Source organism: Crotalus tigris, unplaced genomic scaffold, assembly GCF_016545835.1.
Source record: "Crotalus tigris isolate CLP2741 ecotype Arizona unplaced genomic scaffold, ASM1654583v1 scf7180000021368.232200, whole genome shotgun sequence".
Classification (NCBI taxonomy): Eukaryota; Metazoa; Chordata; class Lepidosauria; order Squamata; family Viperidae; genus Crotalus; species Crotalus tigris.
In genome coordinates, this window is record NW_024098476.1 from 108,703 (window position 1) to 232,200 (window position 123,498).

A 123,498-nucleotide genomic window follows, 5' to 3' on the forward strand; every position below is an offset into this window, starting at 1 on the left:
ATGAAGTGTTTCTTAACCTTGGCAATGTTTAGATTCTACAGAGGATAAACAGGATAAACTTTGTATAAAAAGAATTAATATGTGGACTTGCTGGCTGGGGAATTCTGGGAGTTGAAGTTCACATATTTAAAGTTACCAAGGGTGAAAAACACTGGTCTAGTGAGAGCTGCTGGACATAACCTTCCCAGTTTAAAGATTATACTGCGAGTCCCCTAGCTCTGGATAGACATGAACATTTAACTTATACAAAGAATTTACTATATGTACTATTGTAAGAACTACCTCTCCCCAAAAAACCCCTCTTACAGCATGATTTGTTTCGCAGAACAAAAATGTATATGACATAGGCACCTCCTAGGAATCATTCACAGAAATAAATGATCATTGCTTGAGTTAATGATTTTTATTAATGGAATAATATTCTTAAGATTTTGTTAAATTGTGTATTAATATAGACATAAGGTTTTAATTCCAAAAATCTATAAGAAAATTTTTAATTTTGGGATAAACATAGTGGAATCTCTTTAGAAAATCTGTAAAATATGCTTTGTTGCAAGCCGGGTTATTTAGCTAATATCTTAAAATGTCCTTGTTGTAATAAGTAGTTGTCCTGTGAATTGTCCGTTTGTGTCTTTTTTTTAAAAAAAAAAATGATTTAATTTATTAGACTTGTTTAATACATTTTGGACACAATGCTATGAGAGATTGTGTTCCAGGTTGCAAAACAGTTTTTAGATTTTATAATCTTATTTACTTTGCAAGTTTCTAAAATGTTTTTTGAACATCTAAAAATATGTCTTTGGTATTTCAGCATAAAAATGTGTAAACTAAATTCTGCAAGCTGATTCTATATTTAAGTGTTTGAGTAAGTTTTAAACAAAATGCCTCTTCAATGCAAATGATTTTTTTACGTCTGCAGTTACTCTGCAGTGACAGTTCTTTTGTAGTTTCACTTTTTCTAATGCTAGTATCCTACAAATATTTTAATAGTTAAGATTTTTCTAAAATTGTTCAATTTTTGCTTCTGTAAAAAGTTCATTTTTTTCATCACCAAATTTTTGAATGCATGTAGAAATGTTTGAAAAGAACTGTACATAGCCTGCTGTTTAGACATTAAAACGGTTGTTTGATGGCCATGTTAATTTTAGATTAGAATTATTTCCTACACTATCCAACTAAATATGAAAAACCTGTGTGGAGGAAGTTGATGTTTTCATGAAAATACTGTTTAAATAGCATTATTTATGCATGACTAAATAGCTGAAATTTTTTAGTGAAATGACAAATCAAACTTTTCATTAACACCTTTTCTTAGATCTGAGGGGGGTTTTTTTAATAAAAAAAATTAAACAATTTTCTTTTGGTTAAAAATTTTGTAGAATGTTTTCAAACTCTATTCCATAGTTGTATGCAGTAGGGGAAGGAAAATTCTGGACAGTTCAACTTGCTTTGGTTCCCGATATATTTTTGCATTCAGTTTATTAGCTTTGGGTTTAAGTTACAAAGAACTGCACCATCACCATTCATTTCACAATGGCTGTTAAATCTACTTATAAATTAGCACTGAGATCTGTGCAGTACGTTAGTCTTAAAACTGTTTACCTATAATAAAACTGCATGATAGGGTGATGGAACCTTACAGGTTATTCTGTAGGTTAAAAAAAAAACACCAATGGGCACTCAAGGAGGATAGTCACATGCTCTTTTTCAAATAACATAAATGTAATTAAACCTCACAATGAGTTGAAGCTGATAAATAATCACCTCTTCTTACAGAAGCTGCATGGATTTCATTTTGAAATCAAACCTGGTATTATCTGTTGCAACATGGTTACAACTCTTAGCTGCAATTCTGCTGTAGTAGTTAAACCTGTAAAGAATGGCAGTTAGAATCCAAATAGTTGGATAAAGTCTGAATGTGCCACTGATTTTGTAAGAATCTATGTAACTTTCTATGCTTATTTATATCAATAAATCCCACCACTGTTTTATCAAACTATTTGTTGACTCTATTACTGCATATTCTTTTTGAACATCATTTGGTAAACAACGCAGCATTAATCAGCATTTCATTTATTTATTTTTTTCCCCACATTTATTACTATTTAATAAACAGCTCAACATGGTGAACGTATCTAATGCTCTTTCCTCCTCCTATTTTCCCTACAACAATAATCCTGTGAGGTGGGTTGGGCTGACAAAGAGGGACTGACCCAAGATCACCCAGCTGGCTTTCACAGCTAAGATGGGACTAGACCTTATCTCTTAATCACTATCAGGGGTAGGCAACCTTGGCTCTTTTATGACTCGTGGACTTCAACTCCCAGCATGGCTGGCTCAGGAATTCTGGGAGTTGAAGTCCACGAGTCATAAAAGAGCCAAGGTTGCCTACCCCTGCACTAGACCAAGCTGGCTAATTACTACAGGGTGCTGCATTAGTGAGGAAAGCTGACTTGAACTTGATTCTTTGGGGACTCTATCAGCCTATTGGGGTTTTGAATCGTATCTTTGCTTTACCCATGCTTGCTGTAAGAATTTTTTATCCCTTAGCTGGCAGTTTCCAGATGGGTCTCCTAGCTGCCTCATGACATCACATTGGCTAGGTCCCAGTGACTTGGCCGGCAGGCATTGTTCTTCTGTCATGACATCATTGGTCTTGGGAGTTCAGCTGGAAAGAATCTAATACACAATCTTGTTCATAGAATGCAAAGCAAAAGAAAGCCACTTGGCACAAATCCCCAAACCAGAACAGGAACAAGTTCACGTACATTATGGCACCGGCAGTTGCGTTTAGGAGAGCTTTCATCTCCACAGTCACGGCTTTTCAATATCAAGTTACAAATAGTTGAAACTGAAGAATTATTTTCGTTACCTGAATGTCATCGCGACTTAAGTATCGGTAAACTGAAGGGTCGACTCGAGCTTTTTGTTGGGATCCCAGTGAATTTCCAGCGAATTCAGTACCTGGATGAAGGTGAACCCTCTTTTCCACTTAACACAATGTCATAGTCCTCCATGTAATGTCTTACTGACTGAGCTAGCTAGGAATTTTTTTTCTGAATATGGATGGTTTCAAGGGTTATTAGTCAAAAAGGTATCCAGCATAAATGATAAAAATATAATATGTAGCTATATTACAGCACAGGCTTGGGTATGCTTAAAAAAAAAACTTGTACATAGGTAGTCCAAGTTCTGTGCTAATGAAATGTAGCTTCAGTGTCAAGTCAGTCAGGTCATTTTATTTAGACAGAAATGTGTATCTTCGAGTTAATCATTCAAGGCAGCTCATTACCTAGTTGGGTAATGAAATGTTTGCAGGCAAACAACCAAGCTCAGAGAGCACCAAGGACTCTGCAGCTCATACTACAGTAATTGTATTTTTAAAACAATATTGGCATGTACTATTTTAGACCTACCCAGGGGGTCTAAAGACTAAAAACTAGCAGTACAAGGCTTGATAACGTATTTCATTGAGTAAACTAAGGCCAGTTACTCTCTTTGAGTCCAGTCCATCTTATAGGATTGCCATTTCAATATGCACTAGCATGAGAAATGTGGATAAAATAATGCAAAACAAGTAGTGCCATATTTTTTTTAAAGTGTCCTTTGCATTAAAATACCTAAACATCCCAAAACCAATCGGATCAGTCTTGTTTTCAATCAGGTCCTACTCCAAAATGTAACCAACTTCTCTAAGATTGTCTATTTCATCAAATAGTATTTTTGAATGCAAAATAAAAACATGTTCAAGGGTGAGAAGCTTCAAGGGAGAATGTATTCATTCTCTTATCAGCGGTGCTCATAACTTTTTTAGTGTCCAGGGGCTCCCAACTATCTTTTGGGTGGACTACAAGTAGTGGACGGAAAAAAACCCTGCACAGATGAAACAATACTTATTTTAAAATGTGCTACAACTTGTTTAAAAGGCAAAGGCAAATTTCCTTTACCCTTCTCATGTAGTTTCTTATACTGTTTTGTGTCTAATTGCACTCCCTGGGTTTAGTCTATTTCAGTGGTTCTCAACCTTTTTAATGCCGCGACCCCCAACCGGTCGTAAGTCGAGGACTACTCAACTGGTCGTAAGTCGAGGACTACTAAACTGGTGCAGCATCGTTTGCAGAATGGAACTTTTGGCGGGCTCAGCGGGGCAGAGACAGCCTGGACAATTCCTATTGGCTTTTGAAAGCTAATAGAATTAGACTCTATTCAAGAGAGTCTATTCTATTGGCTTTCAAAAGCCAATAGAATAAAAGGGAGTAGCACAGCTAAGGAAAAGAGGAAAAAATGGCGGACTGCATTGTTTGGCGACCCCCATGAAATGGTCCTTCGACCCCAAATGGGGTCCCAACCCACAGGTTGAGAACCACTGGTCTATTTCAAAGCAATGTTTTATTGTCAGCCTTAAGTCCTTACTTCTTAAATCCTTGGGCATTTTTCAGTAAGAATAAGTACCGTAAATGCCGGCGTATAAGACGACTTCCGCGAGCGCTGAAATCGGCGCCAAAGACGGGGGTCGTCTTATACGCCGAGTCATCTTATACGCCGGAAATACTGGTAGTTTCCGGCGTATAAGACAACGTTCTAGGAATGCGGCCCGGCTATAAAGACGGGGGTCGTCTTATACGCCGGGTCACCTAATACGCCGGCATATACGGTACACTTTTTCTTATTTGGATAAGACTTCAATTTTCTGATGGAAGCTTTTTTTTTTCTTTTGTAATGCTTTGACTGAAATTGCTCATCCACTATATTAGTCTTGATTTACCTTTGTTTTGAATTCTGATGAAGTTTCTGTTACTGTCATTTTAATTTCCTTTTCAACATTCTTTTTATTCTGTTGTTTATTCTTGATCAAAAGTGACGTGTTAAAATGTCCTTAGAAAAATAAGCATACACTTTATACACAATTGTATAAGCATACAATTTTTATAATATAAATTGTATACCTTGGTGGATTCAACAATGTTGTGACCTATTGTTTTACCTATTGTGTTTCAGAACGTATTTATTCACATAATCTAAGGCAGGGGTCTTCAAATTTGCCCCTTTTATGACTGGCTGAGGAATTCTGGGAGTCCACAAGTCATCAAAGGGCCAAGTTTGAAGACTCCTGATCTAAGGTCTCCTATGGGCAAAGTATGACTGCAGAATTTGCTAAAGCTACTAAAGCTGCAGTCAACATGAATTATTCAGCCACTCTTGGAAGACAATAGGTGGGCATTCTTGTCTAAGGATAACTTCCTGACCACATCCTCTTATGATTCTACAATAAATGCTCCCATCTTTTCTTGATGTTAAACAGCAGAATGTTTCTGTTTCAAGTGGCGTCTAAACCCTTTTATACAGGTTTGTCCTGATCCCTCCACGTAATGTTTAATGAATGCTCCCTAAATCACTTTCCTATTTATGCACTGTATTTCCTCAAATCTGCTTGGCCAACTTGTCCTCTATGTCAGAGGTCCCCAACCTTTTGGGCTCCAGGGTTCGGTTCCACGGAGAGAGGTTTTTCCATGGACTAGAGGGTGCGTGTTTTTGTGTGCTGTCTGCATCCCACAGATGGGGCTTTACTTGTTTGTGCGGACCAGTTGCTGGCATGCTGCGGCCCGGTATTGGTCTACGGACCGGGGGTTGGGAACCCCTGCTCTGTGTGGCAAGGCAATATTTCAAACTATGTTTCCTTGGCTTGCCCAGTGCTCAGTTTTCTACATAATCCTGATTTCTGAACCTCACAGTTTGGATGAACATCAGAGCTTCTTCCAGCATTGTGTACAGGCCACCTTGGGAATGCATAATGCCTACAACTTTTCCACCAGATTAGCAATTTGTCTACAGTCTGTTTGCCTATTGCAAACCCAGCTGTGTAAAGGTAAAATTAAGCTCCCCGGCTTCATCAAGATATCTCCTCTGTAAAATAATATTTGAAGAATTGCTCTTACTTTAGAACAGTGTCCTCTTTAAGATTTTCTGTTTCCCCTGGCCTAATACATGGAAAAACACTACCCTGACAGCTGGCTTCTGCTTTTATTAATTTCTTTCAGGTGCTTAAGATTAACTATTTTCTAAAATTCAGGACTTGTACTAAGAGCATAAACATGACTTCTGGCAAGCAAGCCAGTTGTCGTTATTTGTTAACACTCTTTACCTCTCCTTTGATAGGTTGTAATTTCCTGTCAATTCCATTACTTTCAATTTTATTTATCTATAAAGCTAAATGAATTACTGTCAGATGGGGAGAGGGACAGACATGACTATTCTGACCACCTCACCACTTTCTGTTTATCCTGACTTTTGGGCTAGGACGTTCTTTGTTTATGGAGCTAGGCTCTATTACAAAACCGCCTTCCTCCTAAACACTTCTCAAGTTTACTGATTATGCATCTAGTTCTTTGTTTCCTGGTCATTTGCTTTGCTGGATTCTGAATCCTCTGAAACTGACATGGAAGTCCAGATTTGGAACTGAACATTGTGCTAGCCCAGGCACGTCAAACTTGCAACGTCATGTGACGTCGCGCAACATATCAGGCTGGTTTTGCCATTGTTGGCAATGGGGTGGGTGCGGCTTCCACGTGATGCGTCCGGTCCGTAGGCTGGCAGTTTGAACCCCCCCCCGTCTTAGCCACACTCCACGTAAGTGAGAGGGTGGTGCAGTAGCTCAGTAGTTAAGACGCTAGGCTCATTAGCTGGAAAGCTGGCCGTCCAGGTTCAAGACCTGAGCACCACATTTATTTATTTATTTATGAGACTTATATACCGCTTTAAGTGCAAGCACTCTCTAAGCAGTGTACACCAGTAAGCAATGTATGTATGTATGTGTATATATATATATATATATGTTTTCTGAGGTTTTCGCGGGTATTTGTATATAGGTCTTTGGTTGTTCGGGTTTTCTCCCGCGTAAAATTGGAAGTGTCTTGGCAACGTTTCGACGAAGTCACATTCGTCATCTTCAGGCTGGTGTTTTTAGCTTCTTGCTTTGAGCAGCAATGTGTGGTTTTAGCTGTTTCTTCCTTTTAACTGCCAGTGAGGGTATGAACTGATTGGATGGGAGCTTGGCTGTGTTCTGATTGGGTGGAGGTGTGTTCTGAATGGTTAGGGGCTTGGCTGTGCTCTGATTGGCTGGGGGAGTGTTCTGTTTGGTTGTGCTCAGGTTAGTCTGAGTTGCAGAGGGGTTTAAGATTTTGGGGTTAGGGAGTCGTTTGTCAATAAGGGCAGGTTTCCAAATGGCTGGTAGGCGGGAGGTATCATCTCGCTTGTTCATGCTGTGTGGGCGTTTTTCTATCTCGATGGCTTCTCTGATTATTCTGTTATTAAAATGTTCACTTTTGGCAATGGTTCTGGTATTTTTAAAGTCAATTTCATGTCCTGTGGCTTTAAGGTGTTGGACCAGGGAAGATGTTGGTTCCTCTTTTTTGACTGAGTTCTTATGTTCTTCAATGCGTGCACTTATTCTTCTGTTGGTTTGTCCGATGTATGTGGTGGGACAAGTGGTGCATGGGATTTCGTATACTCCTTGATTTTCTAATTCAATTTTATCTTTGGGGTTTCTAAGGATGGTGGATATTTTTCTGTTTGTGCAGAATGCTGTTTTGATGTTGTGTTTATGGAGGATCTTACTGATTCTGTCTGTGGTGCCTTTTATGTATGGGAGGAGGGCTTTGCCGTTTTCTTGTTCTTTGTCTTGGATTTTAGTGGGGGTTTCTTTTTGGATTAGGTTTGTAATCTTATTTCTATGGAATCCATTGGATGTTAGTACATTGGTGAGAGTGTGTAGTTCGGGTTTTAGGTGTTGTTCGTCAGCTAAGCGTTTTGTTCTGGAGATGAGTGTCTTGGCTACAGAGTTGATCTGTGCTGGGTGGTGGTGTGAGAGAGCGTGCAGATAGCGGTTTGTGTGTGTTTTCTTCTGGTAGATGGTGTGTCCTAGGGAGCCATTGGATTTCTTGTAGACTAAGACATCCAGGAAGGGAAGTTGGTTGTTAGCTTCTGTTTCCATGGTGAACTGTATTTTGGGGTGTAGGCTGTTGAGGTGTGTGAGGAAGTTGTCCAGTTTTTCTTTCCCATGTGGCCAGATTATGAAGGTGTCGTCTACATATCTGAGCCAGAGTTTGGGTTTGTGATCCGATTTTTCTAGAGCTTGGGTTTCAAAGTGTTCCATGTAGAGGTTGGCAATGACAGGTGAGAGGGGTGATCCCATGGGTGCTCCTTCTGTTTGTTTGTATTTTTGTCCATTATAGATGAAGTATGTGTTGGATAGGCAGTGGTTGGTCAGATCTAAGATGTGTTTGGGGGGGTTATATTTGTTTTGAATAGCTGTCAAGGCTTCTTTGATAGGCACTTGGGTGAAGAGGGATATGACATCGAAGCTCACTAGTAGGTCGCTGGGCTGTAAGTTTTGTTTCTTTATGATCTCTATAAACTGGAATGAGTTTTTTACGTGTGAGGTGATGGATTCTGCATAGGGCTGTAGTTGTTTGGCGAGAAATTTGGCTAGGTTTTGTAGAGGTGAGCCTATGGAGCTGACTATAGGTCTGAGTGGGGTTCCTTCTTTGTGTATCTTGGGGAGACCATAGAGTTTAGGGCATCTGGATGATTTCTCTCTGGGAATGATTCTTTGCTGGATCTCTTCGGTCTAATTCCTAGACCGAATTAACAAAGATCTCCTCACACTCCACCTCAAACTCAGCAACAAGATCCACCCCGCACTTTGGGACAAATCCAAACAACTCGCCGTCTGGAGAGCCGAAACACAGACCACCCTCAAGACAGATACACACACCAACAAACTCCGAAGACTACAAGAACGCCAGAAACAAACCCCTCCTCCCTCACAGCCACACATGAAACAAACAGTGCATAACATCTCAGATAGGATCCTCACCAAAGCCGAAACCAATGTCCTTTCCAAAGGATTCAACTTTGCAGTCGCTCCCAAACACATCCCCACTGAAACCATTATATGTGGAGTTGAAACCAGCCTGACCAAAATCAACCCCGATGACGCTAACAAAATCAGACTCAAAATCACCAACATCCTCTGCACCAGCAAGCCACCCAAAAGCAACTTACCCAAAGAGGAACAGACAGCACTACGTAACCTGAAAGAAGACACCAGCATAATAATCCTACCAGCAGACAAGGGCAACGCCACGGTGGTTATGAACACATCTGACTACCAAACCAAATTAACCAACCTACTCCAAGACTCCACATACAAACCCCTAAATACAGATCCCACCACCTACCTGGAAAAAACCACCAGAACCAAGATAAAAGCCTCCCCCATTAGCGAAGAGATCCAGCAAAGAATCATTCCCAGAGAGAAATCATCCAGATGCCCTAAACTCTATGGTCTCCCCAAGATACACAAAGAAGGAACCCCACTCAGACCTATAGTCAGCTCCATAGGCTCACCTCTACAAAACCTAGCCAAATTTCTCGCCAAACAACTACAGCCCTATGCAGAATCCATCACCTCACACGTAAAAAACTCATTCCAGTTTATAGAGATCATAAAGAAACAAAGCTTACAGCCCAGCGACCTACTAGTGAGCTTCGATGTCATATCCCTCTTCACCCAAGTGCCTATCAAAGAAGCCTTGACAGCTATTCAAAACAAATATAACCCCCCCAAACACATCTTAGATCTGACCAACCACTGCCTATCCAACACATACTTCATCTATAACGGACAAAAATACAAACAAACAGAAGGAGCACCCATGGGATCACCCCTCTCACCTGTCATTGCCAACCTCTACATGGAACACTTTGAAACCCAAGCTCTAGAAAAATCGGATCACAAACCCAAACTCTGGCTCAGATACGTAGACGACACCTTCATAATCTGGCCACATGGGAAAGAAAAACTGGACAACTTCCTCACACACCTCAACAGCCTACACCCCAAAATACAGTTCACCATGGAAACAGAAGCTAACAACCAACTTCCCTTCCTGGATGTCTTAGTCTACAAGAAATCCAATGGCTCCCTAGGACACACCATCTACCAGAAGAAAACACACACAAACCGCTATCTGCACGCTCTCTCACACCACCACCCAGCACAGATCAACTCTGTAGCCAAGACACTCATCTCCAGAACAAAACGCTTAGCTGACGAACAACACCTAAAACCCGAACTACACACTCTCACCAATGTACTAACATCCAATGGATTCCATAGAAATAAGATTACAAACCTAATCCAAAAAGAAACCCCCACCAAAATCCAAGACAAAGAACAAGAAAACGGCAAAGCCCTCCTCCCATACATAAAAGGCACCACAGACAGAATCAGTAAGATCCTCCATAAACACAACATCAAAACAGCATTCTGCACAAACAGAAAAATATCCACCATCCTTAGAAACCCCAAAGATAAAATTGAATTAGAAAATCAAGGAGTATACGAAATCCCATGCACCACTTGTCCCACCACATACATCGGACAAACCAACAGAAGAATAAGTGCACGCATTGAAGAACATAAGAACTCAGTCAAAAAAGAGGAACCAACATCTTCCCTGGTCCAACACCTTAAAGCCACAGGACATGAAATTGACTTTAAAAATACCAGAACCATTGCCAAAAGTGAACATTTTAATAACAGAATAATCAGAGAAGCCATCGAGATAGAAAAACGCCCACACAGCATGAACAAGCGAGATGATACCTCCCGCCTACCAGCCATTTGGAAACCTGCCCTTATTGACAAACGACTCCCTAACCCCAAAATCTTAAACCCCTCTGCAACTCAGACTAACCTGAGCACAACCAAACAGAACACTCCCCCAGCCAATCAGAGCACAGCCAAGCCCCTAACCATTCAGAACACACCTCCACCCAATCAGAACACAGCCAAGCTCCCACCCAATCAGTTCATACCCCCACTGGCAGTTAAAAGGAAGAAACAGCTAAGACCACACATTGCTGCTCAAAGCAAGAAGCTAAAACACCAGCCTGAAGATGACGAATGTGACTTCGTCGAAACGTTGCCAAGACACTTCCAATTTTACGCGGGAGAAAACCCGAACAACCAAAGACCTATATATATATATATATATATATATATATATATAATATATATATATATATATATATATATATATATATATATATATTTACATTGCCCCCAACAATCTGGGTCCTCATTTTACCTACCCCGGAAGGATGGAAGGCTGAGTCAACCTTGAGCCGGTGAGATTTGAACCGCTGACCTGCTGAACACAGTCAGCTAAAGTGGCCTGCAGTACTGCACTCTAACTGCTGCGCCACCATCACGGAGAAGCTCCTGTCCTTGCTCCAACTCCTGCCAACCTAGCAATTCGAAAGCATGCAAATGCAAGTAGATAAATAGGACCACTTTGGTCGGAAGGTAACACTCCCTGACATCATGCTGGCCACATGACTGCGGAAATATCTTTGGACAGTGCTAGCTTGAAACGGAGATGAGCACCACCTCCTAGAATTAGTAACAACTAGTGGAGTAAAATCCACAGAGACTCTTTTAGTTTTTTTTAATCACACAAATGACAGGAAATCAGTTCTGAATCTCTGTACTTGAAAATTCTGGTTTTGGCTGAATTTGATGCAACTGGTTGATACTTTATGCAAGCATTAACACCTTGCAGAATATTACTTCTTCAGGCAAGGGGCACTGTTGAGTCAGACCTCCTCAAGAATTCCAAGGTTAAAAATAATTGGTTTTGAAATCAGACTGATCTTGCAAATATCCAAGAAAAGATCTCATGGTCTTCTTTCTATCCAGAATATCCTCTTTCTCCAAGCCTACTGTTTTCAGTTTGCTTCTACAGCAGATCTTGATGATGAGTCTACTTTGAGGAAACATGAAATCGTCCCTGGAGCAACTCTCACTATGAGAGTTTGGCCAGAAGATTCTTGGGGACAATTGGTGGCTGCAGCTGCAAGTGGAAAGATCAAGAGGGTTAGTTTGAAAGCTTTACAATCACCTGATACTGTTCTATAGAAACTACAATGTGTGTTTTTTTTTTTTTTGAAGGGCTTCCTTTGAGTCAAGGAATGTTTTAATGGTAATTTGGACATAGTACAAAACAAAAAACAGATCATTACTGGAAGCCTAGCACACTGACAAATTGGCCATCAGCAAACACATAGACATAAGCAACATCTACATGCCATTCAAAAGAGACAAGGCAAAAAAGAACAAAAAGACCAAAACACCTCGCCACCAGCAATCAATACTAAGATGAACATAGATTAGCACCACGATTAACATCAGACAAACAGTCAAGAAGTAAACAATAGCCCAGTAATTTGCATTCAGAAATCTTGATAAATTGTCATTCTGAACGCTCACACCTACCTAATAGACTCAGTTTAAACATATCAAAATTCAAAACTGAGGTGTTAAAAGGAATCTTAGCCAGCCAGTCCCTCTTAGAGATTTAGACACCCCTGGCTACTTCAAGATTTTGAGACCCCTACAAATAGAAACAAAAGGCACAAAAACAAAGTAAAATTATCTGAAGATTTTGATTACCTCAGAAAATAAATCAGGATTAGATACGGTGAGTACAGGTAGTCCTTGACTTGCAACAGTCCATTCAGTGACTGTCCAAAGTTATAATGGCAATGAAAAAAGTGACCTATGACCGTTTTTTACACTTATGACCATTGCAGCATTCCCCCATGGTCACATGATCAAAATTCAGACGCTTGGCAACTGACTCATATTTATGACTGACGCAATGTCCAGGGTTCATTGTGATCACCTTTCATAACCATCTGACAAGCAAAGACAATGGGAGAGCCAGATTCACTTAACAACCATGTTACTAACTTAACAACTGCAGTGATTCACTTAAGAACTGTGCCAAGTGCCAAGGAAATCAGGTGATCCAGGCAGTTCAACTGAATATAAAGATTTATTGCAAGCTTAAGCTCTCTACAAGAATATAAGCTGTTAACAGTCAAGGGAATTTAGTGGTAGATAAGAGTAGAAGGAATTCAAGGTGGGCTGGATTAAAATCTCTTATGGGCATGCAGGGACTCATGACTGATGATGCATTTGACCCCTCCATTGGGCTCAGCCTGGTTATCTCCTAAAGAAAGATCATAAAATGGGGAAAGTTCACTTAACCATCTTGCTTAGCAACATAAATTTTGGGCTCAATTGTGGCCATAAGTCGAGGACTACCTGTAGTTAAATAGAAGATCACAGAAAAACCTCACAACAGCAAATGGACAGAGAAAATAACATGGAACTCATTTATAAGTAGCCCTGGACTAGAATTGCTATTTTTTTCTGGTCATTAAACAAATCACAGGATTGTTAAGCAAATCCAGCTTCCCCAATGGGCATTTCTTTGCCGGAAAATCAGCAAGAAAAGTTACAAATCACAAGCATGTGACCACAGGAGGCTGCAACTGATCACAAACGGGAGACCACTCTCCCAAATTGTGATCACTTCACTATGGGGGGTAGTTGTGAGTAAAGACTGTAAATCATTTTTTTCTGAGAGCGGCATAACTTTGAACAGTCATTAAATGAAGGGTTGTAAGTCGAGAACCGCCGTACAACATGTATTGTGTTTCCTTTGCCAGCTTCTCAATACTGAGCCATTAACATTTGCGTCTTTGTTGCCAGTTGCAAACCGTAGGAGTTACACAGACCTCCTCCTTCAGCACTGCAAATTCGAAGCTGATGACGGAAGAAACAAGGAATGACTGGTTAGCGCATCGAGCATTTGTGGCTTTATTTATGACTGCTCACAGAGGCCACACGAGGGCCATGGAATTTCTGCTCCAACATGGTAATGTACTAAGTTCTGAAAGGATTCCAGTAATAGTCTATGCTGATTTTTTCCACACAGGTAGTCCTCAAATTACAATCATTTATTTAGTGACCAAAGTTACAACAGCAATGAAAAAAGAAACGTATGACCATTTTTCACACTTACGACTGTTGCAGCATCCCCATGGCCGTGTGATCAAAATAGCTTACTGGCTCATATTTATGATGATTGTGGTGTCCCAGGGTCATATGATTACCTTTTGCAACCTTCTGACAAGCAAAATCAATGGGGAAGCCAGATTCTAACATACTGCGGCAAGAAAAGTTGTAAAATTAAGGCAAAACTCACTAAACAACTGTCTTGCTTAATAATGGAAATTTGGGGCATAATTGTGATTGTAAATTGAGGAGTACCTGTAATGTAGTACTTCTGCTAAGTTCAAGTTGGCTTAAGACAGTTTAAGCCTAGAGCGGTCACTTGTATTTAAAACTGGGCGGAAGGAAGAATGCCTATTTTTTTCTTATTATTGATTTCTGTTGTCAAGCTTGGGGCTTCCAAGACTGGCATCTTCAAAAATTTCTGTGTCCAAAAAAGCTTTGGATCTTGCCTTTCTCAAATTTAAATCTGCTGGTCATATGGCAAATCAGTTCTGCCTGTAGCTGATCCAGCCTCTCTCCCATAAGCCCAGAACTGCCCAACTTCCAACATCTTGGGCGTGGCATCAGACTATGCGCAAGAGCGATAAGGATCAGGCTGATGTAGCTAAACCCATTTTGTGGGAATGATGAAATGGGCCACTTAAACCTCTGCTTAAGAGGAAAGAACAACTCAGGGTAGATCCCAAAGAGGCTTTTTCACGAGGGAACTGGACTTTCTTGTTTTTCTTTGAAGATGTTTCACTTCTCATCCAAGAAGCTTCTTCAGCTTTGACTGGATGGTGGGGGAAATGGAAAGATTTATACTCCTTGTAGATTGCTGGTCGTTTGCATTCTTTTAGAGAGTTGTTGAGGCCACATGGAGATGCAAATGGGTGTGGAGCCTTCTTGGAACTGTTGAAAGGATTGTGTTGCAGACTGGAGATAGATTATGTCGTATCCCTCCCCCTCTGTTGAGAGAGGGCTGTTCAGTTTTGTCATAGATGGCCTCTTTGATCCCTCTTTCAAACCAGCAGTCCTCTCTGTCCAAAATGTGGACTTTGCTGTCTTTGAAAGAGTGGCCTCTGTCTTCTAAATGCAGATGGACTGCTGAATCTTGTCCTGATGGGTTTGCTCTCCTATGTTATGAAGTGGTTGTTTTGTTTCCCCAATGTAGAACACAGAGCATAAAATAACAGTTAGAAGGCACCTTGGAGGTCTTCTAGTCTGGCTCAAGCAGGAGATCCTATACCATTTCAGACAAGTGGCTCTCCAGGCTGTTAAAAGCCTCCAGCGATGGGGCATAAGAAATGTGTCCCCAGAGGAGACTCTGTCTCTGACTGCATTTTATATGAAACAAACGTTAAACCTAGTCTTATTGAATCCCAGATATGCCTTTTATTGCTTTCCAGGTGCTGATGTAAAACTTAAAACCCCACTGGGTAGGACAGCCCTCCACGTTGCTGTCACTTCGGGCCAGGTTGAATGTATCAGTACCCTCCTTGAATATGGAGCCAGGGCCAGTGACGAGGACAATGAAGGACACAACGCTGTACAGCTGGCCCGGCTGTGGAAACAGAGAGAGAGCGAAAGGAGGCTCTTCCGGCACAGGTGGATGGTACGAACAGGTAGAAGCAGCCAACACCAAAACATCAAATAGAAACTGGAAGTCAAAGCAGATATTTAATTGCACAACTGATGGAAGGATTAAGAACATTTCCCACGTGAACTATAATGAAATACAAAACTTCATTTCTCTACAAAGGTCCTACCCAGCTGTAAATGAGATAGTTATAGCAATGATCGTCTTAAAATTCCTCCATGGTTACTAGTGTCAGGCATGTGCTCCTCATGGCTGAGCAACAGTGTTTTGGGGAAATCTTGCTGCTTCTGTCCGGTTATCCCAACAACCATCAGCCACCTATGGGGTAGGTGAGGCTGGTAGAATAGCCCAAAGTCATCCAGGGAGCTTCCATGACTGAGGTAAACTAGAACAGTGATGGCGAACCTTTTAGACACCAAGTGCCCAAAAACTGCCCCGCCCACCTGCAGGGCCACCTACCACCTCCACGGCCCACCGCAGATCGCCCAGGTGGCCCCACAGCACTATGGTGGCCACGCCCTCCGCCTGAGCCCTGCAGCATCATCTGTGTGTGACGGTGGAGTCTTGTCCCTGCTGCCATATTCTTGGCTGTGCAGCTCCACATGGGCCACGCCCGGGGGGGACTCTTCTCCGGGGGGCTGCTGGTGAGGAGGGGACCACAGGGGGAGGCAGGGCTGGGGCGATGGTGGGTGTCGCCTCTGGCACATGTGCCATAGGTTCGCCACCACTGAACTAGAACTAAGGTTCCTACAGTTCTAGTTCAATCCCCTAACCTCCATACCATACTACCTCTTTTACCTCCCCGATGTAGTTCCAGTATTATATGTAGAATCCACCTGGCAGTATTAAACTGTGTATAATGTGTTGAGTCAATCTTACTCAGGTTTGTGCTCAGATCACTAAGTTCAAACCCTTATAGGAATTCCTATAGAGATCTAGTTCCTGTTTAGATTATAGGGTGATTGGATTGAAGAAAACTCAATAAAACAGTCTGACCGTTTAATACACCACCCTAAATGTTTAGTTAAATTAAAAATTATCTTGAGAAAATAGATCTTCATCTCTTTTTGTCATCACTGTTCTCTCCCCCCCCCCCCGGCTGTTACAAACAATCTGTGTTGCAATTGCAAATCAATTTGGAAAGGAGATTTTCAAATGTCAGGATTTGCAAGTGGGAATACAGGATTCCTTCCCAATGTTTCAGTTTCATACTGTATGTCTGTCGCTCTGTTTCCTGCATCAGGAACTCATGTTTTTAAAATCAGGGTACCAGACCTAGGACTAGGGTTCATTACTAAGAGTATGAATTTTCATCCTGTGAGGAAAACCACAGATAGTTTTACTCACAATAAGTGGTTAGACTTGTAATATCAATCCATCTGCAAGTAATAATAATAATAAAGTTGGAAGGGACTTTGGAGGCCATCTAGTCTCCCTGCTCAGGCAGGAAACCCTATACCATTTCAGACAAATGGCTGTCCAGTCTCTTCTTAAAAACTTCCAGTGTTGGAGCATTCACCGCTTCTGGAGGCAGGTTGTTCCACTGGTTAATTGTTCTAACTGTCAGGAAGTTTCTCCTTAGTTCTAGGTTGCTTCTCTCCTTGATTAGTTTCCATCTGTTGCTTCTTGTCCTGCCTTCAGGCACTTTGGAGAATAGCTTGACTCCCTCTTCTTTGGCAGCCCCTGAGATATTGGAAAATTGCTACCATATCCCCCCCTCGTCCTTTTCTTCATTAAACTAGACATACCCAATTCCAGCAACTGTTCCTTATACTGTATGTTTTAGCCTCCAGTCCCCTAATCATCTTTGTTGCTCTTCTATGTACTCTTTGTAGAGTCTCAACATCTTTTTTACATCATGGTGACCAAAACTGGATGCAGTATTCCAAGTGTGGCCTTACCAAGGCACTGTAAAGTGGTATTAATACTTCACATGATCTTGATTCTATCCCTCTGTTAATGCAGCCTAGCACTGTGTTGGCTTTTTTGGCAGCTGCAGCACACTCCTGGCTCATATTTAGTGATTGTCCACTAGGACTCTGAGATCGCTCTCACAGTTATTACTATTGAGCAAGATACCACCTATACTATACCTGTACATTTGGTTTTTCTTGCCCAAATGTAGAACCTTACTTTTTTCGCCATTGAATTACATTTTGTTAGATAGCGTCTAATGTTCAAGTCTGTCCAGATCCTCCTGTATCTTAAGCCTATCTTCTGGAGTGTTGGCTTTTCCTGCCAGCTTGGTGTCGTCTGCAACTTTGATAAGTTCCCCATCTATCTCCTCATCCAAATCGTTGATGAAGATGTTGAGGAGCATTGGGCCTAGAACAGAGCCCTGGGGCATGGCACCACCTGCTTCCCTCCATGTAGATGCAGTTCCATTGAGGACCACACGCTGAGTACGGCTGGTCAGCCAGCTACGAATCCATCTGGTGGTGATGCTGTCTAACCCACATTTTTCTATCTTGTCAAGTAGTAGGTTGTGATCTACTTTATCAAATCCCTTACTGAAGTCCAAGTAAATTATATCCGCAGCATTCCTCTGGTCCACTAATTTTGTCATTTGGTGAAAGAACGCAATAAGATTTGTCTGGCATGTTTTTGACAAACCCATGTTGGCTTTTAGTAATGACTTTGCGTCTAGGTGTTCGCTGATTCATTGTTTGATTAACTTTTCCAGAATCTTCCCAGGTATTGAGGTCAGGCTGATAGGTTTGTAATTTCCCGGATCCATTTTTCCCTCCTTTTTGAAGATAGGAACTACATCAGCTCTTTTCCAGTCCTCTTTTCCAGTCTCCAGTGCTCCAGTATCCTTGAAAAATATAGTTCAGTGGTTCTGATATCACATCTGCCAATTCCTTGAGAATCTTGGGGTGTAATCCATTTGGTCCTGATGATTTGAACTCGTCTAGGTTAGACAGGTACTCACTTACCATTTTCTTGCCTATCTTAACTTGTGTTTCTATTCTGTTTTTTATGGCACTGTTTTTGATAGGTTGGACTGTTTTTTCCCTTTGTGTAAAGACAGATACAAAAACCGAGTTAAATAGTTCTGCTTTCTCCCTGTTGCTTGTCACCTCTTGCCACTTTCCCCCACTAATGGACCAATCATTTGCTTAACTTTTTTCTTGTTTAAACCTATGTAACTTGAGTTGGGGTGTATTTTTCTGAGTGAGTGCATATGCTGTAAATTTTTCTTGACTTTGTTGGAAGTGAAATAAGCTGTTTGCAAATTTGCCACCTGAGCAAAAGCATTTCATAGTTTACTTTCTGGTAAAAATTCATACTCTCTTGTTTGAAATAGTTTTTTATCCATTCCAATATTAACAATATCGAGGGAGATACATGACCACTTTGCCTGTCTTTAGGAAAGTTATTAAGATCTGGTTTAGCCTCCAGCCTCAAGGATTACCTGTAGTACAGAGAAATGGAGAGGTAACTTTTTCAAATGTTTTGGTACAAAACTGTAACTGAATAAGCATGTATATTTATTATTCATTAACTCTATCTCTATTCTTCTAGGGAGCAAAAGGCAGATAAAGGATCTTTAAATATCCCCTTCCCAGACTCTGGTAGACCAGCTATGTTTCAACAAAGTTATTACATTCCAAACCATCCATATTGTGTCTTGAATTATTACTGAATTGTTCACCCTGGTTCTTTATGGCTTCAGCTAACCACTAAATCAGGGGGCCTTCCACTCCTAATTTTAAACTATATCACTAACCGAAGACAAATCTCCTTTTTTGAATATCTCTTCCTGCTTGAACAATTGGAGTGTCATTCTACCAGTGTCCACCAGAGGGAGCGCAAAGACTGGACATCAATCCATAAACTTTTTTGATATACACTTGAGAGCAGGAAAACCTTCAAAATTTGGCAGAACCAAGTTTGGCTGAAGAAATGACAATGGCACTGGAACAAATGAATCCAGGTTGTGTTCTGGATTTTAGCTACCAAATGATGGTTGTAATCACAGGGCAAAGCAAGAAATAAGGAAGACCTCTTTGGCTACCATGCTCTTGTCTCTTACTTCATAAAATATTCAGGTATATCTCCATATAACATATATACTATTTTGTAAGCCCAAATGTAAAAATGTCCATATGCCTTCTGTGATTTGTACAGCCTGTTTTCTTCCTTAAAAAAAAGACACATCCACCCACCCAAAAATACTGCTTTCTAATTGTGGTAGTTTGCAACATGTTCTTGACAGATGTCGGAGTTATTATCGAAACATTTATTGCTTATTGAATATTTTACAGATTGAGGAAAAAGGAAGTCACTTTTTTTTAATGTCTAGACTGTTGATGATGGGGGGGGGCAGGTAACTAAAACAAAGTGAAGAATTTGGATCTCCTTTCAGACATGGCACAGAGAACTGTCTTTCAGAAGAACGTTCACTTGTCACGTTTGAGGAGAACAAAGTAGGCCGTTGAGAAGGAGAAGTTGGCTTCAAAGACTCTACAATCGTCAGTTTGGCTTTGTACAACAGCTTAGTTTCTTTTCTACTGAGGTTTTTCATTTAGTAAGAAAAATAGTTTTATCTAGGAATGAGTAGAAGTCCTGAATTTTATCTTTCCAAAAAGTGGGACGCCTCATTGGGGTATATTTTGGACAATTCCTTGCAGGTGGCTGTCTCAGCATCTTAGATGCTATAGTTGGATGGCTATAGCATACTTCTGCTTTGTCTCATGAAGACATCTTCAAGTGCAAAAATCCATTCCTTGAAAAGCAGTCACTTTTTCTTTGGTTTTTGTTCATCCTCTGAAGAATTCAAGGGTGTATGCAGCTTTCTGACTGCCGCTGGGCCCAATGAAGTTATTTTCAAATGTGGATTTTGAAGGATGTCATCATTGCTGCAGTAAAATACACAACACTGAAAAATAGCAAAATATTTATTTTAGAAGATCAGGCTCCCACCTTAGACAAATACATATTTAAGAAGGAAGGGAAAAGGAAAAGCAAGGAATTAATATGAACATCTGAAGTTAGGGACATGCTCACGACGTATATTTACTGCTTTCTGCCCGCATATGACCATTTTAAATGTGCAAACTGATCTTAAAACTATATTGTAACACTTGTAACTGTCATTTATTGTCACAACACAAATTATGTCTAAATTCTCAAGTGTTTTTTTTATGAAGTAGTATTCTCTTTTTAAGCTGTTATTTTGTGTTATGTTTGTTATTACCTAAGCTCCTGAGAAGCAGCTGTCAAAAGTTTGGGCATTCATTCTATTGCAGCACCTTGTTCTTCTAAGAAGCCATTGATCTTCAGAATATTGTTATTGTTGGACTTTTTTATTTGGACAAGAGGTGTGGACCTGCCATAATGCTGGAAGTACATCTACTGTTTGAACTTTATGTGCTTTGTCAGTACAACAGCAACTTCTGTCACTTAACAGCCTGAGACACACTCAGGGAAGAAAACCTAACATGGTCTTCTCCCACCTCAGACCTTTGCCACCATTAACATCCTGACCAGGCATTGTTTAATCAAGGGGTCCTCAACCCCCGGTCCATGACACGCTAGAAAATGGGCTACGCAAACAAACAAAGCCCCATCCGCAGGATGTGGATAGCATGTGAAACCACACCCTCTCCAGTCTGTGGAAAAACCTCTGTCCATGGAACCGGTCCCTGGTGCCCAAAAGGTTGGACGCTATTGGTTTAATCAGCTGCCTTCAAGATTTTTTGAAGGGGGGGTTCCTCCTGAGACTGACACATTGTATAGTGTCCCTTTATAGGTGGACACTTCATGGTGGGTTGTTATGAAGTGGAGGAGCAGGGAATGAAGGTCGGGAAGGCAACTGATGAGTTCTTGACCCCGATGCCACATTATCATCCCTGGATCGGTCTCACTGATTGACAGGTATTTTATTCCCCCCTTCTCAGTTTTACTGCTGAAATTATCAGAGCGAATTTTATGGCAAGGGCCTTTGAACTCCCTTTCGATAATGGTTTGCAGAATCTATTGCTTGTTTTAGCAGATGGTGTGAAACCAAACTGTGTCATACACTCGGTGGTTTGTTCAACATGGTGAGAACACAAGAACTGTGTATCTAAACCTAGGTTCAGTGTGATGTGTGAACCAGATCTTTGGATTCTTTGGGGGACTGGACAAGTCAAATCCGTGCTCCACCTCCAGCCACTCCTCATCTGTTACTCATTTCCTCTAAATAATTTCATTCAAACTAAACTTGCTAAGACTAAAAAAGGTGAGTGGAAGAAAGCAACATGTGAATAAAACAGGTGTCTATATTTCAGACATTTTTTGACATTGTCCACTTTTCCCCTTGCCTCATCTGTATTCAGAGTCCCCCTGTGCGGGACATGGGCAGTTTCCAAATTTGATAATAAATACATAAATACATTTCAACCAAAGACACAGTCTACAAGAGCTATGTACTCTAAGCAGCCTACAAAAGCTGCATTAACAATATTACCAGATGCATCATCAAGGCATACTGGATCCCTGACATACCAGCGATGATCCCAGATTCATTAGGACATCACCAGAAGTATATTGGGTACGTTTAATTGTATTGAAGCTTAGTCAACCTCTCCATGGCATCAAAATAGAGCACTGTTATCATTGGAAAATAACCTGTGCCTATTGTTCTTTCATGTTGTGTTGTAGAATAATTTAGGACTACCTTAGCTCCTACTCAATGCTTGGGATAAAAATAAGTCAATACAGCATGGAGAAGTCAGCAACTGTTCTTTGAGCGATCAGCCACATTACTCCTCAAAGCTATCCTATTGTTCCCTTCTGAAGATAGTATTGGAAGCAAATAAGGAAAAAAAGAGGAGCCGCCTCGCCCCAATGGGATTGACCCATCACACTCACTTCAGCAAAAGAGGCCAACTTTGGATCCAGAATTTTGGCTGATGGAGTCTAGGAGAAGAGCCTTTTAAGTTGTGGCCCCAGCCCTCTGGAATATTTTCCTGTTGGAAGTGAGATCAGCCCCACACTTTTGGCCTTCTGAAAAGGCCTTAAATCCTGGCTCTGCCAGCTGATCTGGGGCTCTGATAGGTGCGCTCAATGCTGGGGGTGGCTGGCGGAGTAGAGAGAGGTTCCCCACATCTATTTTGCTTGTCCTCTTGGTTTTTTTAAGTCTTTATTTAATCTTTCTTAATTTTTAATTGTTTTTATGATCTTTTTGCTACGCCGTTACAATGAATCACTGTTACAGTGAAAGGGGTGATATATAAATTTAATAAACAAAAATAAAGTAAAAAGTGGAAGAAATGGAAAAAAGAAAGAAAGAAAGAAAGAAAGAAAGAAGAAAGGGAAACAGAAAGAAAGAAAGAAAGAAAGAAAGAAAGAAAGAAAGAAAGAAAGAAAAAGAATTCTTTGTACATCCCAGAACTTTGATGAAAAATCAGACTTTTCTGCAAATAGCTTTCCAGTAAGGTAAGGTAGGAAGTACAGAAGAAGCAGTAGTAAAATGGTGACAAATGAAAGATGATACCTCAAAAATCAGCAATGTTTTTTCCTCCCAAGCATTATTGTGTACCCTTACATAACTGAAATCTTGTGAACTGATAGGTCTTTTTGCACAATAGAGAAATCTCATAATTTCTAGGTTCTGGTGACCCACTCATAGCATTTACAGATGTATACTTTTGTCCGTTTGCTACAGTGTTCTCTCTCTCATGCCCCTTTATATTTTCTGTAGGACCATCCCAAGGCGAGTAATGCCTAGTTATACTTTTGGGGGCTTCTTTTCGCAGCTTCTGATTAGCATTTCATGTCTACTTCAGAAGGATGGAGGGAGAGCAAGAGAAGGAACTTTATGTTTGAATTCCAGGTTGCATTGAGTTAATTTGTAAGTAATAAACAGGATAAATAAATCAGATGTGTGTTGATTCAGGTGCTTGAGATGATGGACTGAACTGGAGAGCATTTAAAGAACTGGCACAGCGACCTTGAGCAAGATGCAATTTCAAAATTGACTGAAATGTGCTGAGGGCACAAAACAGAATCACAAGGTTGGGTTGGAAAGAAGGAGGCTCTGGAAAAGAGCGAACATCCTGAAATAATTTGACTATATTGGAATGAGGATCTGGTGAGTGATTTATATGGGCTATAACAGTGAAACCAAATGAGGTAACAAGGCTAGAGAGACAGAGCTACAAAAGTCATTGGAGAAGTATATGGGACGTAGATCATGCTGCCACCAAGAATTGTAGTTAACTGTATGAAACAGAATAAGGTGAATCAACCTTGACCCGATGCAAATTGTCAGTTCAATTTCAAAGCGTGGATTACATTCATATCATCAATTCAATTTAGGTCACTTCCTTTCAAATCCAATTGTTGCATTTATTTGGATCAAATGTTCTATGGAGATTCTCAGTCATTCAGGTCATGGCTGTTCCAAAGGTGATTTTTTCAAAAAGCAGTTCTAACCAGAACTGAAGAAGCTTCTTGGATGAGAAGTGAAAAGTCTTCAAGGAAAAACAAAGTCTAGTTGCCTTTTGAAAAAGCACCTTTGGGACACTTGGATCAAATAGTTTGAATGAGACTAATTCAGTTGAAATCAACACAAACTTGAAAACCTGCTTAGGTGTGTCTAGATCAGGGGTAGGCAACCTTGGCTCTTTTATGACTCGTGGACTTCAACTCCCAGAATTCCTGAGCTAGCCATGCTGAGGGAAAAGGGAGAGGTTTCCAAGCTGAGCCATGCTGGCTCAGGAATTCTGGGAGTTGAAGTCTACGAGGCATAAAAGAGCCAAGGTTGCCTACCCCTGGTCTAGATGGATTCAGGGATTTCAATTTGAATCAGGGATTTCATTGAGAAATATATAATTTGATATGGAGAGTTAATCTAATGGGCTCTAAAGCTGAATGTTTGAATCACATATTAGCACCTGCTAGGGAATGATACTAGGGTATGTTAAAAAATATCAAGATGGGAGTGCACATAAAAATACATTGCTGATCTGTGCTGGAAAAATTCCTGTTCCAAGCAATGAAGAAAGCAGCTCCATATTTGACTAAGGACAAATCTATTTTTTTCCCTTTTTCTTTTTGTCTTTCTTTTTCAATCGTAGTCGACTTACAACTACAATTGAGCCCACATTTTTGGTTGCTAAGTTGCTGAGTTTTGCTCCATTTTATGACTTTTCTTTCCACAGTTGTTAAGTGAATCACTGCAACTGTGGCGAGTTCATACAACGGCTGTTAAGTGAATCTGGTTTCCCCATTGACTTTGCTTGTCAGAAGGTTGCAAAAGGGGATTGCACGACCTTGGGATACAGCAACGGTCATAAGTATGAACCAGTTACCATGTGGATGGTGCAATGGTTGTAGGTGTAAAAAACTCTCATACATCAGTGCCATGTTTTAGTGCCATTTTAGGTAGAAATTGAATCCACCCTCCTTTTGTACTTTGTGATCAGGATCTTAATCAACCAGTGGCTTCTGCCTTTGTCTTTGTAAAGTGGTCTTGTGATAGATTCCCTTCCACAAGTGAACCACAAAGGACTCTGGACATTGTCACAAAGGTGCTTTTTCACTGTTGAAATAAATGGTTCATCATGGTTCAGTCCAAGCCGGGGATAAACAACATGGCGACTGCTTTAGAAAGAAGGTTGCAGTTTGTTGAAGAGGAGAGCCAGACAGAAAGATGGCTCTGACAGGAAAGAGAGAAAAAAGGGGCTAAGCACATGTAGGAGGTGGGTTTTTATACCCGCTGGAGCCTTTTGTTTGGAGTTGTTCCTGTGGCATGAACTTTGACCTGAGTCTGAGTATGCCCTTTGGTATCTCTGTGTTAATCCTATTATGTCCTGTCTTAGAGTTTGGATGGGGGTATGTAGATTTTAGGAGTCTTTGTCTTCCCAAGCTGGATGGTTTACATCTGCATTTGTACAGAGCTAGTTTCTGCTTGGGGGAGGGAGACCTGGGACTATTAAGAAAACTGGGCATGCTTTTCTGCCTCTTTAAGATCCTTTGAGGAAATATATTTTTCTGCCCTTCTAATATTTCCTTCTCCGGGGGGCTGACTTCCCACACCACCTTTGGACTTCCTTGGTTTTTCAAAAATTGGAAAACTTTTCGCTTCTCATTCAAGAAGCTTCTTCAGTTCTGAAGCTCTTGGATGAGAAGCGAAACGTTTCCAAGGGGAAAAAAAACCCAAGAAAGTCTAATTGCCTTTTGGAAAAGCACTTTTGGGACAACCATGACCTGGATGATTGAGAATCTCCATGGAGACTCCGGACATTGTTTCAGATTGTTCTGCTGCAACAAACATTCACGAGCTTAGTTGGTTTTCTTGCCTCCTGGTCTCATTTATCTTATCTGTAAAATGAGCTTCGGCTGGAAAGAGACGTGCTGACAATAATAATTTTGCTGTTGCAGAGCTGAGGCACTTCTTTGCCTTCTGCTTTCCAAAGTGCAACAGTACCAAAGCAGATTTACTGCTTTTTATTATCCTGGGAGAAGCAGATAAATAATTAAACATTTGGGAAAACCAGCCTGGATTAATTCTAGCAATGCCTGCTTTTCTCTGACAAGTCAAAAATAGCCCCCAGGTTTTTCTTTCACTTTCGTTTTCATAGAGACAACCCCCAGTTGTACAATATTGGGATTGGGAGATAGATGAGGCCAGTTCTGAGTCTGAAAGGTAATGTTTCCAAGCAGTTGGGAGATGAAATTAGCTACTAGAGATTTAATTAAAGATAACAAGTTGCTCTTCTTCTCCTACAAATCTGAGCATTGCAAGACTCCTTGGGTATAGGCAAGGATCAGGCAAGGGCTGAGCAGGAGGAATTGAGCTGTTTTGTGCACGATGTACAGGTAGTCCTCAACTTACAACAGTTCACTTAGTGACCATTCAGAAGCTGCAACAGCATTGAAAAAAGTGACTTATGACTGTTTTTCACACTTACAACTGTTGCAGTAACCCCCATGGTCACGTGATTAAAATATAGAGGCTTGGCAACTGACTCATATTTATGACAATTTCAGTGTTCATTTTTTGCAACCTTCTGACGAGCACAGTCAATGGGGGAAGCCAGATTCACTTAACAACCGTGCTACAAACTTAACGATGGCAGGGATTCACTTAACAAGAAAGGTCATAAAATGGGGCAAAACTCACTTAACAACTGCAGTGATTCATAGAATAACAGAAGAGAATAACAGAATAACGGAGTTGGAAGGGATCTTGGAGGTCTTCTAGTCCAACCCCGTGCTCAGGCAGGAAACCCTATACCATTTCAGACAATCTCTTTTTTAAAACTTCCAGTGTTGGAGCACCCACAACTTCTGGAGGCAGGCTGTTCCACTGATTAATTGTTCTAATTGTCAGGAAAATTCTCCTTATTTCTAAGCTGGTTCTCTCCTTGATTAGTTTCCACCCATTACTTCGTGCTTTGGAGGATAGCCTGACTCCCTCTTCTTTGTGGCAACCCCTAAGATATTGGAATATTGCTATGGTGTCACCCCTCATCCTTCTTTTCATTAAACTAGACCAAGGGTCTTCAAACTTGGCTTTTTTAATGACTTGTGGACTTCAACTCCCAGAATTCCTCAGCCAGCATGTCTGGCTGAGGAATTCTGGGAGCTGAAGTCCACAAGTCATAAAAGAGCCAAGTTTGAAGACCCCTGAGCTAGACATACCCAATTCCAGCAACCGTTCTTTATATTACTTGACAACTGTGGCAAGAAAGATCATAAAATGGGGCAAAATTCACGTAAGAATGTCTCGCCTAGCAACAGAAATTTTGAGCTCAGTTGTGGTCATACGTTGAGGACTACCTGTAGTTTGGTTCTGGTGTCTTCCAAATTCAATCTTAAGCTGAGTTCCTCTGTGAGAGCCAGTCCTAGTTGCACTGATATTAGCCTGGTTCTGTTGCCACCTTTGTCACCGAACACTTAACTAAATGCCCCTCCCAATTTTATTCCTTATTCCCATGCACAGTTAATGTCCTTATCATTAAGCTGAGAAATGTTAACCTTGTCACAGTTAGTGACTGGAAGCAGAAAAGTCCATTTAATTCCCAGGGGAATGAATTCTAATTTTCTGCCTGTCAGACAGTGACATTTTACATATTTTCCTCCAACCTCCCCCACCACCACTTCCCACTTTGCTTAGTGCTAAATTTAAATGTGTGTCATACGAAAGGACCCTTTCTTTTGCTCAGAAGCCCCAGGGGGTTTGGCGGAGAGCCAGGAGAGATTTGCCATTGACCAATGGCTGCTGCTGAAACGGACTTTTATTTGCTGAAGAGGTGCGAAGAGAAAGGTAAGGATGCAAAGCGCCACTAGAAGGTCACAGCAGAGATCACATTAGTGTTTCATGTCAAAAGAGATTTGCCCACCCCTTTCTCAACCCCCCTCTCCTCCCGTGCCCTCTTAAAAAAAACAGAAGGAAAAGAAAAAAGTAAGCAAACTGGAGGCTAAAAATAAATAAATTCGGAGAAACAAATTATGTTAATCAAACAGACTGGCCTTCCGATATTTGTCATTTCGGATGTGGCAATTTCTACTTGATTCGCCTTTGGAATATATAAATGGAATTTCTGCGCCTGCAGAAATCTGTATAGAAAGCACGTCTCGTCAGCAAACTAGGAGCGGATGGTCTCCAAGCTGACAAATGCGAGAGGCAGATGTAGCTGGCAAGAGGTCTTGGTGCTCTGATTTGGAATGGATTCGGTGCTGGGTCTCCTGGTTGCACAGGGGTGATGAAGTCCTCACGAAGAGAGGTGAGAAGTTTAAAGGACCAAAGGCAATATATGAAACTGTGTACGGGCATGGCATAAACTCAACAGGTTTGAACAAGAAACAACTAGAAACCTATGGAGAATAGAAAATCATGTTGGTGTAGGCTGGGGTAGGCAACCTTGGCTCTTTTATGACTCATGGACTTCAACTCCCAGAATTCCTGAGCCAGCCATGCTGGCTCAGGAATTCTGGGAGTTGAAGTCCATGAGTCATAAAAGAGCCAGGGTTGCCTACCCCTGGTGTAGGCCACGCTGTTCCACTGGTTACTTCTTCTTACTGTCAGCAAATTTCTTCTTAGTTCTAGGTTGCTTCTCTCCTTGATTAACAGAATAATAGAGTTGGACGGGACCTTGCAGCTCTTCTAGTCCAATCCCTTGCTCCAGAAGGAGATCCTATATATTAGCATTCTGGACAAATGGCTATCCAATCTCTTCTTAAATATTTCCAGTGATCACTGGTTGAGTCCATGGTCGACAGCACACTATGTGATTTGGTTGGCTTTACCTCTGAAGGTTGCATGACTACAAAGCGGTAAGGTCTGTTCACCCTTTCCTTATAGTTCAGTGTTTCTCAACCTTGACAATTTTGAGGCATGTGGACTTCAACTCCCAGAATTCCACAGCCAGCATTGCTGGGAGTTGAAGTCCACATGCCTTAAAATTGTCAAGGTTGAGAAACACTGTTATAGTTGCTTCAGTGGCTGGTTTCCCACATCCTGTTTAACAAGCCGAATTCAACTGTGTTTTGACCCCAAGCAATCTGAAAGAGGCTGGCATCCCAGTCTTCACCCAGTGCATATTTCTATTATAAATAGAAATTCTATTATAAATAGTCCTCAGGTTCATCTCCGTGGCTTCCTAGATGGGAGAACAAAGGGGCAACAAGGGGAGAGGTCTTCTCTGGAGAAATTTCCTGACAGTGAGAACAATTAACCAGTGGTATGGCTTGCCTCCAGAAGTTTTGGGTGCTCCATCACTGGAGTTTTCAGGAAGAGATTAGATGGCCATTGGTCTGGAATGGCATAGGGTCTCCTGCTTGAGCAGGGAATTGGACTAGAAGACCTCCAAGGTCCCTTCCAACTCTGTTATTGTGTTAAGTTTTAGTTATCCTTCCTTTCTTTTTTTCTCCTCTGGTGCCTTTAATTTCTTTGGTTTACTCCTTCTCTGCACTTGGCATAATGTCACTTGCCCTCAAAAGGAATAGTAGGATGGGCGTGTGTGGAGATAGGTTCGTAAGAATGAAAGAAACCATTGCATGTTCATAAAACCTTCCTCTCTCCTGCCTTCTTAGCTCAGTGGGATTTAATTGGGGGTTAGACAGCCTTAGGGTGATAGGCCTATCAATGGGACTTAGAGTCTCCACCTTGGGAGGCCACCAGTGAGTCTGGGCTACTGGGGAAGAACAGTGCAGAAAAGGTTTTTGCTTCAAAGTGCATTTCTTGAGTTTTACAAAATACCTAAGTAGTTGCTGCAACAAAGGGGAAGTTACAGGAATTCCGTCTTTGAACTAAGTGGGGACCTTATCCTCATGTTATTCTGTGAGAACATCTTCAATCTGTGTGTGTGTGTGTGTGTGTTCCCAACTATTTGCTGTTAAATGAGTTTTCACAAATCATAATGCATAAGAGAACCAAGCGTACGCGCGGACAATGAAATTCTCCCAATATTTATATATTTATTTATTTTTTAAAAAAAGTTATATAAAATAGGTAGAGTAATTTAGAGAGAGGTGCCGCTCAGGTATTTCCCCTGAACTGTATCCGAAGAGGGATGAGAGGGGAGGAGGAAGAGATGGAAGGAAGTAGGATGGGAGGAAGGGATGAGGGGAGAGAGGTGAAGAGAGGAGAGAGGGAGGAGGGAAGTAAGGAAGGAAGGTAGAGAGGGCGGATGCAGTCGGGGGGGGGGGAGATGGACGAGCGACACCTAAGGTTATGAATTTATTTCAAAGGTATTTTTTTTATAATGTATTGAAAGTATTAAATGTATTGAAAAATGAAAAATAATTTTTTTTTCCAAAAAAAAAAAAAAGTTATATAGCTGCCCTGACTCACGCAGAGGTGATTCTGGAAAGCTGACAATGTTTAAACAATCCATCACATAATAAAAACCCATAACCCCCCCACCCCCACCTTTGTAGCAGCAACAACACAACTTGGCAGATTGAATGGAAGAATCTGGAGCAGATACGACTATTCAGCTGTGGTGCAGTTCCTAACTACAGTGGCATGTCAGATCTACAGCATGGCAAATTTAATAAAGGAAGACGAAAAGCAAAAAACTGTCAGGCACCTAAGAGAAACCCTCCAAGCAAGGACATATTTTACTACTTGCTGGAGCACTACTGTATATGGCTATGCTATCTACTAAAGGACAAGGAGTGACAAGTGATGAAACACCCTTTGTGATGTTGCCATGCAAACTCCACCCCGTGTGTGCAGGATGCAAACATGAAGGGAAGGCCTTGCATTGGTTTTGTCATTTTGGTGTTGTCGTGGCTCGCTGCATTGCCTATGATGGGCAAGACAATTCCATTCCTCTGTGTGGATTTCTAGTATAGGTAGTCCTGGACTAACAGCCACAACTTCTGGGCCCAGAACTTCTAATTGTTAAGTGATGCAGTCGTTAAGTGAATTGGGCCCAATTTTATGGCCTTTCTTGCTGTGGTTGTTAAGCAAATCACACGTCATTAAGCAAATCCACTTTCTTCCATTGACTTGGCCTTTGGAAGCCCTTGGGAAGGTTGCAAATGGCAATCATGTAACCCTGGGACACTGCAATCCTCATAAATACATGCCAGTAGCCAAGCACCCAAACTTTGATCAGGCAACCATGGGGATACCACAATAGTGATAGGTCAAAGACCAGCCATAAATCACTTTTTTTTTACTGCTGGAGAACATCTCCCAATCTTCCCTGACCACAGTTTGAAGTTTTCTGCAACACAAAAGGTTCTCTTTCTTCAGAATCTATCATAGGTTTCATGGGAATGGGACATAATTTTCTGAAATCTAAACTGGATATAGACTCACATTTAGCATCAGACAATCCATTCTTTCTATTGATGATTAATAATTAAAGCCTATATATAGCAATAGCACTTAGCCTTATATACCCCTTCATAGTGCTTTATAGCCTTCTCTAAGCAGTTTACAGAGTCAGCATATTTCCCCCAACAATCTGGCTCCTCATTTTACCAACCTTAGAAGGATGGAAGGTTGAGTCAACCTTGAGCCGATTAGGATCGAACTGCTGGCAGTCGGCAGAGTTAGCCTGCAATACTGCATTCTAACCATTGCGCCACCACGGCTCTTATCGTAGCAGAATGGTTAAAATGACTTTTGCCATGATCGGAGTATTTTGTTATTATTAAAATAATACAATATCACGACCTCTTTCATTCTGGAATGCAAAATATGGAATAAAAATTGTTTTAATTTAAATCGGTATATTGCAGTTGAACTTCAGGGGGAAAAAAATCCTAGCAGTAACGGCAGCTCCATGGTGGAACGACTTACCATTGAAGCAGAGAGCTCCTCTTTGTGAGTTTAAGTAGAAGTCAAGCTCTTGTCAAGAATGCTTTACTGTTAGTCCAGCTCTGAGTAAGAGGTTAGAGACAGTGGTCCAATTCTGATCAATCAGAATAGAGCTGGAAGGAACCTTGGAAGTCTTCTAGTTCAAGGCTTTTCAACCCTTTCACCCATTGTACCACTTTTAGGATATGGCAACATCCGAGTATCACCAGGTGCCTAGCAAGGTGTCAAAAACGTGATGACCAAAACAAAGGCAAAAAGTGATAAAGTACAGGTAACCCTTGACTTACAACAGCTCGCTTAGTGACTCTTAGAAGTTACAATGGCACTGAAAAAGTGCCCCCCAAGCCACAACCGAGCAAGACACCTGCCTGCCCTCCTGGCGGCGCTCTTCCTCCTGTCTGAGGTTTTCATTGTTGTGAGCATTTCTGTTGAGGATTGGCAGCAGGGATGGGGTGGGGGGTGTTTGGTTTTTATTCCTCCCATCTGCTGGGTGGTTGCAGCAGATATTGGTCACTTCACATGACCCTGGAACACTGTGACCCTCATAAATATGAATCAATTGCCAAGCATCTGAATGTAACTCACAAGACCCTGGAGATGCTACAACATTCCAGCTGATCGGCGCTTCTTCTGGGCTCAGCAGAAGTCAGGATCAGTGCTGCTTTCTAGCTGATTGGTGCTTCTTCAGGGCTCAGCAGAAGGGCCAGGATCAGTGCCAAGCTCCAGGTGGAGCCTGGTTCTGATCCTGGTGCTTCCGCTGAGCCCTGACAGCCCTGCAGCTCCAGCCATCTCTCGCTCAGGCTTGTGCAGTGCTGCCACCGGTTCAGCTCATTCCCCTCCTCCGCTACCACTTTTCTAGGATGGTTGTGTACCACCTGCCAGGTGCCAATGTACCACAGGTGGTACCCGTACCACTGGTTGAAAAGCCCTGTTCTAATCTAACCCCCTGCACAGCAGGAGACCCTGTACCAGGGGTAGGCAACCTTGGCTCTTTTATGACTCGTGAACTTCAACTCCCAGAATTCCTGAGCCAGCAAAGTCCACGAGTCATAAAAGAACCAAGGTTGCCTACCCCTGCTCTATACCATTCCAGACAGGTGGCTATCCAGTCTCTTCTTAAAAGCCTCCAGTGATGAGGCAAGCCTTTCTACTGGTTAATTGTCCTCACTGTTAGGGAGTTTCTCTTTAATTGCAGGTTGCTTCAGTCCTTGATTAGTTTCCATCCATTGTTTCTTGTCTTGCCTTCTGATCCTTTGGTAAATAAATTGATGCCCTCTTCTTTATGGCAGCCCCCCAAAAGGCTTTTTTATGCTCTTCATAAGAGCCCCTCACTATGACCCTATGAATTTGAATTCCAATCCAGAACACTGTTCATAATAAAGAATGGGATAAATGATTGCCAGGAATTTAGCTGAATTGGGAGTTTATAACACAATAATGAATAAATAAACCAATGTATCAATCACTGAATCTATCAGTCCATACAGCAGACTTAATTGCAAGCTTGCCCACTGGCTTTTAGCATTTTTTTTTTTAAAAGTCCATTTAAAAAAAAATATTTTCCATACCTACATATTCTTACATCTGTACTATGAGTTCTAGTGCTGTTTTATTTTACATCTCATGGTAAAGCATCAAGAGAATCTTGTTATGATTAAGAAACTTAACTTGTAGCAAGAAATAAAAATATGTGCCCACAAAATTAAAGTGGAAATCTTTGTCCCAAATCCTAAATATGATCTTTAAAGGACAAGAACAAAAAATCACATGGGAATTGGTCTTGATGCTTATGCCTAAGATAATACCTCAGATTTACTTACACTGTTGTGACCTTGGCAATTGTGTGGCCTTTTAAAGCACTGGTGACATTTATGTACCCAGTTGGATTCCAATAAGGAGGTTAATTTCCATAGATTAAATGCCAGGTTTCATAGCTGGAGTGATTAAATACTTGGATGCTGCCTGTTTGCAATTCACTAGCCAGACCTTTTTATCACTAATTTGTAACTGCATTTGAAGGTGACTGTTACTGTTGTTATTCTATTAAAAAAAAAGAATATCCATAGGGAGGACCACGTTAGAGAGATCTGGTTAGTGAAGAAATGTATTTGAAAATTATTGACTTCTGAAAATGGACAAAAGGAGAGAGCAAGCAATGGACAATGGACAAAAAGTAAACATTTAAAACTGCAGAAAATCCTCCACTTCTTAAATTATTTGCAGCCCAGTCTTAAGTACCCTGTGGACCAGCTTAAAAGAATGTCCGAGTTCCTACAGACTTCTTTAAGTTCCCAGCTATAATAGGCTCTCCTTATGGTTTTAAATGTAATTATCAGCTGTGAAAGGTTTGGGTGCTGACAGCCCTTCTGGATAAACCAGGCAGGAAACCCAACTAGAGGAATGTTTTTCTATATAGTAAGATTATATTAACAGAATGTTACAAGTCTGAAAGTACAGACTTCCCACCATCATTTTTAACGGCTTGATCCATAAGGGTGAATCCTTCCTAAGTTTCTTCCTTTGCCTGTTGAGTGACTGGGGTCTCCTGCCTCTCTTGTCTGTTTCCTACGCAGAGGAAGAAACTTAGGTAGGAGTTTCCTAGATCTCTTTTCATGTCTTCCCCTTTTCCTCCGAGTTGATTCCCACATTTCATTCTTCTTCTTCTTCTTCTTGTGCCATATCCGTTATCGGACGTTGGCAATCAAGTTGGCGATCCTGTTTTTATCAGCAGCCGCACGAAAAAGTCCTGCTGAGTTTCATTACAAGTGCTTATATTTTTGAGACTAGGAGTGTCCACCCTTGGTAATTTTAAGTCATGTTGATTGGAGAATTCTGGGAGTTAAAGTCCACAAGCCTTGAAGTTCCAAGGCTAGACACTTCTGGTCTAGACTTAGTGAGATAGATATGATCAGTGCTTTTTTTGTAAAAAAAAAAAAAAAAAAAGGTGCCAGAACTCACACATGTCATACAGCCCGCCTTGCCTACCCTACAAGGTTCCATCCAAAAAAGGTGCCGGAACTCCGTTCTCGGCGTTCTATGACAAAAAAAAAAAAAAAAGCCCTGGATATGATAGATAAGTCCTTTGTGGAACTCAAAAGGTGAAAATCCTGTGGACTTCAACTCCCAGAATTCCCCAACCAGCCATGTTGGTTGGGGAATTCTGGGAGTTGAAGTCCATAAATCTTAAAGTTCCAAGGTTGGACACTCCTGGTCTAGACTCAGTGAGATCGATATCAGAGATAATCCTTTGTGGAACTCAAACAGTGAAAGTCCTTCTTTGCTTGAAACTCCCTGTCAAACTTTTGCAAGGAGAAATGTTTTAATGATCTTTGAGGTGAAATCCAATTAGTTTTGTACTGAATGCATGCATGTATATGGAAAAAATGGTGTGCAATATATTGGTAGGTTATTGCATGTGGGGGAAATCAATATTATGCAAAGCTCATATTATCACTAAAAGACACTGTTAATTATATATGTTTGGGCTCTGATTAACTGTTTGTAGTGCACGCTACTTAGCAGCAAATCTTCCTGCATTATTGTCCAAAGTCTGATGTTTTTTTTTAAAAAAATGCATGGACATGCAATATTTTTAGTCTTAACATCGTGTTTCATTGTTATATGTTATTCAAGTCAAAGACGATTCATTTCCAGATCTGAACCTGAAAAACATTATTGTGCTTGGGAAAGGCATTCAAAAACCTACATAGAAAAGCATTTTATTTGTAATTCTGTAAAACCTTATTTTTCACTTCTCTTTTTCACTTAAAGTTATTTTCCTCAATTGTAATTCCAAAAGCTTTCTTCAAGCCACATTTAACCTCAGGAATGTGGAGATAGGGCTGGTCAAAGTTTTACCACACAAATCTCTGTTGCAACCCATGAACATTGGATAAAAACGTATTACTAGTCTATCATCTTTCTAAAAGTTGAGCTCTGGAAAAGTCAGTGGTAAGTGAGCATTCTTATGCTCTCTAAGGAATTCTCCCCATGAAAAAACTCCTCTAGAGATGATCAACTCCTAGTGACTTCCTGGACACATTCTTGTAGCAATATGGAAGTGGCGCCGCTGACTTCGACTGGCTTCTTTTTCAACTTCTCAGCCTAGCCCAGTGGTTCTCAACCTTTTTAATGCCGCGACCCCAACCGGTCGTAAATCGAGGACTACCCAACCAGTCGTAAGTCGAGGACTTTCCCTGCCCGGGAGCACTGCGCATGCGTGGTGCCGCCCCCTGCGCCGGCCGAGGCATAGCTGGCAAGTGGCAGAGACGGAGCAGGCCGACCACCAGCTGGGCCACAAGCTGGCCCAGCCCAAGGGAGGTAAGGCACGTGCCGGGCCCCACGCGCACCAGCGCACCTCCTGGCCCTCTTTTACTTACATTTTTAGTAGTTGCTCAGCAGGGAGGGGTGGAAACTTCCAGACAGCTCACCTTCGCTGCAGACAACTTGCAGCACCGTTTGCAGAATGGGACTTTTGGCGGGCTCAGCAGGGCAGAGACAGCCTGGACAATTCCTATTGGCTTTGGAAAGCCAATAGAATTAGACTCTATTCAAGAGAGTCTACTCTATTGGCTTTCAAAAGCCAATAGAATAAAAGGGAGTAGCACAGCTAAGGAAAAGGGGAAAAAATGGCGGACTGCGTTGTTTGGTGACCCCCGTGAAATGGTCGTTCGACCCCAAATGGGGTCCTGACCCACAGGTTGAGAACCGCTGGCCTAGCCCATGGCTCTGGAATTTTCTTGTCCTTTTTGATTAACCTAATCTACTCAGCTTTTGAGATTGGCAAGCCCAGCCAACACTGCCGTTTATCACAATGTTTTTCATTTACCTAAGTTTAAAGGCTTAATTTCATTGACCTACTTCATATCTCTCTTGGATATCTGTTGAGTCCCATCTTAGTTATGTATGTCACCAACTGAGAATTTAGAGAACGGGCATTTAACTCTCTGTTTGCTGAATTTTGGTATACAGTATTGCATTTTAAATTCTTTACTTGTTGTTTGTGCTATACTTGATCAAGCTGCTCTTGGTTGGCCCACCTCTTTCTCACTTCTATTAACAGCTATCCATTTTCTTTCTTATTTTTCCCACGGTTCATGTGCACATTAGATGACAAAAATTAACCAATTTTACCAAATCTCAAGGGTTTGAGTAAAGCTGAATCTAATCAGGACTCAAAAGATCACCAGCAAAATTAGATGATGCCGTATTAGACACTAGAGGGGTTTATACAATTAGCCAATTCAGTTATTGCATTCATATTACCTCCTAAGCTTGCTAGGTATTAACCTTGTTTAGAATTTTGTGGCTCTCCGTGTTGTGCAAATCAGTATGGTTGTGATTCAATTTATTTAAGTGGATTAATACAAAGTCAGGTTAATAATAATAATAATAATAATAATAATAATAATAATAATAATAAAAAAAAGTTGGAAGGGACCTTGGAGGTCATTTAGTCCAACCCCCTGCTCAGGCAGGAAACTCTACACCATTTTGGACAAATGGCTGTCCAGTTGCTTCTTAAAAACATCCAGTGTTGGAGCATTCACCACTTCTGGAGGCAGGTTGTTCCACTGGTTAATTGTTCTAACTGTCAGGAAGTTTCTCCTTAGTTCTAGGTTGCTTCTCTCTTTGGTTAGTTTCCACCCATTGCTTCTTGTCTTGCCTTCAGGCGCTTTGGAAAATAGCTTGACTCCCTCTTCTTTGTGGCAGCCCCTGAGATATTGTAACACTGCTATCATGTCCCCCTCGTCCTTCTCTTCGTTAAACTAGACATACCCAATTCCAGCAACGGTTCCTTATATGTTTTAGCCTCCAGTCCCCTAATCATCTTTGTTGTATGAACACAGCCATGAACAAGAACAGAAACTACACATTTGGTGTACAAAATATAAATTGTCCCTGAAATAATTAATAAACTTGTGGTAATTGTCTGTATCTTTTTGATTCCATTGAGTAGATGCTTGGGGTTTGGTAGCCCAGATCTGATTGCATTATCCCTCTTCCCACCATCTTCTCTGTTGAAAGGTTTGTGAAGATTTATTTATTGAATAAATCATACTTGACTGAGCTCACACAACCTAGACTTAAATCACCATTTATAGATAATACTGTATACATAAACCAGCAAACCACATTACATTTTAGTGTAGAAGTAGACAACTTTTTGATGTCTGTTCTTAGCCATTTTTGCAGATGTCAAGAGAGTGTAGGATTGCTGTAAAGTGGATGGAATCATATTGCATCCATGGAAAGTCTAGGATTTGTCCTTGTTTCGGAGCAGGTGTTTATTTTTTAAATTACATTAATTTTATTTGGGTCTTATAGTACTAGTGTGGTATGTGTTCCACCTCAAAATGGCCGGAGTCATGTCAATTATACTTAAAGAGAATTTGGGGAGGGGGGGGGGTGAGCCAGGTTTGAAGGTCATGTGGCTCTCAATGAGCATCCCAAGCATTGTTTCCTTTGCTTCATTCTGCTAAAAATCTTGTGGGCCCCCAAATTGTTACGAAATAAGAGGACCGCTCCAGTTACAAAACAGTAAGGTAAAATAAGACATTGCACAGAATTGGTGTTTAATACTGCTGTTAGTAGGCTATGCTTAATGTACCATAATTAATTTTAGCCTCAAGCATTGCAAGGATAATGCACAAACAGGTTACTAATAGTAAGGTGACTCCCTAGCAAGAAATGGCTGAAAGATAATTAGGAAAGGAAGCAAAAGAAACCAAAGTCGGCCTACATACTGGTTGAAGTCAGTCGGTTGGTTCATTTGGCCATTTCAAGTCCTTGTAAAAGGCACCTTTGCAGCTTCTGATCTGATAATAACGCTCAAGTTCTAAGCCTGGAACTGAAGACCTCCAGCCGATAAACCCTTGGGTTGTTTGTGGAACAGGTGGAGATGGAACAATCTGGAAGTGGGGACCACTTGTTTTATTGATTGATTTAGGCTCTTGCATCCTCTTTTTCTATAATCAATCCAATTAGCTAACTACCCAAACATAACCCAAAGATGCTTTCTCACGAGGCAACTGGACGTTTCGCTTCTCATCCAAGAAGTTTCTTCAGCTCTGAAGATGAAGAAAATTCTTGGACGAGAAGCGAAACATCTTCAAAGAAAAACAAGAGAGTCCAGTTGCCTTATGAGAAAGCATCTTTGGGATAACTATGACCTGGATGACTGAGAATCTCCATAGACATTTAGCTATACCCAAACATAAATTAAAAGGAGCAAATATAATCATTATAATGAAAAATTACCATTGAATCTGGTGTACCCATATTATGCCCTGTCACTGAAGGTGGCAAAGAAAATTACTACAGGTAGACTTATGACAGTTCATTTACTGACTGTTCGAAGTTACAATGGCACTGAAAAAAGTGACTTATGACCATTTTTGGCACTTACAACCATTGCAGCATTCCCATAGACACGTGATCAAAATTTGGATGCTGGACAACTGGTCCATATTTATGACCATTGCAATGTCCCAGGGTCATGTGATCCCCTTTTGCCACCTTCTGACAAGCCAAGTTAATGGGGAAGTGAGATTCTCTTAACAACCATGTTACTAACTTAATAACTACAGTGCTTTACTTAACAACTATGGAAAGAAAGGTCATAAAATGGGACAAAATTCACTTAACATCTCACTTAACAACAGAAAATTTGGGCTCAATTATGGTTGTATGTCAAGGACCACCTGTAATCTGCAATGTCTTGCTTAAAGAAAGAAGACTCATACCTTTTTTTTATGTATGCACCAAGTTCAAAATTATGACGGATCCCTCAAAAGGGACTTATTAGCTGGTTTCAAAGTTCCAATCTTACAATCACATGACTGCATTTTGGGCAATTGGCAATTGGCCAGCTTTGATGGCCGTTTGAGGTGCCCTGTGGTATCAGGTGCAAATAATCAGGAATATTTGTTGAGTTCAAAGCACAGAAGAGTTTATTATTGCCACTTATACACAAGAATCTACTTAAATAATGGTCAAGGCTAAATTGGCGCTAAATAACAGTCAATGGAAACCAAGAGGATTGGACTTGGATCTCATCTGGCAACGCAATGACTCTAAACTGATGACACATTTAACTCTGCCCTCCAGCTCAGCCTGCTCTTCTCCTACATGTGACCATGTGACCGTGACTTATGATGGTTTTGTTAGAAACCAGTGTTTATTTCGGATTTCCAACAAAACCCAGAGAACAAGGGTTTGCTTAACAACTGCAGTATTCGCTCAGTGACTGCCCTCTTTGCTTAACAACTGACAGAAAAAAGGTAATAAAAATGGGTCCAGTGAAATGGTGACTCACTTTATGACTATCACAACTAATGACTGTAATTGCCAGGCTCACAACACCATCATTGTTGAATGTATTTTAATTACTGAAGTTAATTACTAAACTTTTGATTATGATTATTTTATTTTGCATTTGTTCAAAACCTAAACTGAGTTAGCTTGACAGAACTGGTTGTGCCACTTGCTGGTTGAAAAGTTTTAAGTAATAAAATATTAAATGATTTAGCTCTGTAACTTTAGGAATAGAGGACCGAATCTCACCATGGGAATCAAAGATGAGAATGTTGGAATGTTAAAAATGTTGTGGGCTGTATTTTTAACCATATTGATTATGGTCAGTTTACCCAGCATTGCTCTTTGGCGTATTTATTTATTTATATATTTTTGTTTTGCTGGCATGTTAGAAATAATTGATTTTTCAATAAAGGTCTAAGTGATTTTTATAAATCTTAGTTGTCAGCATTCAAGACCACATTTAATTAAGTAGGTCAGCAGCATTTTGTCAGACCCACAAAAATATATAGCTAAAAATCCCTCTGCATGTGCTCTTGGGTCTCTGCTTGAATCTATTTCCTTTCCTCCAAAAGAAATTGAATGGTGACAGAATATATATTAGGGCTGTGTGCACCTAAAAGGTGTTAGGAAGAAGCCCTTCAAACCTCTCTGCCATTCTTTTCTTGACTTCTGCATGAACCTAGCGGAAAAAAAATGCTGCTATGTACAACGTGGCTCTTAAAACAACAGCACTTTTTCATTAGATGCACAGGAAAAAAATGCAGACCTTTTTTTCAATGACATATTCTGCGAAAGTATAAAACAGTGCCAGAAGTTCTTGCTTGATAGGCAAATGAAATCTGATTATACTTGATGGCAAAGAAATGCAGATGGGGCTGCTGAAACGAAGAAAACGGAAACATAGAAGATAAATGGACTGAAGGCAAAGAGAATGCAGGAAATCCTCGACTTAACAAACACAATTAAGACCAGACTTTCTGTTGCCAAGCAAGTCAGTTGTTAATTGAGTCATGCCCAATTTTATGATTTTTTTTTGCCATGGTTGTTAAACGAATCACTGCAGTTGTTAAGTGAATCATGCAGTTAATCCAGCTTACCCTACTGACTCTGCTTGACAGAAGCTGGCTGGGAAGATTGTAAATGGAGATCACATGACCTCGGGACACTGCAACCATCGTAAATGCACAATGGTTGCCAAGCATCTAAATTTTGACCCTATCACCATGGGGATGCTGCGATGGTTAAAAGTGAGGGGACTAATTGTAAGTCACCTTTTTTCAGTGCCACTGTAACTTCAAACAGTCGCTAAAGGAATGATCATAAGTTAAGGCAGTGATGGCGAACTTTTTAGAGCAGTGGTTCTCAACCTGTGGGTCGGGACCCCATTTTTCCCCCTTTTCTTTGGCCACACCCCTGGCACATGGTGATATATAAGTGGTTGTGGGTCACCACAACATGGGGAACTGTATTATGGGGTCGCGGCATTAGAAAGGTTGAGAACCACTGTTTTAGAGACTGAGTGCCCAAACTGCAACCCAAAACCCACTTATGCATCGTCGAGTGCCGGGTGGGTGTAGCCAATTGGGTGGGTGTAGCCTATCGGGTGGGCAAGGCTGCGGTGGTAATGGCAGACTGGGTAGGACTAAAAAGTTCAATCAATCAATTCCAACTTTGCAAGATCTTTTTTTTTCCGCGAGAAGTTGAAATTGACTGATTGAACTTTTTTTTTTTTTTTCACATGGCTATGGAGGCCTAAAGCGAAACGGTTTTATAAAACCCAGCTGAAGGTCTAGGACTGGGGTGACAGCACGCGTGCCCACAGAGAGGGCTCTGAGTGCCACCTCTGGCACCCGTGCCATAGGTTCGCCACCACTGAGTTAATGACTACCTGTAACTTGGAAGATGGTGTTGATTCTCAGTGTGGATGGAGCTCTGCAGAGAGCACTCTCCAAGGTTAACATTTGTTTCTAGTTTCACTGATTTATATTCAAAAATAAAGATATTAAAAGGGTTAATTTTGCACAGAGCTATCGTAGCTGGATTGCAAAACTTCAGCTGGCCAGTAGATCATAGAACAAAGTTAGAATTTTCTGGATCTCTTTGTCATCCTGATATATCTCTCAGATCCCATATGGGACTTTGAGTTTCCTAAGAAGGGGACATTTCCCATTTTAATAATAGGAAAATTAAGTTCTGACATTCACTGAAAGCTTGCATATAAATCTCTGCAAAAAAGAGTCAAAAATATTTGCGGCAACAATGGGATCACATTCTAAAAAGAAAGAAAAGGAGGGTTTTGGTTTACTGCCATTATCTCCAGATACAGTAAAGTTGCAATCCCAATTTCTCTATGATTGGGGAAGACTCTATTGAATAGAGATAGGGATAGAGATAGAATAGAGAACAGGGACAGAATCAAGATCATGTGAACTGCTTTACAAAGCCTTAGTAAGACCACACTTGGAATACTGCATCCAGTTTTGATCACCACGTTATAAAAAAGATGTTGAGAAAGTGCAGAAAAGAGCAACAGAGATGATCAGCGGACAGGAGGCTAAAACATACTGTATAAAGTACGGTTGCTGGAATTGGATATGTTTAGTCCACGGGTCGGCAACATTAAACACTCAAAGAGACACTTGGCCCTATTTCCCAGAGAAAAGAAAACACTGGAAGCCGCAAAAGTTGCATGCATGCACGCACGCAAGGGGGGGAGAGCTTGATTGAAAAGTTTAATTAAAAAGAAATAGAGGCTGCTGTGCATGAGTTCTCTCTCTGTGTGTGTGTGTGTGTGTCTCCCTCCCTCCCTCTCTCTCTCCCCCCCTCCCCCCCTCTCCCTCTCTCCGATCTTCTGTTCACCTGGCAAACTGGCTTCACGCTGTTCTCCGACAAGCTGACACATATTCTTATTGGGCTGGCTCTTTCCTGCCCTTGGTCTGCCAGTCCTCTTCCCCCACTCAGTGCATCCTGCTTCCTGCTGAGATGCAGCAAAGGCAGAAACCCTGCCCAATAAGCTTGTCAGCTTGTCCGAGAACAGAGTGAGGCCACTTTCTTTTTACACACACACACACACACACACACACACACACAGAGAGAGAGAGAGAGAGAGAGAGAGAGAGAGAGAGAGAGAGAGAGAGAGAGAAGTGCAGGTGCCTCTCTCTGTCTCTGTCTCTCTGCAAATGGCGGAGGAGGCTGGGAGCCACAGGAGAAGGCTCAAAGAGCCACATGTGGCTCCGGAGCCGCAGGTTGCTGACCCATGATTTAATCTAATGAAAAGAAAGGGAAGGGGTGACATGATAGCAGTGTTTCAATATTAGAAGAGCTGCCACAAAGACAATGGATGGAAACGAATCAAGGAGAGAAGCAACCTGGAACTAAGGAGAAATTTCCGGACAGTTAGAACAATTAATCAGAAGTTATGTGTGCTCCAACACTGGAAGTTTTTAAGAAGAGACTGGGCAACCATTTGTCTGATATGGTATAGGGTCTCCTGCTTGAGCAGGGGGTTGGACTAGAAGACCTCCAAGGCCCCTTCCAACTCTGTTATTCTGAATCTTCAAGATTTCCTTCTCTATAGATATCAGTTAGACAGCAGTCATATGGCACTAGGATGCTATCACAGAACACCAAAAGTAGAGAAAAAAATGCTCCAGCAGGTAAAGAGGAAATTTAATATGAAATTCCCTTTGATGCCTCCTTCTCAGGCTCTAGGACTAGCTATTCAGACTGAGAAATGTCAATACTGGGAAGAATCCATCAGGGTCTTTGGGTGGGGGTTGTGAATCTGAAAGAGAACTAAGCATACCAACGTTTTACCATGCCCCCAGTGTGGGGAGAAATGTAGGTCATGTACTGCAGCAAGCTGAATTAATTCCTGAGCAGTGGGAGAGAATTAAAAATAATAATGGCAGGGAAGGCAACGCATGTTATTCCACCCTCAATTTTATCCTGCCAATCAAATAACAAGGGAGTGCTGAATTTATCAGAATGCTCTGAAAAGGCAGCCGGACTGCTCTGTAAAACTAAGGCTGAATATCCGGTGTCAGCCTTGTTCATATTTAAATGCATAAGAACTCCTAAATATCTTTAAACTCAACATGTTCTATTCTGGCTTTCCCCATATTTGTGTTCCCATCAGTCCAGTTGTGCCTAATTTCAACTTCCCCCAGTTTGGGGAAGTTTAACACATCTAGAAACCATTGTTGTTTTATCATATGAAGAAAGAATGGATTCAGGAACAGGCAGACTGTACCCAGGTAATTCCAATGTAGGAGCTAACTATAGTAGAAAGATCCACCACAATTAAAGACAACAGTTTCACATTCTATACAATCCATTTGGCATAATCTTAAATTCCCTATCCCTCTTTCTCCTCCTTGTGAGAAGCAAAAGGATATCCTTGAGTGACCTGGAACTGTACACTTCGATCACTAGCTGGTATACATCAACTTGTTTACCAGTTATACTCGAGTGATGACTCACAATTGACCTATACAATGAACATGTAAACTCAACAGCAGCAACGGAAGTTAGTAGATGCAAGAAAAATATAATGTTCTCTTCAAATCCCAACAGATGTGACATGAAAGGCAATGGGAGCATTCCCATAATATGCTTAACTCAGTCAGTCACTAACCCAGTCAAACTTAGGTAGAAGCAGTGGTGGGATTCAAATATGTGAACAACTGGTTCTCTGTGTGTATGCTGCTTCCGGAAGTCCTGGGCAACAAAAAATTAGCTAAGGTTCTGCCAAAGTGGTGTGAACCGACTGAATCCCACCACTGGGTAGAAGATTGCCGAGAACATATTCATGAATAGTCAGAAGTTGTAAAAGCAGAAAGCAGAGCTGCTTAACTCATTCTTTGCATCAGTCTTCAATGCAAAAAGAAAATGTAATATAAACAGAGGCATAGAATCAAAATCACGTGAAGTATTAGTACCGCTTTATAAAGCCTTAGTAAGACCACACTTGGAATACTGCATCCAGTTTTGGTCATCACATTACAAAAAAGTTGTTGAGACTTTGGAAAGAGTGCAGTAAAGAGCAACAAGGATGATTAGGGAGCTGGAGGCTAAAACACATGAAGAACATTTGCAGGAATTGGGTATGGCCAGTTTAGAGAGAAGAAGGACTAGGAGTGACATGATAGCAGTATTCCAGTATCTGAGGGGCTGCCACAAAGAAGAGGGGGGTCAACTTATTTTCCAAAGCACCAGAAGGCAAGACGAGAAACAATGGATGGAAACTAATCAGGGAGAAAAGTAACCTGGAATTAAAGAGAAACTTCCGAACAGTGAGGATAATTAACCATTGGAACATCTTGCTGTCAGAAGTTGTGGGTGCTTCATCACTGGGGGCTTTTAAGAAAAGCCTGGACATCCACTTCTCTGAAATGGTATAGTGTTTCCTGCATGAGCAGGGGGGTGGACTAGAAGACCTCCAAGGACCCTTACGGCTCTATTCTAATTGAAAGTTGTAATGGTGACATGAAAGCGCTTCAACTTCCTAGCAGATTGACAAATTTTAATTAGGAAACTGCAAACATTTTAGACCAAGGATGTCCAATCTTGGCAACTTTAAGACTTGTGGACTTCTGAGCCAGCTGAGGAATTCTGGAAGTTGAAGTCCACAAGTCTTAAAGTTGCCAAGTTTGGATATCCCTGTTTTGAACTAAGCCAGATCCAAAAATGCAAGAAAATTCCTTGGCACTCTGACAAATCAGCCATTAGCAAGCAAGCTGAGATAAGCTTCATCTGCAGCCCATTGAAAAAAGGAATCAGCCAAAGGTCAAAGAAAGAGGCAAACACCCCTTTTCTCAACACATGACTATTAATTAACCACCAGCTCAATAGGAAGCAGCATCAGACAAACAGCAGCAATCAAGGAAGAAACAATACCCCATTCACGCTGGAATAAATGAAGAAACAATACTTCATTCAGAGAGCAATCAATGAAGAAACAATCTCCCAATCAACAATGGTAGGACAAGTGCTGTATATAAACAGCCAGCCAACTACCCCTGTCCCAGGCATGATGATCTTTACCTCCTCACTTTCTGTAAAAAAGCTTCTAACATCTCACATCCCAATATTTCTCAAACTGTGGATTGGGATCTCTCAGGAGTTCAGGTCCACTTAGAGCAGTGGTTCTCAACCTTTTTAATGCCACGACCCCCCAACCGGTCGTAAGTCGAGGACTACTCAACCGGTCGTAAGTCGAAGACTACTCAACTGGTGCAGCACCGTTTGCAGACTGGGACTTTTGGCGGGCTCAGCAAGGCAGAGACAGCCTGGACAATTCCTATTGGCTTTTGAAAGCCAATAGAATTAGACTCTATTCAAGAGAGTCTATTCTATTGGCTTTCAAAAGCCAATAGAATAAAAGGGAGTAGCACAGCTAAGGAAAAGAGGGAAAAAATGGCGGACTGCGTTGTTTGGCGACCCCCGTGAAATGGTCGTTCAACCCCAAATGGGGTCCCGACCCACAGGTTGAGAACCACTGACTTAGAGGCTCTTTGCACATTGTTTTAATTCTAGACGTGTAAACCTCACTTCAAGTTTTGCTTCCCATTTTGCCTTTCAATGGTTCCACAGAGAACAATTGCGAAGTTTCAGAACTCCACTTATATACGAGTAGTTCTGTAGGACCACAGTTGGGACCAGAATTTCCATTGCTGAGCAAGGCAGTTGTTAAGTGAATCACACCCACTTTTATGATCTTTTTTTGCCACAGTTGTTAAGTAAATCATGGGGTTGTTAAGCGAATCCAGCTTCACCCATTGACTTTGTCAGACGAAGGTTGCACATGGCACATGGCAACTGCTGCCAACTTCAGAATACATGCCAGTTGCCAAGTGCCCAAATCCTGATCAGGTGACCATGGGGATGCTGTAATGATCATAAATGCGAGGACTGGTCACATTTTTCAGTGCCATTGTAACTCTGATCAACAAATGAATGGTTATAAGTTGAGAACCACCTTTGTACATTTTAAGGTTTCATTATTAAGACAAGGAATTATAATATTTTGGGCATATTGTGCAAAAGCTCTCTGTAGAAGCCCATAAAGCTGGAAAAAGTAGGGAAAGAGAAAAAGAAACTGACAAGTAGCTAAGGATCAACTTGACTACCATCACAATGGGTGCATCACTCGAAGACCTGAAGGCCCAGGCTAGAGACAGATCATCCAGGAGAAGGTTTCTCTATCTTTCCATTTAATATATTCATTGTGACCTCTAAGGATGGTTTTTGCACTCGTCATTAGTTTGTTTTTCTTCTTTCTATCTTTTGTTGTTGTTGTTAAGTCACCAAATCATGTATAATTCTTTGGGAGCAGGCTCCCCTGTCCTCCCCTGTCTCCCAGAGTCTGCCCAGACTCCTGCCCATTGCGTGGATACTATCTAATCATCCCATCATTTGCCGTCCCCTTCTCCTTTTGCCTAGAATCTTTCCCAACATCAGGTTTTTTTTCCAATGAGTCCTTTCTTCTCATTTGGTTGCCTAAATATTTGAGCTTCAACTGTCTGTCCTTCAAAAGAAAAGTCAAGGTTGATTTTCTTTAGGCTTGGCTGATTTGATCTTCTTGCAGTCCAGGTCTTCTCCAACACCATAATTGGAAAGCATCAATTCTTCAGAGCTCAGCCTTCCTTAAGGTCCAACTCTCACAGTCATCCATTGTTATTGGGAAAACCCATAGCTTTGACTCTACAGACCTTTGTCGACAAGGTGATGTCGCTGCTTTTCAATATGCTGTCTAGGTTTTCCATAGCTATCTTCCCAAGGACCTAGTATCTTTTGATTTCATGGCTGCAGCCACCATCTGCAGGGATCTAAAATCTGCCACTGCTTCCATTTCTTCCCTTCTATTTGCCAGGAAGTGGTGGGACTGGATGCCGTGATCTTATTTGTTTTTCAACTTACTTTGAGTTTTAAGCCAATTTTTGTGCTCTTGTCTTTCACCCTCATCTTTACTTCTCTTTAGTTCCTCTTCACTTTCTACCATTAGACTGGTATCATCTGCATATCTGAGGTTGTTATTTTGGTTTTTGTAAATAAATCAATATTTCTCATTCAAACAAATGTAAAATTCTTCCTTCAACACATCAGGACAATTAGTCACGGTGATATGGAAGCAAGGGCCCCATAGGAGAGTGGGGCTCTTTGTTGATAGACGGGAAACATTAAAGCTCTTCTACGAAACAAAAGTTTATTTCTTTGGGGGCAGGAGGAAATTAATGAGTTCTAAGAACAGAAACAAGAAAGATTATTAATTAAGATGACTTCAGCATGAAGAATAATTAATGCAGCCTAAAGGCTTTCCCCAACTGCCGGGTAAAAGAGCTATCCACCTCTTCTTGAATTGGCAGAAAACGATATGACCATGAAATTGGCTATCCTGATTGCTGATCCTTATCCTGCTTCTGGTGTGTCTGTTGTGACCTACTGCTAATGGAGCTGTCCTGATTTCGCGTGCAATGCAGGATAAGGAAAACAATTGTTTGATTTCCTCCAGCTTTGCTGCCCCTCTCTCTTCTGCACTTCACCGGCTTGCAAGAAAACGTCTGCCAATTGTACTGTTCCACCAGAGATGGGGTTCATCTGCCTGCAATATTCTGATCATTGGTTTAGGTGTCCTTATTCCAATATCACATGCTGTTATAACCCAAGCTAAATGAGTTAGAAAGAAAAACACAGAGATAAATATAACTAAGAGACCCATGTCATGAGCAGCAATATTATTTATGCCTTGTCTATCCTATCTTGACAACAAAGTCTCATTTCCTGATTCTTCCATTTTCTGCCTAGACGCATTGTAAGGGAGCATTCTGTCCATCTCAGTGCTATTTCTGTTGGATAACAGAGTTGGAAGGGACCTTGGAGATCTTCTAGTCCAACTCCCTGTTCATTATACCATTTTGAACAAATGGATGTCCAATCTCTTCTTAAAAAACTTCTGGAGGCAAGTTGTTCCACTGATTGATTGTTCTGTCAGGAAATAATAATAATAATAATAATAATAATAATAATAATAATAATAATAAGCACACTGAAGTCAAGAAAAAGATTAGAGGTGAATACATCAAGAGAGTGAAGAAGATCTTAAAATCCAAACTCAATGGAGGAAATACCATAAAGGCAATCAACACATGGGCAATCCCAGTCATTAGGTACACAGCTGGAATAGTGGACTGGACTCAAGCAGAACTAAAAGCAATGGATAGGCAGACCAGAAAAATAATGACAATGAATAATGCCCTTCATCCACGCAGTGACATTGATAGACTTTATCTACCAAGGCAAATAGGTGGGCGTGGAATGCTACAAGTACATCAGATGGTTGAAGAAGAAAAAATGGCTTGGAAGAATATCTGAAGAACAATGATGAAGATGCACTGAAATTAGTATATCAGGAAGGCTTACTGACTACTGGAGAGACCAAACTGGCCTACAAGAAAGACCAAATGAAGAACAGAATAGAGGCATGGGAAGACAAAGCACTACATGGCCAATACATTAAAAAAATAGCTGGGAAAGCAGATAATAACAAGACCTGGCAATGGCTAAGAGCAGGAAAAGTGAAGAAAGAGACTGAGGACTAATTCTGGCTGCACAAGACCAAGCCTTAAGGACAAATGCATATAAAGTCAAAATTGAGAAGACAGCAACAGACAGTAAGTGCCGCCTATGCAAAGAAGCTGAAGAAACAGTGGAACACTTGGTAAGCTGTTGCAAGAAGATTGCACAGACTGATTACAAGCAGCGGCATGACAAAGTAGCAACAATGGTGCATTGGAAGATCTGCAAAAAATATCATTTGCCTGTAAGCAAAAACTGGTGGAATCATAAAATAGAGAAAGTCATATAAAATGATAAAATTAAACTGCTCTGGGACTTCAGAATTCAAACAGACAATCACCTGCAACATAACACCCCAGACTTAACAATTGTCGATAAGAAAGACAAAAAAGTCTGGATAGTGGACGTGGCAGTGCCTGGAGATAGCAGAATAGAAGAGAAAGAACGGGAGAAGATAACAAAATACAAAGACCTACAAATAGAAATAGAAAGACTGTGGCAAAAGCAAGCAGGGGTAGTACCAATAGTCATAGGCTCCTTGGGTGCAATCCCAAAACAACTGAGCACCACTTGAACACCATTGGCATTGACAAATTCCCTATTAGTCAATTGCAAAAGGCGGCCTTACTAGGAACTGCTTCTATCCTGCGACGATATCTGTAATACCATCAAACATCCACATCTGCCTATCCCAGGTCCTGGGTAAGGACTCGATAGGTAGACAAAATGCCAAATCCAGTCTGAACATCTGGCTCGATAATAATAATAATAATAGTTGAAAGGGACCTTGGAGGTCATCTAGTCCAACCCCCTGCTCCAGGCAGGAAACCCTATACCATTTCGGACAAATGGCTGTCCAGTCTCTTGTTAAAGACTTCCAGTACTGGAGCATTCACAGCTTCTGGAGGCAGGTTGTTCCACTGGTTAATTGTTCTAACTGTCAGGAAGTTTCTCCTTAGTTCTGGGTTGCTTCTCTCCTTGATTAGTTTCCATCTGTTGCTTCTTGTCCTGCCTTCAGGTGCTTTGGAGAATAGCTTGACTCCCTCTTCTTTGTGGCAGTCCCTGAGATATTGGAACACTGCTATCATGTCACCCCTAGTCCTTCTTTTCATTAAACTAGGCATGCCCAATTCCTGCAACTGTTCTTCATATGTTTTAGCCTCCAGTCCCCTACATCCTCCTTGTCCATCAAATTGTTTCTTCAATGGGATCAGCTACTGTCATATTCCCTATCTCTGTTCTGCTACTGTTACATTAAAAAAAAATGTTAAAAAGGACCAAAGCTGGAATAACAGGCACTTTGGTGTAGTGGCTAAAGTTCTGGGCTAGAAACATGGAGACTACAAGCTGGAATCCTCTCCTAAACATGAAAGGTGTTAGGCCACCTAACAAGGTTGTTATGGGAAAAACAGGGAGTGGGTTTATCATGTAGGTATGCTGCCTTGAGTTGAATAAAAATAAAGGAGAGATTAAGAAAATTAAATAACTAACCAAAGACTGCTTCCTTTGGGCATATCAATGTTAATTACACTAGATATTGTTCTAGTAGCTTGGAAAGTTCTATGTCTACATATCTCTCCATCTCTATCTGAACATGTGCCATCAAATCATTAATCACATAGACCTTCTCTATCCTGGTCCTTCAGGTCTTTCAACAGTGTTCCTAACACTGTTGTACCCTTCATGGCTCTAATTCAGATCATCCACCTTGCTGCTTTTTATCCTCTTCTCTTTCCTTCCATTTTCCCCAATACTACGGAGTTCTCAAATGTTAGGCTTTTGCATAATATGTGCAAAATATGCTGACAAACAGGTAATATAAATTCTTGATTGTGGAGCTTATCTATTTCTCCTCCTACTTTTGCATGTTTTCCATTTGATTTATTTTGTCTGCTAACAGTGTGTGATATTTGATGATGTTTAATAGATAAACATCATGCTATATTTTTTGCTATGAGGGGTCCTTGATGTTCCCTAAGTTAGTTGCTTTCTTGCAGACATTTCATTACCCAACTAGGTAATATCATCAGTGTTCTCCTTTACTGGTATCTTTTGCTAGCTGAACTGAGTGGTGTATGTGCTTGTTTTAGTTGGGATATAGAGATTGGCTGGGTGTCCACTGAATGAAAACCAACCCATAGTTATTTTCCAACAATTTACCGTTGCACCTTTCTACTATTTCATTGCTACAGAAAATTCTGTTTCAACCTTGTGCTAACCTGACAAAGACCACTGAGTTAAAGCACTTATACAACCATTGTCCATGGGAGTCTAGCACTATTTATGCAATTTTGACAAACCGCTGAGACAAACTGCTGCCGGATCCAACTCTTTAGGAATATTACCATAGTGGCAGCAAAGGCTGATCAGGGATCAAAGGGGAGATTGCATAAACACAATTGGTCACCTTGCCGATAAGTACTACTTTACTGATTATGAGACAAAGCTCCAAAATAAAAGGCGAGAAAGCACAAAAGACTTTACATACTTCGTGGTGACTGTTGGATGCTCTCAGTTTGATGAGGGAAACACCACATTTCCTGGGATCCAGCTAGCAACAGCACTAGCAATAGCACTTAGACTTACCATGTTTCCCTGAAAATAAGATTGGGATTGTTGTTGTTTTTTGCCTCCAAAAGGTCTTATTTTTGGGGAATGTCTTACTCACCTCTGGCACCAACAGCCCCACCCAGCAGGTCCACTTCTTCTGGGACAGAAGGAGCGGCTTCATTCTGCAGCTGGATTCCGGCCTGCATTTTGAAGTCAGGCTTTTCTGGAAGGCCTATGGTTGAATCCATAGCTCTGTCCTCGGCTGCAGAGGTCTTACAGAACTGAGCTATGGATGAATTCATAGCTCGGTTCTCGGCTGTACCGGCTTTCTGGAAAGACCTGTGACTGAGAAATGCAGGCCTGGCTGCAGAAGACGGCACAGAAGAAGTGGGCTGGTGAGGAGAGGCCTGGCTGCAAGGTAAGTGGGTGCAGGGTGCATGGGGCAGATCCACACACCCCACCCCCACCCTAGCTTGATTTTTAAGTGTGCAAGCCCCAAACTAGGGATTATTTTTGGGGTAGGGCTTATATTAGGACCACCCCCCAAAATCACGTTAGGGCTTATTTTCAGGGTAGGCCTTATTTTCAGGGAAACACAGTATATTACAGTCCTCTCTAAGCAGTTTACAAAGACAGCATATTGCCTCCAACAATCTGGGTCCTCATTTTATTGACCTCAGAAGGATGGAAGGCTGAGTTAACCTCGAGCCGGTGAGAATTGAATTTCTGGCAGTCAGCAGAATTGGCCTGCAATACCGCATTCTAGCCACTGCGCCACTACAGCTCATAAGGATGACTTTAGCCTTTCTCATTCTAGGGGCAGAGGATGAGATGGTGCCAAGCGATTACAACAGAAATGTGATGTTGTCAGGCCATGTTGAGGTGCTAGTGAGCAAAGGCTCTTCCTCAACAGCATGGGGATTTTGTGCTTCATCAATCAAAGACATCTGGAGCACATCAGCTGGGGAAATATGCCAATCTCTCAATTTTAGTAAACACGAAAGAGGTTAATGGATAATCTAGAGAAGAGTGTGGGAGGAGATGGAGACATGGAATAAAGACTGAAGCGCCTTCTTCATCTCAGCCCCCTGCTGCTGTGCTTGCTGGGTTGAATTACTTCCATAATGCATGTGGAATGTCCTCTCTGCCATAACACTTTAACATCTGGGGACTTACCCTGCTCAGCAATGCACAGCAAAAGAAAGCAAGGTTTTGGTTTGTTCTGTTGCCAAGGCCCTTTTGGCTTTGTTCCTGAGCCAAAGCTGAGAAATGTCTGTGATATCAAGGTGGAGCATTTCCCTTTGAAAGGATTGCCTCGTCTTTCTTTTCCTCCTCGTGGCCAGGCATGCCACACACAGAGGGGAACAATGGAGGCAATTATGTCCACACGCCTCCATGCTGCTCCACATCAGAGGAAGCACAAAAGGGCTAAAGCCTTTTTTGCCTAGACCATCCAGGGGAAGGGATAGATGCAGCAATTCATGCTCATAAGAGAAAATAAATTACGACTGCAAGCCACAGCTGTTTAAACGGATCGTATTGTCCTCCATCTAATCCCCAAATCCATGTGGGTTTTTTTTTTTTGTTTATTTTTATTTTTTTGATGAGCAAGCTATTTCTTGTAAACGATACCCTGAAAAGCTAGGTCCAGACCCTTTTATTTACAGACTGCCAGTGCACATGTTGTGCCAAGAAGCAAACTGCAGATGCAATGAAGGGCAATGAATGAAAGCATGTTTCCTGTACTTTTGGGAAACATGAATGTGCCTGCAGCGTGTTTTCTGGTCTCTGGAATTCCCTAATTGTAAACATGGCGGTGCAATAAAAAAGGGTAAATCTCCACAGATAGAAAACCGTTTTGCTTGATCCTGGGGAGCTGCTTCTCAGAAAACCTAATGGGATGGCTTTAGTTTATAAAATGTATGTTCTCTTTTCATCAAGTGCCGTAATAAAAATTGTAATAAATCTAGACCGGTCTTTCCCCAAATGGTGCTCTCCCAAGCTTCAGCTCCCAGAATGTTGAGCTAATATGTTCAAAAACCTTTGCCATTCTGTCTAAAACCCATGCTAACTAGAAATTCTGGAATCCAACACATCTGGAAAGCGTTGGAAATGCTGGTCTATGTAATGCAATCTTAAAGTGAGGAAAGCATGAAAGCTTGAAACAAAATGATTTCGTTGTTCCTTTTCTATTACTTTGTCTAGTTTGTGCTCCCTTTAGTTCTTGCTTGTGGGTAGGTGGTATATTTCTTACAGATTTTCCAATGCACTACTGTTACACTGATGAACTGAACAGTTTGGAGACACCTGGTTTATACAGATCTGAAAAAAGCAACTGAAACAGACAAGGACTCCCAACTCTGATCTTTTTCTAACACTGAGGTCAGTAAGCTATGATACACAAAACTTTATGTCTGAGAGTACAATAACTCATTTGCATCATCTAAAGTTATGCAGCCAAAGATGGAGAAGCTCTATATAGTCAGTAAAAACAAGACCAGGAGCTGACTGTGGCTCAGATCATGAGCTTCTCGTTGCAAAATTTAGGCTTAAATTAAAAAAAGTAGGGAAAAGCACTAGGCCACTCAGGTATGAACTAAATCATATTCCTAATGAATATACAGTAGAGGTGACAAATAGATTTAAGGAATTAGATCTGATAGACAGAGTGCCTGAAGAACTATGGATGGAAGTTCGCAACATTGTACAAGAGGTAGCAACTAAAACCATCCCAAAGAAAAAGAAATGCAAGAAAGCAAAATGGCTGTCTGAGGAAGCTTTGCAAATAGCTGAGGAAAGAAGGGAAGCGAAAGGCAAAGGAGAAAGAGAAAGATACACCCAATTGAATGCAGAATTCCAGAGAGTAGCTAGAAGAGATCAGAATGCCTTCTTAAATGAACAGTGCAAAGAAATAGAAGAAAACAACAAATAGGGAGGACCAGAGATCTCTTCAAGAAAATTGGAGATATGAAGGGAACGTTTCATGCAAAGATGGGCATGATAAAGGACCAAAATGGCAGAGACCTAACAGAGGCAGAAGAGATTAAGAAGAGATGGCAAAACTACACAGAAGAACTATACAAGAATGAGCTTAACATCCCAGATAACACAATGAGATGGTCACTGACCTCGAACCAGATATCCTAGAATGTGAAGTGAAATGGGCCTTAGAAAATCTGAGCAACAACAAAGCTAGTGGAGGTGACAGTATTCCAGCTGAGCTATTCAAAATCCTAAAAGACGATGCAGTAAAAGTGCTACACTCAATTTGCCAGCAAATTTGGAAAACTCAACAGTGGCCACAGGATTGGAAAAGGTCAGTTTACATTCCAATTCCAAAGAAAGGCAATGCCAAAGAATGTTCAAACTATCGCACCATTGCACTCATTTCACATGCTAGTAAAGTTATGCTTAAAATCCTACAAGCTAGACTCCAGCAGTATGTGGATCGAGAACTACCAGAAGTACAGGCAGGATTTCGAAGAGGCAGAGGAACTAGAGATCAAATTGCCAACATACGCTGGATCATGGAGAAAGCTAGGGAGTTCCAGAAAAACATCTACTTCTGCTTCATTGACTATGCTAAAGCCTTTGATTGTGTGGATCACAACAAATTGTGGCAAGTCCTTAAAGAGATGGGAGTACCAGACCATCTCATTTGTCTCTTGAGAAACCTATATGCAGGTCAAGAAGCAACAGTGAGAACTGGACACGGAACCACTGATTGGTTCAAAATTGGAAAAGGAGTCCGGCAAGGCTGCCTATTTAACTTATATGCAGAGCACATCATGAGAAAGGCAGGGCTAGATGAAACAAAAGTTGGAATTAAGATTGCCGGGAGAAATATCAACAACCTAAGATATGCAGATGATACTACGCTAATGGCAGAAAGTGAAGAGGAACTAAAGAGCCTCTTGATGCGGGTGAAGAAGGAGAGTGCAAAGGTTGGCTTGAAACTCAACATTAAGAAAACCAAAATCGTGGCATCCGGCCCTCTCAATTCCTGGCAAATAGATGGGGAAGAAATGGAGGTAGTGACTGATTTTATTTTTCTGGGCTCCAAGATCACCTCAGATGGAGTCTGCAGCCAAGAAATTAAAAGACGCTTGCTGCTGGGGAGGAAAACTATGGCAAATCTAGACAGCATACTAAAAAGCAGAGACATCACCCTGCCAACAAAAGTGCATATAGTCCAGGCCATGGTTTTCCCAGTTGCAATGTATGGCTGTGAAAGTTGGACCATAAGAAAGGCTGAGCGCAAAAGAATTGAGGCCTTTGAACTATGGTGCTGTAGAAGACTCCTGCGAGTCCCTTGGACTGCAAGGCGTTCAAACCGGTCAGTCCTAGAAGAGATCAACCCCGACTGCTCTTTAGAAGGCCAGATCCTGAAGTTGAAACTCAAATACTTTGGCCACCTAATGAGAAGGAAGGACTCACTGGAGAAGGGCCTAATGCTGGGAAAGATTGAGGGCAATAGAAGAAGGGGACGACAGAGAATGAGATGGCTGGATGGAGTCACTGAAGCAGTAGGTGTGAACTTAAATGGACTCCAGAAGATGGTAGAGGACAGGAAGACCTGGAGGAACATTGTCCATGGGTTCGCGATGGGTTGGACACGACTTCGCAATTAACAACAACAACAACAACAAAGTTATGCAATGAAATCTCCAATAATCAGAGCATCCAAAGGCAGTTCCCTATCTTGAGTGCTTTAAACTTGTTCTTAGCATCTGAACCTTTGCTTCAAACTTTCGATGGCTTCTGAAAAAGTACGTCCTGTTTTTCAGAAGTGCTGTCACTTGAAACTGCTACACAAATATCTAACCTTAATATATTTTTCCACTGGTGTCACAGGTCGGATCTGTAAGTGTTCTGGAAGCGGGATCTTCGGCTTAGCAAGTTGTTTCTTTTCATCTTTTACCAACTTAAAAAAAAATAAAATAGAAAAATGTAATGAAATAAATTGACACTTCAGGCTGAGTCATGCATTGTGGTAACATAATAGTTCATATCCATCTAGATATTTATATCTATTTGAGCAGTACCTGAAGACCTTCTGCTTGGCTTCTGACACTATTCAAAGCTATTTATTACGTACCTTTGGATGCTGTTAAAATTCATTTTTCATGTGGAAAATCACTTCTCATTTTAAAGCTGGCAACAAAATCTGGATGACAGATTTAAATAATGTAATATAGCTTAAGGTAATGTAACTTACACTGCACTGTACATCTTTATAGGTAGTTCTTGACTTACAAATGGTCCCATAGTGACCATTAAAAGTTCTGACAGAGATACTTGAGGGCACTTATGACCTGGATTTGAAGTTCCAACAGTCACTTCTTCCCATGGTCACATGACCGCATTTCATGTGCTTGGCACCCGCGCCACATTTACAGCAATTTGCAACAGTCTGTGATCATGTGACCCTGTTTTGTAGTGGTTTTGCCCAAGCTCTGCGTTTACTTCTGGTTTTTGGCCAAACTCCACCCACAGTGAAGCATTGATTCACATAATGACCACAGCATGTGTTCGCTTAATGAATACAGCAAAAAAGCCATCTGACTGACCTGCTTTATGACCATCATGAGTTACAACCATGATGGGCAGGCTACCGTACGGTCATAACTTGAGGAGTACTTTTACTCATATTTCAGTGGGATTTTCTCCCAGGGAAATGAGAATAAGATTACAGCTAGCAGATGGAGAAATATGATTGGTTTCATGTTATGGCAACCCAGCCAGTGATATCCGCAGGGGGCCTAACAGCATCAAAATGGCAGAAGTAGCTGGACTAATCAAGGCCCGCTTCTTTTTAATTTGTGCATTGCATGTTAAAAGCCGTACTGCTTGATTTCATATTTTGACACTGTTGATGCTTTCCCTAGGAATGTCCCTGAACCCAGCAATAGCAATTGGTAGGTTATGGTTTATGATACTGTGCATTGTGAATTTTGGATTATTCCATAAAGTATGGTTAAGCTAGTACAAAATGTAAGCCTCATTGGTAAATATTTGACATACTTAGATATTATTATATACTTAAGTATTTAGATACTTAACACCTCCAAAATAAGTCTTGTAATGGGCTTAGATTTAAAGCCACAGCCTCTACCCCAAATACTATACCTCCTCTTACTACACAGAAAAACTAAAAGTAAAGGTTTCCCCTGTCCAGTTGTGTCCAACTCTAGTGGGCAGGGCTCATCTCCGTTTCCTAGCCAAGGGAGCCAGCCTTGTATGAAGATGCTTCCATGGTCATGTGGCTAGCATGACTCTACGTCGAGGCTCACAGAACACTGTTAGCATGGCCAAATACTTTATACAGAATTTAGACACAATTCTTAGACAAGGCAAAAAACTTAGGCCTGGGGAATTCTGGAAGCTGAAATCCACCATAACTGGAATTGATTGAGAAGGACGATGTACTTAGCCGAGTAATATTTTCCCTAGCTTTAGGGACATATGTTCCAAGTAGTACATGACATTGTGGGAGAACAGCATGTTAGTCAAAGATAGCCCAATCTCAGAAGGATTCTGCATTTTCCGGCTGTCAAGCTCCAAGCCCAAGAAAGACATGTTGCCTTTCTTCTAAGCAGACTTCTTTACTGTTCCTTACCTGTAGACTGAAATCTTGGCAAATTAAAGCAAACTATTTGCACTATAAAACATATACTCTGAGAACTATTAGGGAGGAGCCATCTTCACCCCTTTTTTCTCACACAAACTATGTAAATTGTCTCTTCCTCCTCTGGAATATTCCCTCCTTCCTGGGAATCTGGATAACATTCCATCCCACTAACAGATGTTGCTAAAATTTATTATTAATTTATTAACAACATTTATCAGTCTGGAATGCTGCTGTCAGGCTTCTTTTGATGTTCAGTAATATACAGATATAGCTAGGATTGGCGTACAAAGTGACTAGTCTTATCACTCAAGTCATGCAGTTAAATCCCACACCTCCCTTTTATTTCCTTGCAGAACAAATTATTTCAGTTGCTAATTAATTGCCCCAACCACCTTGAGGCCGTTTGCTAAGGCTGTGAGAATATTCCTTTAAAAAAATGCAATAACATCTTCTCACATTCTTCTAGTGCACGGGTGTCAAACTCACGATGTCATGTGACGTGTCGTGATGTATTGTGACTTTTTTCCCATTGCTGGCAATGGGGTGGGCATGGTTTTGGAGTGACGCATCCGGCCCGTGGGCCGGCAGTTTGACACCCTTGTACTAGTGTAAGCATCCCAATTGCTGTTCAACACAGGTTATGAAATATGTCCATTCTTCATATATGAATATTGCACAGAAGGAAATGTTACCTCTTCAAGTGGGGTCAACAGAAATCCCCAGCGCTTGGGCCATTTTCGGGCAGCTTCACGCTCTGTTTCAATGTGAGTCTTCCTAAACCAAGAAAAAAAAAGTGTTTGTAAAACTTGACAAAGTCACCTAACAAAGCCCTTTACACTGCATCCCTCCGACCTGGACATGTAGAGCCTCAAAATTTATTGGTTTCTAACTTCGAGACTATACTTGCATGCTGTACTGTAGATATCTAGATAGAAGGATCATTTTTGGAAATAATTCTATACATTTGATAAACAATGTGCAAATTGCTGCAGGCACATAGATTTCAAGTTTGTTCTATCCTTTAGCAAACTGTGAATCAATGTAAGGTGAAAACTCCCCCCCCCCAGTCCTTGAGAAGAATTCAGTAGATTAAGTCAATTTGCTCATTATTCTCAAAATACATCATTGTGATGGGCGAAGAGAGAAGCATATATAGAAAGAAGTCTTGCCAGTTTTATTAAAATACTTTTTCTTTGCCCATGTGTGCCTCGTTGCAGCAATTCACAGGTTATTAAATTTAAAGCAGTTGCATGAAACATTTTGAAGTAAGCGATTAGCAGATTGTAACCTTTTCATCTGAAGTGGGTTAACTTCTTGACCTAGAATCCAATTTGGAGTCACGCTTTTGCCTTAAATTTATATCACTTTGCTTGAGTGATGCTGCAAAAGCAGCTTCGACTGCAGTTTGAATAGTATTTTAGAAAACACGACATCAGAAGCAAGTGTTATTTTGCTCCTCTTTCTCTTGATTCACTTAGAGCAGGGGTGTCAAACTCGCAACGTCATGTGACATGTTGCGACGTATCGTGACTTTTTTTGTCAATGCCAGCAATGGGGTGGGCGCGGTTTCGTTATGATGCATCCGGCCCGCAGGCCGGCAGTTTGACACCCCTGACTTAGAGCAGTGCTTTTCAAACTTGGCAACTTTAAGAAGTATGGACTTCAATTCCCAGAATTCCCCAGCCAGCAGAGTATTTTCTTCTCTCTTTCAAATATGAGAGAGCATGAAGGAAGCTGATAAAATAAATCAATAATAATTATTACTGAATGGTTACTATTCATTACCTAATTTATTGAAGAAATTCTTTCATGTATTTCAGAGTAATTTCTTTCCCACCTGCTCCTGATAAAGGATTAGGGTCCAGATGTAAGAAAAACATTGTTTTTTAAAATGCTTAGAGTTGCACTCAAGATAGTTCCAACTTAGCAGCCAGATAATGGATTCAGTGAATGGATTTGTGGGATGCACGAGAAAAAGAATTGCAGTTTTCCTAGCCTATATTTTTTTTCACAGACAGGATGGAAAGTGTTTGCTCATCTTCTGATAGGAACATGCTCCTGAAGTAACAAAGATTGCTTTTAAAAATTAAGCAAAGCCACAAAAATACTGCGGGAGATGACCAAGCTGAGCCCGAGGGGGTGGGGTTGGGTGTCAAATGTGTTCTCAGTCTTGAATCCCTTTGCGCTCACAAATCCAAGTCCAGCCCACCTTGATTTCCGCTGACTCTTATCTACCGCCAATTTGGGTTGACCGTTAGTAGTTCAGATTCTTGTAGAGAGCTTTAGTATACAATAAACTTGTATATTTTCCTGCACTTGACAACTACATGATTACATGTATTTTGTATTGTGTACAGGAAGTTCTCAATTTATAACCACAATTCGAACCAGAATTTCTGTTTCTAAGTAAGGCAGTTGTTCAATGAGTCGCACCCAATTTTACCACTTTTTTTGCCCTGGTTGTTAAGTGAATCACTGCAGTTGCTTGTCTGGGAAGGTCTCAGATGGCTAATCACATGACCCTGGGAATGTTGCATCCATTGTAAATACATGCTGTTTTTTTCATCATGTGACTGTGGGATGCTGTTGACCTAAACTTGATTTGCAGTGGTGGCCATGCACAGGGGGAATGCTCCAGACTATATTTTACCAGCGTGTTAAAACAACAACAACCCCAAACAGTTGTTTAAATGGCACAGCTGGGCACATTATGTTGGTGATGATACATTTACAATATTCCAGGTATTCATCACACAATTCCTTTTTGGAGTAAGCAAGTAGTGGAAAAAAGAAGTTAATGTCAGGAGATAAGAAAAGAAAAGGAAATCTAGTTAAATTTATGGGCTAGGGACGAGATGAAGGACATGTCATGAGTACAAGCAGAAGAAAAAAGAATTACAGGACCATGTTTGTGCTAAATTAGGGAGATATGAAGATGATCTCTGAAATACTTCCAAAATTCCTTTACTTTAGTTTCATCCCAAATAATTGAATCACTTTTAGTCTCAATTACCTTCATTCTTTTGGAGGTTCCTTTACACTCTGAAAACTTGCAAAACTATGTTATATTTCCATCAGACTCACGTTGCATTTTCTTTGCCACTTTTAAACTTTGCTTCTTGTCTTTGACTCTGTTCTATGCAAATCTATCTTCTGAACCAGTTTTAAGGTTTAAAAATAGAGTGCTACATTGGTTTTCTTTCTTCCTCCATGGCTGCTCCCAGTTGGTATGAGAGATCTAGCCTAAGGCTCCTGCATTGTGGAGGATCTCCAGGGCTCAAGTGTCTTTCTGCTTTTAACACCTTCTGGCTCTCTACAAACTTCCAGGTGCATTTTAAGGGTTTTGGTTATCCTTCTTAAAGCCTTTCGTGGCACAAGGCTGGGTTACCTGGGACTGGCTGCCTCCAAGTGTCTGCTTGTCCCATTAAATTCAGCACAGCAGTCATGCTTCAGATGACTTTCATGAAACAATGTCATTCAGTGAGACTCAGGGGTGTATCCTCTTTGTCACTGTGCCTCCCCTATGGGATATCATTCCCCCAAGATTCAGACAGTCCCAACTCTTCGGCCTCTCTGGAAAACCCAGGGAACATTCCCCCAAGCATTGGACCACAATGTTAGATGACTTTCTATAGTGCATAAAACCCTTGAATGAGATATATCTCAGGTGCTATTATTATTTTGTTCATTCTGTCTGGCTTTTGTTTATATCTTTACTTTTAATTCCTTGTTTTATATTTTTATTGTAAATTGCACACAGCTCTTCTTGCAATTTGGATAAATTATATAAATTTAACAAATAAACACCCTTCTTCTCTATGTACTCATAGTATATAGATTGTGTACATACCATGTACAATAGTTGTAGTGACCCTAATGTTTTTGCAACATTCTCTTATGCATATTTTCCCTCTCTTTCAGCCTCTTCCATTATATCATTTCCACTATTCTTTTTTCATACTTCCTACCAGGCTCTTTCCATATAGTTTTCTGGTAGTATCCATATCAACATTCTTTATATCCACTTTCCATTTGTTTAATTGGAAGAGACATCTATTCCAGTCAATCCATATATTTATATTCTAATAGTTTTTCAAACATATTTTCTCTTCCCACAACCTTTCTACTTTTTTCCTCATTTCTTTCCCTTCCTTCTTTTTCTTCTATGTCCATTTCCTCCCAACATATACTCTACCAGAGTAGAGTCGGTCCTACGGTACATTCATAACCTTTCACCATCCTTATATCCTTTATTAATTCTCTCAGCCAGTCATCACAAAGTTCAAATTAATCATGCTTTCAGATTTAGACTTCTTCCTTTGCCAAGTGCACACAAGAACAGAATTTACTTAAACTATGTAATTAAAAGAGACCTTTTTCTAAGAATGGAGTTCTGTGTGAAACCTTAGTACTACTTTTTTAAAGTAGATACTCACCCATGACTTTTTAAAAAAACTTCCTCATCTTGTTTCCACTCATCAACCAAATTATTTTTTTCTTCTGGATCCCATTACTATAGAATGTGGCATATTTTTCCATAAACCGTTCCTTGTTATTTTCATTACCATTATTCAATCTATAAACTTCTACTTCTATCTATACTCCTAACAATATAGATGATGTTAATTCATACTTCCTGACATCATTTAGTTGATTCACTCTTAATTAATCTTATAGCTTCAATACATTTCCTATTATTGTTTGTTTGGATCCCACAAGATCAAACCACATTCACATTTTTCCTTCCTCTTTCTCTTAGAAATATGTTTTTCTGAAACTATTTCCTTTGTCTCATTTCCTTTAATTCATACTATTCACCACATACTTTTTCTACATTTCTAGTTACAATCTTCCATATACCATGGTTGTCATCAGAGAGACCCATGGATACTGATCTCTATTGCCCCTCATGATTTGGGACAATTAAGACTTTTACATAATGCCTTTTACCTGTTGGCTACATTATCTGTCCCAAACACACCCATGTCTCATGTAGCATACAGTAGGATACAAAAATCCTGAAAAAATGGTAGTGATTATCAGTTCTCACCAAGCAACATATCAAAAACGGTATCTTCAATTATCAATAAAAATATTAAATAGACCAAAAAACATTTGTGAATTGTGCTCTTTAAAATTACTAATTTATAGTTATCATTAAACTATTCTATAGCAGTGTTTCTCAATGTTGGCAAGTTTAAGATCTGTTGACTTCAGCTCTCAGAATTCCCCAGCCAGCATGGTTCTATGAGCAATTGTTGGAGTTGAAGGTCACAACTTAAAGCTGTCAAGGTTGAGAAATGCTGCTCTATAGCACAGGTGTCAAACTCACCACGTCACATGATGTATCGTGACGTATCGCGACTTTTTTCGCATTGCCAGAGCTGGGGTGGGTGCGGCCTCCTCATGATGCAACTGGCCTACGGGGTCGGCAGTTTGATACCCCTGCTCTACAGAGGATCAAATAAGTGGAGGATACCAGATTCAAAAAAAGTAGCTGTAGTTAGAGGCAATGGAGAGAAATATCATGTTTTCTCAGGTACAAGCTACATTGTTCATCCAATTTTTATGCCATCCTTTGCATAGAAGTGCATTCTTGAGCAAACATATTTATATACTAGTAGAAAACAATTGGTGAATCATTTAGAAAGTGAAAAAAGAAGAACTTCTAATATCCCAGGCTTTTAAATTTATTTCTCTTCAGTACAATTGCTCAAAAGAAAAGAAAGTTCAAATTGGGTGGCCTTCTTGCTAAGAACAGAACAGAACAACACAGTTGGAAGGGACCTTGGAAATCTTCTAGTTACTAATACAACCCCCTGTTCAAGCAATAAGCCCTATGGCCTATACCACTTCAGACAAATGGTTGTCTAATCTCTTCTAAAAAAACTCCAGTGTTGGAGCATTCACAACTTCTGGAGGCAGGTTGTTCCACTGATTAATTATTCTGTTAGGAACTTTCTCCTTAGTTCTAGGTTGCTTCTCTCCTTGATGAATTTCCTAAAATTTTAGATTGTTGCCTTTTGAGATTTAAAAGAAAGAAAGAAACTATGACAAGAGCTCTTAAAACATTGAGGCTAGAATCTTGAAGGTAGAGTAAACTTTTGAATTTTGCTGTCCCTGTGAAATACTGACAGTTTTAAAAGCAGCTTTTTGCCTCTTGTGATAACTATACTTTTGTGCCATAAAACTGACACTGCTAGAGCAATATTACAAAACTTTGTCATATTCAAGCACTTTGCCCTTTTCCTTGAAAAGCCACCCAGATTTTTGTGAGAAAGGACATGAGTGTATGCATTGATGTCTGTACATATATTCTGTGGCTTTGGGAAATTCTGTGAATCCTAGATGGTCAGATTTGGTATGGAGCATAACTAAACTTGAACTTCCCTAATCTGCAGCCAGCACCTCTGAAAGGTGCCATTTTGGAGAAGATTAGTATTTATATTGGTGGCATCAACTTTCTGGGAAGTCTAAGAAGACATTGGAATACTTATTTCTCAGTCTGCATTAAAACCTTATTCTCTTTCACCATCCTCTTTCAGACACGTGGTGTCTTCTCACATCTCAGCCCAATACAAATTAACCACAAGGGAATTAGAATAAACATGGAGAGGGATACACTGGAATTACCTGGGTGCCTGAGTAAACATCTAGAACTTGGAGACTTCCACTGTGGTGGGAGAAGGCTTCCAAGCTGTTCCTCAAGAGGTTGTCCTCAAATATGTTGGACTTCAATTCTCATAATCAACACACCTGGAAATCATTTGCTACCTCAGAATACTTTGCCCCACCGTTGACACCCTCTGGGCTTCAATTCCCCAAAATTTTAGCAATGAGTGTGCAGTCTTGGGAATTCTGGGAGTTGAAGTCCACACATGAAGATTAAAACTAGGGAAAGGTCGTTAATAGCCTCTGTTTTGGAGCAATTCCGAAGCGGGGTGGGGCCCGGAAAGGATTTAGGGTAAGTTAAGCTAAATGGGGCAGACTTCCTATAGCCACCCACATAGCAGAACATCGGGGGATTTTTTTTTTTGGGAGGTTGGAGGTTGTCCAGCGGCGGTTTTACCAGATCTGAGCTTCAGCCACGAAGTTGAGCTTGTTTTTCTGAGACATCGCAGATGCTTTCTCGAACTAGCCGACGTCTCCGGCCAGGAGGAAAACAAATGCCCTGTTGGGGTCCGGTCCAGCCACAAGCCGGCGAGGCACAAGGCAGCGACTAGACGCGGTGCCCGGCTTGCTGCTGCGGCGGCTTCCGTTGCCAGGCGACGGCCGGGCAACGCAGAGGGAGGGAAGGGGGAGGCCGGTGCTTCTGCCAAGGATGGCTGGAGGGATGAAGTCGCTCAGGGAGGGCAGGGTCCTGTCTTCACGCATGGGATAAGGGTGCGAACATGGTGTGTGTGTGTGTGTGTGTGTGTGTGAGAGAGAGAGAGAGAGAGAGAGACAGACAGACAGACAGACAGACAGACAAAGATTTTGTCCAGGGCTGCTTGTCTCCCATCTTGTCGTCCTGAATGGATCCAGAGACCCTCTGGCAATTGTGATTCATTTAACAAGCTATGATCAATCCGGTCAATTCCCCAAGAAGCATGCCGGCTAGGGAATTCTCGTGTTGAAGTCTACAGTATACATCTCAAAGTTGCCAAGTTAGAAAAACACCGACCTAGAGCAAGATTGGATTTGGTTGTTGATTTATTTATTTATTTATTTTTGAGCTGGACTTCTAGTGGCTTCACAGAAGTAGTTTTTCTTGCAAATGCTTCTCTTGGGATGTTCTTTTTCAACTTCCCAGCCTCATCTTTACCCAAGAGATTTCTAGGTGGTCTCTTATCCTGGTTCAAACAATAATAATAATAATAATAATAATAATAATAATAATAATAATAATAATAATAATAGTTGGAAGGTACCTTGGAGGTCTTCTAGTCCAACTCCCTGCTCAGGCAGGAAATCCTATACCATTTCAGACAAATGGATGTCCAGTCTCTTCTTAATAACTTCCAGTGTTGGAGCATTTACAACTTCTGGAGGCAGGTTGTTCCATTGATTAATTGTTCTAACTGTCAGGAAATTTCTCCTTAATTCTAGGTTGCTTCTCTCTTTGATTAGTTTCTGTCTATTGCTTCTTGTCCTGCCTTCAGGTGCTTTGGAGAATAGTTTGACTCCCTCTTCTTTGTGGCAGCCCCTGAGATATTGAAACGCTGTTATCATGTCACCCCTCTTCTTTCTCTTCATTAAACTAGACATACCCAATTGCAGCAACTGTTCTTTATATGTTTTAGCCTCCAGTCCCTAATCATTTTTTTGTTCTTCTCTGTACTCTTTGTAGAGTCTCAACATCTTTTTTATATCATGATGACCAAAACTGGATGCATTATTCCAAGTGTGGCCTTACCAAGGCATTGTAAAGTTGTATTACCATTTCACGTGATCTTGATTCTATGAAGCTTAGGTGGCTATACATTTTGGGACCACAACAATTTTACAGAGAAAGCATTCAGTTGGAGAAGATTGTCCTAGAAAAGCAACCAGTTTTTTCAACCAGTTGAATGCTTCCTGTAGAAAATATTTTTGCCTCTCTTGTATAATGTTAGGCATTTTAAGGAGACCAAAGAGGAAACGTTAAAGTGGAAGGGATATGGGTATAACAATTTCTGCAACTGAACTCTTGTGACTGATTTATAACTTATGACATTGGTTAGAGTCTTTAATAAATCTCTATTTCCAATGCTTTTCTATGAACAGGTGAAACACTAATAATGGATTAGCTTACAGGTTGTTGTTCAGTCACTAAGTTGTATCCAACTCTTTGCGACCCCATGGACCATAGCATGCTGGGCTCCCCTGTGCTTCAATATCTCCTGGAATTTGTTTAAACTTATGTTCATTGCATTGATGACACTATCCAACTGTCTCATCCTCTCCCTTTCCCTTCTCCTTTTGCTTTCAGTCTTTCCCAACATCAAGATCTTTTCCAAATATGCTTTTTCATGAGGCAATTGGATTTTCTTGTGTTTTCTTTGAAGAAGTTTCCCTTTTCATCCAAGAAACTTCTTCAGCTCTGACTAGATGGTGGGGAATGGAAGGATTTATAATCCTTGCAGGCAGCTGGTCATTTGTATTCTTTTAGAGTTGTTGAGAGAGGTTGTTTCAGTTTTGAAACAACCACTTCATAAACATGGCACAACATAAGAAAACAAACCCATCAGGACAAGATTCAGTAGTCCATCTGCATTTAAAAGACAAAGGGCACTCTTTTGAAGACAGCAAAGTTCACATTTTGGACAGAGAAGACCACTAGTTTGAAAGAGGGGTCAAAGAGGCCATCTATGTCAAAAATGAGCAGCCCTCTCTCAACAGAGGGGGAGGAATATGATATCATCTATCTCAGGGGTATCAAACTCGATTGCGTCATTTGATGTATCATGACGTATCATAATGTTTTTTGCCTTTGCGGAGCCAAGGTGGGTATGGCCTGTGCATGACGAATCCGGTCTACAGGCTGCCAGTTTGACACCCCTAATCTATCTCCCGTCTATAACACAGTCCTTTCAGCAGTTCCAAGAAATCTCCATACCCATTTGCACTGCTCATGTGACCCTGAGGACCTAGATAAACCTCCAAGTGGCCTCAACGATTCTCTAAAAGAATGCAAATGACCAGCTGTCTGTAAGGAGTATAAATCCTTCCATTCCCCACCATTCAATGAGAGCTGAAGAAGCTTCTTGGATGAGAAGCAAAACATCTTCAAAGAAAAAACAAACAAGTCCAGTTGCCTCATGAAAAAGCATCCTTGGGATAACTATGACCTGAATTACTGAGTATCTCCATAGACAAGGTCTTTTCCAATTAGTCCAGGATCCAGCCCAGGTAGAAATCATATAAAAGCTTTGATTGCATGCTGTGACATGTTCCCATATTTTTAAAAAATAATATACTGATCCTACGTTGATTCTTAAATTGTAATGCTTCTGTTCTGTGTTATTGTTTTAATGTTTTAACTTGCTGATTTTATTTTGTATTGTGTTTTTCTAAAGACAGTTTTTATGAGACCACAGCAGAACAGATAAGGTCCTGCTTGTGACCAACTATTTCAGAACATTACCTTGTATTGTTTTAATGGATTAAAAGCAGGGGTTCTCAACCTTGGCAACTTTAAGACTTGTGGACTTCAACTCCCAGGGAGTTGAAGTCCACAAGTCTTAAAGTTGCCAAGATTGAGAACCCCTGGTAAAGCATTTGGCCCGGCAGATTTAAAACTTTTATTGCTTATTTATCTGTGCAGAGTTATCACATTTTCTGCCATGTAGAAATGATATGGCAAATTCAAAAGAATAATTCAAATGCTACATTCTATCATTTAACTTTATAACTCACAAACACCTTTCTGTCATGCCAATTAAGATTCTATTGCTTACAAAACTTTTTTTATTCCATCATTCACTTCTTACTTTTCTATGATTGGCTGAATTTTATTAAATTTCTGTTTACTTCAAATAAGCAGATGTCATAAAGACACAGTAGCTCAACTTTAAGATTAAGATAGGATTAATAATGAATGAGAACTGTCACTGTTTAAACCAGGGGTGGAGAACTATAGCCTTTGTATGATCTGTGAACTTCAACTTCCAGAATTCCTGAGCCAGCCATACAGATTATATAAGAGACGTAGTTCTCCACCCCTGGTTTAAATGAAGCCTGCTTACATTTCGTGTTGCATTTACTTATACACTGAGTAAAAGCCTCACAGTATAAATCAGTCCATTGCTGTGTTCTCAATAGAAAACTGCTTTTAAGAAGATGGATAGTGGACTCTTTAAATGAAAAAGACAGTTGGCTTCATTTGTTGTTGTTGAAATGTTTTATACAGCCACTGCAAGATGAAAAAAAATGTTCTGGAAAGTTGATAGAAAGCCAAAAATATTAATACATTAGAACATAGTGAACTTTTTACAAGCTGTAAATATTTTCTCAGACTTTCAAATATAGCTAGGAAGTATGTTCAGCCATTCTTTTCTCAACCACCTAAAATCAGTGAATAACACACAATTCACCCCCCCCCATAATTTGCTTTGTTGTTTGCTACATACAAAAAAAATCTTTTGTTGAGGAGTTTAATTGTACAGCACTGAGTCAGTGGGACTGTGAGAAACGGTTATGTGTACCTCTGTCCAGTAAGCTTCATCATTAAGTCAGGATTTGGACTTCATATTTCTAGTAATTTAGCTCAACTTTCCCCTTTCTGGTGGCAATATAATGATTGAGTTATATTGATTTTAAGTGTGTGTGTGTGTGTGTGTGTGTGTGTGTGTGTGTGTGTGTGTGTGACTAAAATGAGGACCCAAATTGTTGGGGGCCATATGCTGACTCTGTAAACTGCTTAGAGAGGGCTGTAAAACACTATGAAGCAATATATAAGTCTAAGTGCTATCGTTATTGCTATACTACAGGTAGGCCTTGACTTATGAACACAGTCCAAAATTTGAGTCCAAAATTTCTGTTGTTAAATGAGACATTTGTTAAGTGAACTTTGCCCCATTTTATGACTTTTTTTGCCATGATTGTTAAGTGAATCACTGTAGTTGTTAAGTTAGTAACATGGTTGTTAGATGAATCTGGCTTTCCTATTGACTTTGTCAGAGGTTATAAAAAGTGATCACATAACTGTAGGACCCAGCAATTGTCATAAATACGAACCAGTTGCCAAACATCTGAATTTTGATCACAGGACCATGGGGATGCTGCAACGGTTGTAAGTATGAAAAAAGATCATAAGTCACTTTTTTCAGTCCTGTTGTAACTTTGAACTGTCACTAAGTGAACCGTAAGTTGAGAACCAACTTTATACATAGTATTTACAGACAGTCCTCAATTTACAACAGTTCATTTAGTGACTGTTCAAAGTTACAACAGGACTAAAAATGTGACTTATGATTGTTTTTCACACTTACAACTATTGCAGCATCCACACAGTCACGTGGTCAAAATTTGGATGCTTGGCAACTGACTCACATTTATGATAGTTGTAGTATCCTGGGATCAGGTGATCCCCTTTGCAACCTTCTGACAAGCAAAGTCAATGGGGAAGCCAGATTCACTTAACAACCATATTACTAACTTAACAACTGCAATGATTCACTTAACAAGTGTGGCAAGGAACATCGTAAAATGGGATAAAATTCACTTAACAACTGTCTCACTTAGCAACAGAAATTTTGGGTTCAATTGTGGTCATAAGTCAAGGACTACCTGTATATATGTAAGCTGCGATGAGGGCTTAGATCAACAAAAAAAATCAGGATATGCAATATAAACGTAAAATGCAATAAATATATATGTAACAAATGGAACAAAGAGGGCAAAAAATGGAGAAGATGTTTTGTTTCAAACTCAGAAATGAATCCCGTTCCAGAAATTGGGCAGAAGAGATCTTGGAAAGCTGGGATTGTTCTGGGTTTTGAAAATCCAATCCAGCCCAGTCCAGAAACTTGAGTAGAACAGCACTGATGGGTTTGACCTCTTTTGCTTATTAGGTACCGCACCTTCCAAAGTATGGAAATCTGTTCTTCAAGTATGTTGAAATTGCTACAGTTGTGAAAATATTTGATATTTAATAATCTTGACCACCACAGTCAACCACCACATCTGACTCTTGAGAATCTCCCAGATCTTAAAAGATATTTCAACAATTATGGACATTCCTCTAGATGAGATTGTCAGGATCTGATAGTGAGACCATGAATTTGTAAACATTCCTGCTGTTCCTGATATTCAGCTAGGAAATGCTGCATTCACAAATGTTTTAGAAAAGATAATTTAAGAAAACAACCGCTTATTGTGTAGTGTGTTAAGGGTGTTAGTAGATTTTCCAGTTCTAAAGAATTTTGTTACCAATTACCCTGTAAAAGAAGCCACAGATGCAACAGAGACAGAATTAAGATTCTCTCCCCCCCCAAAAAATATTTGAAAGATGGTCAGTCCATTTATCCTCTGGTTGGGTGCATTTGAGAACGTTTCTATTAGTCAGCATATGTTTTGACATTTCAGCAAAATAACATGAACTGAATATAATTTTGGAAAACTTATCTGCAGTAGTTTTCTGGGCTTCATGGATTGGTCTCCCATTTAATGCCATTTTGTGTTTCATTCAGTTTGCATTTCAAATCAGGAGAGAACTTCTATTCCTTCTGTTCGTTTTGATGAAAAGCAGGAAATCAAAGATATTTTAATGGCATTCATATTTAACTTTCCTAATATATTATTGCAGTATAGCAGTTTCTTTGCAAGAGAATTGCTTAAAATTATTCCAGATAGATAGATAGATAGATAGATAGATAGATAGATAGATAGATAGATAGATAGATAGATAGATGTACACAGAAATAATTTTGTGCATGGCACATTAATAAGCAATGGTCCTTAGAAGCTTGCTGTCAGTGTACCATATTCACAATAATCTCAACACAGATGTTATTCTATCTAAATCCTTTTAGAGCAAAAGAACATTTTTTTCCTTAGAACAGTGGTTCTTAACCTGTGGGTCGGGACCCCATTTGGGGTCGAACGACCATTTCACGGGGGTCACCAAACAAAGCTGTCCGCCATTTTTCCCCCTTTTCTTTGGCCACACCCCTGGCACCTGATGATGTATAAGTGGTTGGGGGTCACCACAACATGGGGAACTGTATTATGGGGTCGCGGCATTAGAAAGGTTGAGAACCACTGCCTTAGAAGATGTCGGAAAACATTACTATTGAAATTTTAGTTTGACTCCAGAATGCTATGTCAATATTTTCTATAAGAATGACATTGTCTATTTAGGTGCCAAACTGAGCTTTCATATTCTTGACGATGAATTATATTTTATTAATTCTCTAACGACATGTGCACTCAATTTGGCTGAATCACAGATCCAGAAGTTGCACAGAGTAATTTGTACCAGATTATGATTCCCTAGTGATAGAATGGATGGATCTGAATATTCTTCATTCTGGTTCTTGGCATCTGTGTAGTGTACAGACCATGTTTATTTATTTCTTCCTCAAATTTTGGATTAATATAGAGTGGGGGATAGAAAATTAGGTTTCAGTAAGCAACAACTCTCATCTTCTGTTTAGGCCATTATTGGTCATACTATATATTGTGCCAAGTTGTAGAAATCATGGGGTTGAAACATGCTCCTTTTTAGCATTTTCCCCATAATAACGCTAATATCTCATGAAATGGTTTGAGTTATGATGTTTTCCAGATCCTGATACTAGCTAATTGGATATAAAACTTGGTTATTTTTTTTAATTCTGTGATGTTTAATTCAGAAATTCTGGTGTCTTTTACAGCATCGTGTTTTGTGAGATTTGATAATAGAAAATAATAAGATCACTACATACTAATTTCTGGGCAAAATCAACTTCATCCATTTTACAGAATACAGAATAAGGAGGTCTTCCTGTCCAACCTATACCATTTCATACCATCGTAAGATGAGATGTCATCATTTCTTTTAACCGCTCCTCCTAATCGTTCCAATGACTTTTTGAAATTGAACCCAGATTTCCCAACCTTAAGACCTACCACTGGAACAAATTTCATCATGTTTTGTTTCCAAAGAAAAATAAATAAATACAAAATAATTACAAGAGTTTTATAAGAAAAATGTAGCTCAAAAGGTGGCTCCACACACATTTGCACCACTCAGGTGGCCCCTGAGGACACAGATAAGCCTCCAGGTAGCATTAACGACTTGCTAAAAGAATGCAAATGACCAGCTGTCTGCAAGGAGTATAAATCTTTCCATTCCCCACCATCCAGTCAGAGCTGAAGAAGCTTCTTGGATGAGAAGCGAAACGTCTTCAAAGAAAAGAAAGTCCAGTTGCCTCATGAAAAAAATCAGCTTTGGGATAAAGCCCTGTGCTGATTTCTAGGATATTTGGAACCCTCTGGTCTCTGAAAATTTCTGCTAAAAATACATGTCAGGATTTGGATTATTTATTTATTTTCCTGATTCTTCCAAATGGCTGGATATACTGTAGGCCTGGATTGGACTAGGTTATTATTAGATAGTTGTCCTGAATTAGAGTGAGTAATCTTGCTTCCTATTTCTGTTATTTCTGTGAAATGGAGTAAAAAAAAAAAAAGGCTAGGTGATAGATGTATAGTCATGATACAAGGACCCTTCATTTTGTCATATTGAAATACATATATAAAAAGGTCAAGCTAGCATCACAACATTACACCTCCTTCCGGTTTTTTTTTTTTTTTACTCAATCCCTGTGGGTGCCATGTCCTATTCCCAAATATTCCATTCTTACTGAATATGTACAAGCATTTAATACTGGCTTATTAATTGGAGTAATAATTCTGAGACTTTTTCTGCATGAAGGGTGGGGAATAAATGCTTTCAATGAAAATTAAAGCAGAAAGGCATTCTGAAATGATGAAGGTTATGTCACCACTCCTACGTAGATACCAATAATTCCATGAACAATTCTTTGACAGTGACACAAAAAGCAAGTGTCTTTAATTCATAATCTGGTGACAGCAAATTAAATATTCTTTTAAAGATAATGAAGAGGCAGGGTAAAAACCCTTAATTGGTGATGAACTATGATTTTATTGTACAGGATTAAACTGTTTCCTGGCAAATCAGACCATTAGTTCATTTCAGTAAGCAGGCATACTCTGCTTACAGAAACACTGCAAAATCAGAGATTTATCCTAGCTCAGCAACCTGCAAGGACATAATTTGATTTCTCATGCTGGTTGAAGGATCCAGGGCTATTTCCTCCTGTTATATATTGTCAGCGATCGTTGCCAAGGCTCACAGCTCAAGTCCTTGGTATCCACCAGCCTCTTCTCCCTGCTTAATTTTATGCCTGAAAATAGTAACACATCTGACTATCCTGGGTCCTTGGGAAAGACTCAAAAGTTGGACAAATCCAGTCCAGAACATCTGGCTGACTGTGCAATAGACTATCAGTAACAATGCAGATAGTCCTCGATTTACAACAGTTTGCTTGGTGACCACTTGAAGTTACAACAGCACTAAAAAAAGTGACTTATGACCATTATTCACACTTGTTACTGTTACAGCATCCCTATGGTCACATGATTTACATTTGGATGCTTGACCACTGACTCACACTTATGACGGTTGCAGCGTCCTGGGGTCATGTGATCCCCTTTTGCAACCTTCTGACAAACAAAACCAATGGGGAAGCCAGATTCCCTTAACAACCGTGTTACTAATTTAACAACTGCAGTGATTCACGTAACAAATGTGGCAAGAAATGTCATAAAATGCGGCAGAACTCAACAAATTTCTCACTTAGCATCATAAATTTTGGATTCAATTGTGGTCGTACGTCGAGGACTATCTGTACATTGAACAATGGGGTGTTGTCATGCCACAGTGCAAGCTGCAAGCTGCCAAGTGTCAACATCATCTTTAGGGCCTATCTTTTTATTTACCGCAAGTCCACAATAAAGCTCATAAGCTTGATTGAAAACTACAAATGATGGAAACCTGCAGCCCAGTGTGCTTTGTTTAGAATTGACACCACTCCCCCCCCCCCCCCGGCAAAGACAAGTAGGGTTAGTAGGAAGCCTTGGGGGAGAAACTCACGAGTCAACTATTTCTTAGGTTTTGTTTCCTAAGCCCTCTTTGCACTGGCAGCTTCTTTCTTTGCATTCCAAATGCCACTCTTCCCTATGCAGCCCAGGCAGGCTGGAGATCCTGCTTAAACATATCCCAAGACATAAATGCGCAGCAGAAGGAGGATCCTTGATACCCTCTGAGCTTAGTTGTTTTCTTGGAGATATGCACTGATGATGTTACCTAGTTTGGTAGTAAAATGTCAGCAAGAAAATAAGGCTCCCACAGTTCAATGATAGTTTACAAATAAAAGCTATAAAATCAAAAACATACAATTAAAAACGAGGTTAAAAACAGATTTAAAAAACAGAACTAAAAACAAGCTAAGAGGGAGCACCTTCAAACCATTAGCCACCCCCAGGTTTGAATACCACTCTTTCATCCCCCTGCCAGTTGGCAGAGTGAATTCTTTAAACTATTCTGGAATGCCAGAAAGGGGGGGGGGCAACCTCACTTCTGGGGGCATGATGCTCCTTAGAATGGGGGCAAGAGCTAAGAAGGTTTTTCCTAGACCCTACCAGTAAAAAATCTTTAACTGACAAGGTCATTGTGTGTGTGTGTATGTGTGTGTGTATGTGTATGCTAACAGGAGTGAGGGGAACCTGTGGCCTAGAGATTAATACAGTTGCCTAACATGCAAGCTGCCCAGGTTTGAATGTTCAAATATATATATGTATTTTTTTTAATGATGTACCTGGTCAGCCGGTCAACCCAAATATGGGAGGAAGAAATCTTTCGTCTGTATATATATGTAGGTCTTTGGTTATTCGGGTTTTCTCCTGCGTAAAATTGGAAGTGTCTTGGTGACGTTTCGACGAAGTCCCATTCGGCATTTTCAGGCTGGTGTTCATTGTTTTAATAGTATGTGTGTGTGTGTGTGTGTGTGTGTGTAGATGTGTGCATGTGTACATAAACAGTATGGTGGCACAGTGGTTAGAATGCAGTATTGCAGGCTAACTCTGCATTCCACTGCCAGGAGTTCAGTTCTGACTTGCTCAAGGTTGACTCAGCCTTCCATCCTTCTGAGGTCGGTAAAATGAGGACCCAGATTGTTGGGGGAAGATGCAGACTCTATAAACCAATTAGAGAGGGCTGTGAAGCACTGTGAAGCCGTATATATGTCTAAGTGCTATTGCTATACCTATTCATTATATATCACATATCACAATACTATAGAAGAATAAGGTACCAGACATTTGATTTGGTTGAAATATTTGCATTGTTTCTCAGCATCTGGTCCTAATTTTGTTTATTTTTCTAGTGCTAAAACCCCTGTGTGCGTTTTTTAATTTTAGAAACAGATACACACAAAATGGCTCATCTGAAGCGGTTCAGATGCAAACAGTAGCTCTGAATAGAATATATCTCTTTACCATTAAGGTATATCTCTGGGCGCTGTTCAAATTTGTATAATCCAGCCACTGAATTTTTCAAAACGCTGATAAATTTTTTATTATTTGAACTTGTAAATGTAATATTTTGACTTGCCATTAAATATTTAAGGAAATTTGTTCTAGATACGCAAATATAAAATGTTAATTTGCATTTTAAAAGGGGGAAAATGTATAATAATTTGCAAAGGCTGCATGTGTGATGCTTTTTAAAAACTCTGCTATTGACTATGAGAATAGACAGGCAATTTAAGAAGCTTCCAAGTTATTATGGAGCTTGTGATGTGTTAGTTCTTATATTATCTAACCTTTGTTTGTCCAATATATTTAAAACATACCATCTGAAAGATTTGTAATTCCTGAAACAGCATAAGGAATGAAAGATGAACTTTTCCCTGAAATGTAGCAAATATGCGCACATGGTTATTCAATATAAGGGCTATAATATGAGAAGAATACTGTTCTTATATAGTAATTCTTAGTGACTTAGTCTTCCTTAGATGATTCCCATTATATTTTGCAGAATTATCTGATGCCCTAATCACCCCAGCCGTTGGCTCCTGAGTCAGTTACAGGTTCAATTTAATTCTCTCAGTTTTGGTGCTTTCCAGATCTATTGGATAGTAATTCTCATCTTTCTCCACCAATGTACACATTGAGTGGGAATATTGAAAGTTAATGTTCTAAACATTAGGAGGGCACCACAGTCAGGAAAGCTGGTCTAGTGATAGTGGTAACCCTCTCTCTTCTAATTTCTTCCCTACACGCTATGAAAACGACCGGTTTAAAGTCATCCAGTGAACTTCCATGTTTGAAGTTACATTTGAACCTTGGTCTTATCAGATCTAGTCCACCACCTTCAGCTTTACACATACTCTCAGTATCTTTCAGCTTATATTATATGAGTGTTTCATGGCAGTCTTAGTTCCCAAAATCAAAATGGCTGATAAGATTATTCTATGAAACTCAATTTGCTACTGCTTAGGTTTAGTCAAAGAGCATCATTTTAGAATTTCATGATTGAGGAATATTGTTAGATGTTTTCCTATCTCTTTCTCTCTTTAGGGTAGTTTTTAACATGGTTGAAGGGTCCCTATCAGTATATTAGAGAAAGATTACAGAAAAATACTTTTCATGGCAAAAGATTGCATTTCACTCTGAAGTTTGCCACCAATTTGAAAGAAGAGCAAAGATAATCTGGAGTAATAATGAGCATTCTGGACCTAGAAAAGGGACTGGGGGGGGGGAAGGATAGGCACAAAAATAGGGTGGCCAATAAAATTTTGATAAGGCAGGAATTTGTTACATCCCTAATTATGTAATTTTATGAATGGGCAACTGATCCGATGTCTCTCAACCCAAGGGCTGTTTGCAACAAAGTGACAATAGTTTTAAAACACACTGAATGTTTCCACTGGCCCTAAAAATTTTGGGGGTCCATTGATCAAGCTATAACATACTTCATTTTTTAAGAGGTTTTGATTTTGGTTTTGTGCATTCATAATTGTGAAATATATATAAGTAGACAATTACAAAGACTGAGAGTAAGCTATTTTTTAAATTGGGACATCCATAAGGGTAATTCAAAGTAGTCAAGATGGAAGCTTTGATTGGTCAGTTGCAGTCACTCTAATGAGAGTTTTTATCCTTCTCTCCCCCTACCCACCAAATTCTTCTGCTTTCAATGTTACACATGTGTTGAATTTCATGAAAACAAGTGGGCAAAAAACCAACATGGCAACCTTCTAAACGTAGGAGAAATAAAATAACAAGGAGAACTAGAAGAATGCAGATATAGCAACAGAATTAGTTTGAGCCATCAGGCAGGAAGCATTTGATTGGCTTGTACCAGCACTATTCAAGAATAGAAAAGTCCTTCAGAGATGATACAAGACAATTATACTTCGACAGGTTAAGCATTGGCTAGTCCAGGGGTAGCCAACCTTGGCTCTTTTATGACTCGTGGACTTCAACTCCCAGAATCTCCTTTCATCAGCATTGCTGCTTCTCTTTATAACCATGCAGTGTGGTGAAAAAGGATAATTTCAAGAGAGAAAGAGTTGTGAATTTCCATAGTCTTTTTTTTTAAATGAAAGGCTTGGTCTTCTTTTTTTCTGATACAACATCAAGGAAAGTATAATAGGAATAATAAAATCTGAGCAAATCACAAAGGCCAAACTGCAAGGCATTTTTAAAAAATCTTTAAAAGATTTTTAAAGTCCTTTTAAAAAAACTTGGAGGAAAAAGAAATAAGCTTTAGGAAAAAATATTGCAGAATGCCTCATAGGAAGACAGACTGAGAGGAATATCCTGTGCATCAAAGCAAATGTACACACATTTAGATTCAAGCAGGTGTTCAGCATTTGTTTGTCTGGTTGCTTAATTGTATTTATAGATTGCTTTCTAGACTTGGGGGAATATGCCAAAAAAGCTAAACAATGTTGGATCTCACCACATTACAAAAAAGATGTTGAGACTTTGGAAAAAGTACAGAGAAGAGCAACTAAGATGATTAAAGGCCTGGAGACTAAAACATATGAACAACAGTTGCAGGAATTGGGTAGGTCTAATCTAGTGAAAAGAAGGGTTGGAGTGACATGAAAGCAATATTCCAGATTTGAGGGGCTTCCACAAAGAAGAGGGGGGTCAACTTATTTTTCAAAGTACCAGAAGGGGGACAAGAAATGATGGATGGAAACAAATAAAGGAGGGAAGCAACCTGGAATTAAGGAGAAACTTCCTAACAGTAAGAACAATTAACCAGTGGAACGGCTTGCCTTCAGAAGTTGTGAGTGCTTCAACAGTGGAGGTTTTAAAGAAGAGACTGGACAATCACTTGTCTGAAATAGTATAGGGTCTCCTGCTTGAGCAGGGTGTTGAACTTGAAGACCTCCAAGGTCCATTCCAGCTCTATTCTGAATTCTTGAATACTAAGATGGCAGACTACCAAGAGATTCAGTATGTCTTGGCTGAGGGTAGTTTAAGAAGCTGAAATGAGATCCTGAAAGAAAACAATGGGCACCCACTTCCCCATTGTTTTCATACAGGTGGAGATGTCCATGTTCAATTTGACAAGATAGACTTTGTGTTGGGGAACTGTGATGGCCCAATGGTTAAAGATTCTGAGCTTGTCATCTGGAGAGAGCAGACAGCCCAGGTTCAAGACCTGAACTCCGTGCAATGGGGCAAGCTCCCATTGCTTGCCCCAGCTCCTTCCCAACCAGCAGTTCAAAAGCATGCAAATGCAAGTAGTGTCAAGGTTCCGACTAATGAAACACTTCAAATAACTTCCAGGCATTGTTTATCCTAAAAGCCTTTATTAACAGTATAACAGATTGTCGGCGCATCATGGATGGATACCAAGATCTGAAGTCTCCACCCCAGAGGAGTTATTTTTGCTAGCATTTTCCCTCCTCTTTTGCTGTCATGAATCACATTCTCCAACCAGCCTAGGGGGAAAGGTTCACTTCCTTCTGAAGCCCACACAAATTGCTCTCTCTCTTCATTCTCATCTGAGTTAACTCTAAAAGTGCCAGACAGTTCTGCATATTTTGTCAAAGCAAGAATATTCAATATTAGCTGCGTTGCCAAGTAGATTAATAGGTACCACTTTGGTGGTAAAGTAACAGCATTCTATGTGCCTTTGGTATATAGCCATGTTGGCCACATGACCCTATAAATTGTCTTTGGACAACACTGGCTCCCTCGGCCAAGAAACAGAGATGAGCACCACACCCAAGAATTGGACACAATTGACAGGGAAACCTTTACCTTCAACTAGTCTTTGTGTCAGATCTAATACTCTCTTTATTGTAAGGTTATAGTCACAGAATCTTACAGGACTGAAACCACTTCCCACCTCCTCTACCTTTACGTTTCAGAGAATTAGGGAGGATCCCTTCTGAGCTGCTTTTTATGCCTCCATTCTTTCTGTGGGCTGAGATATCTCTTATCTGGTTCTTGCCCTGATTGCAGCTCATCCTTCTGTCTCTGAAAGTTATTTTCATAGCCCACTGCACTTTGTTTCTTCTTGACTGACGAGCAAACCAACTTCCTTCTACTTTTGCATGAAAATCTGGAATAGTGGCCAGAGTAGTAGTGATGGTCACAGTAATCAAGCAATAAGGTTAACAATTTCTTGGGAACTATCAGCAAGAGATATATATTACATGATACAGATAACAATATCTGTCGTAAATAGCCATGGGGAAAGATCCCTTTGAGAAAAAAAATCTAAAAGCACTTTCATATGATAATGTACACTTCTGTCTCTATCACTTAGGAGCCAGGAGGGATTTTGTATAGTTACATATTCTGCTCCAATTGCGCCCATTCCTAGATCCCTAGTTGCTCATTCATTACTCACCTCCCACTTGGATTATTGTAATAATAAAGTGTTCTTCAATCTGAAACGCATGGATTTTAACTCCTAGAATTCCCCAGATAGCATGCTGGTTGGGGAATTCTGGAACTTGAAGTCCATACATCTTCAAGTTGTCCAGTTTAAAAAACAGAGCCATAATGCATTCAGAATGTCTTGGAAAAGTTTTAGAAGCTACAGTATTGCTTGTACAAAACAAGGGCAATTATGGTGTATCCCATTATTCATGGGAGATCGCATTACACTGTTTACCGGTTGGCTTCTGGGTACAATTCAATATATTGTTTGTCACCTATAAGGCCTTACGTAGCTTGGACCAGGTAATTTGAAGCTCTTTTTTTTAATCACAATCATTTGCCCATCTGATCAAACAAGGTCAACTTCCTCCAGGTTCTGTCTATACAAGGGTGTTTGGCAAGGCCTCAGAAGTGGCCATGTTCGTTTTTGAAATCCCTCACATAGAGATCTGGTTTGATCTTTCTCTCTTAGGCTTCAGGAGAGCAGTTAGGACCCAGTTATTCCATCTGGCATAGAAGAAAGCCATATTGTGAGTGAAGGTTGGAATCTGATGGCCCAATGCCTTGGTTTACTTTCTGGTTATTATTTTGATGGTATCAATTTTGTTTATATTATAGGTGGATTTATTTATGGTTTTTGAGCATGTCACTTTTTTGTTTTATGCTGATTTTGATTGTTAGCTGCCCAGAATCTTGGGGGAATTGGTAAATAAAGCAAGCAAGCAAACAAATAAATAATGTTTACTGTAGATAAGTCAATATGCCATAAATTAAGTTTTCCCTATTGTTTGGATCAAGGGGACCTATCTTTTCAAAGTATCTTCATTTTAGGTTATTTCATACAGTATATTGCTCCCAACATAGATTTTATTGTTATGAACTGCTTAAAAATTCTGTTGCAGTGACTAAGAAGCTCTATGGGAAAAAATTTAAAATGTTAAAGATGAAATGTATTAGCATGCTATTAAGCAATCAAAAGCAAGTGATTGATCTTTATTGTCTTACAGAAATATCTTTGCAAATAAACAAGAAGATTTTTTTTTAGCAACTAATTTGAGCTGCTCAATTTATTTTGTGCAAAGCTGTATTGTTTTTTCTTTCTTTCCTCATTTCCTTCTACTTATGCAGAAGCCAGAATGTTAACATATATAATTTAGGAGAATATCTGGACTCTGATCTTGGAAGAAGGAAATAAATAGATATATCCTGTCATTAGCACCAATTAAACCCAGATCAGAGTTTTAATGATTGCAGGAGTATGTGCCCCTCTTTGAGAGACAACAGCCCAGTGTGCTTTTCATTCAAAAGCATCAAATCTGATTAAAATCCTCCCAAAGTATTATGTATGTATGCTTTGAATGAGCATAATACAGTTTCATATGTAATGAAATGGTGTTCAAATCAAGAAATGAGTTATATTCAATGAAGAGACAACATTTTAAGAAGAGATAAACTAAAACAAATGGTATTCTAGGTCCAAAACCAACTGCAGTGCTAGCATTTCAGAGGCAGAAGAAAGTGAACAAACAAGACCTTAATCTGTATCAGGGCCAAATTGATTAGACTCAGGAACCAGAAATTATGAATGTTTGATTGGGAAGAAAGGTTCAATAAGCTTACAGTTAGCGCAATATGGCAGCTTCATCTCTCTAGATTACCATACTATGACTGCACTTTTATTTTTTTCTCCCATTCTTTTGTACCCAATTCTTGGAGACTGCCTGGACAACTCCCTGCAGTTTTCTTGCAAATTTCCCTTCCCCCCCCCAGAAATGGTTTGCTATGGCCTCCTTCCTAGGGCTGAGGGAAAATGACTGCACCAAGGTCACACAGCTGGTTGGGTGCTCAAGATGGGACTGAAACTCACAGTTTCCCACTTTCTTGTCTGACGCCTTAACCACTACATCAAACTGGTTCTGCACTTCTTATTCAAGTGTAAATCAAATGGCATCCAATGGAACTTAGTAGATATGCATATAATCACTATGGAAAGATTCTGAGCAATTCTACTTGGGGAATAAAATGTTTAGGGGATTGAACAATATTGCCTAGGCCAGATAGATGGCAAAAACCTATAAGTTTACAACCAGATGAGCATATGCAAGGACTTTCAGGAAACGGGAAAACATCACTAATTGGTAAGATGGTAAGGTGACTCTGTCCTTCTCAAAGTTGCTCTCTGATATTTTTGTAAGATGCCAACTGAACCCTGGCAAGACTAAGTGGCTTTGGGTTTTGAAGTCCTCTTGTTCTGGGACTATACCATCTTTGATACTTTGAGGCATTGCCTCAAATAAGCCCATGCACAATCTAGGGGTCCTTCTGGACTCACAAATCCTGCTTGATGAGCAAGTGGCAGTCATGGCTAAGAGGGCCTTTGCACAACTTTGTGTTGTGTGCCAGTTGCACATGTTCCTAGATCACGGGGCTCACTCATGTCCTGGTCACCACCTGGTTAGACTACTGCAATGCACTCCAGATGGGTTGCTCTTGAAGAAGAAATTTCAGCCGCTACAAAATGCAGTGGCACAGTTATGTATGGTTCTCTGGTAGAATATACATTACACCTCTGCTTCACAAACTACATTTGTTACAGTCTCTTTCCAGGTCCATTTTAAGATGTTAGTGTTGACCCTTAAAACCCTTCATTTCATAGGATTGGTTTATTTGAGGAACCACCTTTTTTGAATTTCATCTGCCCATTCCTCCAGATCTAGCAGAGAGGGCATGTTATGGATTCTGTCAGCCAGGGTGTTACATCTGGCAGGCTCTAGACAATGAGCCTTTTCTGTGGTGGTGCCCACATTGTGTAATCTTCTCCCCCTGAAGTGAGGTTGGCCTTGTCCCTTCTGAACTTCCATCTGTCCTTTAAGACTTGGTTGTGTCAACAAGACTGGGGAGTCTTGGGGGAATGGGTCAACTTGTGAGGTCGATCCATGAACATCCCTTTATCTATTATTTCTGCATTTGCTTTGTTTTCTAGAGTTTTGAATGTTTTCATAATTAATGATGATAGCGATATAGATGATGATACAATTGATGATGATTGCCCATGTTATTGGTTGTACATAGTTTTTCATTGTTCTTAGCTTCCTTGTTTGCTGTCCAGAATCACTTTTTGGTGCTGAGATGGGTGACTAACTAACTAAGGAAGGAAGAAAGGAAGGAAGGAAGGAAGGAAGGAAGGAAGGAAGGAAGGAAGGAAGAAAGAAAGAAAGAAAGAAAGAAAGAAAGAAAGAAAGAAAGAAAGAAAGATTCTGTAAATAAGGACAAAAATAAGACACTCTTTCAGGGGATTTTGATTACCTTTAGAAATAATGTTGTATGGATCTTCCACTTTGGCAGATAGTTTTTAAAATATTTTAAAACAAAGGATACTTTTATTATTTTTAAAATTGAATTAGAAAAGACTGAATTTGATTATATCTCTTTTTCTGGAGTGTCTAAAATTTTCTAGTTTAGAGAGTAATCACATTCTGCTAGAGAATGGTTTTATGAACTACGGTATTTCTTCTGCAAACAGTATGTGTCAAAAGCAAACATTTGACTCATTAATAATAACTTGGACTGTGGCTGAAGAAGAAAGTAAGAACTATATAAGAGCAACTCTGAGAGTTCATTATTTTTTCACTGTGAAACATGTGCCTGAAATGAAATTATCTTATGTTATATACAGGTACTTGATTTTATATTTTATATTTCCCTGAGAGGTATTTATTTTGCCTCTCTCACTGTAAGGAATAAAGTTCACCAAGGGATGTTTTTTTTTTTTGTCTTTCTTGGTCCAGATGATACCACCTTATAGGTTATATATAAATATCAGCAACTGAATTAAACCCTAAGGATAGAGTAGTAAGACTATGCAAAGCATTCACCCACTCTGCAGTGTGGTGTCTGAGTGTATATGAATGATCTTTTTTTTTTGAATCATTAAAGCAACTGTGTCTTTTGTAAAGCTTTTGCAGTGGTTCCAGAAACTGATTCTGCTGTAGACTGTATCTCTTCAGACTTTGTGTTTAGACAAAATGAATAGCTCACCAACCCACCCACACCCACTGTGGTGCCTCCTCATGATGTGTGTGTATGTGTGTGTGTGTGTGAGGGATAAATGCAGAATACCAGATATGCATGCCAAGAATATATAATTCTTGTCATGGATCTAGTAGGGTCACTCAAGTCATTAAGCTCTCTTAACTGCCCAGTTAAACCAAGGGGATCTATACTGGGTAGCAGTAATATAAGAATATGCTTTAGGTAGATGACCACACAAGTATGAGTAAAGGCACCAGTTCATTCTGAGTAGGAGAAGACAGAAGTAAATTACTCTTATATTTGTACTAGGTAAACTACATGGATAGAAAATATAAAATGATTGGCAATATAGTAGGATGGCACTCAATATGCTATTGAGGAAACTGAGGATTTTTCAGTGTACTAATGAGGTTTATTATGTGGGTAGACTAAATCCTTTGAGGCATCTAGTTGCTGATGTTGCCATGCCAGAAAGTAAAATCCAAAGCTACAAAATGTCTAGTTTAACGAAGAGAAGGACAAGGGGGGACATGATAGCAGTATTCCAATATCTCAGGGGCTGCCATAAAGAAGAGGGAATTAAGCTATTTTCCAAAGCACCTGAAGGCAGGACAAGAAGCAACGGGTGGAAACTAATCAAGGAGAGAAGCAACTAGAACTAAGGAGAAACTTCCTGACAGTGAGAACAATTAATCAGTGGAACAGCTTGCCTCCAGAAGCAGTAAATGCTCCAACACTGGAAGTTTTTAGAAGAGACTGGACAGCCATTTGTCCGAAATGGTGTAGGGTTTCCTGCCCGAGCAGGGGGTTGGACTAGATGACCTCCAAGGTCCCTTCCAACTTTACTATTATTATTATTATTATTAAAATCAAGAATGTAGAATGTAAGATGCATGAACACAGGAAGCTCAGCACAGTGGAAGATGAAATGTTGACTACATGACATCATCATCATCATCATCATCATCATCAAAAAGTTGGAAGGGACCTTGGAGGTCATCTAGTCCAACCCCTTGCTCAGGCAGGAAACCCTATACCATTTCGGACAAATGGCTGTCCAGTCTTTTCTTAAAAACTTCCAGTGTTGGAGCATTCACCACTTCTTGATATTGATGAACTGAGATGGACTGGAATTGGACATTTTCAGGCAGAATAATACATTGTTTATAGTCAGGATGTGAAAAACAAAGACAGGATAACATTATTTTCTACTTAGGAAGGATATGGCAAGAATAGTGCAATCAGTGATCAAATATTATCAATTAATTTTGTTGACAATTTTTTAGGCTCCAACTAACTATGCAGAAGAAGAGGAGATTAATGAGTTTAAGGATTGTTCAATTTGAAAATGACAGTACATGCAGCAAGATGTACTGCATGTGGTTAAAAACCAGAATGCCAATGTTGGAAATATTAAGAAGAAAATGTAGTTGGCACAGGGAACCAGAATGAAACAGGATAATGGCTTACATTCTGCCAATCCAATGATTTCTTCACTGCTAACACAGTTTTTAGTCAATCAAAATGATACCTATATACTTGGACATCACCACATGGGTATATAGAAACAAAATTGTGTGATGGCCAAAAGGAGGTGGAGGAGCTGAGTTATAGCATCCCAGACATGGCCATGTGCTGACTGTGGAACAGATCACACGCAATTCCAAGTTAAGCTAAAGTGGACAAAGAAAGCCAATTAGTTCTTGTAATATGAACTCAACCGTATATCAATCATTTTCAAGGAGAACATCATGAAATGTTTTGAAGTCTCAAACCTCATGCAGAACCAGTGGAACATAAAAACGTTTCTCTGAAAGAAAGTGGAAAATGTCTGGCAAAGATGAAGAAACAGAAGAAAAGCAAATTGAATGTTGGGACAAAAGATGGAAATTGCCAAGAAGAAAAGAGAAGTCAAAGCCAAGAAAGACAAAAAAAAAAAAAAAAAAAAAAAAAAAACCCTCAAGAAGGAATTTAATAAAGAATTTCAGAAAGCTGTTGGAAGAAATAAGAAGCAACATTACAACAACATTTGTAAAGACATTGAAAAGAGAAAAGCAAAGTACATCTTACACAGAAAATCGCTGAATTTAAAAGGAAGTTCCAGCCTTGAACTAATATGCTAAAGGATGCCAATGGACAGAGATTAACTGATTCAAAGAAAATCAAATAAAGCTAGAGGGAGTGTATGAAATTGTGTACAATGGAAAAGTCAACATCCAAATACTTACATTCTCTGCTTACAGTAATCTCTAATACCAGATGATGAAGTTAGATCAGCTCTCTAGTCATTTCCACATTGTAAATCTATAGGAATTGATGGAATGTCTAAGAAATATGACAAGCAACAGAAGAAAAGGATTCTAACCAAACTGTGTTAGAAAATCTAGGGAATGATACAGTGGTCAACAGATCGGAGGAGGTCATGCTCCATGCCAGGATCAAAGAAAGGAGATTAAACAGTGTGCACTTTCATACTCAGTTTCACATGGTAGCAGAATGTTTTGGATCATACAACACAAATTAGAGACCTACCGTACATGGAAATGGAAATGCCAGATATTCAAGATTTATCAAGCTGTCTTTAGAAAAGGTCAACGAACACGTGTCATTACGTGGAAGCATGTTGAATAATTTAAAAAAACCTCAAATATAAAAAAGAAGGCAGACTGTGATTACAGAAAGCCCTTAGATTGTGTTGACCATGTCAAGCTATGGAATTTGCTTAGGAAAATGGGAATCTCAAAACATCTTATCGTCTTTGCATTAAATCTAAACAGCAGTCAGGAAGCCACAGTATGGACAGAATGTGATGAAGCATACTGGTTGCAGTTTGTCAGTGGAGTGAGAGAAGGATGTTTACTCTCCCTTTATTATTTATCATAGATGCAGAATATAATGTTTATTGAGGGAAGATGAATTGGAGGAAGATGAGTATTGTTTTAAAATTGGGGGAAGAAACATAAATACTCTGCATTATGCTGAGGGCACTACTCTAATGATTAAATATGCAAATGATCTGAATGCTTTAGTAATAAAAGACAAGTGAAGAAAATAGGGCTAAGATTGAATATAAAGAAGACCAAATAATGACTATTGATACAGCAATCAGTTTTAAAATTGATGAAGAAGATATTGAAGTGGTGGATAACTTCTGCCTTTTAGGTTAAATTATTGACAGTAAAAGAACAGTCAACAAATACATCAGAGACTAGCACTTGGTGTTTGGGCCATGACCAGAGGCAACACAGCAATGTCCAATTGAGTTCAGTCTTTTATTTGCTTACACCTAATGGACAAAATCTTTCCAAACTAAAGCTGTAACTTTCTAATCTACTAGATACATTCTGAGAGATTCTAGGGTGTAGATACCCTAAATCTCTTCCCCAATCTCCCATCCATCTTAGGACTGTACAGGCTGTTAATTCAGGTCTCTCTCAGGCAAAGGTCTGTCTTGCCAAACTCTCCTCGCACTGCCTCTTCAGATGCACATTTCATTACACTTGGCAGAGGTGCCATGAAGACCTTGAGTCAGATGTTCTGAGGTGTCTATACTTGAAAAGATCAGAACTATGTAGACAATACTTTTCACTGTGACATTCTGTGTAAGTAAAACTTGGACTTTGAAAAAACAGAATAGAAAGAATATTGACCCTTTCAAACTGTGGTGTTGGATAACAAAAAAACTCCCCAACAAATGGATGATCAAACAAAATTCAGAGTTCTCATTTGAGGCACAAATGACAAGACTCCAATGGTCATACATACTTCAGACACAGTCTCTCTGAAAAAGTCTGTAATGTTAGGAAATGTGGAAGGAAAGAGATAAAAAGAATGAGCATCAACAAGATGGACAGACTCAGTTACTAATGTCATGCACCATTTGAAGATCTGAAGGATCAGGTTGGGACAGATCTTCTTGGAGAAAACCTGTCTACATGGATGATGCTGAACTGATGTCACAAAATCAATCAAACAAATAACTAATTACTTTTGAACAGAGTGGTCTCCTTCAAAAACTGAGACGTTTGTGAACATTTTGGGGTTCCACGTTCGTTTATTTATGTATTGTTAAATTTATCTGCCTCATATCTCACCACAGGTGACTCTTTTAGATTTGTTCACAGAAGAATCTTATGAACAAATAGCAAGAAATCTGTTTTGTGTAAAAAGTAGAATTCATGCAACATTCCAAGGCATAACGAAAAAAAGCAACATCAGTTCCTTTGGCCATATTGTTTGTTTATATATAAGTAAATAATTAGCAGAACTGAGAAATCAGAACAGATAAGTTTAGTTGGCAAGGAACTTAGAAGTCTATGAACACAGAGACTAAGAATCCAGTAAGAAAGCCTAATTTGTTCAGACAGAAATTATTAAAGTTTTCACAGTTGCATTTCTCTAACCTTTCCCTCATTCTTTCACTTCTCTCTACTTCCTCTTAAAAGTCATTGTATGATAGGGGAGGTGATATTTTACCGTCATCTGTGCTATTAATGCAGCTAAAAAATCTTTAGACTGGGAAAAAAAATCAGACAGATGCATCTCCCAGGTTTACATGTGCCAACTCCATCTGCTAAATCATTAAAACACGGGCTTGGCAGATTTGGGAGAAAAACACATTTGTTTTCACTCTAAAGAGGAAGAATAAGTATCCCTCCTCCCCTCTATTCTGAACAGTTTCAAAATGGAAAATTTGCCAGAAAGAGGGAAACGCTAAAGGAGGGAAGAAGATGAAGAGGAGAAATTGTGCATATGATGCAAGTCAAATGTTTATTCGACAATCACAAGAACCTAAAGTCTCTTCAACAAGAATTGCCCTTTACTACACTTCGATGATGAACAGAGCAATAATACAACATGACATGACCAGGAGAAATATCAGAGATCATAAACACAACTAAGTGTAAAGATCATGTGTTTTGTCGTCCTATAAGCCTGTGAAGAGAATAAATAAATAAATATATATATATATATATATATATATATATATATATATATATATATATATATATATATATATATAATTTTATAAAGTAATTTTATTAAAGATAACAAATTAACGGAATAACAGAGTTGGAAGGGACCGTTGATGTCTTCTAGTCTAACCCCCTGCTCAATCAATAGACCCTATACCATTTCAGACAAGTGGCTGTCAAGGCTCTTCTTAAAAGCCTCCAGTGATGGAGCACCCACAACTTCTGAAGGCAAGCTGTTCCACTGGTTGATTGTTCTCACCGTTAGGAAATTTCTCCTGAGTTCTACATTGCTTGTCTCCTTGATTAGTTTCCATTCATTGGTTCTTATCTTGCCTTCTGGTGCTTTGGAAAATAATATGCCCCCTCATCTTTGTGGCAGCCCCCTCAAATATTGAAATACTGCTATCATGTCTCCCCTAGCCCTTCCTGTAACAATTCTGCATGTGTTTTAGCCTACAGCCCCCTAATCATCTTTGTTGCTCTTTTCTGCACTCTTTCCAAAGTCTCAACATCTTTTTTATAATATAGTAACCAAATGATGCAATATTCTAAGTGTGGTCCTACTAGTAATTACAATAGTAAAAACTAATACAAACGAAAAGAAATATAGAAGAACAGAAAGAAGGAGTTAAAGGTGCAAAGGGAAAAATAGGAAAGACATAAAGAATAGAAAGAAAACAGACAGAATAATAAGATAGTAAAGGAAAAGAAAAGAAATATAAAAGAAGTGACTCTAAACCATCATCAAACACAACCAATTTTAGTAACTTTTCACCTCCTCTTAAATTACAAAAAAATATCTCTGGACAAGGAGAATATGGGAGGTTGCCCATTTGTGCTCTGGACAGCTGTTCCGTATGAGGAGACCACAGGAGATCAGTTTTCTGAAGGTTTGGGAGATGACATGTTTGGCCAGTTTGCTTGCAACTGCAATGGATCCTCACTTTCTAATCATTTTTTGAAACTGCCTATTAATTATATTAAAGTTATTAGAGATTTTGGAAAAAAAGTGAATACAGATTATTTTTATATACTGATGATATTTTAGCAATTTTGGATAAGTATTCTACTTCCTGCCTAATTTTATACGGCTGCACAAATTTTGAAAAGTCTTCTACCTCTAAGATTAAATGGGATTTCTACTGAAAAATGTTAAATATTTGGGATTTTATATCTCCCAAAATATTTCTAAATATGTGGATATAAATACATTGAAACTTTTAGAAAAGATTTATCTGGATGCAAATAGATGGATTAAAATTCCATTAAGTCTCTGGGGCAAAATTAATGCTATTAAAATGAACATTGTCTCTTGTTTGATTTATGTCCTCTGTGGCATCCCAATGTTAATTCCAAATAAATATTTTCTTCAGATGGATAGGTTATTTAGGAAATTTGTTTTGGATAATAGCCCACCAAGGATTTCATTAGCTAAACTGAGATTACCATTTGATAAGGATAGCTTTAATTTATCAGACTTGCAGAAATATCACTGGGCTTATATTTTATCAGCCATAAGTACATGGAATGAAAATTTAGTAAAATATCATCCCTTATGGACTTTGTTGGAAAGATATTATTTATTCTTATTGCACTCATGGCAAGTTCCTGGATCAACACATAATAGAAAAGTAGTGTTATTGCCAAGAAAGTGGATTGCATGGAATCTTTGGGTCTTTGTCTCATGTGGAAATCAGGAAACCCAGACAGTTCAAATGTATATAAGGGTTTATTGCAAGCTTAAACTTTCTACAAAAATCTGAATTACTAATGGTCAAAGCAAATTGGTGGTAGATAAGAGTCAATGGAATTCAAGGTGGGCTGGACTTGGATCTCTTGTGAGCATGAAGGGACTCAAGACTCATGATGCATTTGACTCATCCCTTAGGCTCTGCCTGGTCATCTTCTACAGCCTTATTGAAATAAGTGCATTTGCCCAGTTGTAGTTTGGATAAAAGTGCAAGGCAAATGCTCAACAAAGCACAGCATATATGAGTATGAGCAAGCATATCATTGATCTACTTAGAAAGGAGACTTCTTGGATGAGATCTGTGTGGGGCCTTTCCTTTGTAGATGCACTATGATGGCTCAATTTTCCAAAATGTAACTGCTGCTTAGCAGGCACATAACAAACAATATGACTTAATGCATGCTGCCTTTATAACCTAGTCCGCAAATATGTACATGTTTCAACCATCATTCTTTCATTCCTATACAACAGGGGTCTCTAATTTGGCTGAGGAATTCTGGGAGTCCACAAGTCTTAAAGTTGTCAAGGTTGGAGATGTCTGCTATATAGTACATGTAAGGTTCTTTCTTTTTAAGGAAATGGATAATTCTATAACCAAAAATCTTTGGTAAATGTAGAAATCAGAAGTCATATCCCTCTTGATCTCACTGTGCTTATTCTTTGATGGACTTCACAGTATACAAATATATGTGATCTCAATCTCACTGGTCAGTTTCATTTCCCTCTAGTTCAGACATATCAAACTTGCAACGTCACGTGACGTCGTGCAGCGTATAGGAGCTTTTTTGCCATTGCCGGCAATGTGGTGGGCGTGGCTCCGGTATGATGAAACCGGCCACGGGCTGGCAGTTTGACACCCCTGCTCTAGTTGATGGGTCTCAGGTTATATATTTTTTTTCTATTTATATAGGTATTTCTCCAAAGAGTATGCCACAAGTGAAATAAATAGCATACACAATTTTGAAACACGTGATACTCAAATGGAAAGCTACATTGTTAAGAAAAGCTACATTGTTAAGAAAAGCAATCAGATTAAAAACAATGTGATGGAAAATAGCATTGGAAAAATGGGCTAGAGCATGCAATGGACTGCAAATTTGTGTTTATCAGCTGTGAAAACCAGGAACAACTTTCTACAACATCCAGACTAAGCAAGCCTCAGAAGATAAACTGCAAAAATGAAAGTAATTCCTTAGATACTGTAGTGCATCCCTTCATTATTGCCCTATACATAAAAGAAATGGTTCTGGCACTTAAGCCACTTTGTATTTTGTAGCATAGTGTTGAAATTGAAGGTCAGATCCGGCATTACCTAACCGTAGTGACACAAACTTTGTTTTCGGTATATTTTCCATGTTATTCCTACCACTTGGCAGGAATCTTTATTACACTCTGGTTTCAACTCTGTGAATATGCTAGGTTGCAAAAAAAAAAAAAAAAAAAGCATTGCTTCTCTGCCAGGTTATATATTGCAGCTGCCACGATGCCAGCTCTTCTTCCTGGAGAACCTGTGCATTACTGCCTATAGAACTGGTCGTGCAGCATCAGTTTTTGGCCTTGTTTTTTTTTTCATTGTATAAGGCAAAGGTGGAAATTACTCACCCACCTCTCTTCAACTTTTGAATTTGGCAATTTACCTTGGTTACTATAGTCTCCCATTAATAATCCTTTGGCTGGTCCTGACATTTTAATACATAATCTCCTTCTATAACAATGAACTGTTCCTTCCAGCCTTTTTAAACCATGGTCTACAAGGTTGTCCCTAAATAATTCTGAATACAATGGTTAAATTTTCATTCTGTGTCACATTTGTGGAAAATGAACTTCAGGTTAAAGCATCTTACAAATATAACTGGGTATTTGCACTTCATCACACTCAAAAGTCCTGAGTAGCATCTCCTTACTGGGATACAGACAACAGTATGTTAGTTTGCAAAGTAGACTTTGGATTAGAAATCCTTCTTGCATAAAATAGTGTTTGGAGTAAAGCTGGGCACAGCTGCATGCTAGGCAAAATGGGCTAAAATTAAATGATATTGTCCTTATTAACAGAATAACAGACTTGGAAGGGACCTTAGAGATCCTCTAGTCCACCTCCACTAGAGATCCACTTAAATCAATGATACAGATTATCTAGAACTAATTTAAATTCCATTTATTTCAAAGGGTCTTTAAAACCACTGTAAGAACTCCTTTTATGCCTGACCTATGTTGAGTGATCAACTTATTATTGGAGGTTTTAAGAAGAGATTGGACAGCCATTTGTCTGAAATGGTATAGGGTCTTCTATAGCAAGGTTCCTTCAAACTCTCTTATTCTGTAATTCTGTAAACTGAAGCTTGCTTGCAAATCTATCAACTCTAACTTCTCCTAAGTCAACTAGCAATGGTTATGTAGCCAGCAGAATAGTTGGGACTGCAAATATTTAGATCTCTCTTCTGCACCAAAGTTTCATGTTAGCTGCAATTTATCAAGTGATGGCCAATACTGCCCAGTTTTTAATTTGCAACTCCTTCTCCACTTTCCTGCAACCTGCATTTTAACATTGCTAAAGAAGTCTCCTTTATTTTGTTATTCATTTCCTCTGGAAACAGTGCAGAGAAGAGCAACAAAGATGATTATGGGGCTGGAGGCTAAAACATATGAAGAATGATTGCAGAATTGGGTGTGTCTAGTCTAGTGAAAAGAAGATCTACGGGCGACATAATAGCAGTGTTCCAACATTTGAGGGCTTGCCACAAAGAAGAGGAAGTCAACTATTCTTTAAAGCATCAGAAGGCAAGACTAGAAGCAATTGATGTAAACTAATCAAGGAGACACATAACCTAGAACTAAGGAGAAATTTCCTGACAGTAAGAACAATAAACCAGTGGAATGGCTTGCCTTCAGAAGTTGTGGGTGCTCCACCACTGGAGGCTTTTAAAATGAGACGGGACAGTTTTTGTCTGAAATAGTATAGGGTCTCCTGCTTGAACAGGGGGTTGGACTATAAGACTTCCAAGGTAACTTCCAGCTCTATTATTCTGTTATTCTGTCTATAACTTTAACAGTTCCACTTTAGATCTTTCTGGGAATCATTGTGGAAAAAAGACCTGTGATGAAAGGGAAGAGATAGATAATGGGAGGCTCCTTGGAGACACCAAGGGTGGTGAGTTGGGTGGGCAATAGCAGAACCCTTGCAGCAGCCCATGGATAAGATTATTTGTTCTATCAGGGCCTTTTCCTGTGTGGTTTTGGACACAAATGTTATTGAAACTTTGGAGACTTCCTTTCCAAAGATGATACTCTTTATTTGAGGAACATTTACATATACTTTAATATTTTCTTTAAGACTTGAACTATTTCTTTCTCTTTAATGGACCTTATTATGACTTTTTGATAACTCAAACAATACTTTATATACTGTAAAACTTCTTGTTGTTTGTTGCAACCAGACAGGTATGGCAAGATCTTGGAAAATAGTATTTCTATATAGTGGCAAATACATTGGACAACTGTTTACTACTCAGTTCCAACTTCAAAGAAATTAATTCGCTATTATCTTCTTCTGCCTCTTCTTCCTCTTCTTCTTCTTCTTCTTCTTCTTCTTCTTCTTCTTCTTCTTCTTCTTCTTCTTCTTCTTCTTCTTCTTCTTCTTCTTCTTCTTCTTCTTCTCCTCCTCCTCCTCCTCCTCCTCCTCCTCATCTTCCTCACCCTCACCCTCACCCCCACCCTCACCCTGCATTATTGTTATTATTATGGTTGGTTACAAAGTCAAACAGATGTTTAGACTGGATTTGGTATTTATAATATCAATTATTATTGATATTTGGTACTGAAGATTGGGAACTACTGTGCTTCAAGAGATGAGTGCCAGAATAAATTTGGCTCAGGGCCCTTTAAAAGACTCTACTAACCCTAGTAGAATTTCAATTTGCAAAAATCAATATTTCTCTTGGTTCTGACTGAAATCGTCAAGATTTTGCATGCAGCCTCCATGCAGGCCCAGATGGTTGCACAAACAGGACTCAGAAGACTGCATGACCCAGCTTGTGAGATTATGATGATGATTTTTTTTAAAATAGACTGTTGGTTACAGCTTTTCATCTGAAGAGAACAATTTGTACCATTTCGTGCCATAGTAGGGAAAGAAGAAGAAAATGTTATTCAGTTAACAGTGTGCACAAACAGACTGTGGGCCAATGGGAAATTGTAGAACCAGCTTTTGTTATTTTACAAACTTCTAACATGCCGTTATTTCGGCAACCAAATCAAACTTCTGCCTGTGTAGCATTTGACAAAATCTAGCTAATAAATGGAGAGTAAAGAATGCCAAGCATATGGGTCTATTTCCTTGATGCCTCCCCCCCCCCAGTAATTATTGATTTCCAACTCCGCATAGAAGGTAGGCCAGGTGCTTTTAGAAAAGAAAAGCTGAGTCATTGCATTGTTTCTCAACCTTTGCAACTTTAAGATATGTGGACTTCAACTCCCAAAATTCCTTGCTGGCTGGGGAATTTCTGGGAGTTGAAGTCCACACAGCTTAAAGTTGCAAAGGCTGAGAAACACTGCCCTAACACAGAGTCCCATTCCCCATTTCTTGGATATTTAGTTGTTTTATATATAGCCTTCACTGTTTCATGTTGGTTAATATGTTTCACCGGTACTTATAACTTTGATGAATGTATTGCAATAATGACATTTTTTTCTTTATAATCCCCTGAAGAAGATGTTGTCCCTCAAAATGCGTTGAGTCCGAGATATGGGAATATAGCATACATATACCATATTACTCTCTCTTTCAGAATTAAATAACACAAGCTGAACAGACAGCATTGATTGTAGCTACAACTATGTAGAAACTTCTGAAAAAAGACGAACAGTCCTTCACCTCCACCTCCCCCACTAGTAACATTGGTTTATAATTTATAAACAAAATAGCATCAGGAAGAACATATATTTAATTGGTGCCTCATGTTGCATATCTTAGAACTATGCCAAACATAGCATGGCCCATTCATAAATCTTTCAGATCCATTCCAATCTGCTGCTCCAGCAAATAAGGAGTTCTTAGATACCACTGGAATATTCAGTCTAGATTGCATCTAGGAGGTAAACTAAGATGGTTAATTTATTCTTTTTACCATTGTCCTGGCCCTTGATTGAGTGCAAACAAATCATGCAACCAAGCAACTTCAGGAAGATCAATCCTGTATTAATGAAATGGACATTAAATAAGCACACTTAGATGAGGCCCACGGGAACAGGAGCTGGGTGGGGTTGGACTAGGGGAGTGTAAATGGCATTTGAACTGCTGTTCAGAGCATGTTTGGAGTTGGGAGCATCCTTGGAAAAACAGAGTTGTTCTAAGAAACTGTTGACCGCTGGTAGGTCGTTAAATACATCAGAAGAAGTTTGTGGAGTAAATGACTGTAAATGATTATGGATACCACTACATAATACTGAAAATATTGACATTCTGATGAAACAGTATTCCACAGAATCATAGAGTTGGAAAGAGCCATTAGGATCTAACCTCCTGCTGTAGGAATCCAAATTAAAACATTCCTGATGGATGACTATCTAACCTCCAGTTGAACACAACCCATCAAGGGGAGTCCATCATCTCTCTAAGTAACTGTTTAGAAGACTTTTCTGATCTACAGTCAGAATCTACTTTCCTGTAACTTAAATTCCAATGATTCTGGAAGGGCAGAGAACTGATTTTGACTTTCTCTTCTATGGATTATTTTTGAAATACTTGAAGACTGCTATTCTATACTTTTTCTGTTATCTTTTCTTCAGACTAAACACAGGCAGTTCCTTTATCTTCTCTTCCAAAGAGTTTCCAGTTCTTTGACCTATTTGGCTTACTTTCTGTGAAACCATGTCTCTTTGTCTGAATCTTTTAAAGTATGTCACCTACAACTGGACACAATATAGCTTACTGTATTTTCAACATTCTGACCAACAAGATTGAATAAAGGAATAGCTGCATGTCTATGGAGATTCCCAGTCATCCACAATAAGGTCATGGTTGTCCCAAGGGTGCTTTTTCAAAATGCAATTGGATTTTGCTTTTCCTTGAAAACATTTTGCTTCTCATCCAAGAAGCTTCTTCAGTTCAACTGGACTTTGCTTTTCCTTGAAGATGTTTCACTTCTCATCCAAGAAGCTTCTCAGCTTGTCTTCCAGGAAAAACAAAGTCCAATTGCCTTTTGAAAAAGCACCTTTGGGAAGAATAGCTCCACCAACAGATCTGCTCTACATAGTCATCACAATGACTTGCCAAAAATAAAATAAATAATAAAGTTAGATAAAGTAAATTAAATCCAAAAGGCCAGAAGAAATTTACTTCTCCCCTCCCCACCCCCCCACCCCCCACCCCGTTATCTGGGGGGAAGAAAGGGCTAAAGCTTAAAAATAGTTTTCTTTTCAGATTGGCAACATGTTATAGCCTTGAAAGGGAGGGTATTTGAGAAAGGTAAATACCAGGCTAGGCTCCTCTGCTGTAACCACTGACGTATCAAAGATATTCTGTGCTCTACAACATATTATCAAATGCCAAAGAGGACTGCGGAATACTGAAATCATTTGATCATTTAAAATATTTCAGGATACTTTTTAATGATGGTCGTAAGACCAGGAAAGTATCACAGACAAGCTGGCAGCAAATTCTCAATGGTTAATGCATCCTCCAGACCAGAAAGTTCCTAAAAAGAAGTCTTTTATGGCCTCTGGCATCTAGTCCCCCTTTTTATAGCTTAGTTTACCTTTTATTATGGAAGTGCAGCAGCAATAGAAATTGAGTCCACAGATGTTAAATGAACAGGAATAGAGTTTTCTTTTCGCCATCAGCTGCCAGGAAATAAAATAATTTTCAGACCTACAAATATAACTCCACTGCATCGTGACCTTAAAGCTACACTTAGTACATTAAAAAGAAACCATGGTCAGCTTTACCAACATTTTTAAAGGTTGCTTGTGTCCTTCAGAAGAAATGCAATGGAAAGCAGTGAATACTGAACATAAGAACAACGAGGCAGAGTTGACTTTTATTCAAAATGAAAAAGAGCAACAATTGAACTTTCCGGTGTAGTTTCTGCCATTACGTTTGAGCATTTTCACTGAACACCAGTCTTTCTTTTTTTTTTAAAGAATAAAGTTAACCTTGGCTTGTATTTTGCATTACAAATAGTCCTTGACTTACAATCATTCTTTTAGTGACCATTTGACGTGGCAGCAACAACAAAAAAAGCGACATGACCATTTTTCACATTTATGTGAAAAATGGTCATGTGATCAAAATTTGGAAGCTTGGCAACTGGCATCAATTCTATTCTATTCTATTCTATTCTATTCTATTCTATTCTATTCTTTCTTTTTTATTTTGCAGCCAAGAATATAGTCCTCATATTCTTGGAGGCCCAACCATTTTTAAGATCAGCCAAGGCTAACTACAGGCTACTATCTATTAAAATTATCCATCCCTGGGACAAATCAGAATTCTGGAACAGATCAAACACTTTTGAGAGCAGAAGGGTTACTTTTTGGAGATGTGAACTGAAAAGAACTTGTAGCTCTTGGTTCTTCCTCTTTTTTTCTTTTAGTTAAATAATGAGAATAAATAACATATGGAAGGTATGGTCTGATCTATTCTGGGTTTTAGTGTCTGATGCATTGTTTTAAATTTGTATTGTTTTCTCCTTGTTGGGACTAGTTTGCCTCTGACCTTTTGATACATAAGGATGTATTTTAGCTTCCTTACTATTTCGTGATTGGAATTGTCCTACGGGCCTGGCTAGGTCCCAGTTGTATGGAGTGCTCAATAGTGTTCTGGAATAACAGCTCTGTACCAAAGAAGTAGATGAGGTTAACAAGTAAAGAGGTAAGATTATTTAGCAAAGATTGTGGGATCATTCTACAGCAGGAGATATTTAATTGATTATAGGACTTCTCAATTGTTTAATGTGTGCCTTATATGGTTAACCTGTAAATTTTTTTCATAGATAAAGGGTTTTTTTCCCTATGTATTATAAAAATGACGATTGGTCAGTTCCCCATCCTAGAATGTATTGACATGATGTAGTGGTATATGCAAATGATCTTGGGAGAAAGGGGGAAGAAATGTAACTTAGACAATGGTTTGACCAGCAAAATTTAAGTCTGAAAGAAAAGGCATGGAAAAACATCTCAGGAGGTACCCTCCATGATTTCAAGGGAGTAAAGGGGAAGTAAGGAAGACTTTCAGATTTTTAAGATTTTGTTAATATAATCATGGAATGAGAAAAGATCCAGTATGCCTGGAGGTGCTCCTTGTCTGGATTACCTTGCAAAACTGACATACGCACACTAATTTAGAATCTCGATTTCTTTGTATGTGAAGATACAAGGAAGATACTGAAGAAAAATGGAGAACAGCCTTCATTTTGTCCTTGCAATTGGGCCACGTAATGGAGTATGGAGTACTTGGTGGCTTTATATCTGTAAGATGCCCATTGATTCAGTCTATCTGGATCCATGGGATTTTCCAATGTATTTCAATGCGGCCCATAAAAGAATCAGAACGAAAACTTGTTATGTTCTCTTTCCTTTGAGAACGTCCTAGAATCTAGCCCTAACATTCTTTTCAGTCCTCACTGCAAAGCGATCTAACCCTAAGGCTAACCATAGCATTAACTCTAAGCCTAGTATCATTTTCATTGTCAATGGGATTTTCCCTTCAATTCATTCTTGGCCCAAAAAAGAGTTCAAATGAAAAGCTTTTATGTTCAATTTCCTTGAGAACCTCCTAGAATCTAGCCCTCACATGATTTCTCAGCCCTGATTCCCAAGTCATCTAACCCTAACTCTAACCCTAACCTATAACCGTAACCCTAACCCAAACTCAAACCCAACTTTCATTTTCATTGTAAATGGAATTTTCCATGTATTTCACTACGACCCACAAAAGTGTCTGAACAAAAAGCTGTTATGTTTTCTTTCCCATGTATTTTACCAGAAAACATAGTTAGGGCAGCCTAGAAAAGTCAGTGTCCTCCTAAACATACCCAAGCACTCTGAATTTGTTGGCGATGTCCATTTTCCTCTCAGGGTTCATGGTGATGTAACCTTAATCCTAAGTGGAATTTTCCTCCAATAGGATATTCCCATGTATTTTACCAGGAAACAGAGATAGGGCAGGCTAGAAAAGTCAGGCCTTTCCTAACCATACCCAAGCACTCCGAATTTGTTGGCAATGTCTTTTTCCTATGTGAGTTCATGGTGACGTAACCCTAACCCTAAGTGGAATGTTCCTCCAATGGGATTTTCCCATGTATTTTACCAGGAAACATAGATAGGGCAGGCTACAAAAGCCAGTGCCCTCCTAACCATATCCAAGCACTCCGAATTTGTTGACGATGTCCATTTTCCTATGTGAGTTCATGCTGACGTAACCCTAACCTGTGGAATTTTCCTCCAATGGGATTTTCCCATGTATTTTACCAGGAAACATAGATAGGTCGGGCCAGAAAAGTCAGTGCCCTCCTAACCATACCCAAGAACTCTGAATTTGTTGGTGATGTCCATTTTACTCTATGGGTTCATGGTGACGTAACCCTAACCCTAAGTGGAATTTTCCTCCAATGGGATTTTCCCATGTATTTTACCAGGAAACATAGGTATGGAAGACCAGAAACGTCAGTGCCTTCCTAACCATACCCAAGCACTCCGAATTGGTTGGCAATATACATTATCCTCTCAGGGTTCATGGTGATGTAACCCTAATCCTAAATGGAATATTCCTCCAATGGGATTTTCCCATGTATTTTACCAGGAAACATAGATAGGGCAGGTGCAAAGGTCAGTGCTGTCCTAACCATATCCAAGCACTCCAAATTTGTTGGCGAAGTACATTTTACTCTGAGTTCATGGTGATGTAACCCTAACCCTAAGTGGAATTTTCCTCCAATGGGATTTTCCCATGTATTTTACCAGGAAACATAGATAGGGCAGGGTGGAAAAGTCAGTGCCCTACTAACCATGCACAAGTATTCCGAATTTGCTGGCAATGTCCATTTTACTCTATGAGTTCATGGTGACGTAACCCTAACCCTAAGTGGAATATTCCTCCAATGGGATTATCCCATGTATTTTACCAGGAAACATAGGTATGTAAGACCAGAAAAGTCAGTGCCTTCCTAACGATACCCAAGCACTCCGAATTGGTTGGCAATATCCATTTTCCTCTCAGGGTTCATGGTGTATGTAACCCTAATCCTAAGTGGAATTTTCCTCCAACGGGATTTTCCCATGTATTTTACCAGGAAACATAGATAGGGCAGGGTGCAAAGGTCAGTGCTCTCCTAACCATATCCAAGCACTGCAAATTTGTTGGCGAACTCCATTTTACTCTATGAGTTCATGGAGACGTAACCCTAACCCTAAGTGGAATATTCCTCCAATGGGATTTTCTTATGTATTTTATAAGGAAACATAGATAGGGCAGGCTACAAAAGCCGGCGACCTCCTAACCATATCCAAGCACTCTGAATTTGTGGACGATGTCCATTTTCCTATGTGAGTTCATGGTGACGTAACCCTAACCCTGTGGAATATTCCTCCAATGGGATTTTCCCATGTATTTTACCAGGAAACATAGATAGGGCAGGCCAGAAAACTCAGTGCCCTCCTAACCATACCCAAGAACTCTGAATTTGTTGGTGATGTCCATTTTACTCTATGAGTTCATGGTGATGTAACCCTAACCCCAAGTGGAATTTTCCTCCAATGGGATTTTCCCATGCATTTTTCCAGGAAAAATAAATAGGGCAGGCCAGAAAAGTCAATGCCCTCCTAATCATACCCAAGCAATCTGAATTTGTTGGTGATGACCATTTTCCTATGTGAGTTCATGGTGACGTAACCCTAACCCTAAGTGGAATTTTCCTCCAATGGGATTTTCCCATGTATTTTACCAGGAAACATAGGTATGGAAGACCAGAAAAGTCAGTGCCTTCCTAACCATAACCAAGCACTCCGAATTGGTTGGCAATATACAGTTTCCTCTCAGGGTTCATGGTGATGTAACCCTAATCCTAAGTGGAATATTCCTCCAATGGGATTTTCCCATGTATTTTACCAGGAAACATAGATAGGACAGGGTGGAAAGGTCAGTGCTGTCCTAACCATATCCAAGCACTCCGAATTTGTTGGTGAAGTCCATTTTACTCTATGAGTTCAAGGTGATGTAACCCTAACCCTAAATGGAATTTTCCTCCAATGGGATTATCCCATGTATTTTACCATGAAACATAGATATGGCAGACCAGAAAAGTCAGTGCCCTCCTAACCATCCAAGCACTCCAAATTTGTTGGCAACACCCATTTTCCTCTCAGGGTTGATGGTGACATAACCCTAACCCTAAGTGGAATTTTCCTCCAATGGGATTTTCCCATGTATTTTACCAGGAAACATAGATAGAGCAGGCCAGAAAGGTCAGTGCCCTCCTAACCATACCCAAGCACTCTGAATTTGTTGGTGATGTCCATTTTGCTCTATGAGTTCATGGTGACGTGACCCTAACCCTAAGTGGAATTTTCCTCCAATGGGATTTTCCCATGTATTTTACCAGGAAACATAGACAGGGCAGGCTAGAAAAGTCAGGCCTTTCCTAACCATAGCATTAACTCTAAGCCTAGTATCATTTTCATTGTCAATGGGATTTTCCCTTGAATTCATTCTTGGCCCAAAAAAGAGTTCAAATGAAAAGCTTTTATGTTCAATTTCCTTGAGAACCTCCTAGAATCTAGCCCTCACATGATTTCTCAGCCCTGATTCCCAAGTCATCTAACCCTAACTCTAACCCTAACCTATAACCGTAACCCTAACCCAAACTCAAACCCAACTTTCACTTTCATTGTAAATGGAATTTTCCATGTATTTCACTACGACCCACAAAAGTGTCTGAACAAAAAGCTGTTATGTTTTCTTTCCCATGTATTTTACCAGAAAACATAGTTAGGGCAGCCTAGAAAAGTCAGTGTCCTCCTAAACATACCCAAGCACTCTGAATTTGTTGGCGATGTCCATTTTCCTCTCAGGGTTCATGGTGATGTAACCTTAATCCTAAGTGGAATTTTCCTCCAATAGGATATTCCCATGTATTTTACCAGGAAACAGAGATAGGGCAGGCTAGAAAAGTCAGGCCTTTCCTAACCATACCCAAGCACTCCGAATTTGTTGGCAATGTCTTTTTCCTATGTGAGTTCATGGTGACGTAACCCTAACCCTAAGTGGAATGTTCCTCCAATGGGATTTTCCCATGTATTTTACCAGGAAACATAGATAGGGCAGGCTACAAAAGCCAGTGCCCTCCTAACCATATCCAAGCACTCCGAATTTGTTGACGATGTCCATTTTCCTATGTGAGTTCATGGTGACGTAACCCTAACCTGTGGAATTTTCCTCCAATGGGATTTTCCCATGTATTTTACCAGGAAAAATAGATAGGTCGGGCCAGAAAAGTCAGTGCCCTCCTAACCATACCCAAGAACTCTGAATTTGTTGGTGATGTCCATTTTACTCTATGAGTTCATGGTGACGTAACCCTAACCCTAAGTGGAATTTTCCTCCAATGGGATTTTCCCATGTATTTTACCAGGAAACATAGGTATGGAAGACCAGAAACGTCAGTGCCTTCCTAACCATACCCAAGCACTCCGAATTGGTTGGCAATATACATTATCCTCTCAGGGTTCATGGTGATGTAACCCTAATCCTAAATGGAATATTCCTCCAATGGGATTTTCCCATGTATTTTACCAGGAAACATAGATAGGGCAGGTGCAAAGGTCAGTGCTGTCCTAACCATATCCAAGCACTCCAAATTTGTTGGCGAAGTACATTTTACTCTGAGTTCATGGTGATGTAACCCTAACCCTAAGTGGAATTTTCCTCCAATGGGATTATCCCATGTATTTTACCAGGAAAAATAGATAGGGCAGGCTAGAAAAGCCAGTGCCCCCCTAACCATATCCAAGCACTCCGAATTTGTTGGTGAAGTCCATTTTACTCTATGAGTTCATGGTGACGTAACCCTAACCCTAAGTGGAATTTTCCTTCAATGGGATTTTCCCATGTATTTTACAAGGAAACATAGGTATGGCAGACCAGAAAAGTCAGTGCCCTCCTAACCATACTCAAGCACTCTGAATTTGTTGGTGATGTCCATTTTCCTATGTGAGTTCATGGTGACGTAACCCTAACCCTGTGGAATTTTCCTCCAATGGGATTATCCCATGTATTTTACCAGGAAACATAGATAGGGCAGGCTAGAAAAGCCAGTGCCCTCCTAACCATATCCAAGCACTCCGAATTTGTTGGTGAAGTCCATTTTACTCTATGAGTTCATGGTGACGTAAACCTAACCCTAAGTAGAATTTTTCCTTCAATGGGATTTTCCCATGTATTTTATCATGAAACATAGGTATGGCAGACCAGAAAAGTCAGTGCCCTCCTAACCATACCCAAGCACTCCAAATTTGTTGGCAACACCCATTTTCCTCTCAGGGTTCATGGTGATGTAACCCTAATCCTAAATGGAATATTCCTCCAATGGGATTTTCCCATGTATTTTACCAGGAAACATAGATAGGGCAGGTGCAAAGGTCAGTGCTGTCCTAACCATATCCAAGCACTCCAAATTTGTTGGCGAAGTACATTTTACTCTGAGTTCATGGTGATGTAACCCTAACCCTAAGTGGAATTTTCCTCCAATGGGATTATCCCATGTATTTTACCAGGAAAAATAGATAGGGCAGGCTAGAAAAGCCAGTGCCCCCCTAACCATATCCAAGCACTCCGAATTTGTTGGTGAAGTCCATTTTACTCTATGAGTTCATGGTGACGTAACCCTAACCCTAAGTGGAATTTTCCTTCAATGGGATTTTCCCATGTATTTTACCATGAAACATAGATATGGCAGACCAGAAAAGTCAGTGCCCTCCTAACCATACTCAAGCACTCTGAATTTGTTGGTGATGTCCATTTTCCTATGTGAGTTCATGGTGACGTAACCCTAACCCTGTGGAATTTTCCTCCAATGGGATTATCCCATGTATTTTACCAGGAAACATAGATAGGGCAGGCTAGAAAAGCCAGTGCCCTCCTAACCATATCCAAGCACTCCGAATTTGTTGGTGAAGTCCATTTTACTCTATGAGTTCATGGTGACGTAACCCTAACCCTAAGTAGAATTTTTCCTTCAATGGGATTTTCCCATGTATTTTATCATGAAACATAGGTATGGCAGACCAGAAAAGTCAGTGCCCTCCTAACCATACCCAAGCACTCCAAATTTGTTGGCAACACCATTTTCCTCTCAGGGTTGATGGTGATGTAACCCTAACCCTAAATTTTCCTCCAAATTTTCCCATGTATTTTACCAGGAAACATAGATAGGGCAGGCCAGAAAAGTCAGTGCCCTCCTAACCATACCCAAGCACTCTGAATTTGTTGGTGATGTCCATTTTACATGAGTTCATGGTGACGTAACCCTAACCCTAAGTAGAATTTTCCTCCAATGGGATTTTCCCATGTATTTTACCAGAAACATAGATAGGGCAGCCTAGAAAAGTCAGTGCCCTCCTAACCATACCCAAGCACTCCAATTTGTTGGCACACCCATTTTCCTCTCAGGGTTCATGGTGACGTAACCCTAACCTAAGTGGAATTTTCCTCCAATGGGATTTTCCCATGTATTTTACCAGGAAACATAGATAGGGCAGGCCAGAAAAGTCAGTGCCCTCCTAACCATACCCAAGCACTCTGAATTTGTTGGTGATGTCCATTTTACTATATGAGTTCATGGTGACGTAACCCTAACCCTAAGTGGAATTTTCCTCCAATGGGATTTTCCCATGTATTTTACCAGGAAACATAGATAGGGCAGGGTGAAAAGTCAGTGCCTTCCTAACCATACCAAGCACTCCGAATTTGTTGACGATGTCCATTTTCCTATGAGTTCATGGTGATGTAACCCTAACCTGTGGAATTTTCCTCCAATGGATTTTCCCATGTATTTTACCAGGAAACATAGATAGGTTGGGCCAGAAAAGTCAGTGCCCTCCTAACCATACCCAAGAACTCTGAATTTGTTGGTGATGTCCATTTTACTCTATGAGTTCATGGTGACGTAACCCTAACCCTAAGTGGAATTTCCTCCAATGGGATTTTCCCATGTATTTTACCAGGAAACATAGTATGGCAGACCAGAAAAGTCAGTGCCCTCCTAACCATACCCAAGCACTCCGAATTTGTTGACGATGTCCATTTTCCTATGGAGTTCATGGTGATGTAACCCTAACCTGTGGAATTTTCCTCCAATGGGATTTTCCCATGTATTTTACCAGGAAACATAGATAGGTCAGGGCCAGAAAAGTCAGTGCCCTCCTAACCATACCCAAGAACTCTGAATTTGTTGGTGATGTCCATTTTACTCTATGAGTTCATGGTGACGTAACCCTAACCCTAAGTGGAATTTTCCTCCAATGGGATTTTCCCATGTATTTTACCAGGAAACATAGGTATGGAAGACCAGAAAAGTCAGTGCCTTCCTAACCATACCCAAGCACTCCGAATTGGTTGGCAATATACATTATCCTCTCAGGGTTCATGGTGATGTAACCCTAATCCTAAATGGAATATTCCTCCAATGGGATTTTCCCATGTATTTTACCAGGAAACATAGATAGGGCAGGTGCAAAGGTCAGTGCTGTCCTAACCATATCCAAGCACTCCAAATTTGTTGGCGAAGTACATTTTACTCTGAGTTCATGGTGATGTAACCCTAACCCTAAGTGGAATTTTCCTCCAATGGGATTATCCCATGTATTTTACCAGGAAAAATAGATAGGGCAGGCTAGAAAAGCCAGTGCCCCCCTAACCATATCCAAGCACTCCGAATTTGTTGGTGAAGTCCATTTTACTCTATGAGTTCATGGTGACGTAACCCTAACCCTAAGTGGAATTTTCCTTCAATGGGATTTTCCCATGTATTTTACAAGGAAACATAGGTATGGCAGACCAGAAAAGTCAGTGCCCTCCTAACCATACTCAAGCACTCTGAATTTGTTGGTGATGTCCATTTTCCTATGTGAGTTCATGGTGACGTAACCCTAACCCTGTGGAATTTTCCTCCAATGGGATTATCCCATGTATTTTACCATGAAACATAGATATGGCAGACCAGAAAAGTCAGTGCCTTCCTAACAATACCCAAGCACTCCGAATTGGTTGGCAATATCCATTTTCCTCTCAGGGTTCATGGTGTATGTAACCCTAATCCAAAGTGGAATTTTCCTCCAATGGGATTTTCCCATGTATTTTACCAGGAAACATAGATAGGGCAGGGTGCAAAGGTCAGTGCTCTCCTAACCATATCCAAGCACTGCAAATTTGTTGGCGAACTCCATTTTACTCTATGAGTTCATGGAGACGTAACCCTAACCCTAAGTGGAATATTCCTCCAATGGGATTTTCTTATGTATTTTATAAGGAACATTGATAGGGCAGGCTACAAAAGCCAGCGACCTCCTAACCATATCCAAGCACTCTGAATTTGTGGACGATGTCCATTTTCCTATGTGAGTTCATGGTGACGTAACCCTAACCCTGTGGAATTTTCCTCCAATGGGATTTTCCCATGTATTTTACCAGGAAACATAGATAGGGCAGGCCAGAGAACTCAGTGCCCTCCTAACCATACCCAAGAACTCTGAATTTGTTGGTGAAGTCCAATTTACTCTATGAGTTCATGGTGATGTAACCCTAACCCCAAGTGGAATTTTCCTCCAATGGGATTTTCCCATGCATTTTTCCAGGAAAAATAAATAGGGCAGGCCAGAAAGGTCAATGCCCTCCTAATCATACCCAAGCAATCTGAATTTGTTGGTGATGACCATTTAACTCTGTGAGTTCATGGTGACGTAACCCTAACCCTAAGTAGAATTTTTCCTTCAATGGGATTTTCCCATGTATTTTACCATGAAACATAGATATGGCAGACCAGAAAAGTCAGTGACCTCCTTACCATACCCAAGCACTCCAAATTTGTTGGCAACACCCATTTTCCTCTCAGGGTTGATGGTGACGTAACCCTAACCCTAAGTAGAATTTTCCTCGAATGGGATTTTCCCATGTATTTTACCAGGAAACATAGATAGGGCAGGCCAGAAAAGTCAGTGCCCTCCTAACCATACCCAAGCACTCTGAATTTGTTGGTGATGTCCATTTTGCTCTATGAGTTCATGGTGACGTAACCCTAACCCTAAGTGGAATTTTCCTCCAATGGGATTTTTCCATGTATTTTACCAGGAAACATAGATAGGACAGGGTGGAAAGGTCAGTGCCTTCCTAAACATACACAAGCATTCCGAATTTGCTGGCAATGTCCATTTTACTCTATGAGTTCATGGTGATGTAACCCTAAGCCTAAATGGAATTTTCCTCCAATGAGATTTTCCCATGTATTTTACCAGGAAACATAGATAGGGCAAGGTGGAAAAGTCAGTGCCCTCCTAACCATGCACAAACATTCCGAATTTGCTGGCAATGTCCATTTTACTCTATGAGTTCATGGTGACGTAACCCTAACCCTAAGTGGAATATTCCTCCAATGGGATTATCCCATGTATTTTACCAGGAAACATAAGTATGTAAGACCAGAAAAGTCAGTGCCTTCCTAACCATACCCAAGCACTCCGAATTGGTTGGCAATATCCATTTTCCTCTCAGGGTTCATGGTGATGTAACCCTAATCCTAAATGGAATATTCCTCCAATGGGATTTTCCCATGTATTGTACCAGGAAACATAGATAGGGCAAGGTGCAAAGGTCAGTGCTGTCCTAACCATATCCAAGCACTCCAAATTTGTTGGCGAAGTCCATTTTACTCTATGAGTTCAAGGTGATGTAACCCTAACCCTAAGTGGAATTTTCCTCCAATGGGATTTTCCCATGTATTTTACCAGGAAACATAGATAGGACAGGGTGGAAAGGTCAGTGCCTTCCTAAACATACACAAGCATTCCGAATTTGCTGGCAATGTCCATTTTACTCTATGAGTTCATGGTGACGTAACCCTAACCCTAAGTGGAATATTCCTCCAATGGGATTATCCCATGTATTGTACCAGGAAACATAGATAGGGCAAGGTGCAAAGGTCAGTGCTGTCCTAACCATATCCAAGCACTCCAAATTTGTTGGCGAAGTCCATTTTACTCTATGAGTTCAAGGTGATGTAACCCTAACCCTAAGTGGAATTTTCCTCCAATGGGATTATCCCTTGTATTTTACCAGGAAACATAGATAGGGCAGGCTAGAAAAGCCAGTGCCCTCCTAACCATATCCAAGCACTCCAAATTTGTTGGCGAAGTCCATTTTACTCTATGAGTTCAAGGTGATGTAACCCTAACCCTAAGTGGAATTTTCCTCCAATGGGATTATCCCTTGTATTTTACCAGGAAACATAGATAGGGCAGACCAGAAGAGTCAGTGCCCTCCTAACCATACCCAAGCACTCCAAATTTGTTGGCAACACCCATTTTCCTCTCAGGGTTGATGGTGACGTAACCCTAACCCTAAGTGGAATTTTCCTCCAATGGGATTTTCCCATGTATTTTACCAGGAAACATAGATAGGGCAGGCCAGAAAAGTCAGTGCCCTCCTAACCATACCCAAGCACTCTGAATTTGTTGGTGATGTCCATTTTGCTCTATGAGTTCATGGTGACGTAACCCTAACCCTAAGTGGAATTTTCCTCCAATGGGATTTTCCCATGTATTTTACCAGGAAACATAGATAGGACAGGGTGGAAAGGTCAGTGCCTTCCTAAACATACACAAGCATTCCGAATTTGCTGGCAATGTCCATTTTACTCTATGAGTTCATGGTGATGTAACCCTAAGCCTAAATGGAATTTTCCTCCAATGAGATTTTCCCATGTATTTTACCAGGAAACATAGATAGGGCAGGGTGGAAAAGTCAGTGCCCTCCTAACCATGCACAAGCATTCCGAATTTGCTGGCAATGTCCATTTTACTCTATGAGTTCATGGTGACGTAACCCTAACCCTAAGTGGAATATTCCTCCAATGGGATTATCCCATGTATTGTACCAGGAAACATAGATAGGGCAAGGTGCAAAGGTCAGTGCTGTCCTAACCATATCCAAGCACTCCAAATTTGTTGGCGAAGTCCATTTTACTCTATGAGTTCAAGGTGATGTAACCCTAACCCTAAGTGGAATTTTCCTCCAATGGGATTATCCCTTGTATTTTACCAGGAAACATAGATAGGGCAGGCTAGAAAAGCCAGTGCCCTCCTAACCATATCCAAGCACTCCGAATTTGTTGGTGAAGTCCATTTTACTCTATGAGTTCATGGTGACGTAACCCTAACCCTAAGTAGAATTTTTCCTTCAATGGGATTTTCCCATGTATTTTATCATGAAACATAGGTATGGCAGACCAGAAAAGTCAGTGCCCTCCTAACCATACCCAAGCACTCCAAATTTGTTGGCGACACCCATTTTCCTCTCAGGGTTGATGGTGACGTAACCCTAACCCTAAGTGGAATTTTCCTCCAATGGGATTTTCCCATGTATTTTACCAGGAAACATAGATAGGGCAGGCCAGAAAAGTCAGTGCCCTCCTAACCATACCCAAGCACTCTGAATTTGTTGGTGATGTCCATTTTGCTCTATGAGTTCATGGTGACATAACCCTAACCCTAAGTGGAATATTTCTCCAATGGGATTTTCCCATGTATTTTACCAGGAAACATAGATAGGGCAGGGTGGAAAAGTCAGTGCCCTCCTAACCATGCACAAGTATTCCGAATTTGCTGGCAATGTCCATTTTACTCTATGAGTTCATGGTGACATAACCCTAACCCTAAGTGGAATATTCCTCCAATGGGATTATCCCATGTATTTTACCAGGAAACTTAGGTATGTAAGACCAGAAAAGTCAGTGCCTTCCTAACCATACCCAAGCACTCCGAATTGGTTGGCAATATCCATTTTCCTCTCAGGGTTCATGGTGTATGTAACCCTAATCCAAAGTGGAATTTTCCTCCAATGGGATTTTCCCATGTATTTTACCAGGAAACATAGATAGGGCAGGGTGCAAAGGTCAGTGCTGTCCTAACCATATCCAAGCACTGCAAATTTGTTGGCGAACTCCATTTTACTCTATGAGTTCATGGAGACGTAACCCTAACCCTAAGTGGAATATTCCTCCAATGGGATTTTCTTATGTATTTTATAAGGAAACATAGATAGGGCAGGCTACAAAAGCCAGCGACCTCCTAACCATATCCAAGCACTCTGAATTTGTGGACGATGTCCATTTTCCTATGTGAGTTCATGGTGACGTAACCCTAACCCTGTGGAATTTTCCTCCAATGGGATTTTCCCATGTATTTTACCAGGAAACATAGATAGGGCAGGCCAGAAAAGTCAGTGCCCTCCTAACCATACCCAAGCACTCTGAATTTGTTGGTGATGTCCATTTTGCTCTATGAGTTCATGGTGACGTAACCCTAACCCTAAGTGGAATTTTCCTCCAATGGGATTTTCCCATGTATTTTACCAGGAAACATAGATAGGACAGGGTGGAAAGGTCAGTGCCTTCCTAAACATACACAAGCATTCCGAATTTGCTGGCAATGTCCATTTTACTCTATGAGTTCATGGTGATGTAACCCTAACCCTAAATGGAATTTTCCTCCAATGAGATTTTCCCATGTATTTTACCAGGAAACATAGATAGGGCAGGGTGGAAAAGTCAGTGCCCTCCTAACCATGCACAAGCATTCCGAATTTGCTGGCAATGTCCATTTTACTCTATGAGTTCATGGTGACGTAACCCTAACCCTAAGTGGAATATTCCTCCAATGGGATTATCCCATGTATTTTACCAGGAAACATAAGTATGTAAGACCAGAAAAGTCAGTGCCTTCCTAACCATACCCAAGCACTCCGAATTGGTTGGCAATATCCATTTTCCTCTCAGGGTTCATGGTGATGTAACCCTAATCCTAAGTGGAATATTCCTCCAATGGGATTTTCCCATGTATTGTACCAGGAAACATAGATAGGGCAAGGTGCAAAGGTCAGTGCTGTCCTAACCATATCCAAGCACTCCAAATTTGTTGGCGAAGTCCATTTTACTCTATGAGTTCAAGGTGATGTAACCCTAACCCTAAGTGGAATTTTCCTCCAATGGGATTATCCCTTGTATTTTACCAGGAAACATAGATAGGGCAGGCTAGAAAAGCCAGTGCCCTCCTAACCATATCCAAGCACTCCAAATTTGTTGGCAACACCCATTTTCCTCTCAGGGTTGATGGTGACGTAACCCTAACCCTAAGTGGAATTTTCCTCCAATGGGATTTTCCCATGTATTTTACCATGAAACATAGATATGGCAGACCAGAAAAGTCAGTGCCCTCCTAACCATACCCAAGCACTCCAAATTTGTTGGCAACACCCATTTTCCTCTCAGGGTTGATGGTGACGTAACCCTAACCCTAAGTGTAATTTTCCTCCAATGGGATTTTCCCATGTATTTTACCAGGAAACATAGATAGGGCAGGGTGGAAAAGTCAGTGCCCTCCTAACCATACCCAAGCACTCTGAATTTGTTGGTGATGTCCATTTTTCTCTATGAGTTCATGGTGACGTAACCCTAACCCTAAGTGGAATTTTCCTCCAATGGGATTTTCCCATGTATTTTACCAGGAAACATAGATAGGACAGGGTGGAAAGGTCACTGCCTTCCTAAACATACACAAGCATTCCGAATTTGCTGGCAATGTCCATTTTACTCTATGAGTTCATGGTGATGTAACCCTAACCCTAAATGGAATTTTCCTCCAATGAGATTTTCCCATGTATTTTACCAGGAAACATAGATAGGGCAGGGTGGAAAAGTCAGTGCCCTCCTAACCATGCACAAGCATTCCGAATTTGCTGGCAATGTCCATTTTACTGTATGAGTTCATGGTGACGTAACCCTAACCCTAAGTGGAATATTCCTCCAATGGGATTATCCCATGTATTTTACCAGGAAACATAAGTATGTAAGACCAGAAAAGTCAGTGCCTTCCTAACCATACCCAAGCACTCCGAATTGGTTGGCAATATCCATTTTCCTCTCAGGGTTCATGGTGATGTAACCCTAATCCAAAGTGGAATTTTCCTCCAATGGGATTTTCCCATGTATTTTACCAGGAAACATAGATAGGGCAGGGTGCAAAGGTCAGTGCTCTCCTAACCATATCCAAGCACTCCAAATTTGTTGGCGAACTCCATTTTACTCTATGAGTTCATGGAGACGTAACCCTAACCCTAAGTGGTATATTCCTCCAATGGGATTTTCCCATGTATTTTACCAGGAAACATAGGTATGGAAGACCAGAAAAGTCAGTGCCTTCCTAACCATACCCAAGCACTCCGAATTGGTTGGCAATATACATTTTCCTCTCAGGGTTCATGGTGATGTAACCCTAATCCTAAGTGGAATATTCCTCCAATGGGATTTTCCCATGTATTGTACCAGGAAACATAGATAGGGCAAGGTGCAAAGGTCAGTGCTGTCCTAACCATATCCAATCACTCCAAATTTGTTGGCGAAGTCCATTTTACTCTATGAGTTCAAGGTGATGTAACCCTAACCCTAAGTGGAATTTTCCTCCAATGGGATTATCCCTTGTATTGTACCAGGAAACATAGATAGGGCAGGCTAGAAAAGCCAGTGCCCTCCTAACCATATCCAAGCACTCCAAATTTGTTGGCGAAGTCCATTTTACTCTATGAGTTCAAGGTGATGTAACTCTAACCCTAAGTAGAATTTTTCCTTCAATGGGATTTTCCCATGTATTTTACCATGAAACATAGATATGGCAGACCAGAAAAGTCAGTGCCTTCCTAACCATACCCAAGCACTCCGAATTGGTTGGCAATATCCATTTTCCTCTCAGGGTTCATGGTGTATGTAACCCTAATCCAAAGTGGAATTTTCCTCCAATGGGATTTTCCCATGTATTTTACCAGGAAACATAGATAGGGCAGGGTGCAAAGGTCAGTGCTCTCCTAACCATATCCAAGCACTGCAAATTTGTTGGCGAACTCCATTTTACTCTATGAGTTCATGGAGACGTAACCCTAACCCTAAGTGGAATATTCCTCCAATGGGATTTTCTTATGTATTTTATAAGGAAACATAGATAGGGCAGGCTACAAAAGCCAGCGACCTCCTAACCATATCCAAGCACTCTGAATTTGTGGACGATGTCCATTTTCCTATGTGAGTTCATCGTGACGTAACCCTAACCCTGTGGAATTTTCCTCCAATGGGATTTTTCCATGTATTTTACCAGGAAACATAGATAGGGCAGGCCAGAAAACTCAGTGCCCTCCTAACCATACCCAAGAACTCTGAATTTGTTGGTGATGTCCATTTTACTCTATGAGTTCATGGTGATGTAACCCTAACCCCAAGTGGAATTTTCCTCCAATGGGATTTTCCCATGCATTATTCCAGGAAAAATAAATAGGGCAGGCCAGAAAGGTCAATGCCCTCCTAATCATACCCAAGCAATCTGAATTTGTTGGTGATGACCATTTAACTCTGTGAGTTCATGGTGACGTAACCCTAACCCTAAGTAGAATTTTTCCTTCAATGGGATTTTCCCATGTATTTTACCATGAAACATAGATATTGCAGACCAGAAAAGTCAGTGCCCTCCTAACCATACCCAAGCACTCCAAATTTGTTGGCAACACCCATTTTCCTCTAAGGGTTGATGGTGACGTAACCCTAACCCTAAGTAGAATTTTCCTCCAATGGGATTTTCCCATGTATTTTACCAGGAAACATAGATAGGGCAGGCCAGAAAAGTCAGTGCCCTCCTAACCATACCCAAGCACTCTGAATTTGTTGGTGATGTCCATTTTGCTCTATGAGTTCATGGTGACGTAACCCTAACCCTAAGTGGAATTTTCCTCCAATGGGATTTTTCCATGTATTTTACCAGGAAACATAGATAGGACAGGGTGGAAAGGTCAGTGCCTTCCTAAACATACACAAGCATTCCGAATTTGCTGGCAATGTCCATTTTACTCTATGAGTTCATGGTGATGTAACCCTAACCCTAATTGGAATTTTCCTCCAATGAGATTTTCCCATGTATTTTACCAGGAAACATAGATAGGGCAGGGTGGAAAAGTCAGTGCCCTCCTAACCATGCACAAGCATTCCGAATTTGCTGGCAATGTCCATTTTACTGTATGAGTTCATGGTGACGTAACCCTAACCCTAAGTGGAATATTCCTCCAATGGGATTATCCCATGTATTTTACCAGGAAACATAAGTATGTAAGACAAGAAAAGTCAGTGCCTTCCTAACCATACCCAAGCACTCCGAATTGGTTGGCAATATCCATTTTCCTCTCAGGGTTCATGGTGATGTAACCCTAATCCTAACCTGAATTTTCCTCCAATGGGATTTTCCCATGTATTTTACTAGGAAACATAGATTGGGCAGGATGCAAAGGTCAATGCTGTCCTAACCATATCCAAGCACTCGGAATTTGTTGGCGAAGTCCATTTTACTCTATGAGTTCATGGTGACGTAACCCTAACCCTAAGTGCAATTTTCCTTCAATGGGATTTTCCCATGTATTTTTCCATGAAACATAGGTATGGCAGACCACAAAAGTCAGAGCCATCCTAACCGTAGCCACGCACTCCAAATTTGTTGGCGACACCCATTTTCCTCTCAGGGTTGATGGTGACGTAACCCTAACCCTCAGTGGAATTTTCCTCCAATGGGATTTACCCATGTATTTTACCATGAAACATAGATATGGCAGACCAGAAAAGCCAGTGCCCTCCTAACCATATCCAAGCACTCCGAATTTGTTGGTGAAGTCCATTTTACTCTATGAGTTCATGGTGACGTAACCCTAACCCTAAGTAGAATTTTTCCTTCAATGGGATTTTCCCATGTATTTTATCATGAAACATAGGTATGGCAGACCAGAAAAGTCAGTGCCCTCCTAACCATACCCAAGCACTCCAAATTTGTTGGCAACACCCATTTTCCTCTCAGGGTTGATGGTGACGTAACCCTAACCCTAAGTGGAATTTTCCTCCAATGGGATTTTCCCATGTATTTTACCAAGGAAACATAGATAGGCAGGCTAGAAAGGCCAGTGCCTCATAACCATATCCAAGCACTCCTAATTTGTTGGCGAAGTCCATTTTACTCTATGAGTTCAAGGTGATGTAACCCTAACCCTAAGTAGAATTTTTCCTTCAATGGGATTTTCCCATGTATTTTACCATGAAACATAGATATGGCAGACCAGAAAAGTCAGTGCCCTCCTAACCATACCCAAGAACTCTGAATTTGTTGGTGATGTCCATTTTACTCTATGAGTTCATGGTGATGTAACCCTAACCCCAAGTGGAATTTTCCTCCAATGGGATTTTCCCATGCATTTTTCCAGGAAAAATAAATAGGGCAGGCCAGAAAGGTCAATGCCCTCCTAATCATACCCAAGCAATCTGAATTTGTTGGTGATGACCATTTAACTCTGTGAGTTCATGGTGACGTAACCCTAACCCTAAGTAGAATTTTTCATTCAATGGGATTTTCCCATGTATTTACCATGAAACATAGATATGGCAGACCAGAAAAGTCAGTGCCCTCCTAACCATACCCAAGCACTCCAAATTTGTTGGCGACACCCATTTTCCTCTCAGGGTTGATGGTGACGTAACGCTAACCCTAAGTGGAATTTTCGTCCCATGGGATTTTCCCATGTATTTTACCAGGAAACATAGATAGGGCAGGCCAGAAAAGTCAGTGCCCTCCTAACCATACCCAAGCACTCTGAATTTGTTGGTGATGTCCATTTTGCTCTATGAGTTCATGGTGACGTAACCCTAACCCTAAGTGGAATTTTCCTCCAATGGGATTTTTCCATGTATTTTACCAGGAAACATAGATAGGACAGGGTGGAAAGGTCAGTGCCTTCCTAAACATACACAAGCATTCCGAATTTGCTGGCAATGTCCATTTTACTCTATGAGTTCATGGTGATGTAACCCTAAGCCTAAATGGAATATTCCTCCAATGAGATTTCCCATGTATTTTACCAGGAAACATAGGTATGGAAGACGAGAAAAGTCAGTGCCTTCCTAACCATACCCAAGAACTCCAAATTGGTTGGCAATATCCATTTTCCTCTCAGGGTTCATGGTGATGTAACCCTAATCCTAAGTGGAATATTCCTCCAATGGGATTTTCCCATGTATTGTACCAGGAAACATAGATAGGGCAAGGTGCAAAGGTCAGTGCTGTCCTAACCATATCCAAGCACTCCAAATTTGTTGGCGAAGTCCATTTTACTCTATGAGTTCAAGGTGATGTAACCCTAACCCTAAGTGGAATTTTCCTCCAATGGGATTATCCCTTGTATTTTACCAGGAAACATAGATAGGGCAGGCTAGAAAAGCCAGTGCCCTCCTAACCATATCCAAGCACTCCGAATTTGTTGGTGAAGTCCATTTTACTCTATGAGTTCATGGTGATGTAACCCTAACCCTAAGTGAATTTTCCTTCAATGGGATTTTCCCATGTATTTTACCATGAAACATAGGTATGGCAGACCAGAAAAGTCAGTGCCCTCCTAACCATACCCAAGCACTCCAAATTTGTTGGCGACACCCATTTTCCTCTCAGGGTTGATGGTGACGTAACCCTAACCCTAAGTGGAATTTTCCTCCAATGGGATTTTCCCATGTATTTTACCAGGAAACATAGATAGGGCAGGCCAGAAAAGTCAGTGCCCTCCTAACCATACCCAAGCACTCTGAATTTGTTGGTGATGTCCATTTTGCTCTACGAGTTCATGGTGACATAACCCTAACCCTAAGTGGAATATTTCTCCAATGGGATTTTCCCATGTATTTTACCAGGAAACATAGATAGGGCAGGGTGGAAAAGTCAGTGCCCTCCTAACCATGCACAAGTATTCCGAATTTGCTGGCAATGTCCATTTTACTCTATGAGTTCATGGTGACATAACCCTAACCCTAAGTGGAATATTCCTCCAATGGGATTATCCCATGTATTTTACCAGGAAAGTTAGGTATGTAAGACCAGAAAAGTCAGTGCCTTCCTAACCATACCCAAGCACTCCGAATTGGTTGGCAATATCCATTTTCCTCTCAGGGTTCATGGTGTATGTAACCCTAATCCAAAGTGGAATTTTCCTCCAATGGGATTTTCCCATGTATTTTACCAGGAAACATAGATAGGGCAGGGTGCAAAGGTCAGTGCTGTCCTAACCATATCCAAGCACTGCAAATTTGTTGGCGAACTCCATTTTACTCTATGAGTTCATGGAGACGTAACCCTAACCCTAAGTGGAATATTCCTCCAATGGGATTTTCTTATGTATTTTATAAGGAAACATAGATAGGGCAGGCTACAAAAGCCAGCGACCTCCTAACCATATCCAAGCACTCTGAATTTGTGGACGATGTCCATTTTCCTATGTGAGTTCATGGTGACGTAACCCTAACCCTGTGGAATTTTCCTCCAATGGGATTTTCCCATGTATTTTACCAGGAAACATAGATAGGGCAGGCCAGAAAAGTCAGTGCCCTCCTAACCATACCCAAGCACTCTGAATTTGTTGGTGATGTCCATTTTGCTCTACGAGTTCATGGTGACATAACCCTAACCCTAAGTGGAATATTTCTCCAATGGGATTTTCCCATGTATTTTACCAGGAAACATAGATAGGGCAGGGTGGAAAAGTCAGTGCCCTCCTAACCATGCACAAGTATTCCGAATTTGCTGGCAATGTCCATTTTACTCTATGAGTTCATGGTGATGTAACCCTAACCCTAAATGGAATTTTCCTCCAATGAGATTTTCCCATGTATTTTACCAGGAAACATAGATAGGGCAGGGTGGAAAAGTCAGTGCCCTCCTAACCATGCACAAGCATTCCGAATTTGCTGGCAATGTCCATTTTACTCTATGAGTTCATGGTGACGTAACCCTAACCCTAAGTGGAATATTCCTCCAATGGGATTATCCCATGTATTTTACCAGGAAACATAAGTATGTAAGACCAGAAAAGTCAGTGCCTTCCTAACCATACCCAAGCACTCCGAATTGGTTGGCAATATCCATTTTCCTCTCAGGGTTCATGGTGATGTAACCCTAATCCTAAGTGGAATATTCCTCCAATGGGATTTTCCCATGTATTGTACCAGGAAACATAGATAGGGCACGGTGCAAAGGTCAGTGCTGTCCTAACCATATCCAAGCACTCCAAATTTGTTGGCGAAGTCCATTTTACTCTATGAGTTCAAGGTGATGTAACCCTAACCCTAAGTGGAATTTTCCTCCAATGGGATTATCCCTTGTATTTTACCAGGACACATAGATAGGGCAGGCTAGAAAAGCCAGTGCCCTCCTAACCATATCCAAGCACTCCAAATTTGTTGGCGAAGTCCATTTTACTCTATGAGTTCAAGGTGATGTAACCCTAACCCAAAGTAGAATTTTTCCTTCAATGGGATTTTCCCATGTATTTTACCATGAAACATAGATATGGCAGACCAGAAAAGTCAGTGCCCTCCTAACCATACCCAAGCACTCTGAATTTGTTGGTGATGTCCATTTTGCTCTATGAGTTCATGGTGACGTAACCCTAACCCTAAGTGGAATTTTCCTCCAATGGGATTTTCCCATGTATTGTACTAGGAAACATAGATAGGCCAGGCAAGAAAAGCCAGTGCCCTCCTAACCATATCCAAGCACTCCGAATTTGTTGGTGAAATCCATTTTGCTCTATGAGTTCATGGTAACGTAACCCTAACCCTAAGTGGAATTTTCCTCCAATGGGATTTTCCCATGTATTTTACTAGGAAAAATAGATAGGGCAGGGTGGAAAGTCAGTGCCCTCCTCACCATACACAAGCATTCCGAATTTGCTGGCAATGTCCATTTTCGTATGTGAGTTCATGGTAACGTAAACCTAACCCTAAGTGGAATTTTCCTCCAATGGGATTTTCCCGATGTATTTTACCAGGAAACATTAGATAGGCAGGGTGGAAAAGTCATGCCCCTCCTAACAGCACAAGCATTCCGAATTTGCTGGACATGTCCCATTTTACTCATGAGTTCATGGTGACTAACCTAACCCTAAGTGGACTATTCCTCCAATGGGATTATCCCATGTATTGTACCATGAAACATAGATAGGGCTAGAGTGCAAAGTCAGTGCTGTGTCCCTATCTAACTCCATCATCCACGCATCCCAATTTGTTGCGAAGTCCATTTACGCTAATGTTCAAGGTGGATGTAACCCTAACCCTAAGTGGAATTTTCCTCCTATGGGATTTTCCCGTGTATTTTACCAGGAAACATAGATAGGGCAGGCTAGAAAAGCCAGTGCCCTCCTAACCATATCCAAGCACTCCGAATTTGTTGGTGAAGTCCATTTTACTCTATGAGTTCATGGTGACGTAACCCTAACCCTAAGTAGAATTTTTCCTTCAATGGGATTTTCCCATGTATTTTATCATGAAACATAGGTATGGCAGACCAGAAAAGTCAGTGCCCTCCTAACCATACCCAAGCACTCCAAATTTGTTGGCGACACCCATTTTCCTCTCAGGGTTGATGGTTACCTAACCCTAACGCTAAGTGGAATTTTCCTCCAATGGGATTTTCCCATGTATTTTACCAGGAAACATAGATAGGGCAGGCCAGAAAAGTCAGTGCCCTCCTAACCATACCCAAGCACTCTGAATTTGTTGGTGATGTCCATTTTGCTCTATGAGTTCATGGTGACATAACCCTAACCCTAAGTGGAATATTTCTCCAATGGGATTTTCCCATGTATTTTACCAGGAAACATAGATAGGGCAGGGTGGAAAAGTCAGTGCCCTCCTAACCATGCACAAGTATTCCGAATTTGCTGGCAATGTCCATTTTACTCTATGAGTTCATGGTGACATAACCCTAACCCTAAGTGGAATATTCCTCCAATGGGATTATCCCATGTATTTTACCAGGAAAGTTAGGTATGTAAGACCAGAAAAGTCAGTGCCTTCCTAACCATACCCAAGCACTCCGAATTGGTTGGCAATATCCATTTTCCTCTCAGGGTTCATGGTGTATGTAACCCTAATCCAAAGTGGAATTTTCCTCCAATGGGATTTTCCCATGTATTTTACCAGGAAACATAGATAGGGCAGGGTGCAAAGGTCAGTGCTCTCCTAACCATATCCAAGCACTGCAAATTTGTTGGCGAACTCCATTTTACTCTATGAGTTCATGGAGACGTAACCCTAACCCTAAGTGGAATATTCCTCCAATGGGATTTTCTTATGTATTTTATAAGGAACATTGATAGGGCAGGCTACAAAAGCCAGCGACCTCCTAACCATATCCAAGCACTCTGAATTTGTGGACGATGTCCATTTTCCTATGTGAGTTCATGGTGACGTAACCCTAACCCTGTGGAATTTTCCTCCAATGGGATTTTCCCATGTATTTTACCAGGAAACATAGATAGGGCAGGCCAGAAAAGTCAGTGCCCTCCTAACCATACCCAAGCACTCTGAATTTGTTGGTGATGTCCATTTTGCTCTATGAGTTCATGGTGACGTAACCCTAACCCTAAGTGGAATTTTCCTCCAATGGGATTTTCCCATGTATTTTACCAGGAAACATAGATAGGACAGGGTGGAAAGGTCACTGCCTTCCTAAACATACACAAGCATTCCGAATTTGCTGGCAATGTCCATTTTACTCTATGAGTTCATGGTGATGTAACCCTAACCCTAAATGGAATTTTCCTCCAATGAGATTTTCCCATGTATTTTACCAGGAAACATAGATAGGACAGTGTGGAAAAGTCAGTGCCCTCCTAACCATGCACAAGCATTCTGAATTTGCTGACAATGTCCATTTTACTCTATGAGTTCATGGTGACGTAACCCTAACCCTAAGTGGAATATTCCTCCAATGGGATTATCCCATGTATTTTACCAGGAAACATAGGTATGTAAGACCAGAAAAGTCAGTGCCTTCCTAACCATACCCAAGCACTCCGAATTGGTTGGCAATATCCATTTTCCTCTCAGGGTTCATGGTGATGTAACCCTAATCCTAAGTGGAATATTCCTCCAATGGGATTTTCCCATGTATTGTACCAGGAAACATAGATAGGGCAAGGTGCAAAGGTCAGTGCTGTCCTAACCATATCCAAGCACTCCAAATTTGGTGGCGAAGTCCATTTTACTCTATGAGTTCAAGGTGATGTAACCCTAACCCTAAGTGGAATTTTCCTCCAATGGGATTATCCCTTGTATTTTACCAGG

General features: G+C 40.2%; 2 protein-coding genes across 9 annotated transcripts; one reads left to right on the top strand and one right to left on the bottom strand.

The window, feature by feature from the left end:
• Positions 1 to 2,480: 2,480 nt before the first annotated feature.
• ANKRD60 (ankyrin repeat domain 60) lies at positions 2,481 to 19,669 on the top strand. 4 transcript variants are annotated; one of them, XM_039318465.1, is made up of 5 exons: positions 2,481 to 2,974; positions 11,811 to 11,941; positions 13,625 to 13,790; positions 15,319 to 15,534; positions 19,035 to 19,669. In XM_039318465.1, the coding sequence occupies exons 1-5, from the start codon at positions 2,704 to 2,706 to the stop codon at positions 19,061 to 19,063; spliced, it is 813 nt and encodes a 270-aa protein (XP_039174399.1). In that variant the 5' UTR covers positions 2,481 to 2,703; the 3' UTR covers positions 19,064 to 19,669. The 4 variants fall into 4 exon arrangements, with proteins under 4 accessions (XP_039174399.1, XP_039174400.1, XP_039174402.1 ...); XM_039318466.1 differs by having other exon boundaries at positions 11,814 to 11,941; XM_039318468.1 differs by having other exon boundaries at positions 2,840 to 2,974; positions 11,798 to 11,941.
• On the bottom strand, positions 11,835 to 66,105 carry CUNH20orf85 (chromosome unknown C20orf85 homolog). 5 transcript variants are annotated; one of them, XM_039318471.1, is made up of 5 exons: positions 65,928 to 66,105; positions 59,551 to 59,632; positions 57,053 to 57,151; positions 38,529 to 38,693; positions 19,680 to 20,391 (listed from the first exon to the last, which is right to left on the bottom strand). In XM_039318471.1, exons 1-4 carry the CDS (start codon positions 65,972 to 65,974, stop codon positions 38,538 to 38,540), a joined length of 384 nt encoding a protein of 127 aa, XP_039174405.1. In that variant the 5' UTR covers positions 65,975 to 66,105; the 3' UTR covers positions 19,680 to 20,391; positions 38,529 to 38,537. The 5 variants fall into 5 exon arrangements, with proteins under 5 accessions (XP_039174408.1, XP_039174405.1, XP_039174406.1 ...); XM_039318473.1 differs by lacking the exon at positions 19,680 to 20,391 and adding an exon at positions 65,492 to 65,614 and having other exon boundaries at positions 38,290 to 38,693; XM_039318474.1 differs by lacking the exons at positions 19,680 to 20,391; positions 38,529 to 38,693 and adding an exon at positions 11,835 to 11,918.
• Between the last annotated feature and the right edge of the window lie 57,393 nt (positions 66,106 to 123,498).

Coding starts and splice junctions, on each gene's coding strand:
- ANKRD60 (XM_039318465.1), top strand. CDS start 2,704: ATGCAAAGCAAAAGAAAGCCACTTGGCACAAATCCCCAAACCAGAACA. Junction 13,791..15,318: donor GGAATTTCTGCTCCAACATG/GTAATGTACTAA, acceptor ATTGCTTTCCAG/GTGCTGATGTAAAACTTAAA. Junction 15,535..19,034: donor CAGGTGGATGGTACGAACAG/GTAGAAGCAGCC, acceptor CTATTCTTCTAG/GGAGCAAAAGGCAGATAAAG.
- CUNH20orf85 (XM_039318471.1), bottom strand. CDS start 65,974: ATGTCTCAGAAAAACAAGCTCAACTTCGTGGCTGAAGCTCAGATCTG. Junction 57,152..59,550: donor TGTTGACCCCACTTGAAGAG/GTAACATTTCCT, acceptor TTTTTTTTTAAG/TTGGTAAAAGATGAAAAGAA. Junction 38,694..57,052: donor CAGTGGAAAAATATATTAAG/GTTAGATATTTG, acceptor CCCCACTTCCAG/ATTGTTCCATCTCCACCTGT.